We start from the raw sequence: 142,985 nt of genomic DNA, 5'->3' as shown, positions 1-142,985 counted from the left end.
TTGACAAAGTTGAAAGTAAGCTGAAAAAGGTGAGAATCATGATGTGATGACTATATATTTTTTTGGACTTGTTGATGTTCAACAAGCTCCACTTCTTTGCGCGGCGTGTCACCTGTGAGGTCAACAGACACGCATCAGTCACATCTCTCTGTCAGACTCTTTGCAGCTAGAAGGGAGGTCACGCATGAGGACGGCCATCTTTTATGGTGACAGTTTGAGAGAAAAACATCTCCTTATTCTGAAAATACAAGTCCACAAGGACACTGAAAAAGCAAAGTGATGAAAACCCATCTGGAGATGCAGATCAGAGGTTAAGGGCCAACAAACTGGACCGTATTCAGAGCCTCCATTCCCAAAATATCTATGCAGAGAAAAGCAGTGGCGGCTGGTGGAAAGGTAGGAAAATTAAATCAATTTCAGCAAACATTCCAGGTTGATCTAATGCAAAACAATTAAGGAACAAAAAACATCAATATTTAATATTTATTACAACATGTAAATAACGCTTTGACAATCTTATTATGGACACCCTCACAGGCAATTCAGTCTAATATATATACATCTATATATCTCTAATAATTATCAGTATGACATAATATGTACTGCACACAGTATATGTCAGCTGTCTCGTCTGCTTAAATGGCGATTTAATCTGCGCTCTTTACTTCCTTCAGAATGTCATCGAGAACGTACAAGCTTGGGGCAAGCTGAGTCTATTTAAGGACGCTGATTGGTCAAATTATATGTCCTACATATTTTCATTTTTTCAGCAATTGGCTATAAAACGGCATCTTAGACCCGCCCCCAGCGCAGCTAGAGCGCGCCTGGAGACAGGACCAGTGTGCGTATGACAGGCAGGCCGTGCAGGAAAAAGCATTTCTTTTCTGCAGATTCTCATACTTTACAAATATAACTGGGTACATTCCATATTTGAAAAACATAAATATTGACATGTCTTTGCTTTTATTTTTCCTTCTTTTGGGCTGAAGGAGGGTCGCTCCAGGTGTTGACCAGCCACCACTGGAGAAAAGGGGATTCGGTGAACCCTATGACCTTCATGACATGCTTGATTGATGCAGTCAGTGGATGAAATATTTGCCGTTTTCATTTCGCTTTCGTTTATGCGACTTGGGAGAAGAGATTAAAGACCTCCACGAGGAAGCCTATCATCATGAGATCCGACTTTCACTCCGGGGACATTTCTGCTGCCGAGCTCAGCTCCAGCTCACAACAAATATGTAACCTTGAGACATATAAAGGCAATGAAAATGGAACTCGCAGTGGGTAAATGATGAGCTTCTTGCAGGCTCGTCATCAGTGATGTTGATTGAAGCTGAAGCCTCAGGTGTAAGGTGGATTTTTCTAATTTTCAATAAATCCTAAAGAGACAAGAACCAACAATAGATTGATTCTTCCGTGGCAGGTGGCTGCGTATCAACAGCCTGACAGATTAGCCCTCTGTGCAACGGACCTCCATCATCGCTGCAGACTATTAAAGAGTGTCAGCCTGACACAGGGTGCGCTGCCAGTAATGGGGCTGATGGGAATATCATCAGCTGGGTATTTATCCAAGACTTTAGATCAATGGCCAAAGGTCTAAGCTGCTAAAAGGATCACATAGTGAGCAGTTTGGTCAAAGTGAGATATTATCACTGAAGAAGTGAACACTTTCACCTGCTGGGGACACAAGAGGACAAGTCAAAGGATCGCCATTAAGGCAATTCTCTGGACAACCGACAACCACATTTACCAGCATTGGTTCATGAGAGATTAAAGACCCTCCAAATGCTGTATGTTACCCAATGAACAAGAAGGAGGATTTTTCAGGTGCTTTACTTAAGCGGTATCAAGCCTAAATTAACTGAATAATAACAATAAATGGATATTAAGAATGCCAAAATAACAACACAATAATGCAGAAATGTTATCTCAATTGAGTTGGCCATCATCAGTGCAGGGCTGTGCAAGCAGTGAACCTGCTTCATCAATCCTCAGCATCATCCAGGCACACACACACACACACACACAGAGCCGTGTCATTTAAACTGCCACATCCATTTAAATACAGAGTTTAATTTGAATCTTTTTTTTTTATACAGTTTCCTGCAATCAACCTAAATTTTGGTTAAACCGCTTTAACTTGGAGCACCAACTGGGGACAGAAACTTCTCGCATTTTGTTTTGAGGGCCATTAAAACACGCCTCGCCTTCTCGTCAGTGTCTTTGAACCGATTCAAGTTCAGTCAGAGACCCAACGAAGGTCAACCGTGGTGTGCGAACAGCATTTGTATGTGTATGTGTGTGTGTGTGTGTGAGTCTTCTATCTGTGCTGTGCAGCCCTGCACCCTGGGCTCTGCGGGAGTTGTCAGAATTCCACCGCCACCCGCACGGATGCCACTAACCGAGATACCTCTCCGTCGTGGGCTTTGTATCACGGCGTAGAAGGGTGTCACTGTGTGTGTGTGTGTGTGTGTGTGTAGGCCTGTTAGTGTAAACATTTACGAAATACGATTATAGTAACCTCCTGCGGCTTAATGCTCCAACCCTACTGGACAGAGGTTGAGGCTGAGCTTTCCGACAGAAAAATAGGAGCATTGTGCTCATTGGCTAAAGAGGATTCTGCTCCTTGAAAGACTCCACAGCACTCATCCATTTGTGTAAAATGGACACCTAGTAACCAGGCAGAAGTCCCTCCCGCCACACACGTAACCACCGCTCATTCTCCCGTTCACACCAACAGGGGATGTTAAACTGGAGCCACCTTGAAGAAGTGTCACACTTCGGTTTCTGAAGACTTGGGATGTTGCCACACCTTCCAATATGTAAAAATGAAAGCCTTTAGAACTGGTGACTTGTGTCAAATTTGCACATGAAACAAAAAGCCCCAAACCGACGGGCGCAGTCCATCCCAAGACCTTGATCTAAAACATCAGATACAACCCGCTGCAGATATCTATCCATCTATCTATCCATCTATATATCTATAGTTGTAACCCAGCAGCAGAGGGACTGCAATCCTGAAGCCTAAAAAAGAGACGGTGCACACTGGTGTGGCCTCGTCAGGATGTAAATGTCTGAGGAGGAATAAAGATTTGAGGGAAGATGATGTTTCAATCAGACACACCGACATCAAAGAATTAAGAACTATTTATAGCGGGCAGTTGGCGGGAGGAGCGTCTGTGCCTCTTTGAGGTGGCTCTCAGAGAATCGGAGCAGAAACAAGGGTTTGGCTCTTGGAACTAATCTTCTCCAAAGAGAGTGCGCTATAGATCTACCATTGGACTCCTGTCACACTCACAATGGGCAGTTGTTTTTTTTTTTAAAAAGGGGTCCACACAGTAGGACCGATTACTTGTTTTTCATTGTCAAATTCTCATTGCCTGTTTGGCCAGGAGGAGGAAGAGGGGGGGGGGGGGGTGTTCTTCTCTTGCCGCTTCTTTTTTTTATTTCTCGATAGCTATTTCTGTCTCTTTTCCTTTATGTAACCTAAAAGTGCAACTCAAAAAACACTTTGACAAGACACTGTGTGAAAATATATATATGTCACCATATTAAAAGAGTAAATATACATTTCTGTACAACTGCATGAACAGATGCATAAATTATACCGTAAGTAGTGTTTTTTGTTGCCATAACCACAATCTTTCCTAATTGTGGCGGGGCTTTAGGAGAAAATACTAGTTTAACAATCCTAATAAATACGGAAGGCACAGAGATAAGTCACTGTGGACAATGCGGTCACATGTTTTGCAGTACCGTATTTTCGCGACTATACGGCGCACTGAATTATAAGGCGCACCTTTAATGAATCGCCGATTTTAGAAATATTTTCATATATAGGGCGCACCGGATTATAAGGCGCATATCCGGGACCCGGGTCGCGGCTCGTCCCCCGTCGACGGGGGGGTGCTTTCGCATTCGCTGGCGGTGGCGGGGGGTGCTTCCGCGTTCTAATTGCCTAATTGCCGAAACATGGACGGACGAACCGGAAAAACACTGACACTCCGCTGGATTAGAGAAAGTACCTGCACTAAAACGTTTGACTGGGGTCCGTTGTGCATCCACTAGATCGGGCTGTGCTAAATCAAATGTTATTAAGCGTTCTGAAAACTCGTCTCTCCCATGGTAACGTTGTTCAAACGTTAATGTGGATATTAACAATATCTCTGAACCTCCAACTTTAATTCTTGATTAATGAAAACATTCTTGGCAAATGCTTTCATGCATCTTGCACCGAGAGGCAGCGCTGGAACAGACGGTGGACCGTCAGCGCGATCCCGACATCCAACTACGAGCTTTAATATAGTGTAGCGACTCTCGCTAATGAATCTCTGGACAATGTGCTTATCTTCTGGTTTTATTGTCGAGAAACAGGCTACTGTCGGCCGAACAAAAACACACCATCGCTCTCCAAAACAACAACAACTCCCGCATCGCCATAGGTGGCACTAAGATGAGTGACGTAACATTGTGCGCCCTTCACTGAACATCCCAAAACTCTGTAAAGTGCAACGCCGCTCCAGAACATGAAAGCATAGTCCGTTACAATACACAACCAATTGATCCATATATATGGCGCTCCGGATTACAAGGCGCACGCGTAGTTTTTTTAGAAAAAAAAGGATTTTAGGTGCGCCTTATAGTCGCGAAAATACGGTAATTAACAAAAAGGTTAATTAACAAAGCAGAATGTAACTTAGTTAGGGACAAACCAAAATCACTAAAAATAGGTTTAAGATGATAAAAACTAACCAAGTAGGTTCAATACTGTAATTTAACCATAACCAAAACCAGATAAAACAAAGCCGAGCAACACAGCAAGCAGCATGAAGGAAAGAGGCCATGACAGCAGGGGCCACTGGCTGATTGGATGGGGAGGAGCAAACATTTTTTTTAAAAACATATAAGCACAACGTTTTCACCAAGCAGTTGGGTTGATTTTCATCAGTTTCTATAACTCTCCGGATGTTTACGTGTGGATGTGGAATGTGATGGAGCTCAATGCGTTTGTCGGGGCAGAGGAGGCTGAACCCGCTGCAGGGGGAGGCTTGGATGGAGGCAGAGGCTCACCTTGGATTACTTATTTTTTATTATCCTCGTAGTGACTAATATGCATTTGCTTATGCAGAAAATGCATATTAATCACCCTATGGGTTGGTTGGTTATCTAGTTTTAATAATTGCATGAACCCTTCTATGACTGCACATGAATAATCAACAAGTGTATTAATTCATAATGTCGGTACGTGAGAAAGTCATCGGATTTCACACTTCTATCAAATGGATCCAGCCATTGTTCAAGTCAATGCTGCTAAGACACATCTTCTCTGGAACACACAGAGACATGTGGTGTTTGTAAGGTTCACATCATGCCAAAGTAATTATAATAACCTGATGATTATATAAGATTCATTTGTTGAAAATAAAATAGAGAGCAACGCCTGGGGACGTTAGCTCCTCAAAGCAGCAAAGGTCTGATGACACTTTTGCATGGTTGATGTTTTAAAGAGGCTCCATGTTGTAGAAACAATAAACTTCATGTATTTTTTTGGGGGGGGGGGTTCATTACAAGTCTAGGAAAATAATGTGAAACGGGAAAATGTGCACAATAAGTTTTTTTTTTTTTCTTTTGCAATCAACGCCAGTAAAGTTAACAACATCTTGTTCATTCATCTCATCTTCCAACAGCACATCAAAATATGATCAAACACTGTGAACCTTTGAAGAAGGGTCCTTTATGGGAGAAAAGAAAAAATTACAGAATTAAAGAGAGAGAGAGAGAGAGAGAGAGAGAGGTTCTTCGAACTGACGCCGGGGGCTTTTTATCCTACAAAGTCTCCGCTCCGATCAAATACGCGATGGGTTTGGTTTTCTTCAGTCGGAGAATCGTGCACTTAACACCCCCACAAGAGAGAAGCTATCATTCGGTCCGATACTATTCTCGGCATCTCACTCATGTAGCAGCTTTAAACATTCAGTATTTGTTTATACGTGTAATACATCCTTAACATCATGCAACACTTTGACATGTGATACATTATTGATAAAACATTGCTACATTCACATTAAGCTGATACTGAGTACTGAGAGCACATTTCTCTCCCAAAATGGTATCCAAATATCTTAAAACCTAAATTGTTGATCGTGTAAAATATTGTACTTTGGTTGAAAAAGATCATCTTAGCATTATAGTTATTAGTTTTTAGGAAGTCGAAGTTCATACAGTTGTGAAAACATCTTCATTAATCAACTAAACATACATTTTCCAGGATTCCTTTTAAGCACATTATGGTTACGTTGTTAGTATTTTGAACGAAATTGGCCACACGGCAATGATTTCGAAACTCTTAATATAAAATATAAGTGTTGAAATGTTCCTTCTTAGCATCTTCACTACCGTTCTTCTCAAGGCTTCAGGTGAGTGGAGCGACTCCTCCACCGAACACATACCGTTACATCTGTTACTCTGGTTGACTCGTTCTCTTTCATCTCTATTTTAAGTCTCCATCAAGCAAGCCTGATCTGACAATAACGTCTGCACGCTCCCCGCTGCGAACCAAAGGGCAGACACGCCGAGTTCGGGATTAGCTGGTGAGTACACGGGAGCATTTAGCAGCTAAATCATCCCAGGCTTCCATCAGTTGGAAAATAAAAAAATAACATTTTTAAAGCTACTAACACTTAGGCTTAACACTATAATATATATATATATATATATATATATATATATATATATATATATGGAGACAACAGTCGAGTGATTAATGTTAATTGTAATGTTATCATTTCACATAGAGATTTACTCCCTACTACTCCGGAAGGTTGGGTTGTTGTTCTGCACAATATGGCGTCGCTGAGGCGGCTTCTGAATGAAATATGACCCAAAAGTTCATGAATTTAATATCCTAATCGGGAGCGTGAGCTCGCTGTTTTAACCCCCAAAGTTTCCTTCTAAGGGCGGTCTAGATGTCTCAACCCGTCTCCACGACAACCCCCCCCCCCCCCGAGGCAATAAAGAAATTATGCAGGCAATCAGTGACGCAAGTATCCTAATTGTGCCGGTATAATCGGAGAACATTGGAATTACTTATATTATAGAGACCAAATGGACACAATGTACTTCCAGGTGAGCATCTGTTGTTGATTATACGCTTAATCAGAGGATAAAAAAAAAAGCCATGAGAAGAACCTCATCCTGTACGGCGTCAGCAGATCAGCATTCAAGTTAAGTAACAACTATTTTGAGTATGCAAGTTAATGCGCAATTAAATATTTCCAGCTGTACCACATAACAACTAATATCCTATTGACTTCCTGTCAGGCCTGATATCTAGCCTCCAATATAATGCATTTCATTGAGCGGGTGAACTATGAAGCACGGGGTCACTATATCACCAACACGTCCATTTTCTTCAAATGTAAAACAAAAATCACCTGAAAAAGGCATTACGTTAGTGTCTTGCAAATGACCATTGAACAGATCCAGCAGCAAGTTCCTTGATTTTACCATTTACATAATCTAAATCGTTAAAAGAAAACACTGCGCAAATATCAAGTGCCATACCACGAGATGTAAGAAACGGAGGGCGAAGGCAGTTGGGCGAGACAAGTGAATGTGTGTGTATCCGAGTGAGAAGAAAAGAGATATTCTTTAATCCAGATCTATTTTCAGTTTCAGCTTCCGCACATCTGAGCAGAGCAAATATCCTCTCCTTCTGCTCCACTTCTCTGTTTGAAAATACGTTTTAAAATAACCCAGCGAACCACTGACTGACACAGCAATCGAGATGCTATTAATAGATCATCAAGAGCATCTTTTTTGCAACACCGTGGAGACCAAGGGCTTACGTCCCGGTTCGCTGTAGCGTGGTTGGAGTTGGTTAAACAGATTACACATTTGTTGTCAAATGTTTGGAGGCACTGCTCATGCCAAAGTTGTCTTCGATTTTTTTTTTTTACTTGACGGTAGTATTTAGAATGTAGAATGTACAGTTTCTGAACAGAAACTCCGACCCCTGTGCTCATTGGGGCATATAGTTCCAAATACCACTTTAGCTTTCATATACTGTAGTGCTGGCTTTCTTAAATCGGATGAAACTATAAGGGCTCACTGGAGACACCACTTCCCCGTTTGATTGGAAATAAGCAGCTCGTTATGAGTCCTAATCGTAAAACTCAAACGTAGAGAACCGATCAAACGTCCATTTGGTTTAAACGATACCCGTGATGGGGGATACCAATGACTGTCACAGTCGTTCTACAAGCAATTAGCCCGATTGCAGTAAACATGTGGTTTGAAATTCCACTTGATTTGATGAACTCGCACTGCCGGAGGAATACGGGAATGGACGAATTAGGAAGCAATGAATGTTCAGAGACAACCGCGCCCACAAGCACCTGCATTTCTTAGTCGGGGAAATAAAGAATCTCGGTCTATTTGTTGGTGGTTGCAGTGAACCACAGTAAAAAAAAAAAACATTGATCAGCGGCCCTGTACTATAAAAGACATTCCTGGCCGTGCAATATTCACTCTTTTTAATCACTGATTTTGGTCTCCACCCAACTCCTGTGAAAAGTATGTATGATGATAAAAGACAAGCAGCTAATGTATATCATGTTGTGTTTAAAATCTCAAAATTCCTTTCTTCAGAGGTTAGCTCAAGTTTTCCATCCTGTTCAGAAGGACCATGTTAAATCTGAAATCATTGTATAATCTCACTGGAAAGATTGGCAACCCTCAAAACAGCTGCTGCGGTCCAAAACGGCACTAAAGGACGGTGAGAATGAACCCAAACAGTTCAGTTGTGGTGCAGGCAGCTAAATGAAGAACTTTGAATTTAAAGCTCAGTGAAGGGAACAGGCTGCAAGTTTTTTGGTGATGCTCCGTAGGTTTATCAGAGCAACCAACCCCTGTCCCAAAAATACCCAATAAAGCCACATTAAAGTTAGGCAAATGTTTTGGTGTTGTTTAAACGCTAATGAAGAACATGTTCCTGTCTCATGCACAGCCTAATGTTCACTGTTACAATTTCAATATAATTCCAGAAACCCCAGTCCATTTCTGCCATCTGCACAGTGTGACGGTGTGATGATGGGTGCCGGACTATGCATATAGTGACATATGCCGGGAGCGTGTCCGGGCGGAGACAATGTCTGCCTGGAGGCCAGCCAGAGTTATTGAGCTATTCATTCTAAAGTTACATGTCTGCTTACATGATATTTATCACCGCGATAACTAAAGAAAGGAGACAGAAACAATAACCTTCATTTCCCCCTTTTGTCCAACACAGAGGAGCCATTAGCTATGCCTTTTTATGCTGTTCTTATACAGTATTTTTTGCGGGACCGGGCCAAATTGGTAAGTTGCCAGTAACTTAATTTGCATTAATGCGAACAGTGGGCCTTGGAGTAATATAAATTGTTACGAACTCAGTATCTATTAGATAAAGGAGGTTATTGGAAAGTGTTGCTCGAGGGACAGAAACTTGATATTCTATGTCTGAGGGTGAGGGGGGTTATCATCTTATAGCCTATAGAGCACAATCATTTCAGTCCCTCTCTTATTTCCCACAGGCTTACTCCACACGTGACTAATAGACCAAAGTCAAGACAAAGAGTTGGTTGAGTGCCTGCACTGTTGTGCAACGATTTTCTTTTTTTTTAGGCAATGTCCTAAAATACCCATAGAACATATCCCATAACTTTGTTTGTCCCCCATCATCCCTCTTTGCTGCCTTTGGCATTGTAAGCGTGCACTCTGACTCCAGAGCCTCCAGAGTGCTGTAGGAGCATCAAGATGTATTAGTGAGTGGAAGTGCATGATACATGGTGTGTGCATCTCTGCCGTGTCTGAATGCATATCTGTGTGTTAATGACATGCACACATGGTATTATTGAGGTATAAATGTGTGTCTTTTCCTGCATGCCTGTAGCCTACATGTACTCATTTGTTCTGGTGTGAGTTCAATATAAGTGAAATGTAATGAGCCATTGAGTCACTTCTTCTTCTCCGCCCTTTGGCTTTATTTTGAGTATGATAGCTGAGCGAAATTGTAGTAATCACCTTCTTTTATGTTTTCACAGATAAATAAATAAAAAATGAAAAAATCTAACTGTGAACTAACCACAGGGCAAAAACATGCAAAATACACAGCAATGTATCTGTGTCGGCCTATCGCGTCTTTTCTGTGCAGCTCACTGTGGACTGTAAAGTAGTTTGTTTATTGGATTAAATCCCAAGTGGTAAATAATTGAAACGTCTTATTTTCAAAACCCGGCACTGAGGTTTGCACTAGCTCACTGCAGGTCTGTTCTGGCTGCCCCTGCGTTCCTGGTTCCAGTTTTAAATTTACCCTCAGCGGGTTGGTGTTTTCTTTATAATCCTCGTATTTTTCCTATCAATAGTGTTTAATGAGCACAAAGGGCTGCAAAACCCAAAAAGGGTTACCCATCAGTGGCTATTATAAATAATACCTTTGTAAAAAATACTGACAGTCATCTCATGAGGTATGGCGTAATGTCCATTCTACGGTTTTATATCAATAGAAAAAACAGTGTTCAGACAAAGGGGGCTGGGATGTACATATTCTGAAATTGTTAAAGAGGAGTAAAATCAAATAACTACATTATCAAAATGATAGTTCTTACACCGTAACGATTTTCCCCGTTAATTCACAATAATCTACTGCCAAAGCCAAATTTCCTGTATTCTACTGTAATTCTACAGCATGCCTACTGTAAATTACAACAACAGCATAATACTATAAAAAGAAACAGTATAGTGCTGTATAGAAAAAGCATTATGCCGTTATTCTAGTGTTCCTACTGCGATACAGATTAACAGTTAGTTACTGTAAACTTTTTTACAGTACTGTAGAATGTACAGAATGACACCGTTACCCCTAATTTAATGGTTTCAATGTGTTGCATTTCAAAAGAAAACCCCTTAGAATTTCTAACATAAAAAGGACTCAAGCAAGAGATAGCCTTTCAATAATATACTTTTAAGTTAAAGCAGTACAAACAAACTTAAAAAATACAAATAAAACATGAAATTGGATTTATTACAACAAATGCAAACCTATTCAACAACAACAAAAATTCAAAATACTTAACTGTTCAATACAATCGGAACACTTAACACATTTTCAACAATCTACAACCAGGACAAAGTCTGGATTTACCTTTTTATCGAACTGAACACAATTTTAAAAAGTGTTACCTAGCGAAAACCAGGAAGTGAGGGGATGTATATTCAATGTCTGCTACACTTTAGAATTTAATGAAATTGGTGGAGCTGATTTACTGTCATTTTCTTTCCAACGTCGGCATAAAGACGCTCCCGCAACGCTCTCAATTTAGCCATGATTTCTCTGTCCGGTCTCTACTGTTTGTTTAGTTGTCGTTTTGTAACCTTTACCTTCCTCTTTTAATTTACCTCGTTGCCCTCAGATGTGACGTTACTGTTGATGAGGTTGAAACAGTTTCACTGCTCTTTGTCTCCGTCTCCCTCCCTTAGGCCAGTCATTATGTCCATTTTGTCGCTTGTCTAGTGTGCTGCCTTGTCGAGTCCCAGTTGTAAATTGCTTTAAGAAAAGCAAAGAAATTGGGCAGGAGGAGAAAGGGAGTCTGTGGCCTCAAGTATTCTGTTCAAGGTCATGATGACACTACACATGGTTATTAACATCATCATCACCTCCTGAGATCCGCAAAGAGCGCGACAAGTGGATTCGACGGCACAGGAAGTGCCAACGATCTGTGCTGAATAAAACAGATTTGAGCTTTGCAAAGTGAGCGTGGGCGAGGGTGGGGGGGGGGGGGGGGGGGGATCAACGTCTGACGCTCAGCAGGGTGCAATACGGTGCAGTTACCCCTTTTTGCGGGGGGGGGGCGGTAGTGTTGTTGCATGGACGATGTGAGATCCTGTTGTCACTAAGTGGTTTCGGAGGTGAAGCAGAATGGTGGAGGGGAACGTAAGATTCCACCGCGGAGTCAGGTCAACGCAAAAGTCACAAGTGACCACCGGGGGTGCTAGCCCGGATGCTAACAAATGCTGTGAAGGCCTTCTTTTAAACTCGCGTGTCTGCGTAGCTGCCCGGTGAGGCCGCACGGAGGCACAGCAACGCTTTGAGCTACGTGCGAACGTGACAATGTTCAGCAGATCGAAGGTTCGCCGTCTTTTAGCTGCATGAAACAGAAAGTACAGTCTGAAGGTTGTCTTTAGTTTTTTTAGGAATTTGAAAAAGCAGTGGACATAACGTCAGGAGTCAGGAGAGTTTTAAACATTGTACATACAAGACTGAAATACTCAAGCACACTCCCATACGTCCTATTTCATGTTGAATACAGAGATGAATAAATGGAGATATAGCGGTATAAATACATTTGTGCACATTTAATCTGGACTGGACATTATAAACTTGATCTTTAAACCAAATCATCCAAGTTTAAAAAAAATTAAAATGTCAATAAAACGTTTAAATAAATAATAAGTCTTTGCGTGAGAGTATGAGAGTTTATGAATGTTTAATTCATTTCGCTGCCATGTATTTCCGGTGAAGACTTGTGTAATTGAATAAGCGAAGGCAAATTGGTTTATCAGAATGCACCACCATGCCGTTCTTATTTACATAATTAAAATATATGCAAGCCGTCATCCGATGTTTCTTGTAACTGCTACGACTGTTTGATTAGGATTCAGTCTCTCAAACAGACAAGGGGGATGAAGAAGCTTATTCTTAAGCTTATTCTTAAAAGTTGTAAATACTCATTTAACTTTGACTTCTAAAAACTGAAAATGACCCTCATTCTAGCTAAAATGTCACATTTTTCGCCAAATTATAGTTTGCTCCTCTTATTTGTAATTACCATGAGCCTTTGCACCATGAAGACTAGTTGAGTAGCTGAAGGATGCAGAACGGCGATGAACCCCAAAGCAAGAAACTGCATTTCCTTGAGCTTAAGAGGCCGGTCTCGACCCCTGACCTCACAGTGCGGGGCGGGACGAGGACAATTCTCCCACGACTGAGCAACGCTTCCTGCCACCACGTACGCTTTGTGAATGGTCTCTGCACACTCACACGGCGCCTGTTTCATTACCCCGAGGTCCCGATCGGTTCCATCGCGAGCCACACGCGCGAGCCGTGCACGCACACCATCCACACCTCCACTCGGCGCAGGCATGCCCCGGCCTCTGGTTTCTCAAAAAGGAGGAGGCGAAGATGGAGAGAGCCAAATGTCGGTCTCCTGATATAAGGGACGTTATATTTAGTCACGCAATGGGCTCTGATATTATCAGCGAGCTTTGTTAATACCGATTCTGGCTCCACTGTGAGGGCCCACCGGGGCGAGGGGGGGGGGGGATTGCTTTCCTAGATCTAGCTTGGCCCTCACCTCATCTTCTCCTCTGCCCTGTTGCACCGTTTTCATCCCATCTCATCACTCTCGCTCTACTTCTCTTCATCTCTCTCTTCCCTGTCTGTCTATCTCTCCGTTGGTCTGACTGTGACTCTCTTCTTCTCTCTCTTTGCTGTGAGCTCCTCAGAAGAAGCCGGCGGAGAAGGAGTGTGTATGATTATTCATCCGGCAAAAGGATGAGAGCTTTTTTTTCCCCCCCACTATATCTCACCTTCTCGGCCTGCAGCCAGTTTGTGATTTAATTCATCACTTCACTTCCTCTCTCTCTCTCTCTCTCTCTACACACACACAGACACACACAGGCACAACTCTCCCCAGAAAGAAAGACCTCTGATTGAGACTCTTTCTGAAAAAGCTTTACGCACTCTTTTATCAAACTTTTATCTCAAGTAAATTGAAAATCAACACTTCCACTCTACTGTTGATCATAAACACCCCTTTAAATAAAAAAAAAAATAAGGCGTGTGCTCTTTTCCCTGTTTGATTTATGCACACTTGCAGACTGTGTTCCCCAATAAGCCATTACAAACCAAATTGATATTATGCAAATACAGAGAGAAAATGAGCTCGAGGGATGGGAGTTGTGCTATTGGGACAGTCCAAGGCTGCTAGCGGTATGAATTAATTGCGTCCTGGCATGTGGGGCCGCAGGAAGCGGGAGCAAGAGGAGGTTTTTATCCCTCCTGGTGCGGCCTGGAGCTCTGCTGGAGTTTTAGATCTGGTGATTAGGCTGAGAGGTCGAGCTACTCGGTGGAAATCTCCTCTGAATTCTGAGGAAGCGCTGAAGGCATGTTCTTCCGCATCAGAAGAAGAGGGGTGGAGAAAAAGAAAGAAAAAAAAAATCTTCGTCTTTTTTAGATGCAGACTCAGCTGGCCAGTGCAAAAAATAATAGGGAGACAGTTTGATTTTAATCCTGTCTCATTGTGAGACTTCTGATCCAAACCATTTGAGGGGGCAGCGCTGATGCCTTTTACACAAGAACGAGATTGTTGACTGTGATGATTTGTGTAATTAAAAAAAAAAAGTGGTCGCCATTTTAAAACACCTAACATAGTTGAGTTCTCAAGTGAAAGCAACAGGGCTGAAATGCCAATGCTTTGGAGATTCACACTGCAAGGGAAAATGCGAAAATGCCCAGGGCTGTATTTCCACGTAAGGCACTGCATTATTCACGAGATATACTCTGTTGTGGGATTTGGGCAAACAGCATGGAAGCAGCCTTCCATCTCTGTTAGACGAGGTTTACATCTGACATGATACACCTACACCTTTCCCTCAGCTACAGCTGCCGTTTCAACAGACAATATCGGTTTTCTCAAACAGGGTTTCGGGGAGGCATTCATGTGTTAGAAGCGCGTGTTGTGCAACGGCTCACAACATAACACACAGAAAGGAAATCACCCAGATGCTTTGAAGAGCAGAATTCCATCACAGTGTTACTTTGTTTACTGCTGTACGGCGGATTAAAATGTCGTGCTGTTAGCATGCATGTGCAAGGATGAGATCGATCGGGTACAACAGAGTAAACCGCAGCCGGGAAAGGAAATACGGGTCCAAAGTAAGAGCGAAGGTGGTCAAACACAGTTTTCAACACACTCTCCTCGCACCTCTTTGATGTTTCAATTGGGGATTATGTGTCAAACAATTTCTGTGACTTTCCTACCTTGACTATCTGTAATTCATGCAGCATGATTGGTCATGCGTGCGAAGGTAGGCTAAGTAAGGAGCATTTGAAAACTCTTGGCTCTCTTTTTTCATTCTTCAATTTTTCTGTCATTTTTCATTGGTGAAAAAAAGAAAAAAATACAACATCCCCAATGCTTTTGAGGAGAGACAGCCTGGAGGTGATACATTTCAAATTCAATCCATTGCCTCCACATGGCTCGCAAAGGCTGAGCAAGCGGCTTTCGGCTAACTGGGCTAACAATTGGCCGACAAAGCTTACAAGTGTTCACCTCAGAGGCGACCGGAGGGTGGGTGTGTAACGGTGACAGATTCCACTACAAGGTGAAGAGCTAACCATGGCGGGGGGGCGGGGGGAGGGGGGGCGCTCACGTGCACTGCAATGCCGACTTAATTCTCTGCTCAAAAGAGTTGAAATGCACGCTCAGGTAGACGCTCCTATACCTTTACGTAGAAAACAGTTGTTTTCCTCTATATGAATGCTCCGAGCAATGCAACAACAAACACAGCAAACCTTTAAAGTGGGCATCGTTATCTCCACCTTTAGCATGAATGTTGTATTTGACCTGAATTTGGCTCCATATTGTCAACGCTTTGTGTTCTTTCACTTGGTTAGTCAACACTGCTCAAGTGCTCAAATGACCTTAACCATCATATATATAATATATAGGGCTGTCAACATAATACACATTTTACTCATTACTTGTAAGATTCAGTTTTAGAAGAAAAACAAACATTCATTAAAAACAACGTTCATTAATCGCCATTAATCGAGATTAATGATTTTTTTCTAAATATGCGATTAATTATTTTTTTTAATTAATCTATTGACAGCCCTAATATATAGGTCATATATGTCATATTTCATCTTAATATTGAATATCTAAAGTGCTTGATAATACTTGTTTATCTTTCTCTATACACAAAGTAACAAAGTAATGAACCACAACACGCTGCTGAGTTGTAGGTTGAAGATGGCATGTTTGGCCTGCCATCGGATTATTGTATGTGCACCGATAGTCTCTTCTCGGTGCGTCTGCCTTACATGTACCCAGTGTCCACGGCTCTAACATCCATTTTGTATTTCCAGGTATAAAAGGCATCCATAACAACAAAATGATTAGCCCCTAATCCACCGTTCCCTCCGAGGTGCTGCTCCTCATTCTGCGCCCGTAAAGTGCCTCCAGCACAGCAGTTAAGTCCTCTGCTGGGAATCCTTTAATTGCATCACTCAGAAATCACGACACACTCTGATCCCCTCGGGACGATGACTTTCCTTCCGTCGGTGTCAGTCAAATTTACCGTGCTTAACCTCTGTCACCTGTCACTCATCTGATTAACCACGGCGAATAATGAGGAGTGCCAACAGGGGGACGCTGGCTGGTTGCAGCAGGCCAGCTGGAAACCACTCTCTAGAACGGTTTATTATCTGATGCATTCTCGTCAGTGCAAAAGTACGGACCGCAATTTTTTCCTTTTCGTCATATGTGAAGAGAAGCACTTATTTAGAAGTTGAAATCGGCAACGTGTGTTGATGGAAGGTTCCGATTATGAAGAGGCCTTGGCTGAGGAGGCAGCAAAGATTCAGGGACTTTCATCCTACACCAAGGTGAGTCAAAGAAACGCTTTGGAGATTGATATAAATATAATAATAAATAGTGTATATACTTATTTCATTCTTATATTGCACCAATTCACCAAGTCAAATTCTCTATGTGTAACACATGTGACAAGAACTGGCTTCTGATTCGGATATGTTAAAATTGCTAAAATTTCCTTGCCTTACCTTGGGGAAAAAAAATTACGGTTTTAGGAATATTGAATTTCGGCATACATGGACGGGAAGTCGCTGGAAAAGAAAAACTTTTTATTGCAGTGGGAACCAGGGCTGGACAAAGAGTCCTCAACATGTTCAGAAACAATGGAAACATGCGCATTTACATAAAAATTGTGCAGAAAATTGCAAATTTGCTTTCTTGTACGGAACAAAAAAATGGCTCAAATCACTTAAATCAAATATTCCAGTTCACTGTATAATAAAGCTCACAACGACAGCAGGATATCCCAAATTCTAAATACATAGTACATGATAGTACATGACATTCTCTGCAGGAAGTCAATTCAAAATGATGAGCGTTTTGCCACATTAGGGATCACTCAGTCTCCTATGCCCTTCTTAAATTTGCCAACTATCCTCTGTCCTCGCCCCACTCATCTGTCTTCACCCACTTCACAGCAGCTGTTGCTAGGGAACAGTTCACGCCCGCATGTACAAATCACGTTTGGGTATCTAAACAATGTTTTGTGACGATAAATCAACTGGTAAACGGAGGAATTGTGTAAAGCGAGTCGCTTTTGGTTTAGCTCGGCGAGGTTCGGTCCGCCTTTACCCGCCTCGAACCAGAAACCCGTTTGAACTGCTCACAGTAAACATTCTGCTTTGTAACCAGCACCTGGAGGGGATTTCTAATTAGGTTAAGAAAACAGAAACCACACTGCAAGTGGAAAGGTGGGATGAGGAGGAGGAGGAGGATAGTGGAGAAGTGTGAAGGGAGGGGGGGGCTGATCGGGGCGCGGAGCGAGAGGAAGCGCATAACAGGAAAGAGGCGGGGAAGACGGAAGGAGAAAAACGGCGGAAAGACTGGGGACTCATCAATTAGTTAGTTACAATATGCTGAGGCAACTAGAGGCACTCACCGCGAATAGCATGCGGCGAAGGAGTCCCAGGGAAGAGGAATCAGAGGAATGTTGAGACTTTTCACAGATTGCACATAAAAAGCACGACAATGGGACTGGATTATGGGAGTGGAAAAAAAAACGGGCCTTTTAACGAGGATCCGAGCGGTTGGCGCGTACCTGCTCTGCACGGTGTGCCGCAAGGGGCCGGGGGGGCGGGGGGCCGGGCTCCGGGGGTGGCACACACCCACACAGAGGCCCCCTCTGATAGGCATGAGGCGGCGGTTACGTGGCCAGGGACCAGCCAGCATCGCAGGGCTCACACGTGCCCAGACTCTCACCGCCAAAGCCCCCCCCCCCCGACCCCCTCGGGGGCTCACAGACGATGAGCCCAGAGATTGCTGTGCCGCTTTCACTTCGGGAGCTCGGCATGCGAGGGCCTCGGAAGTAAGGAGTAAAACAAACAAGACGCGGATGCGGGCCGGCTGCTTGCATCCCGGGGCCCTGATGTGCATTCAGCGCGCTCTCATCCTCTCTATTCCAGGCCACAGCCAAACGTCCATTGCGACTGGGAAGCTTCAAATCCGGGCGAGAATTCTCCCCCGGTGCTCATTTTCAATTCGCACAGGCGGCGTAGTTCTTCTCCACATCCGACTTGCAAATGATGCACGGGGAGTGTTGGCGAGTGGGTTCACGGGGATGTCGGGAGGTGAGCACGAATCCCCAACCATATAAAAGGATTCCATTGGGGAAAGTGCAGCATGGCGACAGTCGGGAGAAACCAAAAAGGAAAAAGCCCCAAAGTCCCGTCCTTTCGTTTCAGTGGGACCAATGGAGTCTTTTTCACTGCATGCTTTTGGACAAAAAGGAAAAAGTAAGAAGCACTTATTCCATCGCGACTTCCTGAACGTGCCAGTGCACATCTGAGCGGGGGACTGATCCGGCGGGCTAAAAGAAAACACCTGTGTGGACTAAAGAGGGTAGTGGAGCTAACACACCGCGAGTCACCAGGGTTTCTGCCTCGGAGACAATCCCACTTGACAAGTGTGTCCCACTTCGTTTACTTTTCAGTATGGTTTTGATTTTTTGGGGGGGGGGAGGAGAGAAAGTGTTTGAGATACACTTCAATTTGGTTTTATGATCTCATTCTCAATCAAATATTGAATGCGATGAAAGAGCAGAAGCCGACACGTCGTTGCTATGGTTGCGAAAGGGCCGTTCTATTTAATACGATAAATAACATATAAGAAATACAGGCAGTTTAAAAAAAAAACGAATCTCCTCATTACAACAGCGGGTGAGCATCTAATTGATTTCGCAAAACGATTTGTGTGGAAACACCAGCAACAATGAAGCCCAGAAACACAGGTCAATTTCACGATGGATTCATCAGTCGAGTGCGTGTTTGACAGAACATCCTTAAGCTACTTGATCACCGCGTGGCCCCTAAAGCCTGATTCTCCACTACTGCCTCGGGTGAGTCGGATGAGGGGGGGGGGGGGGGAGGAATGTTCTCTCCTGAATCAAATTCCAGTTCACTGCAGGGCAGAGATCATCACGACTGCTTCTGAAGCCTCAACATGAAAAGCTCCACTGGATTTTCACGATATATTTGAAAGGCCCCGTGAGGCTGAGCATTATTTTTGGTCTTGTGGAGAATGATTTCGGGTCTCAGCGTTGCTGCGATGGGCTTCGCTGAGTGGCAGCACGGCTAGCAAACGTCGGGAGGCAGATATGGAGATAGACAGGTTCGAAATGAATCATCAACATTAGAAGAGATGAGAAGAAAAAGACGTTTAGCCCCAAATAACAATCACACAGACAAATCCAACTATTTGTCTTGATAGCGTTGCACTGCGCAAAAAAAAAGACTTAATGAAACAAAATCCCGAGGCAGTCAATGAATCATCATCTAATTTGTCAATTTTGTAGGAAGATAACAAAAAATGTTTAGTAATGAGGTGCCCGTCGAGTCCCAGCATGTTTCTTGAAAGCTCGCATGGCTTTATTTGAGGAGGCATGAAAGTAGAAAGTGTTTGTGCGTAATGAGGAGGTGGTGATTGAGCATTCCTTCTGTGCCATCAAGTAGCTGATTCAGAGCTAATTAGGAATGATTAGGTGAGAAAATGGTACGGATTTAAAAATTGGTTCATTAATAGTGTGGAACTTGTTATCTGGACTACACACCCTGCTATATTTAGAGTTGCAAGTTCATGCCTGACCCTCTTTTGGATTGGAAATATATAGACTGAGGAAACCAGACAGACATTAAAGTCCTCCATTTGGAATTTACAACGTTGTCTCCTGGTTTCGTCACGGCAACCGCTTTGCGTTACAACCCTGCGTTTTTTTCCTCTCCCCGTTTCCCGCTCCTTCCAGTCTCCAACATTACCTTTAAATCACAGCCTTGCCTTCGCCATTCCACCCGTCTCATCACCACATGCCTGCAGGACTCACTCCCAATTCCCTTCTCCGGGTTCCCAACATAAACACCTGCTAACAAACACCGGCCCTTTGCCGGATTACTGCGACGCTGCAGGTGCAGGTGCAGGTGGGTCCCGGGCCTCTGGCGGAGAACTTTGCTTTCAGTTTCGACCACATGGACCTTCTGTGATCCCGAAGACTTAAGCACCTGGAGACGTTAAGCACTTTTGAACACTTGTGCGGCGTGTCCTGTGATTCCTTATTAACTCCGGGTGTATGGTCGGGCTGGAGCTCAAGATGCATCACTTCTTTAAAGGAAGATGAGACAAAATGTTTGTGCATTCTGCTGCAATGAGCCCTGAATAAGGCTGGTTTTAACGTCGCTTTACCATGAGGGCGAAACAGACGTGCAAATTTACTATTACGTCATTTCCGCCGGTGACATCATTTGCGTAAAGGAAAATCCGTTCTAATTATTGTTGGAGACACAGGGATCATTATGGCATTCCTGAGGCGACCGTAATGAAATTAGTGGTTTGATTAGTGATTTCACGCGGCGCAGTGTACATTCTGTTTCTGTCTTGTTAAAAGCTAATGAGAAGATTTGTCCACTGAATCAGAGCAGTCACGCATGTCCTCCCCAGGTGTTCCCCGCACATCTAAAATCCAAATTGTTTTTTTGTTTTTTTTTCCCCCCAACTATGACAGAACCTCTGATATCTGATTTGGGGAGCTCAAAGCACCGGCTTTCACTGCAGAGTCTGAAGTTAACCATCGCTGCTGAATGCACGAGCCCAGCAGGAGGTTTGTGCGCTGATCCCCCCCCTCCTCCTCCTGGTCACATGGTCCCTTTGGCTGATTACTGAACTAAAGCCGAAAGGGCAACTAAAATAGATGAGTGCATTAATTCTGCATAAGAATGTTTGGACCACACACACACACGCACGCACAAACGTGTATCTGAAAAAGGACACACATTTACAACCCCCCCCCCGTCAAACACTCATTAGCCGTACTTGAGACGAACAGGTCCAGGGGATCAGTCGGAGGAACACGCTGGGTTGTTTGTCTTAACATCAACAACCGCCACTGCAGCTGCTGCCATGGCAACCGGCAAGACACCCAGAGACACGATTAATAAGAACACAGAGCACATTCACATGAAAGCAGAGCTTCCCGCGGAACGCAAGACGCATAATTGCCTAGGTGTTTGGAAAAGATTGAGTTTTATCGATCTTTTTTTTTTTTTTTTTTTTTTCTTCTCAGCAGTCAATGGCAACACGTTTCCGCCCGTCTGGGTGACGGCGAGGGCCGAATATGAGAAAGGCGTTTGGAAACGCTGCAAGCGTTTGCGATTGTGAGAATTAATAAAGAAAGTGTCACGTGGTGGGTGGAAAGTAAAGCTGCGTCTTCCGTATTTGGGGGGGGGGGGGGTTAAGGTGTAGCCGGACGAGCGAGCACAATCAAGAGCATGGACGGCGAAACTTTAAATGAACTCTTCAAAGTCCATCGGGCTCTCTTCAGGCAAGCAGAAGCTTAGTGCGAGCCAAGGAGGCCCCCATTGTTGTCCGGGTTTAACCATGCAACATTTTTTTTTTTTGTCACGCATGGATAAGAACAACAAATCCATTCCAACACGGGGGGGGGGGGAGACCTCGGTTTAAATAAGTTTTCACGCCCGACTCCTGAAAAGGGCGCCGCGCAGAAAGACGGCGCGCAGGTTCCCGCGTGGATAAGATCTCCTCGCTGATCTCCATGATTGTTGTGCGAGACCAATGGGCGGAACTTGTAACGTTTTCACGTTTCCTCGCCCACAAAAAAAACATTTTTTTTTGATCCGGAGATGTGATTAGGATGTTAATTAGACATCTCCGTCTCTTCACCCCTGGAGGTGTTGCGTCTCAGACCCGGATAATACCAATTAACGCAACTCAATGCAAAGGCTCGTTTTTTCCCCAGAGCCGTTTGTCTGTGTGGGGCAACGGAACGGCGGCGCAGAGCGAATTAGCATCTCCCATGTTCACGGATAACCTCCAGTAGCTTCCAATAATCCAGGATCCTTTCATGGACATCTGTTCAGGGAGACACGAGAGATTTAATGCACAGAAAGGTCACGTGAATGTATCGGCACGTGAGCACTGCGGTTTGAAGAGAGGGGGGTGAGGTGATGACACGGCTGCAGCTGGTTGGTTAATCTTCACTTTGCAGTTTTTAAAAGTGCACAGCGGCCACGAGAAAAACAAATGGGTTTTTTGCCTTTGCGCATTTCCATACATATTTGTTTTTCTCTGCGGCGCATCAGGAAATGAACAGTGATGGGGTTTTCTTGAGATGGGCGGACCAGGCCATCTTTTTTTTAATATGGTCGTTCATGGGCTCTTGATGACGTGATGGCCAATAGGCATAAAGATCACTGCTGAAAAAAAACAAAACTAAATTGACCAATTTTTGGCCTCAATTCCATCATCCCTTGTGGGATGATTAACTGACTGAATTGGAGGTGGATTGCCATACAAATGTTATCCTTATTAAAACCACCTGACTCAACAATGAGGTTCACATTTGTGCCTTTAAGCAGGGGACCGATCGTTGTGAGATTGGATTTAAATTGAGATAACGTTTCACGTAGAACCTGCATTAAAATGTGGATAGCAGGTACATACATACCTGTATTTTTGGTTTGTACGTGTACTTCCTGTCTGAAAGCCTCATTTCTGTACTGAATGTAAGCACTGCAGAGACATGTTCCCTTCAAGCCAAAACCTAAATTCACGCTTTTTCAAAAAAAAAAAAAAATCATACATTCATGAGGGCAACAATTTTTAGCATTCCCACGAGCCGTGTCAAAAGACATGTCCAACCGGGATGTTCTCAGAGCTGCTGTCAGTTGTTGGGTGATACATACATTTATCTTAATGGTGGAGGAGTAAAAACACACAGCGGCCAGCATACAGACCACAGCGATTACACACTTTTGATGCCATGAAGAGTGTTTTGGAAACACCATGTTTGTGTTTTGCCTCGTCAAAGAAAATGACAGCCTTCTCTTCAACCATCCGCATCAACGCTTTCATTTTTTTTTTGGTGTAGTGTGAACATTGTTTCAATGATCTGTCACCACAGCGCAGGATGACAGCGCGTAGAGATAACCACCAGAGATCTGTTCTCCTCACTCCTACCACGATTTTTACTTTGGTAATTCCAACAAATCGTAGAAAAAAAAACGTGAAATTTAGCCATGAGAAAAAAAATGGAATGATACAGTTCTACAGCAGCAGCATAACCAGCCCAATAAAAGAAAAGAAAAGAAAAATACAGGTTTTGAGGTATGCATGTCTTCTTAATGCAAATGTTTGTCTCGAGGGGAGTCGGTCAGGTTGAAAAATCTGCTCTACAGCCACCTTCTTAAAATAGAAGCATGAGGACAATGTTACATTTTATGGACCCTTGCTTTAATTGTCATAGCGGGGGGAGCGCTGTCCAACAAATGTCCCCGTAGCGCACTCAGCGAAGACGAGTCAACTGAAGATCGAGAAAGAAGCGGCTGTGACCTGAGGAATATGAAAGTCGGCCCCTGGAGGGGGTCCATCATCTCTTTCTCCCCCCCCCCTTCGGGCTCTGGTGAACACAGCAGTGTTTTACTGGTATGTCTTGTCAATGTAGAATATCTGACACATATTTGAGCTTCTTACTATTTTTTTTTTTTTTTTTTTTTTAGAACGTCACCTTCTTCCTGAATTCATTATTACACATCTGGAGGACTGTTGAATTTTGATGAAGAAGGCAAGTTTTCTGCAGGCCTCAAAATCGAGGGATAAGGAGGGGTTACAAATCCCAAAAGTCAAATCTGAATAAGTTCTAGTGGTGAAACTGGAATGTGTAATCATTAAAGGCTACGAGCTAAATATCCCACTTGGGATATACGGGCCTGAAAGTTTGCCACGCTGTAAACTGTTCACACTCTCACAGGGAATGAACTACTTGTGTGCGAGTGTCAGCGGCTTCCAAAATCCAAAATCCCAAACAGTGTCCTGAAAAAAGCAAAAAAAAAAAAAAAAAAAAACTGTTAAGAAAATCCTACAACAGTCAAATCCATTCAAGCTAAATAAAAATGCAAAACATATTCCACTTAGCGACGGAAGACACAAAACGCTCCCGGATCGACGCTTTCCTTTTGTTAGAAACATGACCACAAACTTTTATTCACCCTCGGAGGGCTTAAGTGTTTTTAAAAACTTCACATTCTTCCTCTGGCTTCGTAGCCGTCTCAGGAGTAACGTCTTACCACATTTCCACTTTACATAACGTCGGACCCGTGATATTCCTCGTGTGTTTATTCAACGCAAATGCCGCGTTCATCAAGAAATCCCCTTCATACTCCAGCAAAGGAAGTCCTGCGTCCTCTGCAGACCGCATTGCAAACGGGACGCATGCATCGCAGGACTGGAATTGTCCCCACGGTTGGACAAGTGAGTTCCCCTCAACAGAGGCCACGTTCCTCCCTCGGGCACTACAGCCATCGGAAACGCACCCTGCTGCAGAAATGGAGAAATATTCATTTTGTCCAAATTACCAGATTCAAATATTCAAGATAATGCAAATAGCGTTTCACTTCCTTCCAACACACCAAAGAGAGAAAGAAATATTTAACAACTGGCGCTGCGTTGTCTCACGCCGTGATTTCTACTCGTGTGCCCTTTTGTTTTTACGGCTTCTTCCTCTCTGGTAAATCACGTCGTGGTGATGTTGCCATCTGCTGCATATGTATTATGCAACCGCACGTTTTCCTGCCATCGTGTGCAGCGTCGGTATCAAAAATGCAGCTTTCGCCTCGCCTTCCCTCATCGCTGCGTTGAAGGTTTTGCCTCAGTGAGCGCCAAGCCTCCGGGGATGAATCACAGGGACCGTTAGAGAAAAGAAAAAGAAAAGGGAGGTCTTCAAACTCCGTTTAGAGGCTTGTGCTGCTGATGTTTTCATTTGCTTTTTTCTGAAGCCACGGGGGGGGGGGGGGTCTCTACTAGTTGGGCTGGCGTGCCCTCAAATGCTTCACACTGGCAGTTAATCACTTGGATCTCCAGGAAAAAAGGGGGGAAGAAAACAAACAGGCAGGCTAAGTGAAAAAGAGGAAAGACCACGGCGGCGGGAAGAAAGAAATATTGCAGGTGGCTACTGCAACAGAAATATGAAAAATACATAGGAATACCCTAGATACCTGCATTTAGAGTAACGTATGTGCTTTGAAAACGCAGGGAAACCACTGGCATCCTCTTTATCTCTGCTATTCACAGGTCCTGCTCATAGATTGTAGAGGCTGACGAGATGTTCACTGACACCCCGGAGATTGCAGCTGCAGCCGCTTTTTATCAGGTTGGCCAACTGAAGTATTATCTTTGAGTAGGTAGCGGCAACAATACGAGTTACAAAAGGGGGAACTGTTTGAAGGAGGCTGTAGTGACTTCTGAGTTTGTGCTGCTTTTGCATTTAAGCTAAAAATATGTTTTTAAAAACCTGCTAGTTGCTTGTGAAATTTATTTGTTAGCAACTGACACAAAGAGCTGAATGTCTTGGCACGGCTTAAGCAACAAAGCCAACAGGCTTGCTAGCGTGGAGAGCTTTTTCCTTAAATCTTAACTGGATTATATTGTGTAGAATCCAAAAGAAAGAATATTGATTTGACTCCTAAACATCGCTTGAATCATCTGGGCTTGCACTCGCTATTGGCCGCATTACGCAATCATAAAATAAAACTGAATATATATATATATATTGTGCCATTAGAGATCATATTTCTCTGGACCTGTGTCATGAATATATTACAAAAGAGTCAGATTTCCGAATAAATGTTACTAAAAATGTTCCGGAAGCACCAATGAGGCATCTGAACCAAAACTAAAATATGATACACTGAAACTGCATGATTCACATGTCAATAACCTCCGTATTCACACTACGTTTCTTGTAAATCCCCACAATCGACCTTCAACAAACTGGGCACAATATCAAAATAGCAAGTACGGGCATGCATGGCCTCATTAGCTCCCATTTCTGCAGCCAGGAAAAAGTTCACGTTGTTCCCACCAAGACGCGTCTCTACGAGCCGTGTTAATTGATATCAATTTATTCTCTCTGTTGGACAGATTTCTCTCCCGACTCCCCCTCGATGTGATGATCTCAGGACCAACACAGAGGCGCAGATGCTGTGAATGAGCAAGTGTCCCTGAGCTCCTCATAGCGTTCGCACAAGCCAACCCACACACACACACACACACACACTTAGCCTGCTCTCACACAGCAACCAGCCTCCCATTCCGCCGCGTCCCAACAAAGGCCAATACCAACATTTCAATAGAGAGCTTAAGAAAACGAGGTCTTCTTCGGCGGTTGATCAGTGAACGTGTGTCTCGAGGGTGTACTGGGAATTTCCCGGTGAACGCGCAGTGTGTGTGTGTGTGTGTGTGTGTTAGTGATGTATACTATGCATTGAAATGAAACAAATCGCTTTACGGTTGAAAGAGAGATCAACTGAAGGCGGTTGCAACGTCTGTCTCTCTCACACACACATTAAATCCAGCCCTAAGACACGAAGACAGATGGACACACACACACACACACACACGGCAGCCCTGCTGAACCCCCCCCAGCCCCCCCCACCACACTAACCAGCCGCTACAGAAGACAGACTGCTGTGGGAGGTGGGCGTGCGGCAGGAGGCAGGGACCGAGTGGGGTAGCAATACCAGCGCTCCCCTCTGCTCCTCATCTGGCTCGCCTGTGGACAAAGCGCCTCAGAGTGCAGGTCACGCACGCACAGGAATACAGATGTGTTGCCGAGCCTTTCCGCCCCCCCTCCACCCACCCCCACTCAAGAGACTCGGGGTGTTTGGAGCCAGATGAGCAGCGTGAGCACAGCGCGTCGTGGCCTTTGTTTGCCGCTTCCGTTGCGGAGCTTCCGCAGGCCCGCGCGTGTGTGTGTGTGTGTGTGTGTGCGCGCGCACGCTTTGATTCGCCTGATTGCCCGTGTGTACCTAAACCTGCAAAATGTGTGTGCAAGCAAACAAGACACCAGTAGGACCGGCCTTTCTGCAGCGCCAGCAGAGGTGCACAAACCGCGCGGAGAAAATTGTTGGTGGTATAAAAAAAACCCCAAATCATTCAAGACTTTGTTCACGAATCAGTGGCGAAGAACAAAGTTCTTTGCTGGGCCGAGGCTCCGGGTCGTCCTCAGACTTCTTCTGCAATTTCAAGATAATACGCTCCGTGCAGCCACAGTTTGGCCCTGTGACTTAATCCGTCTTGACACACAAATGGAAGCACGGTGGTTAGAGAGCTGCTCTGGGTTTTAACAGCAGTGGGGCAGAGAAACAAAGTAACAATTACTAAAGCGCCGTTGTTAAGTACACATTAAATACTGATTGACTCCCGGGAACCACCTGCAAAGAGGAAAGGAGCAGGGCTGGAAAAAAAAAAAAAAGAAAAAAAAAAAAATTGCCACAGGGACAGAGGGCGGCTGATCTAACGGGCTGCAAGGGACCAGATGGAGGCAGAGAACCGTGGCCTTATGATTACTAGACATTCGTTAGCTTTCCCCTGACAAGCTACGACATTTAAAAAAACAAAAAAAACAAAGACAACATCTGTATAATGAGTAGGTTACTAATTTTATGCTTTGAAGTAGCAAAAACAGCCACGAATTGATCACGCTAACAATTATCAGCCGATAGAGGATCCAAAACACACCATGACCTTATTCATTATGACTGAATCACACGTTCTTATTTTGGGAAACAAACAGAAAATGTCCATTGTTTTTCCTTTAGCGTTAGGAACGGCTCTTCTATTATAAAACCCGCTTTCTCTGTTCCCAAACGCTCCAGTTGATCTTCTGAAAGAGGAGCCTCGAAGAATGAAATCAGTTTGGAATGCAAAACGTGAAATACACGGCGATATGAATAAACCTCGTCTGACAGTGGAAAGCCGTTAAATGGAATTGATCATCAGAAGCACTCGGTGAGGTCTGGTGACTCGAGAGACGAACGCTCCCCAGCGTCGTTTCCCCTCCTCGGCGGCTTAAATTTCACTGAACGTGGTCGTCGTCGTCGACTATTGAGCTTCTTCATCAGCGTTTCACCATTCTGCTGAGTGACCGTTTCAGAGAGACGGGGGCGTTCATCTCAACCAAGACAGCAGAGACCCTGCAGCTTGAGGGGAAATCAGTAGGCAACTCCACTGATGAGGTGTGTGTGTGTGTGTGTGTGTGTGGTGATACAGCACATCTATACGTGGGTGTGTGTGTGTGCACATTACTGCGGTCAGAGCACTCACACCACCTAGTGGCATCGAGCGCCTCGGAGATGAAAAGACGGGACAACACAATCCGTGCACATCCTTTCAAGCTTCCCATTCACTACAAAGCAAGCGGGAGGTAGAACATCAAAAGGAAGTCACACGGAGTTAAAGAAGGATCATTTTTTGTTGGGGGGGGGGGGTGTAAAAGCCAAAGCTGCAAAAGACAAATAAGTCGAGCGAGGTAAAAATTGGTCCAGAGGCGGAGAGGAGGAAAGATGAAAGGGTGAACCGTGGGTGGGGGGGGGGGGGGGGGCAGCTCTCCGCCCGCAGGCTGCGCAGCTCCACAGAGAGGCTTTTGATTGGCAGGTGGGAGAACCGTAATCCCGTGTTCTGCATCCTTTTGTCCATCGTTCCACACTCCCTCATTCATTTCAGAGGGGGGGGGGGGGGGGGGGGGGGGGGAGAAATCAGAGGAAATTCTCTCCACCTTTAACCTACTGCTGCTGAAGACCTGCCATGTATGATGTATAGCATCTACATAATCTCTACCCCCCCCACTAATGGTATGTTTGCACGCAGTGGGCCGAGACAAACACGCGATCACATGTTATTGGTGCACAGTTCAGCCAGCGTGTCAGAGATCTGGAGCGAGCAGCCGTCCCCGGCTCAGTGGCATCGCCGCTGCCTCGGTGGAATCAGTGATGCCAGATAGCATCTCACACCCCCCCCCCCCAGAGCTTATTTTGGTAAGATTGACTCCGGTGTGACAACGTGAATCTTTTTGTTTCCATTATGCAGCAGTCAGTCACGCCGAGGCCCCGCGGCCACGAGCTGTCACCGCTGAGTGCCGCTAAGCACACCGACCACGCCGCCGACTTTCACTCCACCCCCCCGCCAGTTTGTCAGGGACAACAAACAGGAAAGAGGGAGGGAGGACGCACGCACACACATCCCTCAGTGCACAACCTTTCACTTTAAAGTCTTGAAGGATTCCAGACGCAGGAGGAAAGCTCCGATACGCAGTTAAGCATTCAGCGGACGCCACACGCTCGACTGGCAGGAGCAGAAGTGGACGTGTCTGGTGTCTGGTGACGTCGGGTCTCCTCCTGCAGCACTAAATGCTGACAAACACTGGACCCAGCAGAGAGTGAAACGAACCAGTCCCGTTGTTGAAAGGATTCAAGGAAGAAAACAAACACACAGGGGAGGTGTACTGAAAAGTAGCAACTTTTTTTTTTTCTTTTTGGAGATACAACTATTTACATGTAACCAAAGACAATGTCCTTGAAACGGGTACAAACTTTTTTTTTTTTTTTTTAATCCTCTTCCTGCAATTTTTTTGTTTTTCCAAATGACAACTCAGAAATATATAAAATAAAAAATATCAGCTTCAGGGAAAAAAGTAGTCTAAGCATTTAGTTTCTTTGAATGTCCATTAATCGCTATGTACAGGAGTATTTACATTCTACAATTCCCTCCGGACCAGATCTTTGCAAAGTAATTACCAGTGACCACAAACCAGATTACACGGGTACGGCTGTCATTCAAACCAGTGACGGTACGCGTGAGCAGTAAGAGGCACGAGGCCTCCTGAAGGTCCATGAGCATCGTCACAGGAGGAGCGACAGGCAAAGAATAAATAACTGGGCGCCGATGAACCTTTTTTTCCCCCCAAAGCCATCACATCCCGATGCAATGAGGGCAAAGCGTGGCGAGACCATGATTCAGCCTGTAAGTCCGTTGCGTGTCCCCCCAGCCGCTGAGCCGTGGGGACACATCCGATCAAAACGTGATGTGAAACAATGGCATTTCAATGGGTTAAGACTCGGCATTTATGAACAAGGAGACATTTAAATTAAATACATTTTTAAAAAATAAAAGAGAAAGAAATGAACTTCATTAGGAATTCAACAGGAATCACAAAAATCATGTTTTTTTTGAGTGAGTGAATGCACTTTACTTACATACTCTGAATTGGAATTTTAAAAGATTTAAGTCGTATGTGAGAAGATAATGTGTGGAAGGTCATTTCCAGGTGCCCTCATGAGTCAATCTAGAACATTCCATCAGTTGTGATTCCTTTTAAAGTTGTTAATAATTCAGATGAGAAAAAAAATGCCTTAAAAGGAAAAAAGAAATATAGAGGAGCTTGCTAACGGGCACAATCATTTGCTAAAAAAAAAAAATATCAAAAGATTAAAAGATTCCCTTAAACATTCAAGCCAACTGCAAACATTTAGTTAAATGGATGTAACCTTTTAAAATCATTCCACACGTTTCCACAGACGTCTTTCTAACATCTGTGAAAATGATTGTTGCTGTTGTCTCTTTCATGCTAATCAATGATTTCACCCTTAGCTTCGATGATTAAAACGTAATGAGCCAGAGGTTCACCCTGCAGCTAAGTGACCCGGAGTCGAGACCAGGCAGGAGACCCCGGCTTCAGTAGCTCGTTGCCGTCAGACCCAAGAAGAGTCCATCTTTGGGGGGGTGGGGGGGGGACTGGGGGACTTCTACTGTTGGGTGGTCACACGTCGTCATGGGAAACCATTCGGTGAGATCTTTTCAGCTTCATCGGCTGATCCAGCGGGGTGTCGAGGGGAGCGCGGCTGAGTCAGACCCCTCCATCAACAACACCACCACCCCCCGACCCCCCCCCCCTGCTCCTCCCACCCTGGTGCCTTCTGACCTGGCGTCCCTTTAACGTGCCGCACGTGACACCCCTGTCTGGCTGTCTGTTAACAGTGCTCCAGGTAGTCGATGACCCGCGTGATGGACTTCTGTCCTGTGGTGCCCATCGCACACTGTGCACAAAGACAAAGCGGGGGGGGGGGGGGGGGGGGGGGGGGACAAAAACAAGAGCGTAAGAGCGTAAGAGAGTGCCGACTTGTACCGATGTACTTGTGAGGTCTTGAGGTGCCAACAGTGAGGATTTTGAAGCTGCCGTTCGCTTGAAAGGGAGATATTTAGGAAACAGATGGGTGAGCTCTGCCAAGAGGAGTCACTTTTCAAAGCTGCACATCTGGGACTGTGTAACTGTTCAGTGTGTTATTAATGCCAGACTTATTTTTATATCACTACTAACACTGGGGTGCTTGTGTACAGCATAATCATATTGAATTTATTACGTTTTGGGCACATTACCACCAGAAAAGCTTTTTAAAAGGGGCCATTGGAGGCTGTATTTATGATGGGCTAAGAAGCTATTGAGATGCTTTTCAACGAGAGAGATACTACAGACTTTTTGTGTATTGGTATTTACAGCCATGCATTCCTCAATCTCTCGGTTAATGAAATGAAATGTTCCGTTTTCATATAAATTAAAGTCTGTCCTCAAAGGATGGTGCCGAGAAATATAGAGAAGAAAATGCTAATTATATTTTAAATAAAAGGACATGTGGAATTAGCCAGTCATTTGATCTGGGCCACACAATGGGGAAAGCAATGTGCTTCTTCTCCCTCAAAGAGAACAATCAATGGGCTTTTTGTAACTTCAACTAAATGTGTTTAAACAACGTACCTCTGATCTCAACGTGAAAATGATCACACGGCTTTCGGAAAGGAAGTTGATCTAATGTTTTACTCCAACGCTACACTGTCATTGCATTCAAATGTATACGTTTTATTTCTTTAAGCGTGACGGTGACGCTGATGGAAGAAGGGTTAGGACTAGACCTCAGTACTCACAGTGAGGTTCATGAAGCTCAGGAACTTCTTCAGCATTTCTGTCATGATGGAGAAATCCCCTTTGGGTAGATTCTCTCTCACAGTAGTCACATTTGTCTGAGAGGGACAGAGAGGTGTCGGTGAGCATCGATATCTCCGAGTAGGAAAACAACATTGAGTGGTGCGCGGCGGGGTCCGATATTCTCACCTGGTTTCCCTGGCACAGGCAGCCCAGCAGCAGAGCGATGTAAGAGGCTACGATGCTGTCCTCCATATGCTTGCCTGCATGCTGCAGAGCTACGGCAAACATGAGGGAGAGAGAGAGAGAGAGAGAGATTCAGAGATACAGATACATAAATACATTAGAGGGAAAGGGTTTTAAGGGTGGGGGGGGGTGTTAGCAGAGAGGAAAAATGCTGAATATAAATGTTCTCTGGAAAGAGGATTTTGTCTGTAGCTGTGAACCACTTCTCCTGCCAGACATGCTGGGGATCTCAGTCACTGGCCTGCTTTTAGGGAGCTTAGAAACAAATCCACAATAACAAAGACCAAACAGAATTATTTGTTTTGAATTTGAGAGTCAGTAAGACTCTCAATTTTGGATCGATGGAAAAGCAACTGTTATTTGTGAAATTAAGCTAAGGAGCGTGTTAAAAGGGGGAAAAAATTACTTCTATATAAATAAAAATATGTTTTTTTGTAGACCAATACTTATTGGGGCAACTTTCGGCACGCATTTGAATTATGGTGACATTTTTTACACGCATACTTCAGCTCTGACGCCCCTCAAAGCGATTTATCACTCCGCATGAAGATTTATTACTGGAGATAATTACAATACTCATCATTGTGAGCTGCGCGCTACGGTTGGGTGGTGTGCTCACTCTCTAAGGCCTGATAGACTCTGGGTTCCGTTCATTTATTTATGAGGCCCTTTCAGTTCCTTTAGGTCTCCTTATATTGCTCCGCTGTTTGCTTTTCATGTGGAGCCCCTGTCAAGCATGTTCAATGATTGAATTATGCCGCAGCTGCCGGGATTTCTTATTTCTGAGCTTGGTGAACTTACGGCTCACTAACAGCACGGAATAACATACAGAGCAATTCAAAGCTCAAATCCCTTTAGTCCTGAAGGCTATTACACGTCTACCTTTATTTAGATCCAGCTCCTCGTCCTCCTCCTCTTTCTTCTCATTATCTTTATTCTCAGGTTGGCTGTCGTTGGGTTCGGCTGCCACCCACTGGATCTCTCCTGACGTCTCCTGCCACTCGCCGCTTTGGTCCAGTGCCGGCTTGGGCGCCTCGCTGATGAGGTCGTCAGTTTTAGCCTCAGCCTGGATGGCAGCGCGCTCCCTCTCCAGGAAGAGCTACAGTTGGGGGGGGGGGGGGAGAGAAAAAAATAACAGATGTGAAACCCAAACTTTTTAATTGGAGCCAAGTAACAGAGCAGATGTTTTAATAAAAAGAGAATAAAAGGATAGCAGTTAATCATGAAAGCAAAGGTTCTCCTGGCGAGGTCAGAAAGCAACTCAGGGAGGAAAAACATCTCATTCCCACAGTTTAAGGTACATTTTGAAGTTAATCACTATTTTACTCTTAGATATTCTCAGGCTTTCAGAAAACTTTAAGCTAATAAGTCACTTGGGGAAGGAGTTTGGTCAAGGAATATAAATTCTAAAGCAACTTATTAATAAAATAACTTTTATATCTTAAAAGTCAAATCAAAACATTGGTGGGCATCGATTTAGACTGGCTTACTACTTAGTGTTCAGACCTTCAAATATTTAAAACCCAATGAGTGCTCATCAATGTTTCTGCTCACATCCTTACATTAAAATATTTTTAAAAAAGACATACCGCTCAGATTGAAAAATAAGCCAAATGACAGGTGCCGGCAACGTTCCTACCTGCACCAGAGCAGCCAGGGCACCGGAGGGCCTGGGCTTCACAGCACCGTCTCCCTGAGTGTCAGCCGTGCTCGGAGGGGCCGACGCCGCGTCGGAATTTGTTGGGTCAGCGGGCTGCAGCAGGCTGTCTTCCAGACTGGATTCGTCCACCATGTACTCCATGTCCACCAGGCAGTGGCGGTTTCTGGCGCTGTACTCCACGAGGTTGATTAGGAGGCCCAGACCCTGTCATACACAACGAAATGCACAAATGTCACACGCGTACGTACGTGCAGCCACAGCGCAAACGCAGCTTGGGAGAACATCTTTTGAACAAGGTCTTGCTCGGGTGCCTCTTACCAGCACTCGCACGTCAAAGCGCTGCTCCTGGGGGATGTAGCGTGGAACTCGGAGGACACAATTCAAAGCGGTTGTGGTTAGCTGTTCCTGCTCACCTGTCTTAGTGCTCCCCCACTCTGCAGATGAACAGAACAACGTTAATAAACTCAGCTGGGAATTGACTAGGATGAGCAAAGTGATACGGTCCATTTGAACACATTAACAAGACCGTCCAAAGCCGTTAACTGTGCTTCATTGTTATGCCTCGCAAAAATAAGACATAAAGACTGAGTCCTTGTTCAGCTATTATTATCCAGAAATGCTAGATAAAAGCCAAGAAGAACGAGAATACCGTTGTCGTGAGTCAGGTTGAGCAGCACTCCTATTATGGCCCTCATGCAGTCCTCCACGGCTTTGCCCACGTTACTGAAGCTGCAGTGGGGTAGCGCGGCTCCCGACAGAGACAGAGAGCTGTTGTTTAACGCCCTGCTGTATCGCTGAATCATATCCTCACAGTACCGCAAAGCTCTAGTGAACGCAAGAAAAACATTCCCATGAGCGAAACGAAAGAGCAAAGTTAAATGCCAGAGATTAAGCACGTTTGGAAGAAAACAAGCACCAGGATGAAGGACAAAAGGAGGAAGAGATTATGAATATCTGGTCCTATTCTACTGTAAAATATTAATTGGCATCAATGCTAAACATCGTGGTGATCAGATAACTCGTTATATTACTGCGTATTATTTGGACCAACCGTTAAGTAGACAGACCCAACACCATTGAGGACACAGTTTGAGATGATGGGTACAACAATGTTACAAATAAGTACAAAGGTAAACTGAATGAACCGTCATCTCACTCGGGGCCCCGTCGTGTGCAGTCAATAATAGCTCCGGGCTGTATCTGGTGCTCACCTGGCAGAGGACACGATGAGTTGTGAGTCTTTGTAGGCAATCAAGTAACCCTGGTTCTCCGGATTCTGCACGGTCACCTGTTGGCAGAGGATGAAAGAAATAAAATCAATAGAGGGGAAAGCACACACAGTGGCTCAGAAACTAATCAAGAAACTGATTATTGAAGTCAAGAGACTTTTGATTTGTTGAGACTTTCGACCGGGGAGTTGTTAAACGTTTCGTCGCACCACCCAAGCACGGACTTTCATAAAAGGAAACACTGAAAGTAACGATCCACTTCACAGTCTTTAATTATTCTTGAGTTTCACTCTTTTAAAACTTTGCTGAAAGACAAAGCCAAAACCAACAGAGCAGTACTTACACTCTCAAGTACTCTCAGACACCTCTCGGCCCCCCATAAAGACGCCACTAGGTTCTCCTTGTCATCCTCTTGGCTCAAGTTCTCCACACACTCTTTAACTGTGGAAACACAAAAAACGGTGTATTTGTGTATCCTGGCAAACACATGGAAGTCAACAGCTGTGACACTCTTGAAAAGAAAATCGTTGCCATTGACTATAGAGACGTCTGCTATTCATCCTGGACACTGACCTTTGTCTACGATATGGTCCAAACCGCCGAGGAGGCGCAGCTCTTCCTTGAACCAATCGCCTGCTCTCTTGGAGGTGAGAGAGAGCAGTGTCTCCATGGCGAGATGACCCGTCTACATCAGAAAAAATAGCTCTTTTCAAACAAGATATCTGACAATTGGAAGAAAAATACACGTTTTTCATAATTATGGTAATGATAGCATTGGTCATGGATGGATGCATTACCATTAGGCTCTCATCAGAATCTTTATTCAAAATATCTACTTCTCCAATTTAAGCTTTCTTTCTATATTGTGTGAATGCTGCCGTAACTTATGGGTTTAAGAAATAATAGTACCATTCAACATAGTAGTCTACAGGGAATACCTGTGAATCTTCATGTCAGGTTTCAACATAACTATAACTGTATAAGTATTAATTTCAATACAAGCGCTGTTTTTCCCTCCATTTTCTAACCCACCGTGATGTTTTCCAAGTCGAGATGCTTGTTGTGCACCGTCTCACAGAGCTTCCTGATCTTCTCCTTGACCTTTTCCACCTCCTTTGCGGTCAGCTGATCCTGGTCGGCCGGGTAGTCGTGGTCCAGCTCCAGCAGCTTGATCATAAGCTCCAGACACTCCCTGTCCAGATCCATGTTCAGACGATCGCGACTCAGGATGTACATCAGCGCAGCCGTGCACAGAGCAAGGTTCTGATGGAACGACGGAGTCAGACGTTTTCAAAGTGGCTTACGGAGGCACAACTTGAGTTTTAGAGGAAATTTCCACATCGTGGTAAAAAGGTGACAGCAAAGACTATTACTGACCGGGTGTTGTGGAGCATCACTGATCATTTTGAAGACCTGTGCCACTTTCCCTCTGGCCCGCAGGTGCATCCTGAAACCAGGCATGGCACACCGAGTGGCCAGGCTGATTATACTGCAGCAGCGAGAGGGGAAGAGGAAGGGAGGATTACAGAGATGTTGGGTTGAATATTTAGTACTCGTGTGCTCAAAACTAAATATGAATGAGTCACTATGTGGCACAACCCGCTTCCGAAACAAATCATGCCATTGTTTTTTTTTTTACTTTACGCCTTCTGCTCTCGGCATGTGTCAAAAAACAAATACTAAAGCACTGAAGGAGGCTGGACTCCATGCAGCGTTTACTGAAGGCGGTCTCTCCTGAACGAATTCCATTTTCCAAACAGGATGGCTGGGTGATTTATTAGACCACAGAAAAACAAATAGGTTTATCTTAGCACATTGGCCCAAAAGATGGAGAAGATAAAAATGATGCAAAAAGAAGGATAGCAAAATATAGGTACACCTATGGGGTTCAGTAAGTTTCCTACCTACAAAAACACAGAAATACCATAGCTGCTTAACCTACTGCTGCTGCTCTCACATTATTATTTTTATTTTAAATAATAAAGTATACATTTTCAAGATTTGATCACCTAAAGCAGCTGTTTGTGTAATTGCTAATAGATTTTAAGTGACATGGGCTTGTACCATTCAATCAACCTAGGGAGGTATTTGACACTCATACAAAGCAGTCCTATCAAAATAAGACTTGACACCCCCCACAACAACAGAGCAAAGTTGGAACATCTCCGTGCTCCTCTTAGGAGTTGCACAAAAGAAGGTCGGGCACCAAGTAGTTCGTTCCACTTACCTAAGGCATCTTGTGTTGAGAGGCTGACTGCTCTTCAGCCCCGTCTCCAGGTACTCAAAATCGTCTGTGAACTCTTGATTCTCCCCAAACTCCACAACGTCATTGAAGTGTTTCACGTGCTGCACCACTGTGTACAGCTGTTGAAAAGGGGGAATGGGGTTAATTTCAGCAAATTGTGAAGCCACGCATCTATCCAGGGTCACAATCCACTCCCTCACAGCAGCACAGTAACACCAATTGTAAATGATGGGTAAAACTGCAGAATTTTGTGAATTTCTCTATTCTCTACTAATAAAAGGATTGATTATTATTAAAATTAAAAACAAGGACAAACCAACGCTGCGAGAGAATTGCTTTAATTGTAAAACCCTCTTTATCGGCTCCATTACCAGAAATAGCTGACTGTGCTAATGCCCCATTATCAATAAAAGATCAGCATGTGGAGTTGAGGCCAGATCAGCAGTATACTCTGTATGTTTACCACAGTCAACAGTCGTGCTGTGTGTGTGCACAGCACGACATCAGAGGCCGGATCCGGGGTTTAGATAACACCAGAGGGTGGTGACAGCTCAGCTTGAGCAATTTCAGCTCAGGGGGTTTGTGGCTAACAGCCTGATCTAAAGCCCAGAAGACCCATCTGGAAATGAGACGAGCAGGAGGAAATTTTAAATTAACAGCTACGGTTCTCATTGCTGCCGCCAATCCACAAAAGGGGTTCAAACGAAACAACGAGCTTGACATGGATTCAATAAAAGTGTGTATAATGCTGCATCGATGTATAACAAAAGCTTGGCTGAGTAAAAATAGAATTCAAAAGCAGCAAGCAAACAAATGCAGCAGAAATGAAATAAGCTCCATTTATCAGTAGACGTCGACAAGCATCCGCGTGCTCCGGGCTCACCTCCTTGTGCTCCTTCCTGCATTTGAGCGCAGTGACAATATCCTGGTTGAGCCGCGTGGGGAGGGTCTCAGATTTAATGACTTTGGGCGGCGGTGGAGGGGCTTTGAACAAGCCATCATCTTTATGGGAGTTGCTGTCCTTGCTGCTGCTCGATAGAATTGCCTGAGGAAAAAAAGACAGGGAAAACGGGGCTCAAACCAAAGCAAAGAAATCTGTTTAACTACACACACACACAAGACTTAGCACAGATGAATAGTCTGTTAAATACACAAGTCTTTAATACGTTAACACTTGCTAGATGAAGTAGTGTAGAGGTAAAAACTACATTCTCTCTTAATGGCCCATCTGAACAAACATTTATTTCCATCGGGGGATTTCAGCATAGAATGTACACTTTTCTGGAAAAGTTACTATGTGAAACGAAGTAGATTAATTTGGGCAATTAAAAAGAAACAGTGTTGACTACTAAGGGACCAATAAACCATATCCTGCGTAAGGAAAGTGAAATCCCTGAAACCAATAACCGATGTTAGCAGAATCGGGGGGAGACAAAATTAAAATTAATTTTCTTTTTAATTGCACACTTTTTCAGTGGGGGGGAAAGGGGGGGGTCACACAATATGAATGTTTTTACTGGGGCTGGGCGGTATACCGGTATCAAATGTCCTAAAGGTAAGAATCTTTTTTTTTTTTTTTATGTTGTTGATCAGAAAACAATCTATTGCAAAGTATGTCAAGCCGCTGGGATCACCTGGGGTGGCAACACTAGCAGCTGCAACAGCTAACAAGCAAGTGGGTAGGCAAGCGAGTGTGAATAAGTGAATGAGTGATACCACCAGATTCATACATATTGCCGTGATAGGAATTGTTGGCCAGAACGGCTAGCATTTATTGATAAATTACAAATTTAACCTTCAAAACATTTTTAAACAGTAACTGGGGGCAGTGATCTTACCGGAGCAGTCTGAGCTCGAGGCAGTGGAGGCGCAGGTACCTCTTCATTCTCAGGTTGGTTCCAGTGACGAGCGTTGTACACAGCTTTAGCAGGGGACTGGAACCAAGCAAGAATTTAAGAATTAGTTAATCCAACAGGGATGACGAGTAACTCCCGATCTATTCCTTTACTGATGAATAACTCAATTTGTTTAACACATTCCAGTGTGGCGCTCAAGTTATTTTTGTGAATTAGCACAGCTCCACACGCACATATTGCATGATGATAGACTGAGACAACAGCTGCCTCCAATGTAGAACACAACAGTCCCAAAGCAGCCCAAAATATTTGCCACACGTGACTAAATTGTATATTGCGAAGACAATGTGCGGGACTCTGTCAATGACGCGAGAACAGTAAACCCACAAAATTAAGACAGACCGCAAATAACCCGGAGCCACTACAAGACATGATCTAAATAAGCGGCGCAAGCACAGTCACACAAAATATGGCAAATAAAAGCAGAGTTCAGATGAATATGAGGAAATGTTTTAAAACCTCTGCATACAGGAGGACCACGTAGAGTGAACGCTACTAAACACACATTTGACCCAGTCATACAAAAAAATCCATTACAACCAAATTCATTGTAGTTTAGCTTCATTCTAGTTTTCTTTACAAACTTTAATTCTGGTGCTCTCGTCTCTCCCATTAAATCACTATTTATAGACAAGTTAGGTACATGTAATTGAAATAACATTAAAGAAAAGATTGTTTAAAAACAAGTCTTCTCAGTCTTGAGGTTAACTCTTTGAAAGTAGGACGGAAATTAAGGCAGGTGAGAAAATGTTACAAAATTACTTATAAGTAAGGCAGAGAAAGACATATTTCTAGCATCATCGCACACCTTTTTGGGTCCGCTGAAGATCTTTTTGAGTCCACCAACGGTGTCCTTGGATTTGTCGCTTGACTTTCCCGAGCGTCCTTTCTGCCCCTCAGCGCAGCCAGGACTGGAGTCCTCAGAGAAGTCAAATCCATCTGTCGGATAAACCGCAGTGTTGATGGTGAGAAACGAGCATTGATGTGTGCAAGTCAGGATACAAATGTCTTGTTTACAATATCACCCTGACTGCACTGAAGTAAACTAATCAAGAGCAGCCAGCAAAGCGTCTGTAGATTAAGGAACAGCTCACCTGTGTTGCTGCTGGCTTGGCTGTCCTGAGAGTCACTGGTGTGAGGGCTGTCCACCCCAGAGCTCAGAGCAGCGAGGGCTGCCGCCGCCTTCTTGGCCTTCTTCTCTTTGGCCTGACAGCTCTCTTCATCGCTGTCACTCTCGCTCAGGTCATCAAAGCCAAAGTATTTGATCTTGTAGCTGCTCTTGCCTGCCATGGCACCTTCTGGACCCTCCTCGCCCCCCTGATCCTCCTTGTCCTCGAAGCCAAAAAATTCCAGTTTGGTCTCTGTCTTGGTCTTCTTGGTCTTTGTCTGGGCCTGTCTGAACCTGGGAAGATACAGTGAGCTCATGTATTTGTTTGTATTTGCTGTTACTTTTGTACTTAGACTGGGAGAGAAACTGGGGGAAAGTTGAGCAGGACAAAAAAAAACAATAAGCACCCATGGAAGCTAAACAAATAAAAAGAACAGAAATAAAGTCCAAACTTCAATAAACAGCCAATCAATAAACAAAAGACAGCAATTTGGACAGCCGCCCTCAGCAAAAGCAACACAGTGTATTTGTTTTCAAACCACTACAACATGATGCATAATAGAACTACCATAGACCACACATACCACTTACGATAATGGCAGAGTCGCCAAGGAGCTGACCTCAGTCAGCATGAAAATGATTATTCCCTACTTACTATCATTAAAGTAAATTCAGTCATGGTGGGTAATGTGACATTGTATGCAATACTATTGGCTATGACTAATAGCCATTAGACATGCTGCTAGAAGTAGATAATAGTAATATAACAATCGGGCTCTACTAGTTTTGGTTTCATCAGCTTGTTATGTTTCATCCAATGAGAAAATACTATTTTATAACGGATCCAACTCACAGAAGACAGCAAAAAAATATATATATTTGACCACGTATGCCAAACTCTGAATGACTCGATACAAAACTATGGAACCTGATCAAGATAATTATTTGAAAGCTCTAAATGATCTATTTTGTCGCACAGTAAGATGTAGAGGATAATATATGTCCATATCACCCATTCCCACAATTAAGAATACTAGATTACCATCTCATATGAAATGATTTCGGACACACATCTTTTACAACAGAACACAATGTTCTTCACAATGCAGGCATTGAGAAACATGTAAATGATTTTACCTGGTAGATGTCGATGCAGGAGCATCTGTCTTCTTCTTCATCTGGCCTGCTTCTCCAAGGTCAGCAGGAGTGGCGGGGGTGACTAGTTCGTCAATGCTCCGCTCAACTGTGTCCTGGATGGTGACGTTGCACACCGACAGACAGGAAGGGTGCAGAACCGTGTAGTCCCGTACCCTCCCGCCTCCCCTGCCTGTGGGCTTGGCAGCTGGTTTAGCATTGGCAGCAGTATTACTTGCGGTAGCAGAAAGGGCACTGTTGGGTTTTTCATGGGCAGCCGCTGCTTCAGCAGGCTTGTTGCCGTTGTTCTCAGCAGGTTCAAAGGACGCTTTCTTCGACTGGGTGGGTCGCAGGTATTTCTTGCAGTTAGAGGCCCTTAGGGTGAATGGAGATGGGGGAATGCTGTCCACTGGTTCTGGTTGCGGCTCCGATTCAACCCTTTTCTTATCCTCCAATGGCAACTCATCATAAGAGGGAGAGGTCTGGAAGTCTCTGCTACCTCCTGGTGCGTCAATGGACAGTTTGAGGGAGGTGACTATGTTAGAAGCGGAGGGGACTGACAAGTTATGTTCAGCAGAGGGGACTGTGTTTGTCAGGGATGCCTTGCATGCAGGTTTTTGGTTTGCATCTGTACTTTTGTACTGGGACTGGGTATTTTCAGATGTTTGCTTGGCTGCGGATGAAGAAAACATGTGCACAAGTTGTTACATAAAACAGCTGGGACAAAATTCTATGCAGACATAATGAATTAAATAAACTAATGGAGGTGAAAAACAGAATTTTAAAAATACACAAATGACTCAGAAGAAAATCTGGAGTCTTGTTTTAGTAGGTTGGGCTTTGATGAAGTATTGATGACTTACTTGTGAACTTGGCAGCGGAGTTTGCAGACCCCTGTGCAGAAGTTACAGTGGATGTGCCACCACTCTGCACTGCAGTGGTCTTTGTCACTGCCCCGTCATTGACCCTGCGAGAGGATAAGATCTTGGACTCATCGTCACTGTCAAATCCAAAGGGGTCTTCATCGCTGTCGCTGTCCTCAAGCCTGGGCCTTTTGGAAAGCTCAGACGCTTCCGGTTTTAAAGTAGGCCTTTTGGCCCCCAATTGAGCCTTGTAGGTGGTCTCCCCCCATTTGGTGGTCAGTGTGGGCTTTTTATTGTTGAAGACCTCGTCAAATTTAGAGTTAGCCTCCCCTCCCTTGCGGTTGTATGTTTTACCGAATCTGGATGTCATGTTGGATGCTTTATGTTACATATTCCCTGTAAAAGAAGAAACAGGCAATTCAACATTTGACAAATAAATTGTGTTAACGTCAAGCAGCGCACAACACAACCATTACATTAATGTGTGTCTGACTGGTAACGTAAACTAAACGTTAAATGTTGCGCTCGACAAGCGGCATTGACAACGCTCTAAAACATAAAATCACAAAGCATTAAAGTGGCCTAGTTGTATTTATTAACTTCGCATTAGTTCGAAAGTGAGGCGTAAACTATCGGTTGACAGCAGCCCAAGTTCGCGTGGCTAAATTAGCTCGCTACCAAGAACAGCAAAGCTAGCTTGCAAATTAACTGTATCATTTAAATATGCGAAATGCGATAAGGGGCTCGAGGGACGCGAAGGTACAACTTTAGGTCAATTACAGTCACAACCGTCACACTGAGCAGTTCATTTACGTTACCTACGTCTGTTACCCCTGGCTAGGCCCGCTCCAGCTTGTAAAGTTAGTATAAAGTTAGCAATTAACCGTTAGCTTCGCCGCTGCTAAACTGCGCTAACGTTTGTCCCCGGTTTACATTTTACTGCATGCAATTTTTAAAATATGAATACGTAATTAAAATCGCGTTTGAATGAGGAGCTTTAGGTTCCAATATCGTCTCGAATGCAAGGGAATAGTGGTACACACAACTCCGACGACTAGCTTAACGTCCGCTTGTTTTTTAGCCAGCCGGCTAGGCCTCATTTCTACTCGCTCACAAATCAAGCGGGTAAAGTCCGTTTAAACAACACCAGAAACACATTTCAAACCCCGAAACGTTTCAACCACAATGCTAGATATCAAATAAAAGCATCCAAAACTCACTCAATCTAGTGTAGTCTAAATATAGTGGATAATCCGGACTTTTTGCATTTTGTAGTGCTATTGACGGCCATTAAAATATCCCCTCCCTCCTCGTTCTTTGGCACGACCCGAATATACTGCGCTGTGAGGAGGAAGACGGCCAATCAGCGGAAGGGAGGTTGCCCCATGCGCCAGGACTCTTTCAGCAAACTGAATTGTGATTGGCTAACAACTGAAACCATAACAAACGATAGGGGTCGCCGGATGTCCACTTTGTTGATGATTTAAACCTGACGACGTGCAAGAGATGGGCATTCGTCCCTAGCTCTTTGGACTTCTCATGGCGTAGTTTGGAATCTGAAAGTGATGGTATCTCTTTTTTTTCTCTTTCTTTGTTGTCACTAACCGGAACAACGCAACAAATGTCGCAAATTGGATAATATTTCGAAAATCCGTGTTTTTATTGTTAATCATTTGTAATAATAACAGATAAGCCATCCTAAAGGTTCAAGAGGTATACATATATTTTAATAAACCTGTTTGTTAAAGCAATTTCTTTTTCATGTCAATGCAATTGCATCAAAAGGTTTACATTCACCACATTGTTACAATAAGTGTCCTATACAAAAAAACTACAACAATAATGAACAAGTAGTGCACTTTCTACGTGTAGTACCTACACATGACTCCAATCAATATAAAATACATTGTGTGTTCATTGCACTACACCTGCAGCATGCTGAAAAACGGAGAATATTTGGATCCCCCAACACTTGCACTAGTCTGGGGCGAGGATGGTGTCAAATGAATGAATTGTGGGTCATAAACAGCCTGGGCCTGCAGGGCAAAGGGGTCCCAACTGTATCAAGAATGAAGATTTCCTCCCACCTAACAGTTTCCTACCCAGACGGACTTCCCAAAATCTCTTTAAAAGCATTTAAGACTTGTAAATCTTGTAAATCGGCCTATTTGATGAAAATTACACTTGTTTCTGGTTGTTCTGAGTTTGAATCCCTATGGTTGCAATGCACTTATTGTAAGTTGCTTTGGATAAAAGCATCAGCTAAATGACACGTAATGTAATATAATGTAAAAGACTTAAAGATAAAGATGCAACGTGGGGTCAGCTCTCAAATGGCCGTTCTCAGCTCAGACACAAATATACTACTAATTTCTCCCTTGGGATGCATTTGAAAGGTTATTTTCATTTCAATTAGCAAACTAACATACAGTAAATAAAATAAGTTGACTGCCCTGTGGTCGCAGCTGTTAACTACATTAGTTTAATTAATCATATAAATGGTTCAGTCACAAACCCATGAACAAATGTATTACTTTTTTCATATGAGCGAGAGTACTACTTACTCACGTCATCTTCATATTCAACATAATGACACATTTTCAGGTTCAATGATCGTTAAGCAACATTTAGATAAAGATGAGAGTATTCTTTTCATTTTCAGTCAGTGCTGAAGAGACTGTCGTGAAGGTTCAGAGGTGGTGAGGTAACGCAGCCATGTCTGTGGATGTGCATGAGCTCAGGTGTTGGCACTTTGACAGTCATTACTTCTTTCGACAGGAAAACTTGACTTTGAGTCCAAAGCGTTCCGTAATCTCTCTGAATGTGTTGCAGTCATGGAATTAATGGTTCAGGAATATGTGTTATTGCCAAGTAAAATAAAAACATAGAACTTCAGTTTTGCATGTAAAATTTGCCTAAAATAGTTATTTAGCATTTGTCTGCAACACTGATGCAGAACCATGAGATGGCAGCAACACGTCCTGTTGCGTCCTTTTGTTTATTTTGCAAAAATACTCTTTTGATCTTTGACCACAAATGAATACATGTATCAGTTGGGTGCCCACTATATGATCAAATTTGACTTAAATGAGTCAACATATTTTATAATGTATAACTTGAAAATATTGTTTGATTGCGATACATTTGTGAGCTGTGCAACATGGCGGTAAAACGTCGGTAATATGGTTTCCATGCGGTGTGGTAATGGAAAATGGAATGTGAAATACAAACATCAAGTGGTTATTAGGGGCATGGTCCTAAATCCAAATTGTAGCCTCGCTGCTAAAAATATTTTCCTCTGTTTGTTAAGCATACTTTTAAAGCTGTTGTAGGTCGATTATTTTATGCTGTAGACAGTGGAGCGTAGCAGATCTTTGATTTGAGTAATGGTTGGTTTTAATAGGAAAAACATCTTTTGCCGTTTTCCACCACATTTAGTGGAAGAGAAAATCCGCCTTGTAGACCAAGAAGGTTTTAATCGTGTGTGCTGGTTTGTCTGGTTCTCAGGTCTAGTTATCAATGACATCCTAAATGTGCGTGTTGAACAAAAGTCTCCAAAACATTAAGTGTATTCATGCAAGCTCCAGGCCGCTATAAAGCCCACAGGCAGGTAATGCAATACATAATGACATAAATCCTGATTAGTTTTATGTTCTCAAACTCCGGCAGTCCACCTCATAGTGTGTGTGTGTGACATTAAGGGAAAAGAGATATGGAAAGAAAATTTGTGAAAGCCAGCATGCATTGTAATTAAAAAAAAAGGTAAACCCTTTATTTTCCTCTCAGTATACATTACATCGACCAAAAAACAATTCTACAGTACTTTACAAAAGAAATTTAGAAAACAACAATCACAGAAATCAGATTTTCCCAGCGAGTCTCTGAGTTGCTTGAAGTCGCATTAGAGGCCCTGCTCCGTATTACAAAAGACACAAAACAAGAGAGAGCAGATACAAATAAAATGCCGATAACCAACTTCGTATCTTTGTGACCGAACAGTTGCAACCAAAGCGTTAAAGACTAAACGTTAAAACAACCACAGAGAACAAAGTACAGCACTTGAGCATCTGTACAGTCGTTTTCTTTCAAGGCAAAGCCAGATTATTTCTGGATGTGTGGCGCCGCTCGCGTTTGGCCACACGGCGAGGGGCGGGCGTGGCGGTGGGAGCCCCGCCCCCCCTCCGGCACAAGGTCCACTGGTGATGAGTAAAAAAAAAAAAAAAACCCAGCTCCAGCTCCCCACGGTGGGACCTGCGGAGGGTCAAGGGTCGATCTCCACGGGAACCACCGTGAGGATGGCGTCCTCGTTTCCACGCCGCACCACCACCCTCAGGCTGCCGTCCCGCTTGACGGCGGCGCTGACGTCGGTGGCGGACGAGATCCTCTGGCCGTTGACCGAGATGATGACGTCGTGCTCTTTGAGGCCAGCGCTGGAGGAAAAACAGAAGACGGGGACTGATGGAGGGCGAGCACTTAATGTATGAGTAACAGCTGTAACAATATTCATCTGAGTTGACTGGGGCCCATTATCTAAGCAGAGTGACATGTCCTCCCTCTGCTTGCACTTTGTGTTACTTTCCTTTTCCAGATTTTGTCAAATAAATACATGAATTAAGCGAATCACCCACAGATAAAGGATTAAAAAATACACATCAGTTTAATCAAGTTCTCCTAATGCGTTTATCGTCTTTATATAAACACATCTTTGGTGAGGTTCCTCTTGCAGGCTCGTCAGCAAAATCCTAAATCGACATAACATCTGTTTGGAGGAATTTTAACGGCGGACCAATGGTGACGGGAATGGCTTCGCGAAACTAAAGCACGATGGGCCAAACGTACAGCCGTGATGAAAAAAATAACAAAGCAGTAAATCTGAAAACCACACGCGGACCCGGGGAGCAACGGCGGTGATATCAAAAAAGGGGTACATTCAACTGCTCACTCGCACCCAGCACCCACCAACATGAGCGCCACTAAAGATTCAAGATGTCTCTTCAAAGCAGCACAGAACGAGAACGAGATCGAACGCCGGCGCCTCGAAAAAAAAAATACCCATAAGGTAAGACAGAAATGTCATTATTCAAAAAGCCAGAGTCATTTGGGCCTCGAGCACACTGGCGAGGCCCCGCGGGTGGAGGGGTGTAGGGGGGGTGGTGGGGGGGGGGGGGGGGGGGGGGGGGGCACGCCGTTCCGGAGTGGCGGCGGAAAACCACAGCGCGGCCGGTATGCCCCTCGCAAGAGGTTTGAAGGAAATAGCTGCCCTCAGTGTCTTCGGGAGATGGTGGAGGGGGCCTCCATTGAGGGAGGAGGAATGTATAAGTGGGTCAGGCACTCCATGCATTTACGCATGTTGTATGTGGTGTGGTTCGGCTTTGTTATATATACATATATATATATATATTTCTTTGTGCGTCTATGTTCACTTAACGAGCTCCCGCTCAGGGAGCCAATGAGCACAAAGCGTCGCCCTTACACTGCGGCCGGTGTCTTTGCGATGACCTCCATGACGTAAGCTCCAGAGGTGATGTCTGGGAAGTCCAGATGTCGAGTCTTCAGCTCCTTAGCCAGCCTGGACAATCGGGGTGGGGGAGGGGAGGGGGGGGGTTAAAGGGTTTAAGCAATCGACCGCTATTTCATTCAACACAAGAAAGGTGCGAGAGACAATTTTCCATCACGCGCGCACTTCGAAGGCTGCCATATCGCCGGCGGCGTGCTTAAGCAAAGTGTGCAACTTACGAAGGGGTGAGCGTCATCATCCTCACGCCGATATACTTCTTCTTGGCAGCCGCCGTCCCTGGAGACGGACCAGCACACAATACACATTCAATTGTTCAACCGCTCGCCTCTAAAGGGTGTTTTGTTTCCAAACTCCAAAACAATAAACCCCCCCCCCCCCCCCCCGGGGTACGGATTGTGGATGACAGACATATTACATCGACCGGGCGATGGATGCCAGATTATCTGGCACGTGAGCGCTGTGACTCTTTCACGGCTTTCATCATCTCGCTGTTTCATCATTTTGGATAAATCAAATCAAGACGCCATGTTGGCAGTCACATATAAAAATACACGCTGTTTCAAAAACCCTACGTGGGGGGGGGGAGAGAAAGATTGAAAAGCCATAAATAAAAGAACAACCCGACATGTGCTGGCCTTTTCTTCTAAGTAGTTTCTTTACAGTGTTATAATCTTGTTGGGGCGATACTGAAACGTGGTTAATATAATATGTCACGGGGTGCAGAGCGATGAGAAATATCAGCCAAAAGAAACGGCTCGTGTGGAATTGCTTGCGCTCTCCGACTGCCAGCTGCCAAATCTCACTCACGGCAGTTTGCCTCAGCGATGGGATCATGCTCATGGACACCTTGGGTCAGTGTACAGCTCTTACCTCTGGACAGCCGGTCGTAGGCCTCTGCCAGGAACTCGCGTATTTTGTCCGAGGGTATGGCGAAGGAGATGCCGGCCGTCACTTTCAACGTGTTGATCCCGATCACCTCGCCGTCCTGAAAGCAGCAGAGCCCCGCCCCCCCACCGTCTACTTAGCCGCAATGGATTCAACAAAAAGGTCACGAGGTCCAGCGCTGAGGGAATAAATGACCGCTCACCAGATTTACCAGAGGTCCTCCGGAGTTGCCGTACTGCAAACCAAAAAAAAAAAAAAAAAAAAGGGTGCGTCAATTAATAGATCTGTTTGTGAAGAGGGGGGGAAAAAAAACGCGTGCGTGTTCAGCTTCGTCGACGCACGTTTATTATGGCGTCCGTCTGGATGTACTCCATGTCGGAGTTGGGTAGCCCCAGCTCTCTGCCGCCTCTCTGAGTGGTGCTGACGATCCCCGTGGTAACGGTGTTCTGGAGGGAAAAGGGGCTGCCGATAGCGACCACAAACTCCCCCGGTCTCAGGTCTGACGATCGGCCCAGCGGCAGAACGGGGAGCCTGGTCTGCGAGGGAGGAAACACGGGGGGGTTGGGGGGGGGGGCGGCGTCACTGGAGGCCACGGAGAAAAACCAAGAAACTAACAAAGACCAGTAAGTAAAAAATAAATAAATACATGAAGCGAGGAATTTTTTGTTGTTTGGAATGACGTGAAAGAGATGCAGGATGCATTTGCATATGCTCAGAGAAGGTGTCCTTATTGCATGAGCAGATGGCCCTCAGCTGGCTCTAATGCTTTTGTGCATTAGCGATGTAACGCGGCCTGTTAGTGGCAGCTGGTCTGACAAATAAATCTGCTTCATAGCATTCATTTTTTTATATCGCAAAAGACCATCCAATGCAACACATTTTGTCCTCTTTTCATTCTGACTTAGTGCTGCTTCAAGTGCAATTCATCTACTGAGCTTTAAGGACTTTTCATGATCATTTGTTTTATGAGTGGACTGCAGGAAAATGATTAAAGCAAAACCACTAACCGACTTCTAAACACGACCCACTCAAAGCTGCACGTAAATGTTTACCAAAAAAAAAAAACCAATTATTTCTTTTCCATCGCAGTAAGAAGACATTTACGCCAAAGAACACAACTCAAACTGCTAATTATCAAGATCTAAAGCTTCTTTGTTCAGAAGAGTGTAGAGAAAAAGGCAAGTATTTGCTAACAGGCCACAGGAAAATGGGAAGATTTACTGATTCACGGCAAATAATGAGAACCATAAGCTCCGGTTTGCCCTGTTAAACTAGACAGTGGAAACCAGTGGACGAGGGAGAGCTGGCTCCCACAGACAGACGGGATATATTTATCCATGTGCAGTGACACTTTCCTTCTCTAAATGATGTCACCTCTGCTGCTCAGCCCTGCGTTGGAAGGCCACGACATCACGCCGAGTGCATGCGAGCACCCGGCGGCCCTCGCGGGGGCAGGACGGCGCCCGTAAAGGACCGGTCCCCAGTGCCCCTGTCCATGTATCCATTTTGTTTACTTAAGTTATAAATAGAAGCCGCGCGAGGGTGCCGAGGTAACTGAGACGGCAACACCAAGTTGGCAACAGACGGACAAAAGAATCACCGGGAAATATGCACAACCCACCCAAACACGCTGATCACCAACCCTTCTCGTTGCTGCACGCACACATTTTCCATTCGCGTGTGTGTGCAGGTGAAGACAAACTGATAGGCCGACATATGATTTATAAACTAGTGCAGAGTGAAGTGTGTGCACTTTTTCATTCAGTCGCCACCAGCGTGTCAATGAGTTATTCTTAGAAGTTGACAAAGACAGTGGTGGCCCGTCCCTCGAGGGGTCAGGACCTTTCAACCTTTCAACTTTACCTCACAGACACACACTGATCCACACGTTCAGGCCGTGCTGGTGAATCCTGTGGGTTTTGCATATTTATTCATTTTGCAGGGGCAATGCACACCAATCAACAGGTGTAATGTAAGTGAGCCAGAAAGGCTCGTTTCCATCTGCTGTCCCTAAACCCTACCCTAGAAGCTTCAACAGTGTAGGGACGTTCAAACTGAAACGTCGGGTGGAGGTCAGTCCCTGCCAGGACATCCAGGGCTCTGCCGGGTCACCCTGACTGCGATAACAGTCACTGATACTGCCGCCGTCATGGCAACTGTTGCTATCGGACGAAAGCCTTGCATCTTCAAAATGTCAACTCTGAAGTGCTTCGTTTCCCCGGTGCCCAACTACAGTTAATCCCAAATCCTTCTGAAATAGTCAAATGAACGCGAGTTCAAACGCAACCCAAAATAAAAAAAAAGTCCTGTTTTTAAAATGGTGCAAAGAAATGATCGGTACCCTCACAGCCGGACAGCGCGCGAGGTGAGAGGGCCGAACCAACGCCAAACCTGCGGGACTGGAAACCCCTTTGAAAGGACCCCCAGCTCACATATCACTCATAGCGACGAGTCAGCCATCCGCGGCGGGATGTGGAAAACGCATCGCGCCACACCAGTCTGCCTCTCCTGACCACCCAAGTGACTCAGCCTACTATTTCAGATGGAGGCGACTCGTAATTTGCCCAAAGTCGCTGCAGCCACATTTAAAGGAAGGAAGAAAGGTGGAGGAGGGGAAACAAAAAAACACCACAAACCACGGGAAGAGAGTCTGAGAATGTCAGACGGATGTTTACTTTGATATCATGTGATGCGTTTGCCGACACCGGCTCATGACCTGAGTAATACTTTGGGTCTAAAACCCCAAAAAGGTGGCAGAATGATGGTGTCACTTTTACAAGAAGTCTACAGGGACAGTTTCTTTCCCGAAAAGGAAAAGAAATCCCAAAGGAAACATTGTTTTCTTCAAGTTCTCGTGTGTTTGGATAAGAGAGAAAAGTGGTGCATCTGATTAAAGCAGCGAGGACTAAACAACTTTGACCAAAGAAGTAGTTTGAAAGTGAAACGCGGTCCGCCGGCGAGCCGAGGTCTCGACAGACAACATGGCACAGCGAGACGAGACGAGCCGAGCCGCGGGCAGACGAGCAAACGACCCGCTCGGGGGGGGGGGGGGGGAAACACAGCGCAGGGGTTGCCATGGCGACGTGCCGTTGCGCAATGTCACGGCCTCGCTCGTTCAGAAGCGATTACGGCGACTGCTGTTTTGTGACTGGAGGACCGGGTGCAAAGACGTCTCAGTCGAGCCGAGGGCGACCGTGGACCGGACCGGGGGCCGCGAACCCTCACAAGCTCACACACACACACACACACACACACACACACACACACCTGCATATACAGGTGACTTCAAAGCAGGGAACACACACTTTTATGAGTCCCGCCGTTCGTGTACACACAAAAGGTCTGGGGTTTCTCTGTGGACGTGAGGCCCTCGGGGAGGGGGGGGGGGGGGGGGGGGTTGTGCTCATGCAGGATTGAGCACGCTCACACACATCAGCATCAAGCCAGAGGACGGGGGGGCCACAGTGTGTGGATTCGTCTGCCTGTGTGGTGTGTGCACGTGGCGTCAGTGCCGGTTCGTGTGCGTTTGGTAGAGCGACAAAAAAAAAAAGAGGAAAATGTGGTGGGCGAATGCAACCGTGACTTTGACACACAAAGCGGCAGTCGGCTCTCCCTTGATGTCAGAGACGTTGACGTCTTTAAATCACACTGGCTGAGCCGGATCCTCGCTGACACCAGTGAGGAAACCACTATGGTTTCCATATGCCACTGGGAAGCTTTGCTTCAGTCATTTTAAGAGCAAACACATGTCAGTGAGGTTCCTGCACGAGAGCTCCGAGGACTCGGGGCCTAGACACCACAAACACTTTGAACTGCACACATCCCAATGATGAGAGGGCATGAGGTCTTCAGTGCCTGAAGTAGATGCAGTAGAACAACTCTGGAGATTGAAGTCATGCCGTGACGTACATGCGTGGATGGGAGACGAGGATCAAAGGGGACGGAGATTTAAGGGAAAAGTACGGCGGTAATTCTAATTCCTGCAGGTTTTATAGGTCTGCAGAGGTGACATCGTTGCCTAGAGTCCTCTTTAAAAGGCTGGGGAGACTCACTGAAATCCGCTGAAGCAAGTCAGTGGGGTTGAAGCCCAGCCGCCATGCGTTGCATTCTCCTAAAGGCAACACCCACTTATTTTCTCATTTACCTCTAGCAGAGAGTTTCATCTTTACAGGTTTCAAGATATATTTGCCTTTGACCTTACAATAGAGGTCAATGACATGTCTTTTATCTCTGGATAATCAGGGATTATCTTTTGAGATATGAGCACAAGACTCTTCTCAACCCGATTGGATTTTGGAGGAGGATCACAAACGTTTGCCAAACTAAACAAAAAGGATTTGCATTGTTTTACGCCACTTTTTTTTTTGCCCCTTTCCTGGTCAACTGACCTTTGAAGCAGGCTCAGAGGATATCATCTATGCCCCTAAGTTTACAGTGGGTGTTGTGAATACACCATAACATCACTTTAGATTGTGAATGTCTCAAATCCACTGTTGGTCCTCAATCACATGACTCGCATGACTATTGTGACTGTGGTTGATTTGAAATGTTTCATGCAGACATAGAGTGACGCCATTGACTGGTAACCCGCAACAGTTTGAGGCTGCTGGGGTTGGAAAACAATTTCGTAGCCAAAAGGAGAAATTGCATCAAGACCCAGCGGGGCAAAAGAGAGCGTGTGTGTGTGTGTGTGTGTGTTTTCCTTGGCCCTGTTCCCACCCAACTGGATCCTTAAGCATGGGAACCATTTTGGTCAGAGAGACAAGAGATGAAGGAGCGTGGTCGGGTCAGTAGGAGAGGAGGAAGTAGATTCATTTCCCCTCGGCGTGTCTCTGCAGTGTCTTTCAACTGTGTCCTCTTGTCCCTGCAGTGAGTTCATCTTAAGTCACACACACACACACACAAACAGATTTGATAATTGATTGCAAACATTTGCATTTGTCTGACTTTACTGTTCATGCATGGAGATGTACACATCTCGTACTTCCTGGGTAAACATTTACCCCACGTTGACCCCATGTTGCCGATAAATAGATAAGTGCAGGACCACATTCCTTCTCTGCAAATAAACAGTAACACAATCTCATACACACTCCAATAGAGCCGAGTCCAAACCAGCAGCGGGCAAAAGTCCCAGAGGGACGAGTTATCCAAAGAGTAAGAGGTTGTTCTACGGGACCATAAGGAAATTCCACACTGAAACATGTCATTCTTAAATCATTGGCTAATTCATTTAAAGTTATCTCCAGTTTAAGTGGGAATTACTTTACAATAGTGTCTAAAATCAAAACTGGAAGCTTTCCACTCTGGCATGGAAAATACATGATACAACCCTAACCCTCTTTGACAAGACTGCTGTGCCATACTGTGCCGTACTGTGCCATACTGGGCCGTACTGTGCCGTACTGTGCCGTACTGTGCCACACTGTGCCATACTGTGCCGTAATGTGCCGGATTTCGAGCTCCCCTTGAAGCCAAACATTGGATGCATTCACTCGATGTGCATTCACAGCACAAAGCACTCAAACCCAATGTTTGCGTGGCTGCACAGTCCATGCAGTAACACTATCTGGAATTATATGGAAAGTTCCCTGCACGCCGCATTAGAGTGTTTTGAAGACCTTGAGTCCGTCGGATTAAATGAACGTCCCTGCGAGTAAGGCGAGCGTTCAAGTCAAATTGAAAGCAGGTAAATCTGAATGAGCCCATTGAAATCACTTCTGGGAGAATACCGCGGTGTCCTAAGTGAAATAATGAGGTCAAAGGGCGGCCTTTCTAAATGTGAAGCACAGTGAGTTCCATCATTATCGTGCTTATTAGCTCACATAGTCTTCCAGACCTTTGGGTCCATTTTCCGGGATTTGACCACATCGCCGGTTCCGTCTGTGTCTCTCTTGCTCTCCCCACCCTTCCTTCCTTCCTTCCCTCTACGCAGGGACTAGTAAGTACGGAACTTCCCCTCCTCCCTTCCCATCTGAAGTTCCATCTGCTGGAGACGGACTAATGTATTCCCCAGTGCTGAGGGGCAGACCTGGTCCGGCTACCACTAAACTCCCAAGTTCACACAGAGGAGGCAAAAGAAAGAAGACAGAAGCAAGTCTCTAGGCCCGAAGGACGTTCTCACTCACAAACTGGTACAATTGTTTATTGACCATCTGTGGCTTTCAGCTCTTAATCTGTGAGAAAAAAAAGAGTGAGGAGCAGAGAGGGGAGGCGGATGAGAATGAGTGTGACACACTAAATGCACACGGGGACGTCTTTTGATTGCTTCTTGGTAATCAGCCCTTTGTTCAACAAGCAGCAAGAGTCGTGAAGTCATTGCAGGGCACTTCTGCCATGATGAAGCATTCATTATTGCTATTTTTGCAAACAAACCCCCAGAGCGATGACCAGCTGCCCGTGGAAAAAACAGAACAGATTTCATCATAAGAAAGTCTTTCACTGCTCTTTTCTTCACTCTTCGCTCCCATTATGGGAACAAAACCCCTGAACGTTTCAACCTCTTTTCAGACTTTGAGATCTTGGTAATAGACCCACGTGCTGCAAGTCATAAGCGTGCAGCCGCGTCACCGAGGCCAAGAGAGCGAGCCGCGTGAAGGCCCTGACTCCCGGTCAGTAGGCCCCTGGAGCCTTGCAATGCTGACTTGGATCCCTCTTGGTCCAGTAGACTGAGAAATAAACCCAGACAGGGACTCGGAGAAAAAGAGAGAAAATGCAGCCGATAAATACATCCGGTGTGTGTGCTCGCGTTGCTCGTCGCGTTTCGTAAAATCTGTCGGGAGTTTTTTTTGCAAGCACGAACTGCTTGAACAGCAACAGGATCCGGACCGACTGCCAGGCAGCTGTCTTTTAAATACCAATTGAGCTGCACCTGCATTCTCACTTTACATCACTTGCACTCTGAATAATCTCATGGACCTTGAACGCACCGCCGCGCCAGACTTCAATCCACCGGCCGTCAGATTCCCCGACAGCCTAACTGACGGTTGAGGTAATGTTTTGATTTTGTTACATTGGTTGAGAGCGCCAATTAGCTTGGCTAAGCACAAAGACTGCTTTTTTTTAGCAGTCTCCTCGTGGCTCTATTTCTATACAGGTGAAACTCGAAAAATTTGAATATAGTCCAAAAGCTCATTACTTTCAGTAATTCAACTTAAAAGTTGAAACTAATATATTAGTAAATATATATATACTAATATATATATATATATATATATATATATATCTTTATTTGATATAATTTTGATGATTATGGCTATATATATATATATAGCCATAATCATCAAAATTATTTTTTTGATAATTTTGATGATTATGGCTATATATATATATATAGCCATAATCATCAAAATTATATCAAATAAAGACTTGAAATATCACACTTTGCATGAAATGAGTCTATATAATATATCAGTTTATCAGTTTCACCTTTTAAGTTGAATGAGCTGAAAGTATTGAGTTTTTGCACAATATTCAATTTAAAAAAAAAAGTTTTACCCGTTTTTACTCTGCATGGGAAAATAAAAATTAGAATTAAAAAAAAAAAAATCACAAAAAAATTTCTCCTGTGATTTTATTTTGAAGGGACTTTTTGAATGCAGCGGAGTCTCGGTTTTTTTGCCGGCTAGTCGGTCCATGTTTTCAGCAGCGTGTGCCAGGTTGGGTCAAACCATTCTGATATGGGGGAGACATTGGGTTTTTAGGATAATTAAACATCATCAATATAAAATATAAAAAGTCAGCTTGTGAACTTGATTTAAATAAATTTGAGAAGTTGAGAATGTTCCTCGGTTTGGGTCGCGGCTTGTCATTAAGGGGTGATGGTGGGTCCCGGAGCCAGACCAGTTGAGAACCACTTATCTAGAGAACGTACGTGACTTTGGCCTTGACCTTGAAAGGCAAGAAAAATCCCAAATTTCACTTCCCGAACGTGTCCCCCGCTAACTATGACCGCGCCAGTTCCGTCGCTCTACTGGCCCTCCGGGACCCGCCGGGGGGGGGGGGGGGGGGCGCGTTTTGACTGACCGGCACGTCGATCTTGATGAGGGCGATGTCGGACTTCTCGTCCACGTCTTTGATCTTGGCGTCGTAGGTGCCGCCGCTCTTCAGCTCCACCTTCACCCTGTGCTTGTTGGCCACCACGTGGGCGTTGGTCACTATTTGTCCGTCTTCCGCCACCACGAAGCCAGAGCCGCTGGCCACCGCCACCTCCCGCTTGGTATAGGTCATCCTGTGTGGGGGGGGGGGGGATAGGGTGAGATTATCTCTCTTTGTTTGAAAAGACGCGTGATGTAAATGCAATGCAACGCTTGAAAGCAGAAGAAAGGTTGTGTGCGGGATTAAAGTACACACACAAACAAGAAGGAAGGAGAAACAACAAACACACACTGAAGAGTAAACAGAGCACAATCTCAAGGAGGAACGGCTTTCAAGTAAACCTGAGGGAGAACGGGAGGAAAAAGACAACATCAGAAAGATCTGAGTGGGAGAAAGGTGGAAATGTGGAAAATCAGAGAGCCACAGACGGTTAAAAAAAAAAAACACTTCACAAGCAACGGAGACGGAGACGAGGCGCCAACCGAGGACGAGATGCAGGTAAAGAAAAAGGAACAAGCCGGGGATGAGAAGAAAAGTCGTTGAAAGAGAACAAGGCGCCCCACCAACTGGTGTGGTCTGGTTAAGTACACAGGTGGGCTGTAGATGCTAGTGTGTCACACACACACACACTCACAAAGGGCGGCTCTTACTTGCGGAAAAGTTCAATGTGAACAACAGACGGAGCAATTTTCTCCACCACGTCGGCGATGAAGTTGTACTTGTGTCTTGGGCTGTCTGGGTTGTCCTGAGCTGGAAATACACACACACACACACACACACACGTTAGGGAACCAGATGAGTAAAAGCAAACAAAAGATGCACTGAAATACTGCATGATGTGAGAGCTGTGCGAGAATAGAAACCCCGACCAATGAAAGCTGTGCTTTCCCGTCACGCAGAGGAGGAAAGAGAAGATCCTCCTGTCTATCCCACCATCGATTCCAAGGCAAGTCAGGAAGTGTTGAACGATTGACCTGCTAATTGAGGTCTGCTCAGAAGACATTTTAACCGACGGCTTTGAATCCTAAAACGTTTCCCTCTGAGCTTTTCGTCCTTCCAATGCGCAAATCCTTATTTTGCCACGAGCCTCAAACAACCTTGTCTCACAATTTTCAGCTCCTCAGCATTCTCAAAGGCCCCCCCCCGCAGAGCCCCGAGATGTCCTTGAACGCACCGAAGGGTTAAGGGGAGAGAGAGAAGGTGCATTTAAGCTAACAGCAGCGTGGAATGAGCACCATCTTGCCTGAGCTGAAAGCCACTTAATTATAGAGTATAAAAATCATTTGTCAACTCGCAGGGGGGGGGGGGGGGGGGACATTTTGGTGACATACCATCATTCAACTCAACAACAGCAACATGCAATGCGAGCCTGGACCGTGATCATGTTCACACATATACGCTTTGTGCTGCATTTGTTTTTTTTATTATTTTACAGGGGCTTAGTGAACAAAGCATCCATGATCATTCCTTCCATCGTTATTGAGACATTACACTCAATATATTCATTAAATATAGATGTGTAGAAAAAGTCCTGGGATCCCCCACGTCGAAAGGAAACACCCTCTGCATGGGTTCTGTTCATGATGTGGGAATATTTCACAAGAGACCTGCAAACTTTGGTCTCAGCCACTGGATCGTTGACTCTAAAAATGAACCAGTGGTGTAATGTACCTCACAATCGTTTTCAGTTAGTGTCCTGAGAGTCAAAGTGAGTTTACGATGGGGTGGGGGTGGGGGGGGGGGGATATCCGGCAAATCAGAGCGGGAGTGAAAGAGACAGAAACTCATCGGAAATCCTTTAGAACATGGAGCACATTGAAAGACAACTGTAGTGGAGAGAAGAGAACTCTTTGTATTCTGGGAGGGGTCACAACTGCCTCCGGAACCAAATTGCATAGAAATAGTTGTGTAGACATTTAGACCAAATTGGTCAAGCCATTCCCTTAAATCGGTGAATTTCAACATCTGGGGAGCATGCACATCTGTACAGAAAGTCATAGCAACAATCTGAGATGGGGAGAAGTGAGCAGGGCAAAAGTCAGGAATCAGGAAACGTTAATAGCCATTATATCTTAGACATACATGGAATGTGACTCGGCGGTTGGTGCATGACGGAAGACAGTACAATAATGACAACGTAGTGCAGCAATAAGATAAAAATAAAATAATCAAATATATGCTATGGGTTAGTACACTAAAGCTATGGGTTAGTAAGTTGAGAAATAAAGATACAGTGCACCAGCTAAAAGTGTCCAGGCCGTGTTGTCCCTGAAGCCTCCACAGAGGGTCTCAACCTTCTCGCTGCTTCTAGAGCAGCGCCATGCCACGGTGGTACGATTCAGTTCAGTTACATTAAGGAGTCCGGCCAAGCTACTGATGTGGGATTATTTCACTGCTGAACTGAGCTTAGACTTTACAGTTGATTTACGAGCAAATGTCTCCTGAAATACACCCCGAACTGTCCGGTAAAGTCGTGGATGTGTGGAGAGAGTCGGCGCTTTGAGTCGCGCTTAGTCCACATGACTGCTTCGGTATTCTTCCTCGTCAAACTGAATTGTTGCCAGAGGCTCACTCTGTGCTTTAAATTACAGACATTCTGATCTCTACTTTGTGCAAAATAATTATGCGTTTAAATATGGACATCACAGGGCGAGAAAAAGAAAGGTACCTGAGATAGTAGTGTTGCTTAACTTGTTACACGTTGTTAGCTACATAACTAGAGAGCAAAACCTCATTTGTTATCAGGCAACGCAAAATGCGCCAGGGTCCGACCGACGGTTCGCTGACGTCGGGACGTATGCGTTTACTCTGCGATCTCCTTAAACTGTCTCTGCTCTGCTCACTGAAGCAAAACAATACGTGGACAAGAGCAGCGAGTGTTGTCACCTACTGCTGCGAACACATCCCGTCAGACCAGGCTTATTTATTTATATCCGTTAATGAACTTTTCTCCTCTTGTTACCCTGGTAACCGCTGTCATTAGAAGGTTGCGTCGATTCTTACTGTGAAAATCTACGTACTTCCGGTTTAGCGGCTACGCTTCGTATTTTCATTTTATGGGAAAAACGACAAAAAAACATTAAGTAAAGAGTAAAGGAGGAGTAAAACGTTGTTGGTATGTTTTTTTTTTTTTACGGTAAAAGGGACGTTGATAAGAGATGGGGACTCGAGTTTGAGACTCGGACTCGAGTGCGACTCGAGTCGCACACACGCGTGACTTCAGACTCGACTCGGACTCGAGCTTTGGGACTCGTGAGCATCTCTGCTTCCAACGTCCCGCTACGTTGACTCGTTCTTTTGCAATTCTGTTTTTTAACCTGAGTGGAGGTCCAAATCGGGGGGAGGAGGGGGGGGGGGGGGGGGGGGCACGCTTTGAGCATCTGTTGGCTTTGAGCCAATGACGGGAAGCCGATCAATCCCAACCTTTTAACACAGAAAGTTCACATAAAGCACTTCTTTCATTGCGTTGTCTCTCTCTAACCTCAACGCTGCATCCACCCATCTCCTCCACAATGACCTTCACCACACGGAACCCCCCCACTCAACAACTCGGCTCTTTTTCCTTCTGGATCGTAGAACCCGCTGCTTTATTGGCGCCTGCAAGACGGAAGCAGTTTTTTTTTTCTGATCCTCTAGAAGTGGATACAGAAAGGCTAGTTCCTCTTTATGCATGGACACTCACACACACACGCATTCTTTATTGCTGGACAAACTGAGGCCCCTCCAGAGACGGGTGTGTGAGGAAAATAATATATTTGCATGCTGTTACATGAGATTGTTCCCATTACGACACATGGTGGCTCAAAACACCAAAAAAATGCGAATGAGCTCAAAAGTGTAACATTGGGAATCACTTTTTGATGCAGTAAAGAAGAAACACAGTCCAGCTTTAGGTAATAAGTTATCCATTACACTCAGGATGGGGAGGAGAGGGGGGGGGGGGACACAGACTCTCAAATGTACAAGAAAAAAATGCTGATATATTTAACAGTTCCTACTGTGGCAGAGAGGACATTCAGGGCTTGAGAAGTCATTGGTTTGTGTGCTTTTATCGGTCCGACACGTGGAAACACGAGAAAAAAAGCAGCAAAAAGGGCGTCCGTAAAATAATCTGCAGCAATAAGGGATTAATAAGAGAGCGAGTGTATGCGGGCATGTTGAAGGAAGGAGGACAGATGAGAAAACCAGACAGGGAGGCATGCAGACAGAGACTGACTGACACAACATTAGAGAAAAAAAAAGCAAAAGACACATTTGATACGATGAGCGGACGAGGAATGTGCACGTTCAGCACATGTCCCTTAGACGTAAATCTAAACGGAACATCTGCACAGGACCACAACTTTATGCTTCCAGATCCAATCCTTACACTTTGTGGGTCGTTTCAGCGCCTCGGTGGAACAGATGACCGAGGCCTGCATGTCATCCTCCTCTGTCCCTCCACACTTCAGATTCTCCACCATCACTGTCAATAAAGTCGTTTTTTTTATTTTTAAAGTGAGCGAATGAGAAAATATTTGACCCAATCTTCTTCGCAGAATCCAACAAACTGCATAATGAAACCCCGAAGCGACGTCACGCCAGGTGTTTGGCAGGCGGAGGGGGGTGGAGTTAGTGTTTTAGTGTCATCTCCTGCTCGTTTAATTCGGCGGCCTTGATTTCAGTTCAAAAGAGACCATCTCTGGAGGAGAGGTTCTGCCGAAGGCCGCGTTTGTCGTCCGACCCGCTGACGCCCGCGTCTGATTCAAAGCGTGACTCGCATCACGGGAAGCCTCGCAACCCGGGCTCCTTGGAGCGCCAACAGCCGGACATGACTTAACTTTGTGAGTCGCTTACACGACTGGCAAACAGATGCGGTCATGCAGTCTGCCCCGCAACCGCGCCCCTCACCGCTTCCCGAGCGCATTCGAAACCTTTCCCAGAAATACGGGTTCGCTCATTCTGTGTTTTCCTTCGGTGTCTCTGTTATAAACGGAGGAGGGATTGTGGCTTGGAATTGGCACCAGTGCGTTCCTCTACGCGACACAACAGAACGTCAGAGAGGGGGGGGGCACAGAGAGAGAGAGAGAGAGAGAGAGAGGTTCTGGGAGGAGGGCGAGGTGACCTTCCCAGCTTTTGAGGTTAAGTTGTGGCGCACACTTTGGGATGGATGTAAAACACACACACACACAAACCAAGGACCCACCCCAACGCCTTTACCACCTGCGGCCCTGTGTGCTTTCCCGTCTCCTGAACGCTTTATATGCGGTTTTTGGAGATAAATCACACACACACACACACACACACACACACACTTGTCATCACCGGTGATGAATGGCTGCCTGATTAAATTGCTCAGAATGTGCATTCTCAGCTGGGCGACTCTGTGCAGCGGCAGACACGAAGAAGGGTGCGTGATTATTATCCAGCTGCACCGTTTAGGGGGCGAAATACTTTTTTCACATGACCCTCTTGTCTGACAACGCGCCGGGTCCCTGCTGAAACTCTCACACTGAAAGCAGTTGTCACAAATTGTGTCACTTCGGAGCAGTTTCGGGTCAGGCCGACGAGTCGAATCTACTAACGAGGCTTCGGAGGAATCCCCTTTTCTCTTCACTGGCACGAGCTGCATTGTTTCAAACAATCCGCCCGGATTAGAGCCGTGTGACTGCGCTCACATCGAGCTTTGCATCGGAGGGGGGGGGGGGGGGGGGAGAACCTGTGACTTTGTCCAAACCCGGGGCGAAAGAGGCAGAGGCAGCTCTCTGATGGAGCTGAATGGCGTCTCTTGTTGTCCTTCACAAAACGGGGGATTGTGGTGCAAACTGAATGGAGCCTTCGACTCTAACAGTGCAGTTCGCACCACCAAGGTCCTGTGAGGATTTGAGGGGGTCAAACGTAGATTTTTTTTTTTAAGGAGGCTAATCTGTGAAGGAGCATGTGTGAGAAGAGCCGTCAATGGATCTCAAAGTTTTTTTTTGTTTTAATCTCTGCATGAAGTGTACCAACAATCATAATAATCCAACCTTCTTCCAAATCCTATCAATGTATCTGTGCCGTGTTGTGATCCACACACAAACATACACACACACACACACACACACACACACACACACACAACAACAACAAAACCCCCGAGCCTCACCTTTCCCGCAGGCCCCCCGCTGAATGAAAACCACAGGTGGCTGCTGCAGCTTCTGCGCCCGTCGGCTGACCCTCTTCAGCTCGCAGATGTTCCGGTAGGACACCCCGTCGCTTCCACACACCGGCTCGGTGGCCTTGCAGGCGCAAATCCCGCTCTTGCTTCTCCTCCTCACGGTGACGGTGTACGCCACCCCGGCGGGGACGGAGCACTCCAGCCCCTCTCCGCACACCGGGTCGCCGAGCTTGCCCAGGCCGCCGCACGCTTCGCCCTCGCTGGACGCGCACACCTGGCAGCAGTGGCAGGCGTCGAGGAGTTGTCCCGCCGGGCAGTGGGACGGCATCCGGGGACACATCGACCTGTCACACTGAGCGGGACATCCGATGGTATAGCGGCCGGAGACTTGCGCATCTGCCGGCGCGGGCGCAAAGGCTGCGATTGCGCACAGGAGCGTCCAAAACATGGTTTCTTGAAACTACACTAAAACACAAGTTGTTAAAGTTAAATGGAAAGTGTAAAGGAGCCCCAAGAAGCTCGCTCTCCGCTCACAGTGCAATAGGATGAGGGAGCTCAGTAGTAATGAGGTGGGGGGGGGGGGGGGGGGGGGAGTTAGTTCAACCGGAGAGGCATTTAAAAGAAACTCCTCTGCGCAGCCACTTGCGCAACTTTACAAGACGGACGGAACAAACTTTCTTGAAAATCACGCAACGAGCCGGTGACTGCTATGTTTGCATGACGTACCGAACCGGAGAGATGCGCTGTCTTTGTCTCCGGTTAGAAATAAAAAAAATATATATACAGAAGAAAGAGCAGAAAATGGATGTAGGATCGAAGTGGCGCGACAGTTTTGTCTTAAAGAGACAGCACAGCGAAACGCGTCACCCAGTTGAGTTGAAACGTGTCTTTTTCAACCCCATTGCCCTGATTTAGTTATTTACCAACAATAGATGTAATGAAAAGGTGGCACAGCAGCAAACAGATGTTTGACATGCTGCACAGGACTTTTTCCTGCACGTTTTATGAATAAGTTGCTCCTGGCATCCACACAAGAACCTCTGGCTAATTATGAAAATCACCGGTGGGAAAAAGTTGGGTGGATTGTGAGATGTGTGAGAGTTAATTGGAACATTGCGAGAGAAACCCTATTTTATGATCTCATCCTAGTTCTATAAGCACCCGGTTTACAGGGAAATAAACAACATCAAATTGGAAAATCCTCCCAAACTATGCAGCCTAAGTTGAAAAGTAGATCAATCAAAGTATATATATAAACATGTCTTTAACCACATAGAGTTCTCTTGGAAAACTATAGTACCTCTCTGAAAATGCATCCTTTAAGCTATTAATCTCTTTTTTTTAAAACGTTTAAGTATCAACGGACCAAATGATAATTTTGACAAACAAATGTGTGATTTAAATGTCTTCGTGAGCCGTAAAAGAATGTAGTAAACACAGAGGCAATGAATCAGCGCAATAAAACCCCTCAATATAATGTGATTGATTATGGGAACAGGGTTATTAATGGCTGTCTGGCTCGGGGGAGCGCCACTGCGGCTCGGGAACAGAGTGGATTGTGGGAAAAGGGGCTCCTGCGGTGCGACAGGTCTCTCGGGGTCAAACGAGGGATGGAGGGACAGCAAACAGTCATATTGTCCAATTTAGAACCCCCCCGTTACCCAGAATTCACAGGATTATGTTCAGCAGCAGCGAGGCCGTGCGTCGCCATCGTCATCATCAGACCAGAACCTCGGCCCGGGCTGCAGGACCTAGGCGAGGGCGGGTGGGGAAAATCCACACATGAAAACAACCTCATCTATAAGGAACACCCGTCCTCCAAACGAGGCCGGAGACTCAGTGATGGACGGCGGCGCCGAAGCCTGTGTGGTCACTCCATTCTGCAGGGAAGCCCGTGGCCTCCACGGTCCAAACGGGCCTTCGTTTTCCACATCTGCAGCCACGCCAAAGCGCTTCTCTCTCTCTCTCTCTCACTCCGGTGCAGGAGCCTCGGTTGGGCCTTGGGTCTTTGTGCATGCGGGCACTGCGCGCGCACACACACACACACACACACACACACACTGGAGCCCAGGATGTGTGATTAAAGAGGCGTTACATATTCAGTGTTGCAGCATGAGCTCACTCTGTGAAGCCGTCGACACACACGACACGACGCCACAGACTGCAAATGTGAGGAGGAGCTGATGAAGGATGCGCTGAGCAGGAGATTGATACTGGAAGCAAAGCATTGAAGACATTTATTTAGGTACTCTGCCTAGATACTTGATCATTGATTATACTTCATACTACTTCTAGTTAAAGTAAACGATGGGTATTAATTCAACAATAGAACATGTTGATAATTATACTTATATGGCCATCAGTGTAATCACACTGACCATTGTTTCATAGACTTTTTTTATTTTTTATTAAAGGCCAACTAATCGCGTTGTTAAAGTTGAAACGGTCCGATGTTTCAAACGTACGATTGATCATCTCAGTTTTCACACTCTTGATATGAGGGACTTTGTAGGTGTGGTTCATAGAGTGCAGCCAACTGAAATCCAGCGTTTTAGTCACTGCATAAACCTGGTGAAGAGGACCGAGTGACTGTAGATAAACGCAGTGCTCATTATCAGCTAAAAAAAAAGGTGAGATTATTAGTTTTAGGTTGTTAAACACAATAAAATGAGCATGATAGTCATTTTATTTTGAAGGTTTTTAAGCTTAGTATTGCAAACTATAGCAATAGTCAAATAATAACCAAATTAACTTAAACATGATTATTTGTGTGCATCTTTGTTAATCTTCAAATATAGTCGCGCAGATCAAAGGATTAAGGATTGTAACACTGGAATTGAATGAAACTAGACTTATCAATGGAAGGGAACCCTGGTTTTCTCTCACCACAAGAGGGCAGAGGGAGCCACGACGAGCACATCAAATAGTCAAAGGGTGTCTTTTAAACTCAGACTAATTGTAGCACAAATACTGAATAAAACTCCAGATAAGCAGAGCACACTGACAGTGTTTATTTCTTTCAAGTCATCCACGTAATAAATAGACAATTTAATATCAGCAACAGCAGATTGAAAAGGGGTAAAATCATTTGACTTGGTTGGGCAGAGAGGAAGCAGGCACTTAAAAAAAAAGAAAAAAGACATTAGTGTGTTATTTATCAGCACTACAGTGAGACATTTTAAAATAAAACCACAAGGCAGCTGCCTGGTACTGGTCCACTGCACAGGAACACAGAATCCGATCAGGAAACGTCTAAAAGCGTGTAAAAAAAAAAAAAAAAAGAAATCTGCTGCACTCAGCTCTATTCAGTAAACACGCAACACGCAGCGCGGCCGAAGAAACTAGAAACAACAAACCGAGACAATCCGAGGAATCATTCATTGTTCTCTCTAGATTGTTTTCGGTGTGAAACGGTGATTCAAAATGTTTCCACGGTGTGCAGAGAGCCCTCACCTTCAAACAACGGACTGCAGGTCGGGTTAAACTCATCCAATCCATCGGGTAATGTGACAAACAGAGCACCGCCGTTAGTTTTATTACTGTGAATTACAAACATGCACATAATCGTTGACTTCCCACAAGATCCAGTCGCAAAAGTGAGTCCACACGAAGGAAAAAGAGGTTCATTTAGGATGTGAAGTGAGATGCGAAGGCTTTTATATCATGTTTTGTGCTACTACAAAGTACTCTCACTTTAGCAGGAGTTAAGAACTGTAAAAACTACCGACAGTAGACTTACATGTCAGCTACTTTAGCATGTTCTAAAAATCACACAGACCTTTATTTCATTTTCCTTACCGAGCTATTAAAAATGAAGACAAAACAAAAAGCTTGGCAACTTAGAAACATTGTGGCTGCGATACATTTGTTCTTTTTATATACACACACACACACACAAATATTTTAAATGTCCTGGATGACCGGTCCCCGGATCTTTGAATTACAATTTGCATTCTAGTGAGACAACGATCTCTAGCCGACAGCCGCAGACAAATCAAGGTGTACGAGAGTGTGTGAGTGCAGCTCACACGGAAATGGGTCGATAAGCCACTCCTCAGTTTGAACTCGCTCAGACAAAAACAAAGTGTTTGCCACCTTTCAGAAGTTCCCTTATTTTGTTGGTTTACAAAAGTCCGTCTGACTTGTGTGCCTCCGCGAGTTCAAATGAAGCTCAATCAATTGTAATCAGCACGGGTTCACTAGAATTTGTAGGCCAACATCAACTTAGTGAATAAATATGTCATTGTAAATGCAACAGCAGGTAGGCAGGAGGTGGGTGGGGGTGTTGTGGGGTCGTGGGGGAGAACTTTTATCTTTAGCGCACACAGACAGAGGAGCTCCATGCGTGACGTGTCCATCGGCTTCCACTAGGAATCGGCCGGTTCCGAAATCCACCTGCCCCCAGACCCCCCCTCCCCTCCTCCTCGGCGGGCTCAGACCTCGCTCACCGGCAGGTCGGCGTTGTCCAGGTCCACGGGGGGCTTGGGCACGCGGGGCTCAAAGCTGCTCCGCCGTCGCCACGGCGACTCCTCGGCGCCGGGCGGCCCGCAGCTCACTTGGCCAGGTGCGCCTCCTGCAGGGAAAGGCGCGCCTGCGCGTGGCTGCGGCTGCGACTGGGCCGGGGCAGCAGGCTCATGAAGTGCTCGCTGTCCCACGCCAGGCTGCGGGCGTGCGCCGCACGGGACGGCGGCCCCCCACTCGGGGTGGCATGGTGGCACGGCAGATATGGGCGAGCGAGGGACGGGGGGCCCCGCGGGGCTGCGGTAGAAAGCGGGGCGGCCGGCGCCGTGGTCCTGCAGCAGAGACAGCGGGAGGACACAGGGGAGAGCGAGAGGACAACAGCGCGGCTGTTAGTAAGCAAAGTGAAAACCTGGACGCGTGCACCGTGTATTTGAGGGGACCCGAGGGGACCCGAGGGGAGTTACAGACTTGGTGTTAGCGGCAGCGTGTGGCGCCGTGAGGCAGCGTTAGCAGAGTTGGTTCTGAAGGTTGAAGGTGCTGAAGAATGTAGCATTGCTAAAGAGGGAGATGGTAGTGGTAGTAGCAGTAGTAGAGGAGGAAGAAGAGGTAACAGGAGTAGTGTCAGCAGGTTTTAGTTATTGTAGTCTCAACAGGTCGCAGTGGAGGAGCCTTAGGAAGCAGTTGTTGGTTGGAGCTCAGTATTTCACAGCTTTTCATTGTCAGATTTCAATCTCTGAAACACAAAACAGACCAATGGAAAAGAAAACATGGCAGAGAAAGTGAAAGCAGAGGGAGTTGCCACCGAGTTGGTGAAATGTTGGTTAGAGAAGCATCCCACGTATACAACAACAATCTCCATGTGTTTGTCAACTTCAAATATACTCTGACACGCGCTTTCTCCCACAGAAGCAAAATGATACTCTGTGACTTTGAGCGACTGATCTGCAGATCCACAAAGTGCCTCTTAACAGAACACAATTCAAGAATCCGTTTCCGAACACAAACTAAAACACCGAGAGGGAGCAGCACACGCATTAATGCTCACTGCTGAATCCAAAGGTCCTAAATCAAGGAATCCAGCATTCAAAGGAGTGTTCAGAAGATCAGGCAACATACAAAACTGACGAAATTCTATTAGCCCCATGTACTATTAAATTAGCTCTTACAAAACCAGAATATTCATGTGTGAGCCACACCGCAATAAAAACTAAAAGCCTGAGACCTTGGACCTGTGGATTCAGCTCCCTCGAGTCCTCAAATCAAAGGCGCTAAATCATTTGGCATATTTGGATAGGTAGTCAACGTGGTTACAAGTATCTTACTGTGTGTGTGTGGGTATCAGGAAAAGAAAATAACAAATAAAAGAACATACAGGCAGCGAACAGGAGGGAAGAGGAGAGACAAGCAGGATGTCACACATCTAAGACAGGTACACAGCTGCAGCAGACTGCAGAGAACACAGCACGAAGGGGAAGAGAAACACAAGGTGTGAAAGACACATGTACATAGTAATACAGACACCAGGTTGAAACAGGCTTAAGGTATTCAGAGACAAGCTGGTCATGGATGTGCATTGAATTCCATTTGTTACACTGAAGCATCCTAAATAATGAGGACAGGTGAAAGCTCTGCAAGTAAAGCTAGAGAGGAGGGAGGCATTCTGAACCAATGTATTACCATTAGTATTAACATTTTTTTTTTTAATTGTTGGTGGGTGTTGTTCTGGTTTTATGTTCCGTGCCACGTCGTCACATGGGAGAGGTTAAATCCATCAGGCCTAGAATCCCTGAACCAAGTAGTGGTGTTTGGACTGCTTGAGCGCACTGAATGAAAAGGAGCTCAAACTCTCGAGCGGAGTTCAAAGCGACGAAAAAAGGAAAAAAAAGGAAAGCATAACGAGGAGGAGAGTTGGATGAGGGAAGCAGCGAGGACGAGGCCATGAAGGGAGGAGCGCTTGTTTGGGTTATCACAGCCATACGTGGTGGTTGGTTCATGAGCAAATAAAGGAGCATCAGAGTCGCCGTAAGATATGATCGGCTCTCAAAAGCTCTGCAACCACAGGGGGGGGGGGCAGCCAGTGAGTGGAAAACAGTATAAAAAAAAAAAAAAACTTAGTTTAAAAGGAGGGGGGGGGGGGATTTAGAGGTGCTGACATACGTGCTGCTGCACTCCCCGATTCGAGACGTATACCTCTGTATACAGGGGTTCGACAGCCGTCTGGCCTGCCGCATCTGCAACAACACAGTGCAAAGCAGTATTAGAGCAGATGGGCCGTCTGCCCACAGGGAGAGGAGGACGGGGAGAGAATGTGACATGGAAGGAACAGGGAGAGAGACAAGGCACAGAAGAGGAAAGGGAGGGGGGAGGGGAGAAGGGGCGACTACCTACAGAGAGAGAGAGAGAGAGAGAGAGAGAGAAAGACACAGGAGGGAACTGGAGAGAAACCAGCAGCGCAGTGGTGTTGGCGGTAATTCCAGTCCGACCGGAAGGGGCCGCCGACTGCATCGGAGGGCACGCTCTCTCTCTCCCCTGCAGTCCGGACTACGGAACGGGTTCGCGTCTGGGGTCCGGCAGCCTCTCTCTGTGCCGCCGCTACGCTGCGGACTCTCAACTCAGGTATTATTTCCACACGCGGATCCGGCGGAACGAGTACGTCGTCACAACCTAGATGACGGCTGCTCGTGTGGCCGCCCGACTCTGGTTAGAAATCAGTACAAGGGGAGCCTGGCGGCTCTAAAACTGCAACCACAATGTCTCCAGTCTGCATCCAGGATGGTCTCTACCCCCTCGCTCCGGGTCATCTGTCGATTGCCTGATAATATAGGCACAACATGGCCAGAAAAATAACCAACTAAATACCATCAGAGATTTGCAGTTGGGTGGTGACGAGGAGGGATGAGGGGAATGCAGAACAGACTGTGCAAAGTCCTTTGAAAATACAGCAAAGAAAGGGCTATAAAAAAAATAAAAAAAAAGTGGTGGAAAATGTCTCTTGGCCCGATGCCAGTGTGCGTCTTGGGAGAAACTACTGGTGCAGAGTACACAACGTGGATCTGAGCTTCATCAATCTTGTTTTTGCGACTGAACAACCACAACTGGAACAGCTGGGCTTGATACAGTCAAAATTCCATAGTAAGATCACAGGGAAAACTCATCCGAGACAAGAGTCAAACTGCCATTCCTGCTAATCTGAGATCAAGTCTCAATTTGTCTCCTCCTACCACCTGATGTCAATCAGTAGGCCTGTGAAGTAATTTCCCAGTTTCACAGCTACCTTTGAGGTCTCACGTCAGATTCAAGTCAACTTATACCAACTACGGGGAAACTGTACTGCGGTGCGGTATACATACTGTGGCAGCAGATCTCCCCGGACCCCGCTGGGCCACGATGGCGCCCGAGACAGCCTTAATCCAGCTGTGCATCTCCTCTTGGCTGTCCGCCTAGTGGGGGACAAAAGTGAAAGGACAAGTCATTGACGAGCGAGACGGAGACGGTAGACAGCCATCGTATGTAAAACACCCTACCTGTATGTAAAAGGTCCTGGATGTGGTGACGACTTCAAACAGATTATCCCTCATCATGATGTCACTGCAACGACAGCGTAAACCAGTCAGATCGCATTCATCTCATCTCTAGCAGGATCTACATCAGGAAGGATGAAAGCAATCCTCCTGGACTAAAGACGTGTTGTTGTTTTTTTTAATGGTGGAATGTGAAAATGCTGGGACATGTTAAATACCTCTGTTTGCACTCGTGGACTTTGTGAACTTCCTTCAGCGGGATCATTCGCAGCGGCTCTTTCTCCTAGAGTGAAAGATATGGCTGGTTACATTAAAATAAGCAAACTGAAAAACAGTTGGAGCTGCAACTAACGATTATTTTAATAATCGATTCATCTGTTGATTATTTGTTCGATTAATCGATGAATAGGATTAAAAAATAAAAAATGTAAAAACATTAATTTCCAACCCTTTATTGAAAAATAGAACTGACAGTGCAAAACATATTTAGAAAGTGCACAAACAGATTGCTCCTTGAACATCCCTAAACATCCCTAAGTAAGCAAATAAAATGGACTAACACAAAAAATATACACAGATCGCATGATGTATACTTTACAGCCGCCAAATTAAATAGATTAGGCACAAAATCATGAATCATCGCCGTGGTGCTCCCGTGCCAGGCCATGTCGCTTTTGCATATACATGTCAACCCTCCCGAATTTCAAACCCCCTCCCGAAAATATCCCGGACCGACCTTTCTCCTGATTTCCACCCGGACAACAATATTGCTGCACCACCCGTCACTGGGCGCGCTGTTTCAGACCGAACAATAATAAAGGTTACACCTTGAAGTCGAGCGCGGCGATTAGAACGTAAAACTACTGGCGCTGCAAAGAAAACCGCAGATTTCATTGATTCGTTGTTGCAGCCCTAAAAACGGTATACACCAAAATGACCATTTGCATATGTATCAGTGTCAGGAAAAAAATAAGGAAAAAGATGGTCTTGCCGAGTTTTTTTTTTTTTTTACATGGACAGAACTTTGCTCACAAGTAGCCGGCTGCGAGATAAAAGCTGTGATAGTTTTCTTTTTCTGCAGATAAGGAGTTTGTGTCCTTGGGGCCTGTTGATGGCCAAATAGACAGATAGAGCTGTCAAATAGGGGCAAACACTGACAAGGACAGGGCAGGAGACATGCGGTATTGTCCTAAGGACACTGTGTGTGAGAGTGTGTGTGTATGTGTGTGTGTGTGTGTGTGTGTCTAAGGAGGGCCGGGGGGTGGGAGGCATGACTGGACATGTGAAGTGAGAGCATTGGATTCCACAGACGGCAGATAAAACATGTCAGAACTCGGGACTGTGTGCTTGCCGTTGCCCTGCAGTCCACATGCCTTATAAATAAAACAAATAATAAAAACATTTCGTAAAAAGGCTTTCCAGAACTTAATCAAAGCTTAATTACCAGATCTGACTTGAAGTAACTCATTGAGTTTTCCTCCAGAAGAAAATATCGCCGTTTCCAGTTCCTCATCTGAGGGGGGGAGGAAGAAAAAGACGCTCAGACATTTTTGTTCAATTTCAAGGCTACATGAATAAAAGCGACAATAATATATAATATATATATATATATATAAAAAAACACTAACACTAACACTATCTCATACACACACACACGTCTCCGACCGACACCACGCGGCAAATACAAAAAAAAAAAAATACACTTTTCGAAAGACATTTCCTTCCGTGTCGGGGGAACCGAGCCCTCTCAGGGTACCCACCACGGCACCCTGCTTGACGCAGTAGCCCGACTTGATGACGGTGTGCTCCTGGGCCGGCCTCCCCAGGAAGTAGGGCAGATGGCTGTGGGAGCGATGCAGAGCCTCGCGCTCCGTTCTGCCGGCACCGTCGCCTTCGTGCTTCACGCCGAACGACAGCGGAAATATTGTGATTAGTTCCAAGTAAAAATAAATGACAAACAGTCCTAATATTGTGCTCACGCATGTGCATTCTATGAGAAAATAATCATATCCAACCCAATCCATGTTAGACACATCTAAAGAAGTAGGGAAAAATGTCCTTACTAATTTACAGAGATAATGTTCCCAAATTGCCTTATTTGACAGAGTAACAATTCCTCACTCATATTTAGTTTGTATTTAATTACTTTTCAGACACAGTGAGGGATGTAACGTGTGATGCGATTACAGTGAGCCGTGCAGTACGCGTGTGCCATGTTTACCTGGGTCTGGGTGACGATGGGGACGCCTCCAAAGATCTCCGTCTTGTAGGAGACTTGTTTCTTTGGCCCTACGACATCCGGTAAAGCCTTATGGTTCTCTGCGTTCTGCTGCCCGTCGGACACCTTTGGCACCTTAGCAGAGAAAACAGTTATTTAAAAACACAGCACAAAGAAGATGCATTTTTATGGAAGAGAGCTGTAGGATGGAACCAAACACAACAAAACAAAGTATTTAACTTCTAAAATGTTTAATCTGGTCTCTTTTCTGGAAGGTAAAGCCTGGAGAACAATGGAAACAGTCCTTTATCCCAGCACTCAATAGAACATCCTGTTAGTCACACTGTGACTCACTCCTATCTGGGGTCTTGACAGAATTGTCATTCATTTCTCCTGAGAGGGAAGAAATGAAAGTTCTCCAAGTGATAAAACATGAGGCGGGCTGGCTCAGCGTGTTGGCCTTACAGTGATCTTGGTGGCATTATTGAGAGCGTTGACCCAGTCCACCAGGTCCTGCTGATCGTTGGCCTGCAGGAAGAACTTCCTCATCCCAGCGTTGATGACTAATGGATCAGTAAAAACAAGAGAAAGAAAGGAGGGGGAACAGTTTAAAGAGTGAATGTATTTTCAGACCCTACTGCGTCCTCCGGTTCACCCCGTGTGTAAAGCAGGACTTGCTCGCAAATAAGCCCCAGAAGCCTCCAGACGCTGCGCCTCAGGCCCGTGTTGAATATCAAACAGGACACAGTGGATCAGAACCGCTGCCACGGACTTCTCTGTGAGGAGGAAGAAGCGACTGGGCCTAAGGGAGTCTCCCGGAAGCGTTCGCTCTGCACAAGGATGATGACCCAGTCTGGGTCTTCAGTCTGATGCCACCTACCCGCTTCTTACCAAAAAAAACAAAAATAAAAGAACGAGCCCGTGGCTACAAACCACCAAATGTTTCTCGCACTGTTTCACGCTCATAAAACATGAACACCATTATTTATTTATTTTAATCTCAAAGAAAATGTTAGTTTAAATGCTGATTAGCTATGGATCTGGATTAATTAGCTAAAAAAAAAAAAAAAAAAGTCAAGAATCTCATTTGCTCTCTCGGTCATAAATCCTTAAATTGTGCAGCTCAGACCATCCTTGTGTCTCTTCCATTTCCTCTTGACAACATGGGAATGAATTACATTAAAGCCAGAGTGTCAAATCTAGCAGAGTCAGGCTGAAAAAGCCACTGGGAGCTAAAACTCTGTCACAATGAGGGTCATTCTTCCCTGTTCTGTGCGTTTGTTCCAGTTCTGACACACACACACGCAATACCTTGCTTTCCGTTTACCCACACACACACACACACACTTTCCTGTAAATACACCTGCCTGTCCGGTCTCATTCCACCTTCAGACTGACCCACCGTGTGCTTTGTGAACTACCCGATAGCGGGGACACTGGGGTGGACAGAGGAGGGCTCTCAGATAAAACACATGCTTAAAAACGATTAGTGCTGCGGAGAAGGGAAGGCAACCAAGTTCCCACGAATACGTCCCCCCCCCCCAGGAACACAGCCATAGCCACCATCAAGTCACAGACTGCTATCAGAGCGCCACTTTCTCACTGCCAAAAAGCCGCCATGTGACGTCCAATACCTCCTCTTTCTCAATGCTTCATCGGCCTGTGTTTCTATTTGCCAGATGCAGGAGGAGGGGGAGCAGAGGGGGTTCCAAGATGTTCACAACATGTGGCGCACACAAACGGTAGTTTAAAAATAACTTCATAAGTCTCTGATTCAGGTTCCGATTAGGATGCAGGCATCCTGTCCAAACCTCAACAAGGCAACTGGTGCGTGCGTACACACACACCCACACACAGTCATACACACTAGTATTTCCTGCTATTGAAGAGGATGGAGGAGGAGAGGGGCTAGTCCACAATAACAGGGAATGGATGGTTTACACAGAAATAAGCTGATGATGGACCTTATTTACTCACAACATTTTTCATTCCTGTAGATAAGATAAGAACTAACTAAACAATATCTTCTAAATAGTCCCTGGAAGGACATGGGTGGTGGACAGATGGGGCCGAGTGCATCAGAACGTCTTTATAAACTTTCTAAAACTGAAAAACTAATTCTTCACATGCAGAATGCACACGCGTATCACTGTCAGTTGGCCTTAAACGATGCACCCCTATAACAAAGGACGATGAAGAAAACCACAAGCTGATGTTAACGAGGAAAGGTTCAAACTTGAAATTGATTTTGCAAAATGTTTTGTGGCGGGGGGGGGGGGGGGGGGGGGACTTGAAAGGCGAGTTGGTGAGCACCAACGGGTTATGTGGCCGCCGGGATCTTTGAGAGTTGGTGAAACAGACTTCTACGCTTGATACGTTGATTTGTTTAATGCGAGTTATACCATCAAATACTATTGTCCAACACACAGCTACTCCATGCCACGTTTGAGACATCACTGAATTCGGCAGTAAACTATCGAGCTGGAATTCCAATGCATTAAAACCAAAAGCAGATCGACTGTGATGATCTTTTCTTACCGAAGCAGAACTCTGCCTTGGGCCTCAGCTTGGTGGCGTCGCTCACCTGAGGGAGGACAGAACTCAAAGGTTACCTTTGCAGTTCTATCGAGTATTGTAAATGGTTACCATTTGCCGATATTTATCGTGTCAGATGAGCTTCAGTGGTGATATTTCTTGGTACCTTAGAGATGTAGGTGAGCTTGAGGGAACCGACGCAGTCTGTGCCGGCAGGCAGGTTCTGTGGGAGAAACCGCACAATATTTAATGCAAATAGCGGAAGCCTATGCGAACCATATTAATAAGGCAGGAGCCTTAGCTGTGGATTAATGACCGCACATAATGCGGGAGAGGGAAGTCAATAGTGCAGCGATAGCACAGTATTCTTTATGCACTCCATGATAGTTGCTCTGCTTCTGAAACTACGGGATCCAGATCCAACATCATTCAAATTTCACCTTTTTCCAAATCTATAAAAAGAAAGACTCACTGAATTATTGAAAATGTCTCCGGCACAACATGATTTATGAATTCTTGATGTAACAGAGCACTTAAAAATCCTGCATCTCCAAACCAGCATGATGAACAAACCAAGGAGAGAGTTACACTGTGACACAGAGAGTTGTGGTGCACAAAATCATGCCCAGTGGGTTGAAAGCAAATACGGGGCCTCGTCACAAAAAGATGGTCTAGACCACTGGGAGAAAAACTAAAATCCGAAGTTTAGATCAAAACTATGAGTTGATTTGGACTTTCATTCGAATCAACATTTCACACAAATGTCTGACGGCACCTAAAATATGTGCACCCCATTAGCCTCGACCTACTCCTTTAATGTGGGCCTTACTGCCTTCAGCTAGAATTACATAATCAAGTTCCCCCATCCTTGCATCACTGTCTGGCTATGGAAATATTTCGCCCGTATTTAGCTGTGTGGCCGTAATGACTGGCGACAGCTTAGCTAGAACCGGCCTGCAGTTGGACGGCAGCTGACAGAGTTCACTGACTGCGTTTAGTAGTTTTTCCATTCAACCAATTGGACCTTAAACCCCCCCTTGCGCCGTCATCCGTGCGTAGACGACACAGCTCATGTGTAAATTACCTGTGGGTTGTCCATGAACCACACCAAGCTCCCCTGCTGCGTGTCCAGTATGAAGTAGCGACGCAGGAACTTGCCACTGCTCTCGTTCTCCTCTATGTCCAGGAAGCCACAGTTGCGGTTCTGTCGATCCACGTAAGGCATCTCGCCGCCGGGACATTCCCTGGCCTGCCGGGGGCCGGGAGTGGAGGAGAGTTTAGCCCTGGGGACCCCGGGGGAAAAAGAAACAACCTGAAGGACCGGGAGAGAGGAGGGGAAAGAGAAAATGAAGAATCTCAGTGGTCTTTGTGGTGAGGCGTGGTGGTGTGACCTGCTCCCTCTTTCTCGCTGTTTCTACTGTATATCTGGTCTCTCTGCCACCTGGAGCTCACTAGGCTACAGCCTGCCAGGGGAGATCATGTGATACAAACCACAAACCCCGCCTGTATCCTTTTTATCTACGCCTCACCCGCTCTTCCTCCCTCCCCTCTTCTTCTACTTCTTACACACCGTAACTCACCCGGCCCCAGAGTGCTCCTTTTCCTTTTGCAGTCCTTCTGGCACAGAAAGTCCCTCACTTTCTGTCTTCCCTCCTCCCAGCTGCTCTCTCATCCGATTTGGCAAGCCTCTGGCCAACCCCTTCTATCCCCTCTCGCCCGCCCTCCCTCCTTCTACAGCGTAGCACCCACTTGTGCATGGTCAAAAAGGACACGCACATACGCACACAAAAAAAAAAAAAAAAAGCTCAGCCATGTTTGACACAAAGAAACAACACAAACGCCCTCTGGATCTGCGCGGAAGATAATGTGCAATATTTTACTTGCCGAGGCGCGACACATCCCCGAAACCTTCAACTCAAGAAAAAAAAAAAAAGCCCATCCGTTTAGTCACACAAATGTTGATGCGCTCATTTCAATGTCGAAGCCTGTGGGGGCGGCTTACAGCACTACTGTAGGCATATTGTCGAATCCGCCCGTTTTGACGGAGCCTAAAATATGCGATTGAGATGAGTCTTTGGAAAGCGGAGATAAAGACGCTCTTTCTCATCATGAGCGCCGTGTGGGTGGACCGGGGGAAACCAAGGGGACAAAAGGCCCGCTTGTTGTGCATGGACTGCGTGCATCTCGCCGCGTCCACCAGAGTCATCACAGGCGCGAGAAAAGGGCAGCACTGTCAGAGGAGCCGGTCTCCACGGCACACAAGTGGGGATTGTTACGAGAGAGTGAGAGACGTCCCTGTTGAGTTTTGATGATCCGGTTTTAAGAGGTGATGTGCACAAGTTCATGTGCACGTCAGTGACACAGAGCAGATGTTAGGAATGATGCAAAACAGCATTTCAACAAGGCATACGTGTATGCTACTTTGACTTTTAACTCTATGGCCTAATTATTGCAGAGGAATTTGTGTACCAACTATAGTACAAGCCATTCTGAACCTTTGAGGTGAATAGCAATACTCATACTTGAGAGAGTTTAAAAAGCACTCAATTTACCGGCTCACACAAGTAGTAACAAGACAAGAGTGGAAAGGACCAATAGAAACTGAAAATAAATAAATTAAAAATAAGCCAAAAGCTGCATGATGTTGGTTGACTTCTTTCTGGGTCAAACATCCCCACGGTAGACTCACTCTTTACATTTGCTGCAAGGCTTTCTCCACATCAAATGGCAGCCAAAAAGTCTCTCTCTCTCTCTCTCACACACACACTCACACACCATAAAACAACAGTAAGGACCAGCTGGATGGCTCAGGATCAGGGTCAATATTGTCTTTGCGTGATTCAGACCACTGCTGTGTCAATGAAAGCCACACAACAGCTGTAAATAACTGGAGCAGAAAGTGTATCAGGTTTTATTGCCTACCTACCAAATCCCTGATCCAACCGTAGGTGTTGAGATCAGATCCCGTAGTGCACTGCAGCAGCAGCAGCAGCTATGCAGGAGCTATGTAGGAGAGAGAGAGAGATGAAAGAAAGGCCTCTGTGGAGGAAATAAAATACCCAACCGCGGTGGAGGAAACCAGAGGCAATTTAGGGACCAGACAATTAGCTGTACAGATCAAAGGTCGGACAGGTCGTTCCGGTCGAGCTGAATGAGAGTTATTTCTGCACTGAACGCTGGAGATAAGGCCAGCAGGTTTGACAGGCTTTGGCCTGCTCTGGATATGCATTTCAAGAGAAGGACCAAACGTAGATGATCACCGGTGGGGGGGGGGGATGATAAAGGATGATAACTATTAACACAGGCCGTGTGTATTCGGGGTTACCAACGCAAGACGACCTAACCCAACGAGCTCCCCGAAAAATCCCACGCAGGATAACGACGACAGAATGACACCGGCTCGGTGCCGTTCGAGCCAGCCGACGCCAGATCACCACGGCACGCACGACCACATCGGGCGGGTTCACGTCCTCGGCGAGTCCGGCCCGAAGTTGCCCTGGAAGACACGGCGCTCGGCGTTAGCCCGCCGTTAGCAGCTAAGCTAGCTACTTCGCACCAACGAATACCCCCTTTCTCGAAACGTTAAAAGGCCGCACGTCAGTGTCAACGCGCCTCCTCCGCCGAGCAGTCACCCCAACGTTGTCGAACCCGCCGCGAGAGCCGGCGTTTCGCCGACGCCAACCGGGTTCAGCGGAACATCACGTTATGGCGGCGAAGTTTCGGTCGCGTAGGGCAACCGGACCTCGGCTAACGCTGCCCGGTCGTTCGTATCGGGTCAACTTTCGCTGTACCGAACAACACATTAGATTTGAACCGGTTCCGCTTACCCGCGGTCGGTAGCCGCTACTTTAGACGGCCGTCGGCCTCGGTGCTGCTCGGTCTGTCTTCTCCGCCTGAGCCCACCTCCACCGATCCTGGAGCGCCAGCGCTGGTGCCAATGGTGAGAGTGTTGCGCACAGATGGTCTATAACGAAGATGATCGCTCGGGTAGTGAAAGGGGTTTGGAATTGAGGAAAAGTTACATCGTCTCCCAAAACCCATTCAGTGTCACTAAAGGTATAAAAACTGGTGAGGGGAAACCACTCCTGTGATGGTGCCCACCTACACAATGTTTTTGTCCAGTTTTTAATCCAACGTGAAGTCGGCCGCTCTGAGGCAGCTCCATTAGCCGAAACATCAGTCGATGCTTCGGATCAATGTATGAACACAGCAAACTGTGCTGCACGCCGAGCCGCGTTATTACACAAGGTCACCAAGAGCACAAACAGCATAACAGCCAGCATGTGTGATCCATTACACACGAGCCCAGAAATGAGTTTGGATCAAGCCGGTTAGCCTGTGTGTAAAACATAATAACGATACATTATCACATCTGTTGCTTAATTATTGTGACCTGCTTCATTCGAAACACCATACATTCTGGTGTCCGGAAAAGGAGATCAGAGTGGGTGCTCTTTTTTCCCCCTCTCTTTTTTTGTAATCACCTCTGTGTATGTGTCAGGTATGAAGCGGCCCTCCGGGTCTCCGGAGCAGCGGCTCTCTGCAGGAGGGCGGTGGTTTAGCGACATCTAACGGCTCGAAGCTGCAGCCACGTAACGCGGTTCCGGGTTGCAATGGCACGTTGACGTTTTGTCATTGCGTAAACGAATGAACTATTACTTCAACCCGCGTAGTTGACAGGCCCATCTTGTTACTGCTGCTATTCCCGTGCATACTCTAGGACTGCGGGATCCTACTGAGAGTAAGCACTAGATCCAAATGCTTCAAGGCTTTACTTGTTTTTGCTTGCCAGACTGAAAACCTCAAGATAATACCAAGGCCCACTGATATTTTCATTGCAAAAGGCACGCTGATTCAAATGATATCATTGCAATATTCAGTTTAAATTCTTTTCTTTTTTGTTGCACTCAAAAAAGTGAGGGAAATCACACATTATATAGCATTATTATTTTTAGTCAGTCACAGTTTGCATTTGTTTAGGCAACAAAACTACTTGGTTAGGTTTAGCAACAATGTACAGTAGACACAAACAGTGTTTACTGTGTGGCAATATTATGTGCAAATAGCTTTGGACACCTGCTGCTGACAATATTGGCTTTATTTGTGTGTAAATATGCCACAGCTTTTACCAAAAAGTAATTTAGTTTACACTCAAACTGAACATTTCAAGAGAACAGGTTTAGCAGCCAGTGATGTCATGAAAATGTAACCACCAATACCTTTCACGAGTCCTGACTGTAGTCGGATCAGACTTCGACGTCCCCCAGAGGCGATGGGCGTTAACAAACACAGAAAAACACACACACACACACACACTCACACACTTTTTTTGGGCACAGAAGAACAGTGTGAGGGGGAGGAGTGAGTGTGCTGCTGATATGTAAATGAGGGTCATATCCCCCTCATATCTTCACGTCGCTGTCAATCCCCTAGCCTTATGCAACGAGGCGACAGAGGAGGATGGAAGGGGAGGACGAGGACTCCCACCCGGAGATGAAGCACTTTGCTCTGCCTTGGCCTCTCCCCAGGTTGCGCTCCTTCAGTGACGCCTGCGGATTTCGCTCCAGGGTTCTGATCAGGCTCCGGGGATCCCGCTCAGGTAGGAACGAACCAATACAAAGCAAAAGGTGAACCTGCAACTTAACTTCATTCAACCCCACATGTGGTGTATGCGACCCTCTTATTTGTTTTAAATGAAATTTCTGCTGAGCTGTTTCCTTGCATATATAAAATGTATTACATTAACTTTGGTCTTACCTTGTTGTTCTTGGACCGTATCTCCCGATCGGTAATAAAACATGTGTGGCTTCCTGCTCTCCTACGCAGAGAAACTCACCCCTTCCTTTCCTCTCACATTTTACCACACAAAAAGTTCTTCATTTACTCATAATGAACAGTGTTGTCTCCCCAGATTGACTCTCGCAAAACACTGTAAACCACTACTTTTGTGGTGAGATCCCCGTTCATTTTGATGTTCATCATCACAAAAAGCAGTAGTTATTTGAATAAAATTCCCTCTTATTTTATGACACAGCTACACGATTCACACAGCGGCTTGAATGGAGAAGTTGTGATGAGGTATTTTAGGTTAAATACAACAATTACTGGAATATCCAGTCACTGGTCCATGAATACCCATGAAGACAAACAAACATTTCAAACAAATCTAAAAGTCATTTCAAAGTTCAAATAGTACAAAATGTATTTGCATTTTTTTTGTTGTGGCGGATATATTTTAAACCTTTACATCAAGGTTGAGTGTCAAAATGCTGTTACAAAGCAGAAACCCACCCACAGCCATAGTAGTGCGTTGGCCGCAGCGTTAACCGTGTGCATCCTCAGCGTCTTGCTTAAATGTCACTGTCACCGGTTTGCTGCTTGAGGCCTTCGGGCTGTGGAGCCCTAAGCAGGCTGGTGTATCATTTCAGTGGTTAGAACCACTTCCTCTCAGCATGTCTTGTGTCATGTGTTTGAGCCCCAAACGAACACGCCTATACTCTGACTTTTACTTGCGGCCCATGACGTTTTTAATGTTCTGCTCTTCCTCTGCAGTCTGAATTATTTTCATTATGACATTGAGGTAATACTCATATTAGAAGTTGCAGGCATCTTGATGGTCTGCAGCTGCTACAGTTTATGTTGAAAGTTGTAATTACAGGATATGATCACGAGTGGAGCAGTCAGCAGTCAAGACGTCCGAAGATATGTTTGTGTTTCTTGTCGGTTGGGATTTTGGGCGTCATGCTTATTTAAATATAGTTTTTTGGAATGAGCATTTTTAATTTCACTGAAAATGATTTACCAGGAAAATCTAGAAATGTTCATGTTCTGTGAGAAGAGCAGCTTGTAAATCAAGCAGAAGGGGGAGCCAACTCACCATGTGCGTTAAAATGGCACCTCACGGCCCTGTGACGTCCTTTTATGTTCCTCACATCCATCCTACAAGGGACAAAGACAGCATGCAGAGGAAATCCTTCTTTATGCTCAAGTTCAAATGTGACAGTGTGTCTCTCTAAAAAAAGTTTATTAGTTTAGTTTATTTTAATTGAGCATAAAGCATGAGACTAAACATACAATGCAGCCTACAGATAGAAAGTGAATCATTTTATATTCATTTTAAATTTATTTATGTCCACTTATTTGTTCTCTGGTATTAACGTTGATCTTTTTTTTAATAGCTTGGGGGTTTGAGCTCGCACAAATAGGTCTTGACCAATTTCCACCTGAACATTTGTAACTATATTGTGGCACAAATAGGTCAAGACCTATTTGTGCCACAATATAGTTACAAACGTTCAGGTGGACACAAAAGTGTGCTTTCCCCAATTGAAAGAGATCCAGATTCAATTCTTCCCTTTGACCTTTTTGAAACAGCAGATGATGTTAGAGTGTTTTTTTTTTCATATCCTATTGTCTACCGCTATTCTAATATAAGATCAGGATGCCTTAATGTGTGTCTCCATAAGAACTCGAGCACCCACACACATGCATTTGTGTATGTGTTTGTGGAAGAAGAAAAAAAAATCAATTGGGGATAATGTGTAGGCTGAGATGCTCTTTGCAATCCGTTGTAAATGGCATGCTGTCCTCCGGATGGGCGCTGTAGCACTCTTGTAATTACACAGGCAGAGACAAGAAGAAGAGAAGACCGGGATAAAGACAAAGGAGAGTGGGGGACAGGGGGGTTGGCGGTTGATTTCTTAATTTAAACGAGAACAATAAGGGAGAGAAAGCGAAGAGATACAAAGAGAAGGAGGCGAAGGAATGATGAAATGAGCGCTGAGAGGAGAGGAGGCAAAAAAAAGGGGGGGTCGCAAAGGACAGGGTGATTAGGGACAAGGAGAGGACATACGAAAGACTGAAGAAGAGCAGAGCGGAGGAGCGTCGGCCTGCTGGTACTCTCCTCAAAATAACATTGATTACGAACCCTCTTAGTACTTGTTAAATGCAGTGTAACGCAGAGAGCGGCCCGCCCCTTTCCCTGCCCACTCACAGTCGATTCTCAGCCACTGGTGTAACCGCGGTAACAGCCGCTGACGTACCCCAGAAGTTCTTTAATTGAAGGACCCACTCATAACAATGTTTTCACGTTATCATTCACTTCGGAGGTTGCCTCAGCGTTTTCAAATCGATTGGTCTATTCATTAAGTAAGTAAACAGTGTTGTAATTTGCATAAGGCCTCGTTTGCAAAAGCTGGAGATAAACAGAGCTGGGCGAGGATGCTCTGCATTTTGGTTTGTCATTGAATGATTGAAAACAGATTACAATGAACATACAGCCAACTAAATAATACAGTTTGGAGGTTTCAATTAAACAAACAAGGCCGAGGCTCTTCAGCGATGTGCTAAAGTTCACAATGTCACCGGCACGTTGAGAGCGGGGCGAGAAGCTCTTTGAAGACTCTTATATTGACTTTTAAAAGACTTTTGATTGACACCTTAGATCATTTTGACGTTGCTTGTTTGATTGAATTCTTTTAGCAGGAGGTCGAGGAGGACAAACGGCTCAAACTAAACAACCGCCCCTTTAACACGTTAGGTTCCTGTTTCCGGCTGACATTTAACAATGGTTTATTCTAACGACGACCGATGTTGTTTCCTCGACAACACGGCCATCACTGTAGCCATGCCAACCAAGTTTCCCCCCATCAGAGCGGGTGTTTGTGCATTCCCTTAACCGGGCCTCAACCACAGTGTCGTCAGATCACAAAGACGTGATTTCCTTTGCACCAGTGATGGTGGGAGGTCACCCAGCAACGGACGTCTCTGTGTGTTGTCCCAAGTGGCACAAACCGATTTTATGATCTAATTTGGAGCACCTGTTGCCCTGAAGCGACGCCACGCGATTCTAATGGCAGCCGATGGTTGCAACTAGCGCAATGTGTCTTGGTCTTTGTCGTCTTAACAAACGGACTCTCTCGTTTGCTTCTCTCTCCTCTTATCACACCCTCTACTCGTCTTTTGGGTGGACTGCATTGTGTTGTTCTCACAGTTAATGGTGAGAAATAAGGGTCAGACTGCACGTCTTTATAAATACACTGAGAGGATCTGGCAACTTCACGTTATTCCATCTACTTCCATCTTTGTGTGTGTGTGTGCGCATGTGTGTGTGTGTGTGTGTGTGTGTGTGTGTGCGTGGGTGGGTGTTGTTAGAGTGGACGAGCCAGTTGTTTCTCTTCTCGCTTGCTGTGAGCAAGTTCTGTGGAACTGCCTCGAAAGTTAAAGTCTTTTTATGTGTTTCTGCCCCCCCCCCCCTTCCACCTGTCTATCAATAACTCTCCACCTGTCTATCAGTAACTCTGCGTCGTTACTTGCTAAGCCTTTAACTCTATTAATATTTGTGTTTCGTTACGCTGCATAGCCTCAAATAACTCTGTGTGCATACAGTGAGTTACGTGCGTAGTGGAAAAAAAAAAAAAAGTCAGCAAAACGGAGAAACATTATGTGCCGACTTTTAAACAAGTTTTACAACGAGAAGTGACCGAGAACTAGAACGTCTGTACAACAAAAAGAATGGATCCTCTCACGTAGGTCAATAATGTAACGGCTGTGGGGGCAAAGCGTCTTTAATAAAGAACAGGAAATGAGAAATGCACTGCAGTCTGGTGTTTTAGAGCGAGCTGTGTCACTGACACACTGATGACACAAAGCGTTGTGTGTGTGTGTGTGTGTGTATGTGTCATATATAAAAACAGAAATGTGTTTACCTCTTCTTCCATCGCGTTATTAGATGTATTTATAGCAGCCCTGCCTATCTCTGGAGTTCATTATTGATTTGTTTTTTATTGCTACCGACGTTGTGCTTCATGATCCGTATGGTTTTTATCATGGCACAGCGTCTCCATGGTCTTCATGGCGTGTTCTCCTTCCAGCATCAGGGGCCATCAGGTGAATTCATGTCGAGTAGTTTACTTGAATCTGTAATTTAGGCTTACACGTGAGCGACACGTCTTCTGATTACCCCCTTTGTATGGCGTCGATAGTGTGGGGTCCGCTCATATCTGCACCTGCACTCAAAATATGGACGGAAAAGTGCAACATGGGAGAATAAACGCACTCAACATGCAGCACATTTCATGCATCGTCCTGCTATTTTTCCAACTCTCTCTTCTCGTCCTCTCGCCTCCTCTCCTTATTTCCTGCGTTACTGTGGGACATCAACACAGGACGGAGAGGGGGGGGGGGGGAAGAAAGGAGAAGGGGTTTGACTGGAGCCAGACAGCGGCCAGAGGATGGAGAGATGGAGATAGACGCAGGAGGAGCCACGCGGATCGGGAGGGAGAACGGGGGGGGGGGGGGGAATTGAGATGGAAACAAACATGAAGTTTTAATGCTCTTTATTGGAGAGCGGGGAGGGAGGGAGGGAGGGAGGAGGGGCAGGTGAGGAGCAGACAGTGGAGAGCGAGGAAGTAGACAGCAAGGGAGAGAGAGAGAGAGAGAGAGAGAGAGAGTAGGAGGAGGAGGAGGAGGAGGAGGAGGGAGGCAGAGCGGTGGTGTGTCGGGAAGAGGCAAGGATCCACTCACACTGCTGACAATATTCCCCGGGTCAAGTCATGGAACATGACGGTGAGTTTTCTTCTCTCGTGATCGGACGGATCTTTGTGTGTCTGCGTGTGTTCACTCTCCGTCTCCGCGTTGTCGTGACACAAGGCTCTGTGCGCAAGGAGAGAGATTATTTCCTCCACTTTATTCTTCTGTGCTCCATTTGTTTGTCACCTGTCAGCTGGCGATTTGGTTTAGGTGTACCCGCACACACACACACACACACACACACACACACACACACACACACATGCACACTGTAAATCATTAGGAATTATTAAGTGAGGGAAGCAGCATGCCCACAGAGTCTGATTTGAAGACTTAGTGAAGATTAAAACAAAGGGGTTAAAGTACATCTAAACATCAGTCCGTGTTGGTTCAACCGTTTGCTGAATGAGTTCAGTCAGACATCATTCGTCTTACAGGTGTTTTGTCTTTTCCTCAATTCATAAATCTGGAATAAATCTGTGCCATGTATCAATGACAACAACAACAAGGTCGTGCATAATGTACAGGAACACTACGTTGAAGACCCCAGCAACAGCACGTGACACTAATGCTGCATGTGGAACACTTCATAACACCAGGTGGGCTGTAACTTCACTTAACCAGGCTTCTGGTGCACTGAAGGGCCAGTTTTGACGCTGATATGGTGACGATTACTTATGAGGCAACGCTGATTGTTTGCGCAACTTTAAAAGCAATTATTGCTTTTGGCGAGACTGCTTAAAGTTGCAGCTTCTTATACGAGAAGGACAAAGCAATGGCAGTTTGTTCTTTGTTCATATTTCTGCAGAGGACAAAAAGGCAAATATTTCCAGGAAGGGACGACTGGAAGCCATCTTGGGTGCATGAGGCCATCAACTAAATGACTGATACCGCGCTGCATTGGTTGGTGTCGTACTCAGCTGGAGGAGGCGGGCAGGCTATATCTGGACTATGTTGTCTAATACAGTTTAATTACAGTTTGCAGAGGTTGTCACAACACTTTGTCAATAATAACGTAAGGCAGAGCAAATGTTTAGATTGCAGTTGCCTCTTGTTGTCTTGGGTTAGATTTCCAAACAATAAATCCACTCCTGTGTGTGTGTGTGTGTGTGTGTTGCCCTCAAACTGAAAGGTTACACAACAAACGATTGCTGTGGTGTGTTTGTGAAACAGAATTTTGCAAGGCAAAGCAGAATGAGTGACTGCACACTTGCATATGCCTGTACTGATTTGTTTGGGTGTGTGTGTGTGTGTGTGTGTGTCTGCGATGAGCACGAATGCTCGTTCATACTCTTCTCTCTATGTTCTATGGAGACAATGCAAGGAGGGGGGGGGGGGGGGCGACGCAATTTACATATTTTCACGCGGCCATTTGATATTAGTAATTAACACATTTGTGAAGGTTTGCCTCTCTACAAGAAATCTATTTAGATTTAGAATTCTGAACATGTGAGTTACGTGGAGTCAAGGTTGATATTTTGGGTTAAAATGAACCCCCCCCCCCCCCCTTTGCGTTACTCATTTTTGCAGTCATTTCATCTCACGTGAGACATGCCCTGGTACAACGGCACACTTCTAGCTCGGCACATGGATCTCCTCCTTCCAGGGGCTGATCTGTCACTCGGTCGGATATCCTCGTGTCAATATGCACCGTAGTTCTTGTTCACAGTTGTAAACAAGGGACGAATGTGTCAAAGCGGGCCGCCCGCAGACCTCCCGGCCCGCAGACCTCAGTCAGTAAGAGCTAGTCTCCACCAGAGTCCTAACGCTCTGAGTGACGTTCTTGGGGCCGCCGTTTATCTTTTCCCAATGTGACTCCAGTATATCTGTACGGATAAATCAGTGTAGATAGATATGTGATTTTTGCGGCCTCAAGTCACACACTTCTAAAGCACAGCCACGGCATATTCATCAAATCCTACTGCGTGTGTTATTATTTCTCTCTGCTGTTCTTCTGCTCTTATCATTATTAACATTATTATTATTACAGAGCCCTCAGTATACCGCATCAATCTTTCAATCCGTCTCCTTCTGTCCACGTCTCTGTCTCTGTCTCTCCGGAGCATCGCTTTGTCTTCAGCTCTCTGGCTGCCCGTCTGGCAGGATGTCAACTATTGATTCAATCCGGGCAACATTTTAGCAATGATGGCGGCTTATGGGTTGCGCCAAACAGAACACAACAAACAGGAGATCGGGTTTCAGGCGAGCTGGCTGGCGTACGGCGAAGAGAAGGAGAAATGACAGCAGCCCCCTCTGGTTGCTGACTGTAGAGTTAATGATACGTGCAAAACAAACTATTTAATCGTGCTGTACAGGGTTATTGTGGCGGAGAGAAGGTACGGATTTGCTTTCGGGAGGATTTTAGGTACCGCATGCACCGGGAAATAAATTGTCCAATATTATGTTGCTGATTTAGATCATTATCAGCAGCTACAAGCCTTAATTCCTAATTCGTAATTCCTTCACACACATGAGGGTCAGTCAGGGATTCATATTTGGTGGCTGCATTGTAAAAACTGAAAGAATGTTGGTGCTAAAGCGTAGGACAACCTAATGATCTTTCAAATAAAAACAATTTATCGATAACATATTTATTGAAAGCGTTGCACCGTCTTTTAAATTTGGAGCGTATGGAAATGAGCATTAATTCACATTTTCTCAAGCAGACTTTAGGTAAAAACCACAGTAAGACGTGTTCAGTCAGGAAAGAAATTGCACAAACCTATCAACCCCCCCCCCCCCCCCCCCACACACACACACACCCTGAGTACATAATCAGTGCTTACGCATCATTAACAAATCCAAAAACCCCAGTATTTGTATTTCACAGTGCTGCCGCATGAAGATATCTCACTGCTCGTGTGAGACCATTAAAGAACAAAGACGCAGTTCTTCTCTTCGTGTACCAGAGCTGAGTCACACTCGACTGCTGTGGCGCAGAGATGTCCGATCACCTAACTCTTCAAAAGGTTGCCCGCTCCACGGCGTAACTCCACCAACCACAGGGGATCGAGCCGTCGCACAATAGCCAACTTTATTGCTTCTTATTCTTCTTTTTTTTTTTAGACAATCGCTGATGCAACTTGGCCCCAATGACAACGGCACAAATGCATCCTCGCAGCCCCCCCCCCCCCCCCCCCCCCCCCGGTCCTTTTGGCTATAGGGCAATACTGTGAGACTGGCAGTACCTTCGTTTAATGAATAAATCAAGGGGGCGGGAGAAAGTAGCACTTAAACAATTATTACCCCCTTGTTCCGCTGAGGCTCCAACTTAATATTTGATGACTCCTTTCCTTTCTTCTGGCCCTCCTCCTGTCTTTACTTTTGCTGTTCCGGTCAATGTAAAAGGTCAGCCCTTCTTTGTTAATCTCTGTTATTTAGTGTCAGGGAGAACGGGACTCTGGGCCTAAAAAGGAGTATCGGAAGGAGTATTGGAAAAAAATGCCAATACTTGCAGCAGGGTGTCCTCTTGACTTTGAGTTTCTCCCCCAATGCTTTCCACTTTACATCGTGTAGTCTTGCAGCGATTTACATTAAAAGCATCAGATTGATCTGAACTCCATCCAGAGGGAGCTTTGGTTTGATCAGTAACTGAAAGAGGAGAATTACGAGGTTGAAGCAGTAGTAGAGCACAGTGTCAATAGTGAGTTTGTCACCAAATGCTAACAAAAAAACCCAACCTGGTATTTTTCTCTGTTAAAAGGCTTTGACCTTCTGAACCCCTTAAGCCCCCCCCCCCCCGTATCTGTGTCTCCTTCACACGTTCACACATGGACTCTTGGTCATCAGGTCAAATGTCTTAAAGTGAATATACAGTGTAAAGGAATAGGATTCAAATTTTGTAATTTGTTTCTAGAAAAACCAAACAGGTGAAACAGAACACAGACTTGAACATAAAAAAACATGCAATAAAAAATGTGCTTAAATATATACTCTTTATATGCTAAACCCTGACATAAAACTCAACGAAAGCGTAGCATTAAACCCAAACTACATCCATTTTCTTGCCTTGCTATACCTGGTGATCACTCCGCTGTCCTTCAACACACGTGCAGCCTCCAGCGCGCTCGGCATGCGAGTTAATGACGCTGCCTCCCAGTCAATACTAATGCAGTCCCTTCCCTCTGTTAACGCCACTAAGTACTTCCATCCTTCGCCTCGTCGCTGACCTTCCTTCCTGTCTCAATTATCCACTTCCATCTCATCTGATAACAACACTCCTGTGAGACGTCACGGAGGCTCCCAAGGTGTGAATACATCATTGCACACAAACAAACATGAAGCATTCTGCAAAGGCCCCTTCAAACTGCTGATCTTTGGATTCCAGTACGGGAGCCCGCACTCATGGCATCCATGGTGTCGGTGTCACGTGTGAGACCGCGTGAATCACATCAGGGGTTGAGAAGGTTCGAATCCCTCACACCCAAGTTACACAGAAGAATGCAGCCAATCCGCTGATTGCAGAACATTCAGGTGAATGTAATGCGTAGTTGTGTTGCGTAAATGAGGCTGTGCAAGTTTTTATTTGAACCAAATGCTTTTGTTTTTGAGTTTGCTGCTTGATTTATTTTGTCCAATTGAACAAATCCACAGTAAGAATGTTACTGTATGTGATTTATAGACACGGAGAGAGGCAGAGGGGGGTCCAACCGAGACAGGAAAGAGTTAATGAGAACTCCTATTTACAGTAGTCGTTTTAGTTAAGTGGAAACACTAGATGGCAGTCTTGTCCTTAAAGTGTGTGTGTGTGTGCGGTGTTTAATTTATTTGGTGGGGATATAGGAGTACACAAAATGCAAGTAAATTATTATGTTTGCTTGTGATGACCCAATTAATGTTGAGAACAAAGATAGCTTTAAGATTAGGATGGGCTATGGCTAATTAATGATAAGGGTGACCCTCAGGTCAATGGAGAGTTACTAAAAGCTAAGAAAACCCAACCGGGTACCAACTGCTGCATGAACACCCAATTTAGTCCAGCTAAGTTCTAAAAGAGCTCAACTGACTCTGTGCACAGTAACGACAGATAAAGCTCTGTGTGTGTGTGTGTGTGTGTCTCTCACATGCACACGCACACACTACACTGTAGTCGACTGTCATATTGAGTGTTTTGCTTGGTTTGCCACAGTCGTCAGTGAGAGGTGCCGAGAGCTTGAGTGTCTAACGTTAAACAGACATTATTTCTCTGTCCTGCCGTCAAAGGATTTAAAGTCTGTGCTCACAAACCGTGTCAGCCTTGGTTCCCCTTCCACATTCGGCCGAGTCACCCCCCCCTACCCCCCCCCCACACCTGGAGGAGCTCGGACTGTATTGATCCTCAGAGACGTCGCTCAGCTGATTTATTTATTAAGGACTTTGAGCTTTATTAATTGTGTCATGCTGGGTTCGTCAATCTTTGATCCCACAGGCATCTTCAGTACAGCTCAAAGAGAGAGACGTGAATTTCCATTTTATTTCCATCTTCATCATAATCTTCTTCTTTTAACAAACCAAATTGACATCAAGTACTCACCTGGTAATACAAAAGAAATATCCTTGAAATAGGGTTTGGAAAGAGAAATACATTCCTTGAATAAAACATGTATCAGTAGTATACTGTCAACAGAATATCTTTAGGTAATTTGATGGCATCCCATTGGACTTTATGACGGGCAATTTCACCTTGTACTGAAAATCTATAGCAACCAAACGATGAATTGACTAAACAAAGAATTGTTGCAGCATTGCACCACTTTTTACTCCAGCATCGTCCCACCTTCAACGGATTAGGCTTGAAGTTTATTTGTGGATGAACTGTATGTGAGATCCAGACATTTGCACCACAGCTTTTACACAGTCTGCACACATAGACGTATATTTGCTCTTCAAAAGCTATTTAATTAATTGGCACGGGAAAGAAAGTACTCATGTAAAAGTGCCAATTCAAAAATGTCTGTTGTCACATGTATTAACGCCAATAGCTTGAGTCGCACTGAAACAAAAAAAAGGTCCTTTGTTGCTTTCAGCTCTGTTAATATATCACCATAGATTTAAGCCTTTTCATGGAGCTTCTTTATCCAGCCCAGGAAAACCTATGAAAACCAGGTCACCCTTTACATTTAATGGGTCTTGGGACGATAACTCCTAAACAAACAAAACATATTCTATTTTTGTCTTGATAGCTTTGCATCTTTTGAGGCATAAATCACTTACAAAAGGCTTTTAAGGGGTCAAATGAACCAAATTCTTTTTTGTTCATGACACCACATTGATTTGATGTGATCTGTCAAATAAAAGCAACAACATCTCCCTCTCTGTGTGAAGTGAAGGAATGTTTCCTCAAACGTGTTTATTTCGCTAAATTTCATAGAGTAAAACTTTGCTCCATCGCCGTGTAGACCGGCGGCTGAAGGTGTCGGACGCCTCCGACCCTTTGACCCCCATCAGCGCCTCTAATCTGCAGCGAGGAATGAGAGGCATTCATCAGCTGCTCGCTCGAGGAGGAGCGAGGAGGAGGAGGAGGGAGGGAGGGAGGAGGGAGGAGAGGGGTGGAGGGGAAGTTACGACGTAGTAGCGACACTCAGTCAGTCAGTGAACCAAGTTTCCTCCTCAGCCATCCCGGCCTGAAACTTTTGCTCTTTCTTCTGGAATGGACTCACTCGGCGGGATTTAAGCGGCGACGGAAGACCTCTGACCTGGGCGCTGTCTTTTGTTTTGTTTTTTTTGGGAGGGGGGGAGGAGGAGGAGGAGGAGGAGGAGGGACGGGGGTCGTGGTGGTGGAGGTGGAGGTGGTGGGGGTGGGGGGGGGCCGGAGGTGGTGTCGGTCCGGAGCAGCTGAATATGGGTCAGACCGCCGTGTCGGCCGCGTCTCAGCCCGCTGGCGGTGAGTGTGTGTGTGTGTGTGTGTGTACTTATGTTTACGTGCCTCGTCGTTTTCTCGCACACGCGCTCACGCGCGCGCGCACGCACGCACACTGTCCCGCTATTTCTACTCGGGGTGTCCGCTCGCTTCCTTGCGACGTTTCCTCGCAGCGTCCGAGCGGGCGAACGCAGAACCGGAAGTGAACTCCCTCCGTCTCGCTGTTATCCAAACGAGCGGCGGGCTTTTTCAGAGCTGTTCTTGCATTTGTTCCCGTGAGTTTATGTACTCAACAACCGGTTTGAGTCCGGATCAGCAGCCCGGTTTGTTTTTCCCGATCACAACAATATGCTTCACAACTCACATCAAGGCTAACTGTGGTCCATTAACTGTAACTTTGGTCTATTAACTGTAACAGTGGTCTATTAACTGCAGCTTTGGTCTTTTAACTGTAACTTTGGTCCATTAACTGTAACTTTGGTCCATTAACTCTAGCTTTGGTCTATTAACTGTAACTGTGGTCTATTAACTGCAGCTTTGGTCTTTTAACTGTAACTTTGGTCCATTAACTGTAGCTTTGGTCCTTTAACTGTAGCTTTGGTCCTTTAACTGTAGCTTTAGTCCATTAACTGTAGCTTTGGTCCATTAACTGTAACTTTGGTCCTTTAACTGTAACTTTGGTCCTTTAACTGTAACGTTGGTCCTTTATCTGTAGCTTTAGTCCATTAACTGTAGCTTTGGTCCATTAACTGTAACTTTGGTCCTTTAACTGTAGCTTTAGTCCATTAACTGTAGCTTTGGTCCATTAACTGTAACTTTGGTCCTTTAACTGTAACTTTGGTCCTTTAACTGTAACGTTGGTCCTTTATCTGTAGCTTTAGTCCATTAACTGTAACTTTGGTCCTTTAACTGTAGCTTTAGTCCATTAACTGTAGCTTTAGTCCATTAACTGTAGCTTTGGTCCTTTAACTGTAGCTTTGGTCCTTTAACTGTAGCTTTAGTCCATTAACTGTAGCTGTGGTCTATTAACTGTAACAGTGGTCTATTAACTGCAGCTTTGGTCTTTTAACTGTAACTTTGGTCCATTAACTGTAGCTTTGGTCCTTTAACTGTAGCTTTAGTCCATTAACTGTAGCTTTGGTCCATTAACTGTAACTTTGGTCCTTTAACTGTAACTTTGGTCCTTTAACTGTAAAGTTGGTCCTTTATCTATAGCTTTATTCCATTAACTGTAACTTTGGTCCTTTAACTGTAGCTTTAGTCCATTAACTGTAGCTTTAGTCCGTAAACTGTAACTTTGGTCCTTTAACTGTAGCTTTGGTCCTTTAACTGTAGCTTTAGTCCATTAACTGTAACTTTGGTCCATTAACTGTAGCTTTGGTCCTTTAACTGTAGCTTTAGTCCATTAACTGTAGCTTTGGTCCATTAACTGTAACTTTGGTCCTTTAACTGTAACTTTGGTCCTTTAACTGTAAAGTTGGTCCTTTATCTGTAGCTTTAGTCCATTAACTGTAACTTTGGTCCTTTAACTGTAGCTTTAGTCCATTAACTGTAGCTTTAGTCCATAAACTGTAACTTTGGTCCATTAACTGTAGCTTTGGTCCTTTAACTGTAGCTTTAGTCCATTAACTGTAGCTTTGGTCCATTAACTGTAACTTTGGTCCTTTAACTGTAACTTTGGTCCTTTAACTGTAAAGTTGGTCCTTTATCTGTAGCTTTAGTCCATTAACTGTAACTTTGGTCCTTTAACTGTAGCTTTAGTCCATTAACTGTAGCTTTAGTCCATTAACTGTAACTTTGGTCCATTAACTGTAGCTTTGGTCCTTTAACTGTAGCTTTAGTCCATTAACTGTAGCTTTGGTCCATTAACTGTAACTTTGGTCCTTTAACTGTAACTTTGGTCCTTTAACTGTAAAGTTGGTCCTTTATCTGTAGCTTTAGTCCATTAACTGTAACTTTGGTCCTTTAACTGTAGCTTTAGTCCATTAACTGTAGCTTTAGTCCATAAACTGTAACTTTGGTCCTTTAACTGTAGCTTTGGTCCTTTAACTGTAGCTTTGGTCCCAGATGCGGTTGTCAAATCTTAAACTTAAAACAGAAATGTGAGAAAAAAAGTCGATTTAGGGTTATTCTGCTGATGATCCATTCAAATATTTGATACATTTTTCAGGCTTTGAAAGAAAATATTGGGAGGAAAAATTACTCGCAAATATAGTCTCATGACGAAAATAAAAAAAACACCAAGCCCTCACTTGAAGCATGAAATATTTAAATATTGTGTCTTACTTCTCCAAAAATACCAGAGGGCCGTGCAGGTTTGATTCTCACCGTCGATGTCGAGTGCCGCTTCACACCTGCAAGTGAATCCCATCGACTGCAATTACAAAACTGCCACTTCAGTGAGCATCACGTGAATACGACTCGCTGCTGCAGATCATACAAGCATTCGACTAAAGAGATTGTTGCCTATATAAAACAACGAGATTCCGGTGCATCATTGTGGTGATGGTGGCAGAAAGGGCAGTCCAAAGTATCCCCACCCCAAAAAAGCGTCCCTCTCCAAAAATGTAGTCCGGGTAGTTGAGACCCAATGTCTCCTAACCTGAGATCATAATCGAGCACCGTTGCTTTTCGTAGTCTTCATGGAGACATGAAAAGTGTAACTGAAGATAAACCGACGGATGGATACGTCGTGAACTTAGTGCAGAGAGTCACTTAAAGCCTTAAAAGATCAAATGTGAGAGTGCATTAGCGGAGGAGTTGTGTGAGAAATCAACCTATTTCTCCTTTGTCATCTGTGGTCCATGAGCCATAAAAGTAAACATTTACTATTTGCTCACATTTTTCACGGTGACGCTTCAGGGCAGCGAGGAAGAGACTAAGGACTCCGGATGAAAACAAAACTGGACGTTTTGTTTAACGGCGCCGTAAGCATTAAAAGTGACGACTCGGACTGTTTTGTAGCACACTTAAGCCAACATTCGTATGGACCAGAGGCCATAATAATGATCTATGTACGCGCAGCGTTATGGGTTTCATTACCATGCTTTAAATGCTGAATCAACAGTACTAAGAGCCGGAGGGGTAAGCGATCCGTCAGGGCTCCACCGAAAGACCATTAATATAAAACTGATAGCCTCTCAGGCGTAATGAGTTATAAATGAGCCTTAAAACACTGGAGCTGCGGTCTCTTGGAGTATCGGGAGTTGCACAGTGCTCTGCTTCTCTGGCCTACATTGAAAAAAAAAAAAAAAAAAAAGTTAGGAAGAAATGACCCAAGTGTTGAAACATCAGCTAGTGCTCGGCGTCGGCCCTCCCTCATCCGCTCTCATACAACACCTCTTTTCTTTTTTCTTTTTGGCCCTTCCCTCAGTTTCCACCTCTCTCCCTTTCTCTCCCCCTCCGTCGCCTCCTCTCTTTTGTCTCTCTTTGCCTCTTTCTCTCCCGTTCGGCTGTTTTGCGGCGTCCCCAGCGACTTGCAGCGAAGGAAGGAAGGAAGGAAGGAAGCCTCTCCCCTCTCTTCTCCTTCCTCCTCCTCATCCTCAACAACACTTACAGACGTTATGTTGCTGCCATAACGTCTGTAACTAAAAGACGTGCTTCGCTGTCCGCCTCTTGGACTGAGGCAAAGACGAGAGACACGCGGGGAGCAGATCGAGTCGATGCACGTCAAGCAAACAGAAGGGAGGAATCTGTAAAAAAAAAAATAATAATAATAAAAAAAGAAAGCAAACAAAGGGGTTGAATGAGGGGCGATCTCACCAACCGAATACCAATGCTACTGGTCCTCCATCAGGTCTGCAGAGACGACGTATTCTACACATCTCAGTTTGTGTGATGATTCCTCTCCCTGTTTGACCTGCAGGATTTCTGTAAAACTTCATCGCTCGCAGTTGTAATGCAATTTCAATTTTTTGCATCACACTAACTGTTATAACTGGTATTTATCAGCGGATTAACCACCTGAAGCTCTGACCTGCCCTGGTCTTATCTTGACTCGTGGTCATCTGGTCTGCCTGAGGCTTCGTATCGTGTTCGCTGTATTCTTGGTGGTCGATGCTGTTGATCCCATCACTTGATTCCTGTATTTCTGCCTGATCTTTTCGGTCAGATCATGGTTAGCGAGGTACTTACCGAGGTTGGCAAACATTTTGTTGTCATGGTTACAATAAAGTCAGAGAATTTCTGAGGTCACGCTTAGAAACAAAAACAAAACTGAAAAAAAAAAAACTGCGGCCTCTCGTGTTGAGAGGCTGCAAACCAAACGTCAGCTTCCGTCATCCTGGGGAACTTCCTAAAAACAACGGATGCTCTTGTTGGGGTTGGATCCTCGGTTTTTGGGGGGGGGGGGGGGGGGGGGGTTTAGAGGGCGGCGGTTCCCAACGGGGAGCAACATTTCTCCACCGTGTCATACTTAATAAGTATGCTGCTTTTGTATTAGCAGTAGCGAAGGTGGATTACAATAAGAGGAGGATTGAGTGTTAAGTTTCTGCCCATTGAGCTTTCTTTGCAAATTAACCCTTGTGTGGTGGAACTGTCGGCGTAGAAAAAAAATCCACTTCCTGTGTTGCAACACGACACGCGTCGGTTTCAGATCTCCAAACGTTGTATCCGCCTGGATCCGATTAGGCTTCAACCAAACAAACAATGCAGAGATTGGAAAATAAGCGCACGTCCGTCGATACAAGGAGACTTTGTGCCACCAACCTATCACCCTAAAAAAGTTCACTATCTGCTTTTCTACTCTCTAAATCAACTTAAATCTATCCTTCACTCCTCTGCGCCGTTCCTCTTTTCCTTTCTCTTCTTTCTCTTTGCGAGTCACACGTCTGTCCGTCGTCCATATTAGGCTCCCTCCAGAGGTTTAATCGGTGTTCTAATGGTGATGATAATCGCTGTAGCTCATTTTCCCATCGTTAGCTGCGCAAAAGCAGCTGCTGAAATGCACCTATTGTTGCGATTTAATATCAACACAGTAACAGGAAATGTGCGTTGGCGTGGTTGTGTGCGAGAGGGGGGAATTACATTGGTGTCCGGGGAGAGCATGTGCTGGCTTTTGCACTTTTCCATGTCGCTGCTCCCTGTTTCTGATGCTTTTTATTGCGCTGTTTGCGAATGTAAAGGGCGGTGAAGGTGAGCAGGATCCTGCAGTCCCGGGATATCACATGCGTTAACAAAACAAACGGGCCGTGTTGCGTTTCAAATTTTCGGAGCCCCACTTTATTTATTTACTGCTGCAAATGAAATCAACTTTGTAATATGGCTGAGCAGTTTTTATTAAAGACCAGAAGTAGATACAAAACCGTTTTTAAAATAGAGAATTCTGCTCTGGAGGTTTCTATAGGTTTCCCGCCGACGACCAAATGCCTGAAGCCTTATCTTAACGTTTGATGTATTATGGGATGCTCTGTATTACTCCACTGTCACCAGTGAGCAGCAGCCGGAGACAGTTCCCTCTGATCACTGTCAGCCGGTGGCCGCCAGCGAGGCGTGTTGAGCAGCAGATGGCCGACGGCGTCTAGTATCGGCACCGACGGGCTGCCAGAGAGCCAACAAATTAACAGGATATTGATTGTTTTTTTTTTTCTTTTTCATTGAGCTCAATACCAGGATATGGAAAAGCACCATCCGATACGAAAATATTACGAACGAGTTAAAAAATGAGTTGTTTTTTTTCCAGTGCAACTGCATTCTTTCGATCTACCTTTCAAACGCTGGCTTTTTGCTGTTGGGCAACAGCACCCGCTAATAATTCTTCCTTAGTGCAGCCGAGTGTGCTTTCAGCTGTGTTTCTGCTGCACAAGCCTCTTAAACAGATTTGAGAATAACGCCGCGCTGCTTTCTCTCCGACCTTCGTGTCCTTTCTGTCACTAGTTATTGAGAAGGACTCGAGCTGAGAGCACATGGTCTTTGCATTTCTACCCGTCATGACTCTTGAGCTCCCGTTTCAACCACAGTCGAAGGTTAAACCCCTCCTACCATCTCGCTTTCTCGTATTTTCATGGGTAATACAAGTGTGTGTGTGTGTGTGTGTGTGTGTGTGTGTGCTGGTTGGAGTGATGAGGGCAGGACGCGCTCTTAGATAATGACACCATACTCTCGACACTGTTATTAGCCTCACGGATGCCACGATTTAATTCAACTTTTCTCCAGTATTTTAATTGAATGGAAACCCAATTAACGCGGGAACACACATTCAAACACAGCAGACAGCTCAGGTGAGTCCACCCGGAGGGGCGGAGGAGACCGAGGCCCAACGGTGACGCAAAGCGGTAAAAACGTTATTTACCTCAAAAAATGAAAAAAGAGCCCGAAAGACTTTCAAGTCGAGAGAGTAAAACGTGTGAAATAAATACCCTCCATTGTAAATGCTTTTGTTTGATGTTGCCATGGTGACGTGACATGTGGCAGCAATGTTCCTTCCCAATAATAGGTGACGTCAGTTAAGTCCCCCAGGGGTCAGGGGTCAGGGTTTAGCGGGGGATATTGTGGGATTGGGCCGATCACACAGAGGGGAAAATAATCGAGGGCAGGAAGTGAAGTATCTGAAACCAAAGGTGAGCGACACAAAATAAAACCGGAAATGATGGAATGTTGAGATTAAAGTACCAGGAAGAGACGTGACACTGAGCTTTGTGATTGATTCGCCAATACAAATGAAAAAATGAAATAAAACCATTTGCGCCCAGTAATGCATCACTTTTTTTACAAATCAAAAGAACGCCGTATATTTTCAAAATTTCACTGGCGAGGACAATATGGAGCCCTGCAGGTATAAGGAGTAGAAATATTTGACCCTGGTGGCAGTATTGCCTTTGACAAATTTAATTAGAGCAATTAAATTTAGTAAATTGAGGGCATCAGTACACTGGAACAACTGCCAGCCTCCTGTTAACTCCCTCACTGTCCCGACTCAAGCTTCAAACTCAAACTTCATCCCCTCGCTGCTGCAGTGACTTTACATTCCGTTGAGGGAATTCATTCAGTAATTTGACGGCACGGATGATGATGATGATGATGATGAAGATGATGATGGTGTTCTGGGAAAAATCCCTTAAAGTTTGTTAGGAGCAACAATAACCTTTTGATGCCCGCTGGGGCTGAAACAACAAAAAACCTTCCTCTGCTTGAATCTGAGGAATTACACACCACCCGTCTTTCCTCTGAAAGGTTCCGGTATGACGCACACACACACACAGAGGCACACACAGGCACACACACACACACCATTTGCACACTGCCTGAAGTCTACCAGAGGGTTCACAGGACTTCTTATCTTTCAACAGGAAGAGAAGGACTTTTGGAAAGACAGGGATCACACACACACACATACACACACACACACACACACACACTGTTCCTGCCAAGCCGTTGGGAGAAAAGAGAATGATACAGAGAAATGGTTCCCGGTCTTTTCCTTTTAGCTTTTAAAACAAAGCCTGGATCAAGTTCAACAAAGGAGGAGTCTTTACATATGAATGAATAGTATTTTGATTGAATTGAAATTCAAACAAAAATCTTTACAGTTAAATCTCGTTTTTTTTCTTCTTGGTATTCCGTGTTGCTCAACAGCTTCCTTCTTGATGGCCAACCCCTGTAGTCCAGTTCATTATAGTCTCTCAGGGAGGTAACTTGCAATGTGCCTTTTCCCCACTTTAACATGGGCAAGATATCCAAAGTATCATGACCTGATTTCACCCACATGCTTTATTTCATGCAAACAACAGGGATAATAATGAAACTAGTCAGCGTTGAAACAAGTGAAAAGTAGGCTTTGTCTGCCTGAAGTAAGTCTGGATCCAGTGTTCTGGTCCAGCAAACGTTGGTTTGTGTGACGCATTATCTCCATGCATCCAGAGAACCGCTTGTGTTTGTTCCGCGGTGCTGATGTCCTGTCGTTTTTGTATTTTTTCTCGTAGTTGATGGGCTGGAGAAATCGGCGTCGCTGGCCAGCTGTGACGTGGTGGTGGACGGCGCCGCCATTACCCAGAATGCCCCCGCGGCACGGCAGCAACGAGGCAAGCTGTCGTCGCTCGGGAAGCTGTTCAAACCCTGGAAGTGGAGGAAGAAGAAGACCAGCGACAAGTTCCAGGATCTCTCCAAAGGTGGGTTCCGTCCCACCAATAAACAGCATTTTCACTCGCGTATATGACAAAGAACACCACTGCAGTTAGTTCACGGGGTGGGGTGGGGGGGCAGAAGCGGCTCAGATCCTCATCTGTGACTGTGTGGCGGTGACCCGAGGCATTCAGCAATGAGAAGAGGAAAGTAGCTGTTGCGTAATGCTTTCTTGGAATTCCGTGTGAAATGTTTGCTGGATCCAAAAGACAAGTTCAAGGTTGCCTCTTCTTGTTGCTCTTTCAGTTTTGGAGAGAAAAATCTCCACCAGACAAACGAGGGAGGAGCTCATCAAAAAAGGAGTTCTCATCCTCGACCAAGGTCCGTGTGATCGTGCACTCACGTGTTCCTTCCTTCATTCATTCGTTGCGTTGAACCTTCACACTTGAGCTTGAGCTGTTTTTTCTAAAAATGTGTCTAAAGCAAAACTTCATCTCTCACAGACGAGACGGTCGGCAGCGAGAATCTGAACGGCCACGCCACGTCTGGCGTGACGTCAGAGGAGGTTAAAGTTGACATCGAGTCCCCGGAGGCGGCGCCGGACCAAAAGGCCACCGGACCCGACGGCTCTGAGGACAAAGCGGGTAACGCGGATGAGTCACGCGGCGTCTTAACGCCAGCCGTTTGCAACACCCTTTAGGGCTCGTTGGTGTCCTTCACCTTCGCCTGAACTGACACTTCAGCCCTGGAATAACAGTTTCTCTCTTGTTTGCTATAAACTTACATGAGCAGTTCCCCCTATTGTCAGTGTTTGTCTTGTTCTTGGATTTAAAAGTCATAGATGGGCCGAATCGTTTCAGTCTGAAAGCCCCAAAAGACAAACGATATTTGCACATTTGCATCTTTGTAGTGAAAAAAAAGCTTAGGAAATAGTTACAAAGAGGCTCTTTCACTCCTGTTTCATCATGAATACCCGTAATTGGTTTCATGCTTCAAGCATAAAGAAATATTTGGTGTCCAGGTATAATTTTCTTTCATGGAACATGGAGATATTCTGTATCCAGAGTGTTATTAATCCATTCACTAGAGAACAACGATGAGTACACTTGAACTCACGTCGCTTCTTTTTAGATGCTTTTTTCTTTGAAGTCTTTTCCTTTGTATTTCCTTTTCATTTCCTCGGCTAGGGGTCGAATCCTTTAGTGGGTCCTCTGACTGGGATTCAGATAGATATTTCCATTGTATCGGCCTGCAGAGCGGATCAGTAGCCGCCTGCTAATGCCTCCATCGACCTCAGGACCTTCTGTCTGCTGCTGCCTAAGTGTTGTGCTGTTCTCATCTCAACCCTGTTAGCATTGAACCCGGAGCCATTTGTCCATAATCAGAGAGGCACAGGCAACAAACAGCAGCAGTAGCAACAAACATGCCTTCACAGTGTGGGGGGGGTTAATGGGTATTTTAATATCCCAAACTGGATGCATCTTCATGTTGATACATCTACATAAAAAGACTAACTAATCAAGCGGCATCTCTGTGCAACTCATCTATCGCTGTCTCTTTCTCTGCTTTTCCTTTCCAACGTCAACATTTGTGCATCTGTTCGCCCCCCCGAATGTGCATCCTTCACCTTGCTTTCTGTCCACACCTTAACCTCTCAACACCCCCTGCCTCCACTGCTGTGCTCAGAAAGGTGCGATGCTAAACCCGCCGCCCGGGCAAAGCAGGCGCAACCCCGGGACGCTCAAGCTAAAAAAACGCAGAGCCCCTCTCTGCCCGCCTCCTCCAAACCGGCGGGTGGCTCTGCGTCCACGGCCAAGGGGGCTAAAAAGGCCGCCAAAGCCGCAGGCAAGACAGGCCCGTCCACTCAGGCTAAAGCTAACCCACGGAGCACTAACAACACTAGTCGCGGTGTCGGTAAGTTCAGCGCGTTCGGGACGGAGGCCGTCGGCGTTCCTGCTCGCCGCCCTGCATGGAAAATGTGCTCATGTCAGTGTTTGAAGGGTGACCCCGCGGCGTCATGTGTTGTAAGAGTAAAGGCAAGCTTCTGTCTGTAGTAGTGTGTGCGTGTGTGTGTGTGTCCTCTTCATTACAACACATGTCCAGTGGAATGTCAGTAGCTGTAAAGAGTGTGTGATATTTCCGTTTCTGAAAAAGCAGAAGCAGTCTATTTTTTCAGCTTTTGTAAACGCCCATTCTGTGCATGTGTGCATGCGCGCGTGTGTATGTGTGTGTGTGTGTGTGTGTGTGTGTGTGTCTAAGCACACAGCAGTCTGACTGAGATCTGACAAGTGGTTTTGATTGCAGGCATGATGCTCGGGCGTGATCAATTCCGTTATTCTGTGTAAGTGTGCGTGTGTGTGTGTGCGCGTTTTGTGTGTTTGTGTACTACATGAACCTCCAGCATGGCGGAACTAAGCTGCGCACCCTTGCATGTGATGTTCATGCCGTCTTTTCTGGAGGCATCTGTGTAATTTATTTTGAGTTATTGGAAAATTGGGACAGTTGTTTTCTTGGTATTTTCATAACATTTAAAGTTCTTTGTTTCTTCGTTTCCTTCGGCTGCTTTCTACCAGCACACCGAGCCTCCTCAAAGACATTTAAAGGACTGTTTCAATTTGACTTCAGGCATTCCATTTTCTAGGCAGGTTTAATGAGTAATAGTCATTCTAATGCTCATGCTTTTTTTTTAATGATTTGATGTCGGTGTGGTCGTTACTCTTCAATATATCTTCTGTCTGATGGGATAAAAAGTAGCATTTATTCCCCCATACACCTTTTTTTCTTCTTCGTTATTTACTGTATATTTATGAAATAATTTGAAATGTGTTTAGTGCAAAACAAGATTAATAATTTAAGTTGCACTAAATACTAGTAAATCTTTATAGATGGTGTTAAAACCGTCTTCTGTGGGATGAAATTGGTGCAGTTAAAATGTCTAATATTTCACTTCTCTCTTTCTCTTCTCTGTTTTTCCTCAGCCAAAACCTCCCATCTAAAGAAAACAGCAAAAAACTCCACCTCCACCTCCAACTCCAACTCCACCCCTCGTTCCCGTGCATCTAAGGACGCTTTAGCGCAGACGGAGGGCACCGATGCGAGGACGAAGCGGAAATCGACCCCTCCCCAAAAGGCCCCCGCGGAGACTCCGAGCGCCAAGGCGGCCTCGTCCAAAGCCCCGGGCAAAGAGGCGGGGGGGACTCCCGATGCCTCGGCCGCGGGCGAGGAGCCCGCCGCCCAGCCCCCCCACGTCAACACGGCCACGGAGGACACTTCCTTCAACGTGGGGGAGACGGGCGGCGACGCGCAGGGGGAGAAACGGGGGAGAACGACGAGAGGGGAGGGCGGGGCAGAAGAGCCCCCGGGGGAGAGCAGCCCGAGGTAAAAATGTGGTGCGGACGTGAGAGCCGGTGAAACATTCCTTATGTTTGTCATACTTCTTGGAGTCCATCACCACGCCTGCTGTCGTAGGACACGCACTCAGAGGATGGCCGGACACATATTTGGGTTTTTCGATTTATTGCGGGCAATAGAATAATTGTCAGATCTCAGGATTCTTTTCCAGTTCAACAAATTAAAGCGAGAGTTGACTGGTAACAACAGACAAGAAAGGACACATTTGGTAACACGATAGGATCGAGATGAGATGTTGTCAAAACCAACTAAACGAAAATAAGGTTACGGGTTTTGCGGTGTAAAGTGTGTGTGTGTGTGTGTGTGTGTGTTAGCCGTGCTGCAATGCAATCTGTTGTGTAAAGCTCCTGTGAGTGTGTATGTGTGAGTGTGTACGTGTGAGGTGGTTGTCTCATGGGCCAGCCATTTTTTTGGATATTTTGTCCTTATTTACATTACCATTGTTATTTTTATCATAGCAATCCCCTTTGGGACGTGCGTGGTCACGCTGTCTCGTGATGGTTTCCCCCCCCCCCCCCCCCCCCCCTTGCAGGTGCGCCGAGGGCCACGGCGAGAGGCCGGCGGGGCTCAGCGTGAACACGGAGCGGGCCCTGGTGACGGTGATCCCCGACAGGCCCGGAGACAGCAGCCAGACCAGCGACTCCGACTCCGACGGACCCATCCTCTACCGAGACGAGGAGGACGAGGAGGAAGACGAGTACACCACCAGTACGCCGCTCTACTTTGCACCCGTAGCAGCATTTCAGAGAAGCCCCCGTGACCTCGCTCCTACTAACTTTGCTCGAGAGCGTGTTCTGTTTGTTTTGTAAACACTGATCTAAAACCAGAAGGAACGAGCAGCGCCCGGCTCGTGTTTTTTCATGTGAGTGAGCGCTCGGTCGGTCACCTGCCCTCGTACGCCATGGACGTCGCGGTGACCTCCGACCTCTGAGGGTGTCGTAGGGTTCGATTGAGCGTTTGGGCATCTCTGTGGTCCAGAAGCCTGCGAGACCAGCTTCTCACCGCCCGGGTGCCTTTGTGTTGCAGGCGCGCTCGCCGTCAAGATCCGCCGGCGAGACACCTTGAACATCAAGCTGGGGAACCGTCCCAGCAAGCGGGAGCTGGAGGAGAAAAACATTCTGCCGCGGAGCTCTGAGACGGAGAGACATGAGCGGCGCCAGCTGATCGGCTCCAAACTAGTCAGGTGCGCACGTTGTGTAGTTGTGGGATGTGCACTGGTACAAATAATGCACTTTAAATATCTGTCCTCCAGTTTCGTTTGTTTTTTTTTTCTTTAAGAGGCAGAACAGCTGGAATAATAACAAGAAAAGTGTGTGGAATAAAATGAGTATAAAGGCCTACGTTAAATATAATAAGTTGAACCATATTTATATCATAACTGCATAGTTGCTTAGTATAAAAGAAGGAATTAGATTTGTATTTTTTGAGATGCAAAGTGAGTGAAATGTTGTTCAGTCTCGTGTGAACCCAGTTTGGTCTTTACAGGAGCTTGAGCCAAAGACCCACCACGGAGGAGCTGGAGCAGAGAAACATCCTCAAGCGTAAGTCCACGAGCCCCCGCTGATGAATGATGGAAACTTAAATAGTAACATACACAGGAATCAAAGTGTGCGCAGTCGCTGCTAATTGAGTCACTAGACTTCATTCACCATTAACAAATAACGGGTCGGGATATTAAGCCTAATATGCAGCCTTAAACTCCCCGAATGTTTAGGACTTTTCTTCCAATTTCAGAGAAATTGAAATTTAGCCCGATTGCGGGAACCACGTCTACCTCCCCAAATGGATTCAGTAACTGAGCGTGCAGTAAATATTATGAAGACGCCACTGGAGAGAATGCGTTACGGATTCGACTCGCATGTTTCATTCTCTCTCCAGAAGCAATCGAAGGAGGTCAATCCCCCTTTCGCCTTGTTGTCTTTGTTAAGGCAATCCCACTGTTTCACAGCCACGGGCACGTTTCACTAAAGCAAACCAGATGGTGCTGTTTAGGAGTAGCAGCAGCAGCTTGTTGCAGACGCACTTGTTGTGAAGTGACTGTTGTGTTTTTTTCTTCCCGTAAGCAGAGAAGAATGAAGCAGAGGAGCAAGAAGCCAAGCAAGAGATTAAAAGGAGACTCTCCAGGAAGGTACTGAACGCCAACCACACAGACACAGTCTAAATTTAGCCGCTCGACTGTTATGCTCCACTTCATGAGTCACCTCGGGAGGCAGAAAACGGGCTTTGGGTGGAGAAAGCAGCCCATCTAGTGGACACAGATGGAACTCGACTTTAATGTCCTTGTGATTAAAGATCCCGATGCAATGACAAAATCAGCACATCGGCAAACACAGTACGTCAGACTTATGAATTAAGACGGAGTTTTGAGGTTTGTAGTCTAATTTCTCTTTCTTTCTTTCTGTGTGTGTCTTCATGTGTATGCACACTTGTGTGTGTATGCGTGTAGCTGAGTGTGAGGCCTACAGTGGCAGAGCTGGTGGAGCGCAGGATTCTGTGTTTCAACGAGTACGTGGAGGTAACGGACGCCAAAGACTACGACCGGCGGGCGGACAAACCCTGGACCCGACTCACTCCCTCCGATAAGGTGCCGACGATTAAAAAACGCCGCTTTGTTCCTTATTGTTTGACCGTTTTTTTTTGTTTTCTTGCCCGCTGATACGTCATCAAACCCATCCAGCCGCTGCTAGCTGCGTGAGGTGAGACGATGCACGCGCATGCAGACGATGTAGCGCGCAGACCTGCATGGTGTCTTCACAGCAGCCTGAAAGGCCCTCGGGGGGGGTCACTGAGGGGGCTTCGACATCCAGCCTGCCCTCTGCTGCTGAGTGCGAGAGGAAAAGAGACAAAATCAAATGACCTTACATATCATTTGTATGTCGTTCGGCAGTAAAAGACAAAAAGTGACCCAACAAAAACCCGAGGACACGCGCATCTTCTGCTGTGTCTAACGTTGTCAACACATGACAACGTTACTTTAGGAGGCGTGGGTGGTTCTCTGCAGCTACATGTCTCTGTTCATAAGTTGTCACAAATAACTCCAAAAGTCCAATGCGATGAGCGTAGAAAAAACACAGCTGTGTAATAACGGTTTCGATGTTGTTTGTGTGTCTTTGGGGGAAGCGGTGGCCTCGTCCTGCTAGTTGCATTTTTATGATTTGTGCGTCTTTTGCCCCTCAGGCTGCTATCCGTAAGGAGCTGAATGAGTTCAAGAGCCGAGAGATGGAGGTTCATGAAGACAGCAAAAAGTTCACCAGGTACTCGAGCCGTTATGTCGACTGGGACGATTCTGCACATGTCGTTAGTGATTCATCACCATGAACTTTTCTTTATTACTTTGATGCTCCAAAGAACATTTCCACCAATATCAAAGCCATGATCCACACACATGGGTCGACTCCGGACTCTGTGTGATGTGGTTTCATATTGTCCACCAGTAGAAAGTAATACAGCTTTTAATTTAAATATGTCATTAATTAATAAACATGTACCACTCACATCAGTTGACAATGTACATTCCTTTCTAAAAGTGTACTGCACTATTAACCATAAAATGTTTACCTGTTTTTATTCTTATGACCCATACTGGTAACCCGATTATGGCATTGTGTTTGTATACATATTGTTATCTGAGACTCTTAACATGCACTCTGTGTATTTGCACTTTTGCCACTTTGTATTGTTACTGCTGCACAGAGGTCTCCTTCTGGATGGATAGGGAATAGGTTTTATCTCATGATTTTTGTTCCATTATTATATTCCATCCTGAAACACCTTCATCCGTTGCAGCAGTGTTTCAATCAGTCATAATTCTCAGGTGCCAAAAACCTCCCCAAAAGCATCATTACAGCAGACAATTTTTAACTCTCTAAAGCAATTGGCTGCAGCTGCATCTATCAATTTGTTTTTTTTAGGTGAAAGCCATTAGATTTGCAGCAGAAAATCAGATGCAAAATTCTAATATTAAACTGTGCCGATTCATATTTAGCTGCGGGTACGTTTTGTTCTCTCGAGCACCTGCTCAAATCTAATTAATTGGCTGTGATTTAGGGGCTGTCACTTCAAATGACAACCAGCAACCCGTGTAACACGAACCATGTGCATATGTCATTGATTTGTAGATGTCATGTTGTGCACGTGTGTTTTCATTTCCAGATTCCACCGGCCATAAGTGCTCTGGCGGACCAGCTGGACGTCGGCAACCGAAGGTCCACAGCTCCCAGCAGCCCCCCCCCCGCCCCCTCCCCGGCCCTCCAGACCCCCGGACCCTCAGTACACAGCTCAGTCTATTTCGCCTTAGGATCCTCTTGCATCTGATGATATTCATTTCTGTCTATAACAGTAACAGGTGTGTCTTAAGGCCCTCGGCCGTCCATGGACACCAGTGAAACATTTGCACATATCTCTAGTGAGAACAGTGGTATGTACAGCGCTCTGATTTGATTATTTATTACAGATGGCCAGAACATGCTGGTATGAGATGCCTCTTGTTTATTTTGTTCATGGTAGAGGGGCTCCAGAGGTGGAAGAAATGCACAGAATGACCCTCTCAGCGGAGTGAATGCGGCTCAGCTGCACTCGGGAGTTTGTGTACTTGTACCCGGGTCTGTTGCTAAATGTCCATATAAAGGCGTCCTCCTGGAACAGGAAGCGGCGGGCGATTGGACGGTTGCCTGCTGGTGCCGGTGTCACAGATCATAGGGGAGCAGAAGCAAGGCCTCTCTTGAGCTCAGTTTTAGACATATTTAAAGTATATTGCCACTAGGGGGCATTAGAGTTCTAGTCTAGGAGGTGGAATGTAGACGAAGAAAGTGTTTGTATTTATATCTGCTGAAAGCCCGGGGACCGGCGGGCACCTGAGGCTCTTAACAGTGAAGTGCAATAGGAATCACGCCAATCCGAGGTCCATGTGCTGACGGAAGCCGCGTCTTACGTTGAGTTATTAAGCGCAAACCTCTGTTGACAAATTGCTGGACTTCTCCGTCTCCCGGATCCAGTTTCCAACCTTTGACGTCGATCTTTTGGCTCAGGCTCTATTGTGGTGCCAAAGAAAAGGCAGATATTTGATTCCATGTCGGTGTTGTGACTTAAAGTGATCGCCCCCCCCCAGTGAGGCAATCGACCTTCTTCTTGAAGAGGCCCAGAAGGACATTTATTTTTTCCAATTCCAATGTGCTGTCTGCCCCACGATAGATACGCAAGGAGAGACCTACTGAGAAGTGATCCTTTTACATTTTGCCCAAACGCGCACTTTGACTCCAGTGGTAAAAGTCGGACCTTTTCAACACACAGTTTGATTTATGAAAGAGATGTAGAGCAAAACGAATATGTCCATGTGTGTTATAGTAATCAATCACACACATGGGAGGTATGAAGCAGCACAATGCATTTCTTACGTTTAGATTCATGATTTGTCCGTAACATGGAAGTGGTTTGGGTTTTACGGATAACTGGTGCTCACCTTTAATGCAATGGGATCAATTCATAATGCCTTGTTTTAGTGTGAAAGATCTGCAGAGGGCCAACCTGACCTTACAGCGTCATAATAGAACGGATAAGAAGGAGGATTTTCATTTTCCCAAGACGATAAGAAAGAAATGGGCCGTGCAGAACATACCTAAGTGCTGTTTCTAGGCAACATATTGCCAGCAGTATCTTAAATTACTGCCACGCCTTAACCAAGCCTGCCTGGTACTTAAACACACCATGGACAAGCCAGGATACAGGAAGGTAGTAATATATCTTATTTTCTATTCTGTTCCACCTTCACTTTATGCAGCAGGCATTTCGTGGAGAGAGACTCTGTTCAAAAGCAATTTAAAATCCTTTCTGGACTTCCCCTTTGCTTCATTTCTCCAGAGTCCTGTAGGTCAACTTGCACAAACCATAAAAAAAAGACAAACAAGCAGGAAGTGACTCGACATTAAATCTGCTTCAGGCCCGGTATATAATGCAGATGCATTAGTGAGTCAACATGATTCTGATTGGATTCACGTACAATTGGCTTTCATAAAATGTTCAAAAACTGTAATAAACAATTTAGATACACTAAGTGGATAAAGTGTTGGTAGAACAGCTCCCATTGTGGCAGAGGAAACATTAATATGCTGTTTACATTCATGCAGAAACGTTAAAGCATTACTGGTAACAGTTATTTTCACCCAGCCTATTTAGCATTTATACGTAGTGCATAGTTGATGAGTAAATGGTCGTGTAGGTGTAAGCAGATATAAAGACAATTTAATTCTACAACAAATCTTTTCTATTACAAAAAGTGCTGCTGTGAAAGAGGTGGAGCTCATGAATCTGCAGCTCCTCTCGGCTTCAGCGACGAGTTTTATTCACCCTCGCGTCGCGGCTCTCTCTCACGGCATCATTTCTGCCCTGGCGGACGCAGCGGGGGGGGGGGGGGGGGTGCTTTTAGCAAAGAGACGAGACGGTTGGTAGAGACCAAAAGCTGAGCTAAAAGAGAGTAAAAATGTATATTTGCTGATGGACGTTACTCTGTTGACATCGACGTCGGCCTCATCGACTGAAAAGTTGCTAATCTGCAAAAAATATATTATAACTCATTCCTTTTTTTATATAATGATATTCAACACATTTATACCTGGTTTTAAACCTGTGTGAATGATTTTAAATGTTAGTCAATAGCTAATAGTTACACAGTCATGAAAAGCTGTGCTGTCAATAATTCATTATATAACAATTATGGATGAAAAGTTATAGTTCTGAACCTCGACAAAGAGCATAAACATTTAAAAACGTCTTTATATTTGCTTAGAACTACATTATAAGTAGTGTGTTACAATCTTTTATGAGTGTTAATATACTACTTACGAATAGAGCTTGTTATCTCTTTTAACACAACGCTGACTTACTAAAACTCCTCGTCAGGACTATCATCGCATTTCTTTGATGATATAACCCGTCAGTATTAATCACAAGGAGCGAGTCCTGTAAGAACCTTTACGGCTGCAGTCTCTTTCATCTCATCTGACATGGAACTGTGAAATAATCCCAATAAAACCAAAGAAAAGTTCAAATAACACAACTTTTGTTTCTTTGAAAAGTTTAGGTATTAAACATACAATTCCTGCCATTATATTTATTTATTTTTAAATCTTTGAAGAATCAGTTGGACGCTTGTTTTTTTCCGAGCTGCTGCTTTTAATTTGCAGCTTTAACATGAAGATGGAAATGTTTACATTTGAGGACGTCTGCTGTTGTTGATGTGGTCGTGTCTTTAACACTTTCACTAATCAAGCCCCCCCCCCCCCCTCCTCGAAAAGAAATCAAAGATCCATAATCAGACAGCTCCTAAAAGCCTTCATTCTTCAGCATGTGATCTCTTCTTAATGTCGTCACATTCACAGAATAAGGTGATTTCACACGTCTCAGCTCTAAATGCATTGAAAAGTCTTTGAAAAGCATTGATTTTTGTTTTGTTTTTATTGATCTTTGAAGTCGTTGTATGATGTCATATATCCCCAAAACCCCTACTGTTACATTGAAACTGTGTATATTGTTTTTGTATATAAAGAATCATCGGAAAAGATCAACGTCGTCCTCTTGGTTTGTTCTTGTCATATGATCAGATCATGTGATCAGTTTTCCTTTTACCAAAAAGAGGCTTGATGCTGCACAGGAATTTATACATAAGGAAAATGAAAAATGTATGCAGATGCAAACATACAGACCTGAGTATTGAGATTGTTTTTATAGATTCCAATAAAATATTTCTACCGGATATTTGATTAATTACCTTTCCCTCTTTTTCATTCTTATATTATTGCCGACTACATTTCTTAAGGAGTCTTAGGAGGCCATTTAAGCCACATTTCCTACATCATTTTCCCAACATACATAAACTGGAATGACACTTAGTGGGTTTTCATTCCTTCCAGGTCTCAGGGAATAATTAGAAGCGGAGAAATCTACAGCCTGTCTAGAAGTGAAAAGTGTGACAATAAGTGCCAATTAAGCCTTTCAAGGATATTCTTTCTTTTTTTAAATGAAGAAACCCTTTAACGGCGCTTCTCTCATCACCACGAGTTCGGTCCAAACGTTGGCCCTGAGCCATCGCGGCCTCTTCGTTTGAGTGACGAGATGGATTAAATCAGATGGATTGCAGTGAAATGTAGACATCCATTCCCTCACAGAATCAATTGTACAAACACCCCCCATCGGCGTGTATTACCCGTTAAGCTAGTGACGTTCTCATCAGCATCGGCTGTGCTTTGTGTCAAGAATGAAACCATGATCATGAACACATTGAATCCGCTGATGACCAACGAGCAGCGTTTTAAAAATGTAAAAATACATGGCGCCGAGTAGCCGCTCGTCTTATTTTGTTGCCGGCGTCACTGAACCTTTGAGCGAGTGTGCGCTGAGGTTCATGTGGGATGAACAACCATTAAAGTATCAAAGAACCAGCCGTAATTCTCCCATCCATCCAGAGGACCGGGCTGCATTTTGAAGAAGGATGTGGCCGTCATGGATTGATGCTGAAGAGGAGCACAAAGAAATGAAAGCTGGAGAGGGAAGGAGACAGGATTCATACATTTAGATTTGGTAGGAAATGAAGGGGAGTTCGAGGTGGCAGTTTCACCTCCTACTTTAATGGACTTCTCTGATAGCCTCTTTGGAACTGATTTAACGGGACATATGTGCAACTACTTGACCTCAGCGACAGGAAAGGCTTGAATTAAAGCGGTGGACTTGCTCCGGATTCGTTTCCCATTAGAATTTGCTGCCCCTCTACGATAGACAGTGGTTTTATGGAAGCAAAGGAAGGATCCATTACTGCAGCAGCTGCGGCTGCTTCTACCCGAAAGATGCCCTCTTGGACCTCAGCGACCATAAACCTCCTGCTCTCACACACACACACATGTGAATAGGGGGGCAACCTTCAGTTAAAAAACTGAGAGACAGCCTTTGTCATTGCACAGAACTCACACGACATATTTCATCATAAACACCCGGCTTTCCTCTTCTGATGGCCGCCGTCCCACCTCTGTTTGCCTTTCACCAGAGGAGACGATGCCGAACACACAACATTCCCCCTCGCCCCCCCGCCGAAGAGTCATTTCTTGTAGGTTTTATCTTGGATGTCTCGCCTCCACCGGTAAACCTATCAGACGCAGAGAGAAAGTGAGAAAGTGGAAGGAAAGGAGGAGAGGATGCGGTTAAGAGGAGGGGGTGTGAGCAGGCAAAAAGATAAGAGAGTGGAGGAGAAGTGGGCGGGGGGGGGTAAGAGAAGGAGGGTTTAAGGCCGACAGGATGAAACAGGAGGCCGGGGGAGAGAAGGCCACGGATAATTGGATTGCGGAAGCGTTCATATTTGATGAGGGCGAATGTGCTTCCTGGAAGGGTTCACCGAGGTCCTGAGTGATCACACCGAGCCAAACGAGACACCAGCGCGAGGGCGACGGGGCACCTGCAGACGCCTCTCACTTTATTAGGTGCCCTTTTTTTTTTTTAAAAGCATACATGCAACAACGTCCCCCAATCTGCTTCTACATTCAACAGAGTCTCGTGCAGGGAGACAATGAAGTGCCTCGCTAACAGGGGGAGATTAGGGTCCACGGGGTGGGAGCTGAGGGGGGGGGGGAGGGAAGAGTAGAGTTAAAGTGCTCAAGTGGAGCCAATCGTCCCTCTGTGGGCTTCAGCTGGAGTACCTCAGTGTGGGTGAGGAAAACGTTCAGCATCTACCAACTGGTTATAAATTGCAAATGTAGCAAATTGAATGGCGGTAGTTTTGGAGTTAATTCATTAAGTCGATGTTCAAAAGTCATGGGAATACCATTGAGATTCCAACTTTAGTCTCAAATTATAATAGAGCTAAGGTGCTGTGCTTTTCTTTGACTTATATTTATGGGTCTTTCGGATTCAACACCAGATACCAAATGAAAAAGTATGGATGCATTAAATACTTCTAGAATGCAGAAACAAGAAAAACTAAATGCTGTTCGAGACTTCAGTACGTTTATTTTCCTCACCTCAAAATGTGTTTTCCCTGCATGTCTAACATTTGAATTACGAGTGTCCTTGTGCTTTGAAGGTATGAATTGGGAGTTTTGATTTGGCCTGCAGGCCTGAACACAGTGTTTCTACTCATTGTGAAGGCAAAAAAAACAAGCTGTTCCACACCACCTTGAATATTTAACACAGTAATTAACCACTGTTCTCATGATGACACAACGATGTCACTTTCTTCCTTTGAGGAAAACACTGTAAATAAAAAGAAAGACGCTGTGCGGAGGTCTGTCTCTCTCTCGCTTCCCTCGGGACTAAGAGATTGAAGCTTTATTTGAGAATCTATAATAAAAAACACACCCACCTGCTGGCCTTATTCCCATAAAAAAAAGGTCCATCGCTGCGGTGGCTGCAAACCGTCTATTCATGTGCTTCGGAGACAACCAGTGGAGCATCTAATGCGAGTGTTTGGTTTGCGTGTGACACAGCACACGGACAGGCGCCACGCTGCTCTCACGGCTCACTTGGCGACGCCGTCTTCACGACTCTCAGTGAAGACAGATGGCGAGGACTTACCCCACTAAGTCACTCCTCCTCCGACACACACACACACACACACACACACACACACAGGGATCCGCAACACGACCACTTCCTTGGCACCCACCGACATGCCAATCCAACATGAGTCATGCACAGCATCCGTTCGGCTGGCAGCGCGCTTTGACACGTGACCCGGCGGTTTAGAGTCAGAAACGTCAGCGCCTGCTGCTCCGTTATGGTCTCACTAAACAAAAAGCCTCGTGCTGAAGAGCCAAAACTTCAAACGTCCACTCGACATCAAACATCCCGAAGGAAATGTGCACTGTGAAATCATTTTCTCCTCGGGGGGGGGGGGGGGGGGGGGGGGGGGGGGCTGGTGACAGCGGACACTGGTGATCAAAGCAACGGATTCGTATTCAACGCTAGAATTTAACAGCCGTCGTGAGCTCGTTTGAGTAATCAGACGCCGCTGGCTTTAGTTTGCAACTTGGAGTCTCATTTTCAGGTATGCAAATGAAAAGATGATGAAATCAGAAGCTTCATCGAGCACAAAGTTAATTATGAAAATCGGCAACCTCAACCAAAATTACACTCAGATTTCAGTTTCTTCGTGACTTGGGGGATAAACTCTTTTCCGTAAAACAGACTACATGCTTCACAGGTAGTAATGTACACTCACCGGCCACTTTATTAGGTACACCTGTCCAACTGCTCGTTAACACTTAATTTCTAAGCAGCCAATCACATGGCGGCAACTCAGTGCATTTAGGCATGTAGACATTGTCAAGACAATCTCCTGCAGTTCAAACCGAGCATCAGTATGGGGAAGAAAGGTGATTTGAGTGACTTTGAACGTGGCATGATTGTTGGTGCCAGAAGGGCTGGTCTGAGTATTTCAGAAACTGCTAATCTACTGGGATTTTCACGCACAACCATCTCTAGGGTTTACAGAGAATGGTCCGAAAAAGAAAAAACATCCAGTGAGCGGCAGTTCTGTGGGCGGAAATGCCTTGTTGATGCCAGAGGTCAGAGGAGAATGGCCAGACTGGATCGAGCTGATAGAAGGGCAACAGTGACTCAAATAACCACCCGTTACAACCAAGGTGGGCATAAGAGCATCTCTGAACGCACAGTACGTCCAACTTTGAGGCAGATGGGCTACAGCAGCAGAAGACCACACCGGGTGCCACTCCTTTCAGCTAAGAACAGGAAACTGAGGCTACAATTTGCACAAGCTCATCGAAATTGGGCAATAGAAGATTGGAAAAACGTTGCCTGGTCTGATGAGTCTTGATTTCTGCTGCGACATTCGGATGGTAGGGTCAGAATTTGGCGTCTACAACATGAAAGCATGGATCCATCCTGCCTTGTATCAACGGTTCAGGCTGGTGGTGGTGGTGTCATGGTGTGGGGAATATTTTCTTGGCACTCTTTGGGCCCCTTGGTACCAATTGAGCATCGTTGCAACGCCACAGCCTACCTGAGTATTGTTGCTGACCATGTCCATCCCTTTATGACCACAATGTACCCAACTTCTGATGGCTACTTTCAGCAGGATAAAGCGCCATGTCATAAAGCTGGAATCATCTCAGACTGGTTTCTTGAACATGACAATGAGTTGGCTGTACTCAAATGGCCTCCACAATCACCAGATCTCAATCCAATAGAGCATCTTTGGGATGTGGTGGAACGGTGCTCTTGTTTAAAAGTGGAGGCCCATCGAGGCCCTTGGGTCCCTTTCTACTCCTCAAACTTGAATATTCACCAATCTGCATGTAGAAACGACTACATTGTGGCATATGAATTTTAATCAAATCAAAACAGAAATTTGAAACAACCAGTTCCATCATTGAGCACATTACACGACCAAAGAACACATACCACCATATTTTCCCATAAGCTTTTCTAATAACTGTTTGGATCACAAAGGCTTTCTAATTTGACTTAACTGTTGCTGTAAATCTCTGAGTCACAGGGCAGAAAACGAGGTTTAGAAGCAAACAATGCAAACACCTGTGTCCAGGTAATGACTGTTTCAAAGGCCAATTTAAAAAAATCAGAAAGATCAAAAAAGCGTAACATTGAATATGTTGAGCGGTAAATCCAAATTGCATGTCCAAAATAAAAATTGAAAAAAATGCAATGAAGGGGAGTTCGCAAACATTCTGTAAAAACATCCACAGCTCGCTCCAGCCTGATCTAGGCATCGTCGGGCTTGTCTGCCGGTGGTCCACACGGTTGGAGCATCTTCTCCATCAGGTTGAAGCGGACCCTGGCTTTGCTCTCGTTCTCAGCTACTGAGAAGTAGTTGAGCAGGTCAAAGTGTCCCATGTAGGAGCAGTAGGAGTCTCTATGCTGGTTGACCAGCCATTCCCACTTGCTGGTGTCGGCGTGTCCTGTGCCGATGTACTTGGACTGAAGATGCTCCAGCTGACTGTGGATGTTGTATCTGTCCGTCATTCTCGCCGAGATGAGAGTCGCAGAAGCTGTGGACAAAAAAAGCAGATGCGATATCAGGTCATGAATTTATGCTGAGTTTCAACGCCGTATTAGTTTAACGAAACATATCTTGAAACGTAAAAATAGCTCATATAACGTCAAAATTAAACGTTTAGAAGTGACGTTTTACTACGACTAAAATTGTTCAGTTGGTAAAATACACATCGCGTTTACAGAGGAGCCGTTAGCATGCTAGCATTGCTTTCACTTGCGTAGCGTGGAGTTAGCTGCAGCTAACTTAGCGGAATAAATGTGTAGCTTATAACCCATCACTTGACTTAATGTGTCTTCGTAAGTGATCACTTTATTTTAGAAGGCAAAATAGACTTACTCGATCAAATGTGAGGAGTTTAGAGAAGACTGTGAAGATGTAAATAATCTCTCGGTGCGTCTGAAGTTCGTCACAATGCAACTGGGACTTCCGGTGGGTTCCCCGTTTAAAAGGAGCCGGGGAGAAACAGTCTGTAGCTCGTTAGTTCCTCCTCTCCAATAACCATTCAAACGTGATTGAATGAAGAATAAGCACAGTGTTGCATGGTTTGATAATAAAACATTTGGGATTACATAAGAGAACCGCAGAGACATAAAGGTAATCTATAAAATCCCGTTTTCAAGGAGACACAATATATGCTGTTAGGCTTTTTCTTCTGCATTTCCATTTTAACCCCACATAATCAACGTTTTAGTCAGAGTCTATCAATTTCTTGGCAATTTTCTTTTCTTTTGGCAACACTCTTGTCTACGGAAACATTAAGGATGCTATTTTGCAACTGTAATTTGACAAGCTAAATGTTCTCCTGTCAGGTTATTGCTGACCAGGCTTGCCATTAACTCGATACAGCAGGGTATGACAAATATTTAATTAAAAATGAAAAATATTCAAGCCGTTTCACACAGCATGGTGGGTTGATGCCTTTACTCTTTAGGCGACAAAATAAAAATCGGCCTTGTGTCAAAAACCTGTTTTCTTCAGCATTTTGTGTTTGATAAAGTATTCATGAAAAACGAGTTCTAACAAATGTGTTCATGTTCAAATTAAATCGGAAGAAAAAAACACCCTCCAGCGTATTGAGGCAAAAGCCATTTCTTGTTGCTTATTGGAAACAGCGGCGTGCAGGGAAAACAAGGGAAAACAAGAAATGGGGGGGCAATGGTCCTTCTAATAGGCGTCAGGGCTGTTCTCAGCAATTAGTATCCACTGAGTACCATAACAAGATGTGGTACATAAAACCCTCATCAATTTAAACATTGTGGTGGTAAAGCTATTGTTCGGATGTTGCACTGTTTTTTTTTTGTGTCCAACCAGCAATGAATGGAAACTAGTCATCCAGAAAGAATCAAAAAATGTTTCTAGGATAATGGACTGCTATAAAAAGAAGGTTTTTGCCACTGACATAGTAAATGCTGGACATTTAATTTGACAAAAGAAGTTTAACTAAAGAAAAATCTCCCATCTTAAACACGGGCACATCACTGAGCTTCACCTTCGTATTGCAACACACTCCATTAGATGGATGATGATAAATACGCAATTATATGTGTTTCATTATTCTTTGAAAATCCCCTTCAAGGAGGAGAAATTACATTAAAGAGAAGACGCATGAGATGTGCCATTTCATTCATCTCCATTCTTTGTGTGTGACTGTGGGTTCTATTACTTGACTATTTTGCCAATGTTATTATGTTCTCATCATTGGGCAAAGAGAAAGTTGGTAAATTTTGGGGTGTTACTGGAATAGTATTGGTTTTGTGACATTTCTTTTGTGACATAAAAGAAATGTTCTTCCATGACATTTCCAAACAACATATATTGACTGTTTTAAAAAAAAATTTCCACCTAATATTTTTTACTTTTTCTCACCCTAATATATTTTGACTTTCTTTCAGAACATTTATTGACACAATCGTTGACATTTTTTGACCCAATATTTTCAACCTTTCGGATTCAGGCTGTAATCCAATGTGACCCAATGTTTCAGTTTTTCAGGGAGTGAATTTCCACTAAGTTTAATACAATCGCAACTGTCTGCATGCACAGTGCATGCTCCCAATATGAAAAAAAGTAAAATATTTTTATCCGTCTGGATATTACATTTTAAATACTGCTTAAGCAAAATAATCTTAAAACTTTCATTTTCTCCCCATAATTAGTTAATTCCTTGCACAAGACATTAGATTATATTCAGTGAAAATCCTTTTTTGTTCTTTTTTTTTGTTGTCTTTTGGGGATCTACATCTACAATAAAAGTGGTGCAGGATCAAACTTTGGTAGCCGACCTTTCAGTGAGCAGACCTGGGAACAGCAGACCACCAGCTGGAGGAAAAGCTAATGAAATCAAGCAGATGGATGTGGCCTGACTGGATAGCTGCAGGCCTTCAGAATAAGTGCTTTGTAAAAAATACAGTCAGCAATACTCGCGGTGATTTAAACAAACGGCCTGAGATGGAGCCATTAAAAAACTTCCAGGCGTCAGAGATGAATTGAGAGGAGAAGTTAAAACCCAACTACACCCTGTGGGGTCGTTACCGCGACGGCTGGTTAGACGAAGGACGAACGGAGGAGGCTCATTGGTCAGCTTTTCGCAGTGTGGCTGGTTCCAGTAACGAGGTGAATGGAGGCCTTAAAGGACTCGGTGGTCATTTGCTCACTGATACATTACCTCGATCAACTGACTGGTTTGTCTGTTTTCTCAGGACGACGCAGGACTTTCACCCCCCCACCCCCCCACCCGCAACATCTCGACAGCATCACCTCCTGATTCGCTCTGAACCGCGCAATGTAATGCAATGTTCCCCTCGGTCGGATGATGGGATCCGGTTAGCAATTCATCTACGGTGGGAAATAGCCAGAGGAAGCCGCTGCTCTGTGGCCGGGGCATCAACGCTGCCGGGGCTTGAATCCAATTTGGCACAGTTCTGAACGTACCATCTCACTCTTTCTTGGGTATCAGGTCCACACCCTTGTGAAAACTCATTATTTCCTCTCTTTGCACTTGCTGGGCTCAGTCAAGTTACCGGGTTGAACCCACAAGCAGCGGAAAAGATGAAGGTTGCATCTCGCAAACATCATGTTCCTTACGGGGGGAAAGAAATTAAGCCATAGTACATGAGGTAATCTATCTTTGGTTTGGTCGATTAGCTTAGCATCGGTCGATTAGCTACAAGGGCAGCGTACCAACGGTGGGGAGCGTTGTCTCTGCAGGAGGAGGGGACATTCAACGGCACTTGTTAATACGTTAAATTCTACGAGAGAAACGTACAACTTAATTGTAACTTTCATTGATAGGAGACTGTTGAATGAAATCAAGAAGTCGCACTTTTTCCCCCCCCGGCAGCCATTTTGAAAAAACACACCGGGGGGTAAGGAAGTGAAGCTTACCCTGGGACACGAGAGGCAGGGAATTAGGAAATAACAGAAAGCTTTCGAAGAATCCACTTCGGTTTTCATCATGGCAATCGTTTCAGGAGACTGAGTGACGGGGAAAAAACAAACGATGGCTGCTGGCCCGCCCGCTACCAAGGACACGTCCCGATAATATCTGGGTGTTTTTATTGCTTGTTATTTGTACTCCTCACCTCTGGTTTTGGAAGGAGCGCTGTGTTGTGTTTCCAGTTGGGAAAGGAAGACGCACTTTTTTTCAAGCGCAAGAAAAAAGGCGTTTTGCTGAGATTCAGAAGTAAATTTTATTCCATACACATGAAAATACCAACTTTTTTTTAATATGCATCGTGTTACAGATTGTCCAAAAAAGTCTTAATATTACAATGGATGCCATTTACAAGTCATGTTGGTGTCGGGAGTCATGGAGGCAAGCGGAGGAATAACGGGACTATTTGCTGGTGGTGATCATGGAGATTATTAAATACATTTCATGTAAATTGTTGGAAAATATTTGTTAGTTTGTTAAATCTAATGGTGAATGAATGTCCTTACTAAAAGCTAGAATTATTGTTGCTAGGCCTTTCCAGCTTGTGCTCAATCAGAAATTCATTTAGATGAAAGCAGGCTTCTCGTATTTTAGACTTTCTCGCTGAAAGACTGAGGCGAGCAGTTTTGATGATTCATGGGGGGGGAAAAAGCATTGTTGGACTTGCTGGCATTACATGTATGGGATTAAAAAACGTTCTTTTCTTCCTCAGAAACCCCAGTTTAGGAGCTGAGTCATCCAATCCTTTTTATTTTTAAACTGTGTGCTTTTAGATGGATTAAATGAATTTAAGATCTGATATATATATATAAACATAAGCATTTACATATTTGCAGAAGACGTGAAACAATCTCAATGGTGGATTTAGGCCGCTGAACTTGTTCACCCTATTTCACTGAAGTTTTTTTTTTTATTGGAGACCTGCAGCTGATGCCGGATGATTTACAGGCATAACAGCACAACGCCTCCCGTAACACCACGAGAAAAGCAGAGCACGAAGCATTAGGGGTTCTGCTCCTCAGTCACAAGCAGCTGAGCACTCACTTCACTCACTGATCACAGCCAGCAGCGTTTTAAAACACAGAATGATTCGTCTCTTTGTCCCGATTTGACCACATGTTCACTTACACTTTTCTGTTTCTGGGGTCGGACGACTTGAAAGACTGAAAGTGTATTTGCCATTTACAAATGTGGATGAATCTGCGATACCAAATGTTAGCGGATAGAAATGTTTGTATGTACAAAAACGCTGTTAAAGTTAAACTCCCAATAATTTAAGATTTTACACACAGCATTCTGCAGAGGTGTGGACTCGAGTCATGTGACTTGGACTCGAGTCAGACTCGAGTCATGAATTTGATGACTTGAGACTCGACTCGACAAAACGTACAAAGACTTGCAACTCGACTTGGACTTGAACACCGATGACTCGTGACTTGACTTGGACTCGAGCCTTTTGACTCGAGAAGACTTGCTACTTCCCATGAAAACTGGGGGAAAACATTTTCACACCACCGCGCCGCTCTGTTTATCTGCATCTGTCAAAAAAATGTGCGCCACCTGTATGCAGAGAGCGCGCGCTGCCTGCACAACATCCAATCACTGCAGTCCATTTGACCGTATCAACGAGACAGCTCGTTCATGGTTACAAAAATCGGGATTTTTGAACCCGGATTCAGACTCCGATGGAAATCCTCGCCAACATTATGCCAACGTCCGTTTTAAAGTAGTGTAATGAGCTGAGTTAAAGTTATTAGTTAATCAGTTATGCAGATGTTGCATGTGTTCACGTTATGCTCCGTTACCAGCTGTAGTTACGCGAGACAACCCGAGTTTTGGGGGGCCGTGTGTGCGGAAGTGTTCGTTCGGCGTGGTGACGGCCAACAGTGACCGAAGTTGAGTAGTTTTATATAAATAAATGCAGCGGAGTTGCAAGCCAGTCATCGCCTCCTTATTTACGCTGCAGCATTGGGGTGAGCGTTACAGTACTATAACACAGTCACAGTCGATCCACCGTTACCCTTCCCTTCGTAGTCTAGGTCTGTGAGGCAGCGCACCATCACCCAGGGTTCCCCGTCCCCACTATAATAAAATGACTCGAAATGACTCGAAACTAAAATGGTACGACTTGTGACTCGACTTGGGACTTGTTGGCTTTGACTTGTGACTCGACTTGGGACTTGCTTCGTCTTTGACTTGACTCGGGACTCGAGGTCAATGACTTGAGACTTGCTTGTGACTTGCCTAACAGTGACTTGATCCCACCTCTGGCATTCTGATTAATATGCATCTCCTTTAAACAAAGCAGAATCAACACAATAAAAGTTATTTTTAGAAGCACAATAACTGGTCCACCGTGATCTAGAGATCATTTGGGGATTATTATGATTTCCTGTTAATTATAACAGAATACGTACACTATTTTACATGGGAGTATTAATACAATCGTGTTCAACGTTAAACATCGTAGTACAAAAGAATACTGGTACACAGAATATCGAGTAGAGCTTCTGTAAAGGCAAATGGCGAGTTGTAGCACACAGCACGACACGTCAGCAGCACAAGCGATTCTAAAGGTTACGACAGAGTCACAATCCCGCTTGGCCCACTCGCTCAGACGGGAGGAGACTCTGTGAAAGTCCATAACTGCTTTTATGGCTGTTAAGCTTAATTTACATGGCCGTAGTACCGTAGGTCCACACTGCGCTGTGCCAATCCGGCAACCGATGCATCCACAGTTCAGCACCAGGATCCGGTGTGACAAACACGGCTGTTTTTTTTTTTTACCCCTTCTGTACAATCAGATATTTGTCAAATTCTGCGGGGAGAAGGTCACCTGGTGCTCCGCTGCCTGACCACATAATGACAAGTCCGGTGAAAGGGTAAGACACGATGAAAGGGCAGGGGAGACTGAAGGGGAAGTAAATAACCCACAAAAGGTTGGCGTGGGGGGGGGGGGGGGGGGTGAGACAGCATGGACCAAAGCTCAAACTCGATGTAGGGAGAACGGTGCCGAAAACCCCACAGGAGGAGATGGATCAGAGGCCCAATTTGTTCTGTGAGTGTGTCGGCACGACGCCTCCTGACCCACGGACGTCTCCGTGTGGTCAGAGAGCCCGTGGAGCCTTTCGGTAGCTACGAGTCCAAAATCACTAGGGTAAACAATTTGAAAAGAACATTTCTGCTGGAAGAAGGGACATTGGAGGTCATTTAAACTTTGCAAATAGGATAATTAATAGATTTATTTTTTACAGCCTAGAGAATTACAGCTGAGGAGGCTAAGATCAATGTGGCAGCCTGTCATTGATTTTTTTTATACACTGGTGTTTGTTTACGGCACTCTTTATTGTTATAGTGATAATTATAATAAAAAATACAAGTTGTAATAGCCTTGATGCCCAATTTTGGGCAAACGCTTTTAAATTTAGCAGCACTCTTGTAATAACGGTTGGTTTGGTGTCTGTGTTTCTGTGTTTGATTTTTGAGCAAAAGCCTTGATGCAGTTGGTATAAAACCAACACTGACGCAGTGCCGCAGTCCAAATGCTGTGTGTCACCAAGCCTCCGTCACGCCACTGATTGGAATGCGTGTGTCATGTGCCGTTCGTGAGGTCAGAGCACCGTGGTGACCTGCGTGACCTCCGAGTTGAGGTCGTCGTTGGCAACGCCGCCGCAACAGTGAGAGTCCACCGACGACCCCTCCAAGGCTAGTCATACCAGAAGGGAGGAGTCCAAAGAAGAGAATGGTTTTTTTTAATGTTATTTATTTGCGTCATATTTAAATTGACCTCTATGTGAATGCCGTTCAAAGACACCTGAAACACAGACCTGTTGATTGGACCTGTCTCCCGTGTTGGCGCTGTTGTGTTCGCGCTGCGGGAGCTTGCGGCTGGTCACTCCGGTCCGAGACGAGTTCTGCATCTCCAGCGTGGAGGGACTCGGGGTGCAGAACTCACGGAAACAGCGCTTAAAGTTCTCGTCCAGGTAGCCGTAGAGAAGCGGGTTCAGACTGCTGCACGGGGGGGCCAGAAAACGAGCTCTTACTGCGACGTCGTGTTACTGTTTTAGAGTACAACGAGTCAACTGGAACCACCGCGTGTGACCAGGAGCCCGCCAAGGCCCACTGAACCCCCAAAAGAATCAACAGCGTTTCCAATCTAATCTGTAAGAACATCCCGTCAACACCACGCAAACCTGTTGGTGTATCCAAGGGCGATGCAGAAGTGCCAGGTGATAGTCTGCAGCGACGAACTGGGGATGTAGATCAAGGCTGTGATGATGACGAAGACGTGGATGGGGGTCCAGCACACGATGAAGACGGCCACCACCACCAGGACCATGCGGGTGATTCGACGCAGGTTCCGGTCCTTCTCCTGAGTGGGGTTAGGGGTTAGGGGTTAGGTAGTAGGGTGTGAAGGAGGTCGAGGGGTTTAGCGTTGGGGCGGATAAGGTGGGTGTACGAGATGGAAGAGGCAGCAGAGGAGGCGAGGTCAGAGAGGATGGTGGGAGAGGAGAATAAATACGACGGGAGAGGATCAAACGACAGAGAGAAATGTGAAAGGAGGAAAAAAAAAAACAGAAGCGTTTTAAATGAGCAGGAACATTTGGTGTCTGTAGCCACTTTGATGTTCCATATTTATGAACTGTAAGTGAACACACCTTCATTAGCATACGCACATGTTTTTTAAGCCGGCGTTTGGTGCATTTTCTTTAAAATATTGGCGGGTTCTTCTTTGTGCATCACTGCCATGAATCGAGCCCAAACCTCGGGCTTAAGTTGTTTTTCCCTAATTGCTTTCTCCCGAGAGCAACGAGTGGCCTGCATTTGCATGCAAGCTCCGGGCAGCTTTGTACTTTGCTTCATTACTCTGTGAGATGAAGCAATTAGTTATTGTGTAAATATGGCCGGGCCGCGTAGTCGGCACAGCCATTACGGTTTGAAGATTGCTATTCGAGAATCTACGTTTGGGGTCGAGTTAAAAGCAGGCGGCACGAAAAAAGAAAGAAACCAGTACAGAATATCGGTCTGTTTGCTGAAGCTTGTCGAAGGAATAGAGACGGGTCGCGACCTGAGATCCCGACAGCATGCGGACGCTCTTCAGCCGCAGGATCATGAGGCCGTAGCAGACGGAGATGATGAGGACGGGCATGATGAAGGCGAAGATGAACACGCAGATCTTCAGCAGGTTGTCCCAGTACCAGGAGGGGTGAGGGAATATCAGCATGCAGTCAACATTGCTGGAGGCTGTGAAGGGGAGGGGGGAGAGGGGGGGGGCAGGTATACAGGTGAAACTCAAAAAATTAGAATAACGTGCAAAAGCTCAATACTTTCAGTAATTCAACTTAAAGGTGAAACTAATATATTATATAGACTCATTACATGCAAAGTGAGATATTTCAAGCCTTTATTTGATATCATTTTGATGATAATGGTTATATAATATATATATATATATATATATATATACTAATATATGAGTTTCACCTTTTAAATTGAATTACTGAAAGTAATGAGCTTTTGCACGATATTCTAATTTCTCGAGTTTCACCTTGTATGTTAGCAAGTAAATACAGATGCTAATGTTCATTACTTACTCAAGAGATATTTCTCAATAGGTTTTTAGTATCAACTCTTATTTTGTACATTTTCAGTTCCTTTTAAACTTCAGTGATTACTTCCTCTTAAACGCGTCTCATAATCAGGGATTCAGCTAATAGAAGGGCTTTGAGCAGTTCAGTATTTCGATTCATACGTGATAAATAATGAATGGTGGCCAGAATCTTCTCTGTCCTCTCTACTGTGACCAATCTCTAATGAAAAGATATGTCTGTGTATATATATATATATATATAAATATCTCCAATCACAGCGGGTCGCATTTCAGCGTTTCCAGTGTTGGATTTCTGCGCTCTGTGCAGTCACTTCTATTAGTCACCACCGAGGCTCGTAGCCCTTAAAATGGTTATTTGGTACAACGACACAGAAAAACCGAAGCAACTCCCTTTATAGTCCCCGCTCGAGTACACGGTTGCTCTTTATAGCTGGAATGCAGGGAATGAACTCAATTAGTTTTCTTCCTCTCTGGCGCTTACGTTCTCTAGAAGGGACCTTGTGCAACTCATCGAACCCACCAAGGACGCCACCACGCGCCTTTGCGAGTCGGATTCAGTATTTTTACCCCTTTTGAATTAGCTTCAAGGAAATTCATTCCGCACGCACGGTGCATATCGAATCACGCATCGGGCCCTGACTGCTGAGCGGCCTCCCGTCGGGCGCCTTACGGGTGACGGCGGCGGAGGCCAGGAACATCACGGGCAGCCCGATGGCCGAGGAGAGGATCCAGTTGCAGACGTTGACGATCTTGGCGTTGCGCGGCGTCCTGAAGTCCAGCGCCTTGACCGGGTGGCACACGGCGACGTAGCGGTCGATGCTCATGGTGGTCAGCGTGAAGATGGAGGTGAACATGTTGTAGTAGTCGATGGACATCACCACCTTGCACACCGCGTCCCCAAACGGCCACGTCCCCATCAGGTAGTTGACGCTCTGGAAGGGCAGCGTGCTGGTGACCAAGGCGTCGGCAAAAGCCAGGTTGAAGATGTAGATGTTGGTGGCGGTCTTCATTTTAGTGTATCTGCACAGAAAAGCAAGGATTCATGGGGAGAGTCATTTCCCTGAGTGGTCGCTGAGACTCTCTTTGCAGTAATTTATCATTTTTCGCGTCAGCAAAATACACGTAGTTAGAGTGAAAATACATCCACAAGTGAAGTATTAAAGTCTCTCTGAGCAGCGCTGGAGCGGCACTGCAAACCACCTGGAAATGATCCAGAAAGTGGCAATAAAGACTTCCATAAAGGAGACGCAACAATTCAGGCACATTTAGAGTTTTGCATTAGAGACCAGCGCGTCGAGTTTAATCAGTTCTGATGACTCAGTTTTAAAATAATCCCAGATTCCTTGAGGTTCTAGAAGCACACCACTATTAATCCCAATATCTTAATATTCAAAGATTGATGAGGCTCATTTAACAGCACGAGCGCGACCAGCTCTACCAACACGTCTATGGTTTGGAAGCTAAAAGTAGTGCACCTTCTTTTAAGCATCACCATATCAACAGGTTTGGGGATTAAACAGAAGCAATAACAATGCAGTAATGTCGCCATCAGTGGTAATCTACTAATGCCGTAATCAGGATGGACAATGTGACAATAATATTTTATATTGGACCACTCGCCTCAATAATCCTAAATGCTGTTAACCACAGATGAGAGTGAGTTCATTCAATTTTTAATTAACTTTGAGTGTGGCAGATTAGTGGGTTTGTTATTTCAGGCACCTTGAGCTGCAGTGAAAGCTGTCGCCCTGCACTGAGTAGTGTGCTGCAGCGGATTTAACAACATCCGAACAACAGTCTGATGTGCTCACGCATGTCAACATTTAAAGGCCTAATCGTAAGCTGTTTAATTAACGGGTTTTCAGCGTGACCTCGATCACCCGTTGTTTCTCTGCTTCTGCTTCCAGGTTTGGACTGTGTCACAGCTCTCTATATGGATACCCAATGGTATGCATTTCAACTAATGAGACAAAGAGCTGACCCTGATGTTCTGCGACGTTTCCAAAATACAAAAATGTACCTGGAAGGCCGCTGCGCAATTGACTTCGGGTCTGATGGCGACGATGAGGATGATGAGGATGATGAGGACATCTGGGCCTGTACGCGGCTCATTGTTTACAGTCCTCTGAGCGACTTGAAGCCATAGAGACAAACGACATACAGTAACTAAACAGCCCTCAACAGCAGGGATTGCTGCTCAATCTGCTCCAAAAAACGACCTGAAGCACAGAGGTGGCCGATAGATGTGCAGAAATAGACCTTGAAACCATGCAAAGCGGTTGTTTCGGTGAGATCATGTGTGCACAGCCTTCCGTAAAGCGATTAGCCGTGAGTCCCACCTTGACTCCCAGTCGAGAGAGAAAGAAACCTCCACCTGATGCATTATTCAAACATTGAAATCATTTGGGAACACAGTTAATTTCCTAAATCTGAACTACATAGAAAAAACAGGACAGTTGGGAATTGCACGACTCAAAAGTGCTTAATGTTGTCCATGTTCATTTTGTATATCGCATGTTGTGTTTCCTTTCCATTAATAATGACATTTCCCCAAACCATTGATTTAGGGAATTTAAAAAGTCTTTAAAAAAGTCTAATGTAATTATCCAATAGTAAATAGTAGTACTTGGTATGTTTTGCACAGCTTGAACAAGTCTAAAGAATATGACACACCCAGCAATGAACTCTGAAATGGGATTTTAGGTGCTGGAGCTGAAAGAAGTAAAAGTGCCCCCCTGTTATGACCTTTGCATTTAGTATAATATGGCTGTGTTTTCACCTCGATGTTTCATTTCCTTTCTCACTAACCACCCGCAACACGCGAACCCTGGCTGACAAGAATCTTCTATATTCACATACAAAAAAAAACAATTTATTTTCCATATATTTTAATCCTTCTTTAACTTTCCTTTGCATTAAATAAAGCTATATTAGGTTACAATATTTTTTTTTTTAGACCCATTAACCCAATGGCTGCGTTTTGGGTGATGTGTAAATAATTAATAAACACTAAATAACTAAATAATGAAAACCCATCTTGTGTTTTGAATAGGCTCAGATCAGCAGATGCTTTTCGGGTTGATTCCCACTCTTAGGAGAGTCAGAGCCTCGAGTTTGGTACAGAAACACTTTAGACCCAAGTCAACACACACGGGACGAAGGGCTGGAGTGAAAAGACATAGATGTGCTTCACCATGGCAACAGCAGAGGGACCGGAAAAGAAGTCTCTCTGTAACTGTGGCTGAGAAGCTGTGGTCGTATCCGTCCAGCTGCAACAGAAACCGTGTACGCTTTCATGTGCAAACACAACAAAAAAAACACGTTGCAGGAATGTGTGGTGCTGAAAGTTTTGGGTGTCTTTCAGTGTGCACGTCACTCGCGCCGCCTGATGCTGTCCACCGGGTGCAGCGTCTGCCCTCCACTATTTAAAAATTCAGTGGCCTCATCTTTTTAGGTAATAAAAAATAAAACCAAAGTGATTAGGAACAAAGAGCTGAGGCTATTCATTTTTGTTTAATGAGACAGATAAAAAACTGGAATAGGATTTTCAATATTTCACACATCAGGTTACATTGAAAAAAAAATTGGCCTGGCACTGTTTGATGTGTCGAATGGATACAATTGGTATGCTGGCCGATATTTAGAGACTAGGAATCAGGAATCAGGAAACATTTATTACCAAAATATGTCATACATACAAAGAATTTGACTTGGCGGTTGGTGCACGACAGCAGACAGTTTGACAATGAACAACATAGTGCAAGGAATAAAATATAATAAAATATAATTATAACATGGCAGGACCCCCATGAACACCAATGTGAGCTTTTGTGTGAGCTTCAAACTTACTATATTTCAACAAATGTCAAAAAGGAACCCACCCACTTCAGGTCAACAGATTGTAACGGCGGCGGTGGCAGACATAACTCCTGGTGGGTCCGTGACGCCGTGCAGGTGGAGCCCTGCGTGTAATTCATGGGCTCCTGCTGGCTGCAGATAGACCATTAGGGCCGGAACAGAGGCTGCTCGTGTGAACAAACATCTGGATGCCCCCCGGCTCTGAGCATTAACACGGTGGGGAGCTGGATGGATGTGTGCGCGACATGTGGGCGAACGTCTGAGTGTCGGGGATTTTGTTTTGTACGACTTGGGGTTTTTGTTTTCTGCATTTATGCAAATCGAGGTCTCCGTCGCATTGATGATTGTGTCGAAATCCAACAAAATAACCTCCAAAGGAAAAGTCACCATGGAACAAAATGTTGCAGAAGTTTGTATTATCTTGAAGTGTATATACTGTATATATAATAATAATTGCATTGCATTGCAATGCAAAAAGCCACGTTGCTTGAATGAAGTCAATCATCAAATCAATGTAGGAAAAGAAAAGGTCGAGATGTGCACATCATTTAAACTTGTGTTGTATTCTTTATTTGGCACTTGATGTTGAATGAATTGATAAAATGCTTGATAGAATAGTGCCGGCTAATAATTAAATATAGAATCTAAATGCAAGAGGATGCTTATAGCTTCATTAGTGCTAATGTGTTTACAAGCAGTGTTCCCCGTAGCTGTATTGAAGCGTAGTCATTAGACTGCATTAGATATGCAGCGGCTCTGAATGCCGGTAAACGGCCCCTAACGCGATGTCAGAGGCCGCGGCAAAGTGGTTGAGATGTGGCACTTTGACACTGAAAGAAAGGCTCTTAGAGAAGTCTGAAAGGCATCGGGACTTTAAACTTCAAAGCATCAAAGGGCCGACACTTTAATATGTAATTCGGCTCAAAGGAGGAAAGAATTGTCAAATTAAAAGGCAGTATTTCTAAAATAAGGCAGAAATGCATTGGATTTTAGGCCAAAATATGGCTCAACACTCTTCTAAAAGCACACAATGAAGTAGAAACACTTTGAGGCTTTCATCATAGGAACTGTGTTGTCATAGAAACTCTCAAACTCTCAAAAAACATTATTCATTACCCTGAACACTTGGTTTCTGAATTCGGCGGAGACAAAAAATAGAAAATTTAACGACTGATGACTTTGATAACGAGAGTAACCAAACACACTTGTTATTTTCCTGCAAGTGCCAGTGATGCAGTCCGTGCTCAGATATCGGAGGGGTGTGGTGACACTCGTCCTCTCAGCCAGAAATACCTCAGCCACGGGGGAGGGGGGGGGGGAGGGGGGTTTGGAAAGTCGCAACGCATCGCACTGGTTGCAGTGAAATAAATTCATACACATTATTGTGTGAGTGCGGTTCGTATTATGCAAAGCAAAACATCAAAAACAACCCATTAAGATTCGAAATTGTAATCAGGTTGTTGTTGTTGGTCTGAAAGTGGTTTTGCTTTTTGTAGGAATTAGAAGGAAAAAAAAAAAAAAGCACTCGGAGGAACACGGATCTGTTACGAGATGCTTGAATCTAGAATGAAAAACACTTCAAACGGCTTCCAAATGGGAAAATTGATCTAACGAGGCGCAGTCACACGCGAGTTGCTCGTTTGAAAAATGCGGCCCGCTTTGTTATGAAAAAATAAAAAAAGACAAAAAGAAACAAGAAAGCCAAATTTAGCCAACAACACTGTCAAAACTATTTAGAGAAGCAATGTGCGTTCCCCTCGGGTGCTTTAAAAAGGCCAGCGTCCACGGCCATGTTTAGCCGTACCTGTCATGGGGTATGAGGAGCAGAATGGGGGGTGAGAGGGTGATTCACGCTTTGATTGACAGACGGATGAAAGAGCCGCGAGCGCCCCCACAAATCACCCAGTTGGAGAAAAGACTCAGAATCTGTCTTTTGTTTCCGCCCCCCCCCCCCCGACTTTGGTTAATCATCGTTCCGTTCGCTCCGTCCGTAGCTTCCTCAGAAAAAATGCCTCATGAGATTTGTCGAATGGTGGAGGCTCTCCGACCTTTATGAAACGGTGCGATGGGTGACGTGGTCCTTTCCAGGTCTCTCTGTCTTACGGTTCTTTTTACTGGATTCAACAAAGTCTTCCTGTTAAATCCAGACTGACAGGCCCTCGAGTTCCCCGGCACTGTCCAGTGGTGTTAGGAGGCCCATTGCTCTCACACACACACACACACACACACACACACACACACAGACTAATCACCTCTCTACACTCATAATTGTCTCCCAACTAGAAAAGAAGACTTTGTTTCTCCCCGCTGTGAGGGAGGACTTGCAGAAGGAGCTCCGGGCAGAATCCTCTCCTCCTCCGGCCCTCACTGAGCTGCTTTTCTTTTTCTTCTTCTTTTGTCGCCAACTAAGCGTTTCATCTCCAATCGTGTGATTATCAGAAGTTCACTCACTATTGCGCAGAGGTGGGTTCGTCAGCGTCTTGGAAGCAAACAAACGAACTGCGGCATGAACCCCCCCCCCCCCCCCGTCGTTTTTAACGGGCCAGAAATCCAGTGGGGGGGGGGGGGGGGCAGGGTGCACTGCGGCTGCGGGTCCATCCGATGAGATGGGTTTAAATGTTTACACACACCGCGGAAGAGGAAGGAGATGGGTGCCGTGAGTCCGGCTCTGAAGGAGGCTCGGGGCTGCTTATCTTCCCTTAACTCCTCTGCGTTTACCCAACAGAAACCCACGGGCCTCGCTGTGTGCACAGTAACGTGCATTTCCTACGCATGTGATGCCAACAAAGGGAAAGTCAGAGGGTTGGTTTGTGTGCAACATGAAAAAGAAATGTTCCGCATATCAAGGGACTCGTTTGTGCCTCTTTAATTCCACAAATGTGTGTAAACAAGTTTCATTTTTTTAAAGGGGTTTTTTCAAGCCTGTCAACAAAGCTGACAGATAAGCATTTCGTTTTGCCAAAATCATCCCCACCGGCCTTAAAGAAACATCTTGGTAAGGCGCGTCAGTGTGAGTGATGAGGCATTGTGAAGTTTAGCTAAAGAGAACGAGATGGTCTCAGTCATGAAAGCGGATATCTTCAGTTTCAGCCTGTTGGACGTAAGCCCCCCCCCCCCCCCCCCCCCCCCCACAACACGCTCTGACCGTCAGCAGCGCATCAAGGTTCTCGAGGGCTTAGTTGTTTGGATCTCAGCCTGAGACTATTTGTCATGTTGGGAAGCGGGTGACACCAGAAACCAATCAGCCGACCCGTCATAACATCGTGTGTCATGTGCACAGATGTTTAGACGTTACTCTGCCTGGTGGAGGATGTCTGAAGGAGGTCACATCTCATTGTGCTGCTGCGGGCACACACGTGGGCTTCGTGGCCCCCGAATGTGACCGACCGGGCCAGAGTTGAAGTCCTTTTTGCCTTCAACTGTGCTCCAAACGCCTCCCGGTGTTTCCACGGCAACGGGAAGCACTCTGAACTGGCAGCATAGAGTCCTCGCGGAGAGACATTTCCGACTGAGCGGGCGGCGCTTGTGCTGGTGTTTGTTCGGCCCCCGCGGGTCCACGCCTGTAAGTGCTGAGGGAGGCCGTCGGGCTCTGTGGCCTCAGGGGTTAGTGATCAAATACTCGCTGAGTGTCATTAGCTGAGCGGCTTCAGGTAGAGAAAAGGAAAAAAAAGAGAGAGAGAGAGAGAGAAAGACCACATGGTTTGGACCTGATGTGTTGCGACACATTCTTTACCTTCTAGCCAATCACAGCGTAGCATCAGCATGCTCGGACCGCTCTACAAAACTTCATTTTCCCAGTTTTCAAGCTGTTTTTTTTTAGTGAATTTCAATTAAGTCAGGGTTAAAAACGGTGTAATAGCGATACAAGAAGGAGTTTTTTGAGAAGTGTTTTGTGGAGCTAATATTCGCATCAATGACTAACGCTACAAGGTATACACACCTTTTCTTTTCCTTTTTAATGGCTGTGAAATGTACAGACGTCTATACGGGAACGGTGTGGTTTTGTCATTTTAGAGTTTTCCTTCTCGATCGTGATGTTTTGGTTAACTTTCATACCTTGATCTAAAATCCACGAAACTTCCACGAATGCCCGCACACACACACACACACACACACACACACACGCGCGCACGCACACACACACTGCTGGTTGAGTCAGTCCCATTCCATCACTGTGGAGAGGAGACCAGGATCTTACAGTAATCTGTTCAAACAAAACAGCCGAGGAAGAGAGAGCTGGAGCTCTAAGTTACGTCCCTCGCATCTATCATCTGCTTTGTCGAAAAGAACGACTCTGGAATACATCCTGCACGATGGTACACCAGCTCATACATCAGGGGCTCTATTGTACCCTTGCCAGACCGCCGGAGACATAAATTCAATCCTTAAAATGATGCTGGCGCATAAGTTAAACTTGTGTTTGCCCGCTGTTGTCACTCCACTTCACTTTGATGCTTGGAAATATGAAATATGTCCCCTCCAGCCTCCAGCCTCCGCTAATTGGAGGCTGGAGGGGACATATTTCATCACATTTAAAACCCAAATATAATGGTGTTGTTGTTTTATAAGTGCACTTTAGAATTAGTATTCTTCAAAAATTTGACTTGTACCGGAGTGTTTGCTGAATTTCGAGTGTTAATTATTTCAGAGTAAGAAATACAGCAGATAAGTGGTAATTCAAATGCATTCTAGTGCCCCGGGTGATATTTAAAATACAGAAAATAAGTGAATAAGTGAAGTGCAGCTGCTGGTGTACAGAAAAGGCCTGTGATGCTCGTTTAGTGGTCTGTGGTGATGTACAAACTTGATATACTCCCATTAATCTATAATTTGCCTTTCATATCGTAGCATTAGAGTGGCTTCCAATTGAATAGTTCAATCATATGACATCACCCTCTCATACCCTCTTTAAAATGATAACCCAGTTACTCAGACCTACTATTACTACGGAGTCCTTCTTTACACAAGCGATTCAGCTTTTACTCCAGTGAAATGTATTTGAAGCCACAGTGCTTGTGTGTATTCTAATACTTTCCATCCCAACGGGCAGATTTGCTGTTAGTCATTTTCGGTAGAGAACATTTGGCACAGATGCGGAAAACATCTTGCATACATGTCTGCATTTTTATCAGAACGGAACTATTTGGGGGGGCACTCAGACTCGCTGTGTCTGGCCAACGAGAATTTCCTGCATGCTGCATTTGACTTGTAGTCAGAAGTGTAGACGTTGTGAGAATAAAAGCTGTGACAAAGTGATGACGATTAAAGCAGCAATAGAGACGTAAACCCAAAATCTTCCCTCCTTTTAACGCTGATTTATAAATTGGTGTCATTTTAATTTCAAAGCCACTGAAGCAGCTGACAGGTTGAGCACAGGGAACCACATCACACCTCCAAAGGGGCAAATTACAAGGCGGGAGGGTTGGGGGGTGGGGGCGGGGGCGACCACTCTCTCTTTCATCTGCGACCTCCTCGGCTCCTTCACCGCTCCACGTCAATCTTTCTCCTTCAGAGCCTCCACTAGAGTCCAGCTTCTTTTGTCCTCCTTCTCTTCCTCCCATCAGCTTGCATCACCTGGAAGAGGCTCATCTAGAAATGCGTAGCTTCTGGATACTGAGATTTTCATGTGTATTTAAATACACCATCAGTGAAATCTACCTCAGCTGATGTTATTAGCCCGGTAGGGGATGTAACTGTATCTTAATTTAACACAAAACTATATTCATAAAGTTATTGATTCCCTTTGGTAACTGGGATATGCTTCCATAAGACCTTAGCATTATTTCCACCTCCAAGAGTTTAGTCGATTTGCTTCTTTAGTATAAAAAGGTTCACTTAGTTTGTAAAAGGACTGTGATCAGCAGAAAGAAAAGGCCAAGGGGCCGGTGATTTATCTCATGTGTGCACCACTCATCATGTATTATCATCTCTTCCTGACAGGTTATTAAAGAGAATAAAGCCCCTCTTGTAATGAGCTCTTGATAGCTTGACATTTGTTCAACATCTATTAATGAGATGTCGACACGATTCGGCTTGAAATTGGCCAAGATTAAAAAAGAGGAATGTTGGAACTTCTTTTAAGTTATCATGATAGTATAACACTCGGTATCATACCGACACCATTATACCGGGATTTCGTCTAAAAGCAAGACATTGAGTGAAAACTCTCATCTATAGGTCACATGCAGTGGAATAAGCAAAGCCCCAAACAGGACACAGCAGACAAGCCGCATGTGCCATGGATTCATTGTGCATGATGGTGCTGTTCCACACTCACATGGGAGGGATGTGCTGCTGTTTATTTTTTCAAAGTTTTTAACCACATCAGCGTGACTGGCAACCTGAATTATTGCTCTGGTGTTGGTTGAAACCCATTTCGTCCCCATCCCCTCGCGTGTACAGCCTTTCATTTATTTTTTTGCGCGCGCGCGCCGGAGGAACTTCGCCGCGAGCCTCCAGGCATTTTACGCACGGCAAGCGGCGAGCTGGCAGCCTTGTCAACACAGCATCCACATGGTCTCACACGCACGCACACACACACACACGCACACACTTTTGTGCACCTACAGTATGATTAATACAGCAACAGGTCGCCGTGGAGTTCTTTCTCACGCGCAGCCACGCGGGAGAAGGAGCTGCCGTTTATGCGTAAAAGTGCCACGCGGTCTCACCTGACGATGATGTACATGACGAGCACGTTTCCCACCAGCCCCACCACGCACACGATGGAGTAGAGAGCGGTGATCACGATCGCTATGATCACCGGGTTGAGGTCGTCTTCCGTGACGCCGGTCACGCCGGGGTCCGCGTCGCATCGCGCCTCCGCGAAGCCCGCGCTGTGGTTGTGGCCGTCGGTGAAGTTCCCACAGAAGCGGCCGCTGTCGTTGCGCAGCAGCGGGAGCTGGCTGCGGTTGTCGGCGCTCTCCATGGTCCTCGGTGAAAGCTTTTTTTCTTTCTTCTACCTCTTCTTCTTCTTCTTCTTCTTCTTGTTCTTCTTCTTCTTTTGGTCGTCGCGGTGGGTGCAGGTCGTGGGGTTCGCCCCTGGCTGCGGACTCGGTTCCTGCGACGCGCCCCTCTCTCGCGCGCACACTGCCCTCCCGCCGGGTGTTTACGGTCTCAACGTCGAATCTCAACTGTGCGGAAGAATGCAAGCACGCGTGCACGAGTGTCCGTTTGGCAGACGACCCTCGCGCGGCGCAGAGATGCTGCACAAAGGAAGCGACGACGTGAAAATGAGAGTTCGCTCCCTTCACTCCTTCCTTGGTTCCTTCCCCTCTTTCCTTTTTTTTTTCAAAAGCTGCTTTCTTTCCCCTCGCTCATATTTGGTTAAGCCTTCATTTCCCCACCATTTGAACCTTTCTTGGTATCATCTCAACCTTCATCTGCCTCTACTCTCTTTTCCCTTTACCAAAACCTTGCTTTTTCCTTTTCTTCTTTCCTTGTTCCTCCTTTCCTTTCCTTTTCCAAATGGAGAGCTTTGCCAAGCTCCCCCCCCCCCCCTTAATAGCACATCAGACACACTCACGTAGACTCTAACAAATACATTCAAACATACATTATACCACTAGAGGAGCATGTATCGACAACGTGCTGTGGATTCTTGTATTGAACGAGAAAACGCCAGAGCATCAGTTAGAACAGAATGTAAAACACGGTGTATATAATAACAGTGACAGCGGCTTGTCTCCTGCATAGAGACGGCGAGGAGGAGCCCAGGGATTCGCCTGTCACGTTATCCACGCATCTACACGTGGCGCTTAGATGAGTCCTCTCACTCCCTCCCGGTCCCTGTTGTTTCCTGTGCTGTGTTCTAATCAGTGCAGCCGAGCGAGGGAACGCAGCACAGTGCAACCCAACGGGGATTGATTTTAATCAAGATAATGTCCCTGCCTGTCTCATTACAGTTTTTAGAGAGGCGCGGAATGGGCAAAGATCATTTACAAAAACGTGCTGGAGGCCCGTTTGGAGTGAAACTGTTCGACGCGAGAATAAAGTCGTTATTGCAAGTCGTCTTTTTTTTTTTTTTTACGGTCGCTTTAATCAACAAAATCCACACGTTGAAAAGCAGCTCGTTCTGTTAACGACCGAGTTTTCCCCTCGCTGATCACTTTGAATGCACGACGAGGTTTGCAGATGAACCAACATGGGTTTCCTTCGGGATGTGACGCTCTCACATGAACAAATCTCACCTTTCAGCAACGATATTTTACCAACAACAACAACAACATGTGCCCCCCCACTGGGGATTTTTCCTGAGCTTCCAGTTGTACTTGTGTGTTTTTTCGGCCGATAATACAACTCAACAATGTGAGACCAAGAGGCGCTACAGTCCACATCATAATGAAATTTAACACATAGAAGGCACAGGCGGAATGATGAACGTCAAGGAAATGTTCAAAATTCCTCAAGTCTGTTTTAATATAAAAGTGGATCTAACACAGGGCCGGGTCTAGACAGGCATGTATGAGGGGGCAGCCACAAATCTTGAGGGGGCATTGTGCTCCAGCACCTTTTACCATGTCTAATTGGGGGATTTAGTTTGAGGGGGCACAACATTTATTTGAGGGGGCCAGGCCCTCTCTTGCCCCTGCCTAGACCCGGCCCTGCTCTCACAGCAGGAAGACTGTAACTTTGGAAAATATTCCTTTCATTCGTTTGACAATGGCGACAAATGAGAGTCTTCGGTTGTTTGTCTAGGGTTTTATCAAACTGAAACGGTTGAAAGGGAGTTAAAACTCATTTATATATATATATATATACTGTAAATATATATATATATATATTTCAGGCTAAACGTTATGGTATCTATTCCACCTTGAACATGTTGGTAAACAGATGGGACACAACGTCACTAATATCAGGGGGGGTTTCAGAATAGCTGTCAATATGTGTGAAATTAAAAAACAACAACAGCTTTGGAAAGCTTTTGAATATGTAATTCTTACATAATCATATCTTCAGAATGTGCAGTGAAACGTGGGGGCGGGATACTCTGTAAAACAACTAATGTGCAATCTTCTTCCTTTATGGGAAATAATTAAAAAAAAAACATTGCAGACCTGGTACCAACCATAAAAAATCCAAAATAATTACCACACTGCTTGGGAGATGCCAGAAAGATGAATGATTGCAGCAGGCAATAACTCTTCTAACGTACACCTGGGAATGTGAGTATTATTTTAGGACACATGAACTCGGTTATTTACAAGAGAGATACTCGACCGGGCGATTTGAGGAGAGAAGATGCTGATGATGGATGCTTGTGTGTGTGTGTGTGTGTAACCAATGACCCCCACCCTACGAACGCATACGAGGAAAACCACCATGGCAACATATTAATGGAATTATTCTCTAAATGTCATCTGACAAAGAACAGAAAACATTTTACGCATCTTGTACATTTAATGTATTAGGCCTAAACTGCCCGGGATGCAATTAGGGGGGTTGGACCGGGGTCGCAATGACCCCAATACATTGGGATTTAAAATCATTATCTAAAAAGGAAATCATTAAAAAAAAGAAAACAAATGTACTTCATGAAATCTGGAACAAATTATCCTCATAAAAGTCTCGCAGTACGTGTCAATTTCCACATGTTTGTTATACATACAGCTCTTTCAAAACAGAGGAAAGAACTTTAGGTTTATGCCACAATTCTTTTTCTTTGAAAAACCTCAAGCTGTTCTGTAACATTGTATTTAGCTACACTAAAATTGTGTGTTTGTGTTGTACGTACTGCGTGGATAACGTGTCAAACCCTTTAAAAAACAACAACTCTGGTTTCACAGAAAACTGTTAAATTAGGTCATCTAAACGAGTTAATAATCATTAACATAAATGATCTTATCATCTACAACTCTTCAAAGTAAGAAAACACAACCATAAGTGATTTATAACTCATCTATGTGCGTTATTCATGCATCTATAGGCCCACATATAAGGATTTAGATATTTACCAGTGTTCAAATATGCTTCATAAATGTGTATAAACACTGTAGTGCAGTTAGTTTTCTGCTAAAGTGAGGACGATCAAACTACCCGATACAGACTTGAGGATCATTTGATCCAATGCAACACCACCTCGAAGTGCGCTGTTAAGATAAAGCATGAATATGTGCATTTTATACACACTAACGAAGAACCGTGCAAGTTGTTCTCCAAGAACAAACAACATAAGATTAAGTTGCCACTGGCAACACTTGCCAGTGGGAAAAATCCTGTGCGAGTCACAGCCGTCCCGAGCACAGAGACTCATGCACCGCTTTACTATTCTCCCCAAAGCCAACGCTCAGACTCATGCCTCCTTCTAAAGGACCAACATTTATTCCATTAAGCTGGTTCCAAACACGTGTGACATTGTATTTGATTTAATTTGCCCCATCCTGTAAGGTTTATGCAATTAACGTCCTGACTACAAAAGAGCTGCAATTGATGGCTTGTCTTTAATGTCAACAACACAAACGAAGGAGGGGAGCAGCCACTAGAAGACGAAGAGAAAAATCCAGAAACAATAACAACTCTAAGCCAATTTGCAGCTTTTGTCGGCTCAATAAAAGTCCAACGACCAGCACAGCGCTGTGAGCACAACACGGTGCTCATCTTCAGCCAAACCGGGGGCAACAAAACTGCTGATTTATTTGGCAGGTCGACAGTTTGAAATCTCTTGGGTGACAAACCCTGACAAAAGAAATCACTGACGCAGAGGAACAATGTGCATAAGTAAACCAATCAGCGCCCATGAATCATAATCTGATTCGACCCGAGAGAACCAAAACAGAGAGAACTGAATACATTTGAATCAGGCACAAAAATGAATGCTGGCGTTGGGTATCATGCATGTTAACGCTATCTAAATAATAGTCTAAATAATAACAGCATCACATGAAGCGCTGTGTTATTAAAAATGATTTCGATTTAAATGGTTTGATTGCATCAAAGTTAAATCCTCCAAGCACATATTCATACTACCGGCTCGTTAAATGCCAATCATCATATATTTGCGGAGGCACCAAAGTGGACCAACTGTTGACATTGAAGCCCTGCTGCTGGCATCCCGGTTGTAATATTTTAGTTTTTAACTCCATGTGGTGGCACAATGCAGTTTGTACCACATGAGAAGAAGATGACGTAGTTCTCCTGCATTCACCTGGATTCTGTGGATTGAGGGGACGGCGTGACTTCTACTCACTTATTGGTCCCCAAGATGAACCCGCCCACATCAGCCTGTGCACTGTCAGTGTCTCGCTGCGGTATGAATGATTTCAAACAAGCCCAGAATTGCCGGAAGGACTACATGTTGCCCCCCCCCCTCCCTCCTCCTCCATCTGTTTCATGCAGCAGTAAAACGAAGCAGGAGAAATCATTATTCACTTCCCCCCCCCCCCCCGTTGAGCTCCATCAAATACAGTTTGTATGGATTCCGCTCTTCTCTTTTCTCATGACTCCATTCATTTGTCATTTCCGTTAACATAAAAACATTCATAAATGAACTCCTGAGCAGCTAAAGAGACAGATATTTTCTCTCAGGTGCTGCTGAAAAAAAGAGTAGAGAAGAGTGAATAAATGTGAATTGGTACATTATTCTGTGTTTGCAGCAGTTTACACTTAAACCCAAGAGTGCAGCCTAAATCTATTAAAGCTGCTGAATTTTAAATGGAAATAGTTGTTGGTGACGTCTCAGGGACCAAATGTTGTGACTTGTGTTTCACTTTCTCATCAAACCGCCCTTCCTGTGGACGTCGTTGTGCTGCAGCTCCCCCTCTTTGACGCACTGGAGCCCCGTTGACTTGAAAAATAGGTTCATGGAATGGATTATTAAAGATTGGAACAGAAGTTTCTTTTGTTTAGGCCAACAATCAGGAGCAAGTGAGTGTTTAATCCTTTCATGCTCAACAAAGGAAATTCATCTGAGGAGAAACAGCAACGTCAATTTGTGTTGTTGTGTTTGTGCGAGCATCAGGCCCGTGGTGGAGGCTGACGTGGGGGGGGGGGGATTATGAAGCTTGTGCACAGTTCAATTACGCAAAAGTGTCCTTTGTTGCAAGAGCATCTGCAGACAGCTGTAGAATGGCCTCAACTTTCAGAATGAAAGAATCAGAATGACTCATTTTTCCAGTCCCTCTGGTGTTGTGACTGCAGGATTATTTGCGACCTTGAGTCACTCTTACGGCAATGTTTATCTTTATTTATCCTTGAGCTTTTAAAGTTCCCCATAAGAGAGATAGACAGCATGTGAATGCAGACAATTTGCTAACTATATATGATCTCAATGTGGCCTTCAGCATTATTAATGG

General features: G+C 45.1%; 6 protein-coding genes across 23 annotated transcripts; 1 reads left to right on the top strand and 5 right to left on the bottom strand.

Moving 5' to 3' along the window:
- Positions 1-29,701: 29,701 nt before the first annotated feature.
- wapla (WAPL cohesin release factor a) lies at positions 29,702-43,935 on the bottom strand. The gene is made up of 20 exons (XM_037465768.2): positions 43,791-43,935; positions 42,571-42,966; positions 41,711-42,380; positions 40,560-40,867; positions 40,274-40,404; positions 39,388-39,483; positions 38,433-38,594; positions 37,532-37,668; positions 36,682-36,793; positions 36,337-36,567; positions 35,878-35,989; positions 35,648-35,745; positions 35,287-35,363; positions 34,725-34,900; positions 34,394-34,509; positions 34,055-34,279; positions 33,298-33,514; positions 32,359-32,447; positions 32,172-32,267; positions 29,702-31,288 (listed from the first exon to the last, which is right to left on the bottom strand). Exons 2-20 carry the CDS (start codon positions 42,938-42,940, stop codon positions 31,223-31,225), a joined length of 3,489 nt encoding a protein of 1,162 aa, XP_037321665.2. The 5' UTR covers positions 42,941-42,966; positions 43,791-43,935; the 3' UTR covers positions 29,702-31,222.
- A 2,387-nt stretch (positions 43,936-46,322) lies between these two features.
- LOC119213923 (serine protease HTRA1A-like) lies at positions 46,323-63,777 on the bottom strand. The gene is made up of 9 exons (XM_037465172.2): positions 63,195-63,777; positions 57,721-57,820; positions 56,999-57,203; positions 49,315-49,509; positions 49,176-49,208; positions 48,959-49,073; positions 48,307-48,364; positions 48,044-48,139; positions 46,323-47,000 (listed from the first exon to the last, which is right to left on the bottom strand). The coding sequence occupies exons 1-9, from the start codon at positions 63,652-63,654 to the stop codon at positions 46,832-46,834; spliced, it is 1,431 nt and encodes a 476-aa protein (XP_037321069.2). The 5' UTR covers positions 63,655-63,777; the 3' UTR covers positions 46,323-46,831.
- A 2,418-nt stretch (positions 63,778-66,195) lies between these two features.
- Positions 66,196-80,140, bottom strand: LOC119213921 (pleckstrin homology domain-containing family A member 1-like). 15 transcript variants are annotated; one of them, XM_062566405.1, is made up of 15 exons: positions 79,769-80,140; positions 78,864-78,944; positions 77,026-77,253; positions 76,108-76,164; positions 75,945-75,990; positions 73,872-73,969; positions 73,410-73,541; positions 72,949-73,086; positions 72,633-72,701; positions 71,407-71,471; positions 71,192-71,255; positions 71,018-71,107; positions 69,825-69,898; positions 69,040-69,114; positions 66,196-67,999 (listed from the first exon to the last, which is right to left on the bottom strand). In XM_062566405.1, the coding sequence occupies exons 3-15, from the start codon at positions 77,164-77,166 to the stop codon at positions 67,759-67,761; spliced, it is 1,290 nt and encodes a 429-aa protein (XP_062422389.1). In that variant the 5' UTR covers positions 77,167-77,253; positions 78,864-78,944; positions 79,769-80,140; the 3' UTR covers positions 66,196-67,758. The 15 variants fall into 15 exon arrangements, 14 of the variants coding, with proteins under 14 accessions (XP_062422389.1, XP_062422388.1, XP_062422392.1 ...); XM_062566404.1 differs by having other exon boundaries at positions 78,868-78,944; XM_062566408.1 differs by having other exon boundaries at positions 77,026-77,224; positions 78,868-78,944.
- A 1,161-nt stretch (positions 80,141-81,301) lies between these two features.
- On the top strand, positions 81,302-112,337 carry phactr2 (phosphatase and actin regulator 2). 4 transcript variants are annotated; one of them, XM_037465890.2, is made up of 13 exons: positions 81,302-81,540; positions 101,229-101,414; positions 101,674-101,748; positions 101,871-102,011; positions 103,054-103,281; positions 104,346-104,745; positions 105,311-105,486; positions 105,805-105,961; positions 106,264-106,319; positions 106,845-106,906; positions 107,225-107,362; positions 107,956-108,032; positions 108,931-112,337. In XM_037465890.2, the coding sequence occupies exons 1-13, from the start codon at positions 81,402-81,404 to the stop codon at positions 108,944-108,946; spliced, it is 1,851 nt and encodes a 616-aa protein (XP_037321787.2). In that variant the 5' UTR covers positions 81,302-81,401; the 3' UTR covers positions 108,947-112,337. The 4 variants fall into 4 exon arrangements, with proteins under 4 accessions (XP_037321787.2, XP_037321790.2, XP_037321789.2 ...); XM_037465892.2 differs by lacking the exon at positions 81,302-81,540 and adding an exon at positions 86,392-86,507; XM_037465891.2 differs by lacking the exon at positions 81,302-81,540 and adding an exon at positions 93,263-93,333.
- Positions 112,338-117,086: 4,749 nt separating this feature from the next.
- Positions 117,087-118,277, bottom strand: sf3b5 (splicing factor 3b, subunit 5). The gene is made up of 2 exons (XM_037466509.2): positions 118,127-118,277; positions 117,087-117,782 (listed from the first exon to the last, which is right to left on the bottom strand). The coding sequence occupies exon 2, from the start codon at positions 117,754-117,756 to the stop codon at positions 117,496-117,498; it is 261 nt and encodes an 86-aa protein (XP_037322406.1). The 5' UTR covers positions 117,757-117,782; positions 118,127-118,277; the 3' UTR covers positions 117,087-117,495.
- Positions 118,278-124,834: 6,557 nt separating this feature from the next.
- Positions 124,835-137,814, bottom strand: oprm1 (opioid receptor, mu 1). The gene is made up of 6 exons (XM_062566708.1): positions 137,364-137,814; positions 127,505-127,854; positions 126,292-126,467; positions 125,417-125,595; positions 125,038-125,234; positions 124,835-124,929 (listed from the first exon to the last, which is right to left on the bottom strand). The coding sequence occupies exons 1-6, from the start codon at positions 137,618-137,620 to the stop codon at positions 124,835-124,837; spliced, it is 1,254 nt and encodes a 417-aa protein (XP_062422692.1). The 5' UTR covers positions 137,621-137,814.
- Between the last annotated feature and the right edge of the window lie 5,171 nt (positions 137,815-142,985).

The sequence above is a fragment of the Pungitius pungitius genome, chromosome 13 (assembly GCF_949316345.1).
Source record: "Pungitius pungitius chromosome 13, fPunPun2.1, whole genome shotgun sequence".
In the NCBI taxonomy this organism is placed as follows: domain Eukaryota; kingdom Metazoa; phylum Chordata; class Actinopteri; order Perciformes; family Gasterosteidae; genus Pungitius; species Pungitius pungitius.
The sequence above is the reverse complement of the archived record's forward strand: the minus strand, read 5'-3'. Positions and strand labels throughout refer to the sequence as shown.

Excerpts from the sequence above, each read along its gene's own strand:
- wapla (XM_037465768.2), bottom strand. The coding sequence starts at position 42,940 with ATGACATCCAGATTCGGTAAAACATACAACCGCAAGGGAGGGGAGGCT. Across the intron at positions 38,595-39,387 it reads CTCGAGCTCAGACTGCTCCG|GCAATTCTATCGAGCAGCAG; the intron begins GTAAGATCACTG and ends TTTTTTCCTCAG. Across the intron at positions 36,568-36,681 it reads GTGATGCTCCACAACACCCG|AACCTTGCTCTGTGCACGGC; the intron begins GTCAGTAATAGT and ends TCGTTCCATCAG.
- LOC119213923 (XM_037465172.2), bottom strand. The coding sequence starts at position 63,654 with ATGTTTTGGACGCTCCTGTGCGCAATCGCAGCCTTTGCGCCCGCGCCG. Across the intron at positions 57,821-63,194 it reads GCGGGGGGCCTGCGGGAAAG|CTCAGGACAACCCAGACAGC; the intron begins GTGAGGCTCGGG and ends GTGTATTTCCAG. Across the intron at positions 48,365-48,958 it reads CTACGACCGGCTGTCCAGAG|GGACGGCGGCTGCCAAGAAG; the intron begins GTAAGAGCTGTA and ends GTCCGTCTCCAG.
- LOC119213921 (XM_062566405.1), bottom strand. The coding sequence starts at position 77,166 with ATGCCTTACGTGGATCGACAGAACCGCAACTGTGGCTTCCTGGACATA. Across the intron at positions 76,165-77,025 it reads GGTTCATGGACAACCCACAG|AACCTGCCTGCCGGCACAGA; the intron begins GTAATTTACACA and ends TTTCTCCCACAG. Across the intron at positions 75,991-76,107 it reads AGCTCACCTACATCTCTAAG|GTGAGCGACGCCACCAAGCT; the intron begins GTACCAAGAAAT and ends GTCCTCCCTCAG.
- phactr2 (XM_037465890.2), top strand. The coding sequence starts at position 81,402 with ATGGAAGGGGAGGACGAGGACTCCCACCCGGAGATGAAGCACTTTGCT. Across the intron at positions 81,541-101,228 it reads GCTCCGGGGATCCCGCTCAG|TTGATGGGCTGGAGAAATCG; the intron begins GTAGGAACGAAC and ends TTTTTCTCGTAG. Across the intron at positions 105,962-106,263 it reads ATCGGCTCCAAACTAGTCAG|GAGCTTGAGCCAAAGACCCA; the intron begins GTGCGCACGTTG and ends TGGTCTTTACAG.
- sf3b5 (XM_037466509.2), bottom strand. The coding sequence starts at position 117,756 with ATGACGGACAGATACAACATCCACAGTCAGCTGGAGCATCTTCAGTCC.
- oprm1 (XM_062566708.1), bottom strand. The coding sequence starts at position 137,620 with ATGGAGAGCGCCGACAACCGCAGCCAGCTCCCGCTGCTGCGCAACGAC. Across the intron at positions 126,468-127,504 it reads GGCCTCCGCCGCCGTCACCC|CCTCCAGCAATGTTGACTGC; the intron begins GTAAGGCGCCCG and ends TCCCCTTCACAG. Across the intron at positions 124,930-125,037 it reads TCAACAGGTCTGTGTTTCAG|CCTTGGAGGGGTCGTCGGTG; the intron begins GTGTCTTTGAAC and ends TGGTATGACTAG.